General features: G+C 43.1%; 3 protein-coding genes and 1 long non-coding RNA gene across 10 annotated transcripts; 2 read left to right on the top strand and 2 right to left on the bottom strand.

Annotated features, from left to right (window-relative positions):
• The first annotated feature begins 34415 nt into the window (after positions 1 to 34415).
• On the top strand, positions 34416 to 91019 carry ZNRF2 (zinc and ring finger 2). Of its 2 annotated transcripts, XM_084511710.1 has the most exons (5): positions 34416 to 35306; positions 64146 to 64241; positions 82863 to 82968; positions 84449 to 84526; positions 85727 to 91019. In XM_084511710.1, the coding sequence occupies exons 1-4, from the start codon at positions 34805 to 34807 to the stop codon at positions 84504 to 84506; spliced, it is 762 nt and encodes a 253-aa protein (XP_084367836.1). In that variant the 5' UTR covers positions 34416 to 34804; the 3' UTR covers positions 84507 to 84526; positions 85727 to 91019. The 2 variants fall into 2 exon arrangements, 1 of the variants encoding a protein (XP_084367836.1); XR_014690503.1 differs by lacking the exon at positions 85727 to 91019 and having other exon boundaries at positions 64146 to 64252; positions 84449 to 84511.
• Positions 85725 to 115734, bottom strand: NOD1 (nucleotide binding oligomerization domain containing 1). 6 transcript variants are annotated; one of them, XM_084511701.1, is made up of 14 exons: positions 114559 to 115361; positions 114306 to 114422; positions 113111 to 113206; positions 110208 to 110546; positions 108273 to 108447; positions 105825 to 107628; positions 103997 to 104080; positions 103234 to 103317; positions 101711 to 101794; positions 100334 to 100417; positions 99092 to 99175; positions 98231 to 98314; positions 96676 to 96759; positions 85725 to 95343 (listed from the first exon to the last, which is right to left on the bottom strand). In XM_084511701.1, the coding sequence occupies exons 4-14, from the start codon at positions 110421 to 110423 to the stop codon at positions 95271 to 95273; spliced, it is 2856 nt and encodes a 951-aa protein (XP_084367827.1). In that variant the 5' UTR covers positions 110424 to 110546; positions 113111 to 113206; positions 114306 to 114422; positions 114559 to 115361; the 3' UTR covers positions 85725 to 95270. The 6 variants fall into 6 exon arrangements, 5 of the variants coding, with proteins under 5 accessions (XP_084367827.1, XP_084367826.1, XP_084367829.1 ...); XM_084511700.1 differs by having other exon boundaries at positions 114306 to 115361; XM_084511703.1 differs by lacking the exons at positions 113111 to 113206; positions 114306 to 114422; positions 114559 to 115361 and adding an exon at positions 115662 to 115734.
• Positions 115735 to 115767: 33 nt separating this feature from the next.
• On the top strand, positions 115768 to 117274 carry LOC311433016. The gene is made up of 2 exons (XR_014690504.1): positions 115768 to 116195; positions 116264 to 117274. It is a non-coding gene; the product is annotated as an uncharacterized lncRNA (long non-coding RNA).
• Positions 116188 to 121574, bottom strand: GGCT (gamma-glutamylcyclotransferase). The gene is made up of 4 exons (XM_084511711.1): positions 121436 to 121574; positions 120167 to 120312; positions 119315 to 119450; positions 116188 to 117589 (listed from the first exon to the last, which is right to left on the bottom strand). Exons 1-4 carry the CDS (start codon positions 121529 to 121531, stop codon positions 117440 to 117442), a joined length of 528 nt encoding a protein of 175 aa, XP_084367837.1. The 5' UTR covers positions 121532 to 121574; the 3' UTR covers positions 116188 to 117439.
• Positions 121575 to 143128: the final 21554 nt, after the last annotated feature.

Genomic DNA, 143128 nt, shown 5'->3' with positions numbered 1-143128 from the left:
AATTTTTGACAGAATCAGGAAGGAGGAGGAGATGGGCAGGCCTTCTCCTGAGGGACAGCCCCATAGCAGGCTCAAGCACAGTGCACAGTCTACGCTCCTCATCCCAGCCATGGGCCTTGCTCCCAGAGTCTCTTCAGAGGGCTGCAAGAGAAATAAGTACGTGTGGGGTGCTGCAAAGCCAGACATCTGCTTGAGGGGCCAGCCTGCTCCCCCAGAGTGTGTGGACCCCACCGAAATGGGAGGAAGAGAAGCAAACACAACTGTAGTGGGAATTACTTCCCATGCTTCTGAAGGAAGCCTGTCTCCAAAGCCATGGGATAAGAAGATGCTAAGCTCTGCTCTAAGTCTCCTTTTGTGTGGAGCACCCTGGCAGGATCCGGATCAGGCGTTCTGTGGGAACCCAATTTAAATATGAAAACGCACGGAATCAGCATGAAAATTATTACACAATTCAGAGCCCTCAGTCCTGGTCTAAGGCTCACTTCTGACAAGCTTACACTAAGAAGCAATTAACTTTGAAAACGACCCTATTGGATCAAGAAAGCAAGGCAAAATGTTTTGTCTGACAGCCATTTCAATTCTGTTACGCTTTCAATGTATTCCCATATTTCATCTGCTATTATTGTGTTTTTCCCCCAAACTGAGCACAACCTTGAAGTCCCCAGGCTGTGGGGATCTTTGTGGCTTGGGATGATGCAGGTTAAGATGAGTTCACTGATGCTGTTACGGATTCGCCAGCCACTGATAGCAACTGGAGTGGACAGGGCTTTGAAGAGCCTCTTGGACGATCTATTCTGCTACCTCTATCTCAGTAATAAACTACAGTTCCTGAACAGGTGTATAGAGTATTTCAAGTGGACAGAACAATGCACGATACCTGTACCTATGATTAAAAACTTATTTGATACATGTACATTAGAGTCATAGAGTCAGAAAATGGTTTGGTTTGGAAGGGACCTTAAAGATGACCTTGTTCCAACCCCTGCCATGGGCAGGGACACCTCCCACCAGCCCAGGTTGCCCTTGAACACCTCCAGGGATGGGGCACCCACAGCTTCTCTGGGCAGCCTGTGCCAGTGCCTCACCACCCTCCGAGTGAAGAGTTTCTTCCTTACATCTAATATAAATCTACCCTCTTTTAGTTTAAAACCATTACTCCTTGTCCTATTGATCATTATGTGCATTACATGCACTTTAATTATACTGTTAAATATATAGTATATTACAGTATATTATACTCAGGGTTAGAATTAGATGATCTCTAGGGTCCCTTCCGACCTGAACCATCCTATGAACCAATCTATGGATCAGATACACCTCGATTAAATGGCAGTCTCACAGTACCCGTGACACGGGGGCATACCCCTGGGCAGGCACAGTGCTGCACCATCACTGGCTGGCCATGGATTACGCAGCCTGCACCTGCAGACATGTGAGGGCACGAAGTGTGCGGGCTGCTCCTTGTGCAACAACTGTACCCCTCCTGAAGTGACTTCTGGATCCTCTACTACACACAGAAATAGCTAAGCAAGCAGTCATTTCTCTCTATGAGATGAAAAGACGTTAAGGAAAAATAAAAATACAGTGGTGGCACTTGTAAAACTTCACACGCTCAAGGACGCGGGTGTCAGGCAGGGCTGGCAGCTCTGCTGAACCGAAGGGCTTTCTTGGCACTTAATGTGTACGTGTGAGCTGCACCCCCACAGACTGCTCACTTGTGCTTTACGAGTGCGTTAGACGAGTAAGATCATAAAATGAGAGCTGGTGCCCCTTTGAAGCACTGCCTTGCTTTTGTGCTCTTCTGTCTGTACGTTATCACAGTGTCTTTTGTGAAGCTTTATTATCACTGATAATGAAGAACTAAGAGGAAAAAAAAATATATTCAAGTATTGAGTAGTCAAAAAAAAAAAGAATACTTCCCAGGATACTGGAAAATCAAATAGAAGACTCCAGGGCAGAAGGGCTAATTAAAAAAAAAAAAAAAAAAAAAAAAAAAAGGAAAAAAACAACCACAAAAGCCTGCCTTACTATGAAAACCCTTGAGGGGAGATAAAAGCTGAAGGGAGGTGCATGCTTGAATAATAAGGCCTTAATGGGTCTAGGTCCGTGTCTAATACAAAGCATTGATTTTGGCTGCTTGATGAGGTTAGTTATTTGATTAGAAAAATCTAATTTAAAGGGACGCTGCCCACTAAAGATCACTCTGTTAGAGAAATATGTATTGAAGTCATAATTAACTATTAATTTTTATGAAAAACAACAAAAAAGGAAGATTTAAAAAAAAAAAGTCTTTGGGTACTCAGTTTATTTATTTCATACAGCTGGCAGAATTTGTGTTGCATCTTAGCTTCTCTCTTTGGTGTGTCCAGTCCTTTGGTCTCCCATTGGCTCTTTGAGAGTACAAGAAGGAAGGAGAAATATATCTATTTTTTAAAATAGCGAGATGTGAGTCTAGAAATGCAATGAAAGAAGATAAAAGCCAGGGTCAGAAGGCATTTCCGTAAGATATTTTAAACAATTTATTTGAAACTCAGCTGTTTCCAGTTTGAAAGTGCTCAGTTAAGTAGGGATCAGCAGGAGATAATGACCGAGGTGTTTGGAAGGAGCCCAGGTTATGCAGGGAGGAGAGGAGAGAAAAAAATGAGGGAAAGGGCAGTTTGGCCACCAAAATACTGTGCTCTGACTCTGCTTCTTAAATGCAAGCTCAAGCCCTGTCCCTACAGCTGCTGCTTTCTAGGAGCCCAGCAGCAGCAGTGAGGGATTTGCCCACACGCAATAAAAACCAACACTGGAGTCCCAGTCTTCTTACCCAGTCTCAAGTCTGGACTGGTGAGGCAGTGTCCTCTCTTTAATGCCACATCCCCATGCTGACCCCAGAGAACTCATTCCAGATCTCTGTATTCACAGGGGCGGAAGCAGGTGGGGATTAGACGTGTCATTCTCAGGGCACATGTATTGTTTTATTTAGAAATGACAGATCAGGGGTGAGACAGGGCCAGTGACACACCTCAAATTATTAAGAAAAGTACTCATCTAACCTTAGACATGACAGTATTAAATGTCTTTACAGAAGCTTGCCAGTTGGACTCCCTTTGTAGTCATTGTGAGGCATATGAGTCATCTCACCCCGATGCAGACATCCAAAAGAGGGCAGATGACTCACATCTTACAAGTACCTACTTCTCTTCTCTGATTATAAAGGCCAGCTCAGACGGAGACATCTGATGCCAGGTGAGATGACTCCCATCTTGACGGGCTAGACCGCTGCAAGATGCAAAATATGAACGTAGACAAAGAACAACACATGCAGGCTGCTCAGCACCCATCTGATATCCTACCCTAGTGGGTGACTTGATGAGAAATATTGTGTCTGATTCCTTTCTCACATCGATGTAGATCAGCTGGAGAAGAAAGCCACCAGGAGAGGAAAGTAGCCAGCTGGAGAAATAAGTCACAAATGGTGACATGGCTCATCCATAACTGGTGTGATCAAACTGCAAGGGTCACTGAAGAGCTCACCCAGAAACTCCCATTTGTTGGTGACTTGTAGCACTGTTGCATGCTCAGGAGGCAATCTTTGTAGCATCACCTGGAGCCCAGCCTAACCGCTAATATTGAAAAAGCATGTTATCCCCCCTGGCAGTGTTACAATCTCCCTGAGAGGACATCTAACTAGCAGTTAGCAAGTTTATTGATCCTGGTACCCTTCCTTCAAATCAGCAGTAATTTCCACATTTCAGAACAAACGTGTTATTTAGTCATCTACAGAGTTGTCTTTGGAATGAATGAAGGATTCAGGGCTCAAACAAGATGACTGCATGTCTGACTCTTGCAATCTCTGCTCTCCTCCCAGGATGTTAATCCTGGACTCTGTGTAGCCGCCTAACTCAGCTCCTGCAAATGCTGCCAGGACTGGATTCTGGGTATGTGCCGCATGGACTTGTCATTAACACTGAGACAGTCTTGCAACAGTTTCTTCAGTGTCACAACCTGATTATTAAGATCTCAGCAGCACTGGGACATGCATTCAGTGACAATGGACAGCCCTGGGATTCCTGAGCAGTACTTTTACAGCTACTTAATTAGGGGCAAAAAACAGCTAGAGTCCGATATCATGCTTTCAGGTTATTCTGAAGTCACGCTGTAGAGCTAGCCAGTCAAAATTAACAACTGGAAGTGGAAAACTTTGGACACAGACATTTAGAGACAAATCTGTGACCATAGCTTTTGAGGCAGAGGATACAGCCAGCCTGGAGGACAGAAGAGAGAAGATGATGCTTAAAGAGAAGTAGTTAGCCACTTTTACAGACATTTAAAAGTCTCTTCTACAAGCTCAGCACATTCTTTATAGGCATGTGTATTTTCATGTGAATGCACGAAGAGTTGGTGCATTGGTTAAAATTAGCTACAATACATTTAGGAAATGGGCATTATGACAGCACCCATTAATAATAATAATACTTGTCATACTTCTTTGGAACAGAAAACACTTACCCATTGAAATGTTGCAGGAAAAAAAATCAGCTGTTACCTCTCTCCATCACTACAAGGCAGAACCTAGTGCTGCAGCTCATTACAAGTGTCGTCCCAGGTAATCACATTGCTCTATGAGCAGCAAAACAAATGAGTATTGAGTTCCTACGGATTTGTGTCCTATTTCCCCTCATCTGCCTCCAGCTATGCCCTCTGCTGTACTCCCAGCTTCCATGTAGGTCATCTGATAAAATACCAATGTCTTCGATGCTGTTCCTTCTGTCTCCTGCACTGAAGGAAACTAGGATTACAGAGGTCTGATCTCTAGATCACTCTTTATCCATACAGGTTGAAATTTCACCAGCTGTGGAAGGGCAGGACAAAGTGAAGGGAAATGACATGGGATTTTGCTCTACAGCAAAATCTGATATGGTGGTCTAGGACTGCAGATACAAAGGCTTTGCCTCAGAGACCAGAGGGGCAGTAGTTGGTCAAGCTGTCAGTCCTGATGTCACTAGCAAGTGTTTTGAACTCCTCTCTATGGCAAATTTGAACCAATTTGCCATATTTGTTTTTTTTATCTTTTTTGGGGGGATGTCCAGTTTTGAAGCCAATTCTCAGCTTCCTCTGTCCCTGGCAACTACCGAGTCCCACCTGTGTTCCAGCTTCTGCACCTGCTATGGGCAAAGGGCTCAGAAACTGACCTCGCCAAGTCCTGCATTGCTTCAGTTCAGGGGCTATAAATTTTTACAAGCTCTCACAGCCAAATTGTTTGGATCAGTTTTCTTGACTACGCAAGCTCCCAAACAGCAATATTATTATTTATATCTGTCAAGTCTCTCATTAATCCTAATCATAAATCCTGCCCTCTAACAAAAAACATTTTATGCCTCCTAAGGGAGGAGGTTCCTTCTGTGTCACTGGCAGAACAGCGTGTTCTCTGGTCTCATGGGCTCTCCAGCATGTCTGGCTTTCATTTCTCCCTCTTTCTAGTTTTACGAGTCCTCTCTTGGATTGCAACCATCCATCAGAGCCCTGCAAGGTGGCAAGAAATGAACAGGAATGTCTGGGCGTTTCTTCTACGGCTGCCAATCAGTATCAGTGTTGACTAAACGAGTTGGCACTCGTTCACACAGCCAAGTAGCATTGAACATGAGTTTTGGGTATGTTTTGGCAAAGAACATTAAAGATGTGTGATCTGTCCTTATTTTGGTAATTGGCTATTGGTCAGAACTGATTAGGCATTGAAGTTTGCATGTTATCACATGGCATGACAACTTGGCTAGCAATTCAAAGGCCTAGTTAATGAGGAAAGATGATCTCAGTCTGCTTACAGGAAACAAAGTCCTTCCAGCAGTGTCCAAACGGCAAAAACAAGCGAGTGTGTGGTAGCATTTCACTTCCGCGTGTCCAGACCTGTGTGGGAACCAACAATGTTGGGCCTGGGTCCTGGAAATGGTCCCAAAAGTGCTACAATATCAGCAAAAGGGCAGTGCTGTTGGGGCCAAGAACGTAGTTCTGGCTACTCCTTCAAATGTTGTAGCCAAGCTCATGACTGCCTACAACGGCAGGTTGTATTCAAGTTGTGCTTGCTGTTGGAAGAGAAGGACCATTGTGGGTCATTGCTGTTGTGGTGTGAAGGCTTGCCATTCTCTTGTGACTGTGATGAATGTTGGTAATGAACATTAGAGCTGCTCCCTCCCCTTCAGATGAAGGCAAAGTGCACGCCTGACCAGAAACATTAGCATCACTGCTCGCTTTCTGGCGAGCAGGCCATTAACTCATTGTGACAATAAGAAAATAAGGCCGGGCTTGTGTTTTTTCCTTGTTTATTTTATTGTTTAAGTTGAGAGAACTGTAACAAGATAAAGCGCCCTCTGGTAAAAAAGTTTATTGGATTTGAATAGCTTAATTGATGGAGATAGGCACCTACGTGAAACCATTTTTTCTTTCCTTTTTTCCTTCAGTCTACGGATTTTCTGCTTCTGTTTCTCAAAATCTGTGCAAAATGTGAGCATGAAGTTACACTTTTTTTGCTGAAGTAAGGTTTTGTACTAATTTGGAAAGGTATAAATTATAATCTGCAAGACTAGAAAGAGTCAAACAGCACGTGTTCTGCGATACAGTGCTCAGATACTGGTTAACTCTACAGTTATTAATGGTTGATCAGGAACTGGGCATAGTTCCTCTGTTAAGGCTGTTATTGTTCAGTCAGACTGTCAGTACATTTAAGTGTCATGAGCCATATAGCAAAACATTTACCACTAAGGCCAAGAGAACTAATTTTCTAGTGTTTTCTTTCTTTTTTTTTTTTCCTCCTTCAAAAATTATAATTTGGTTATAACAGAATGACCAAAAAATATAAAAAAATATGACAAAACGAACAATCAAATGGTATTAATATTTACGGTTTACTGTCATCAGAGGAAAAAACATTTCTTAATGAACCTATGGAAATTATTCTTGCAATTACTGTTAACATAGGTTGAGCTGATGAATTTACAGTTGTAGTGTTCTTGGCTGCAGTTTAGAAACACAACACAACAGCGAAAGAACATTTGTGTCACATTCCTGCTGCCTGTTAGAGCAGGAAAAAGATCTAGTCTCATGGGAGGAGAGGCATGGCTGCCCTCTAAACTCCCACCTCCCATAGCCTCCAGGAATTACCCGAACTGCGTAATGCTTAGCCAGGAGTAAATTTGATAAAAGTCTTTCTCAGAATATCTCAGGAGTTCACAAAGCAGTAGCAGAATTAGCCCTTCCTGGGACTCCAGAGGAAAAGGGTACTGGAGGAGAAAGATTACTGCTTTGGAGGGTTGGGTCAGACTGGTTGGGGCGGACTTGAGAGATGCAGAGAGAAATGCCACAAGATATGTCTTAATGGAAGCTGTAGGCCTTCCAGGATTTCCTTTCAGGCAGTTTCTTATCTTTAAGTGTGCACTGCCAGACTGACACTGGGACAGACTAAGGGGCAGAGTTAAGGTTACAACGCTGACATTTCTAGTGCTTGGTCATGATGCTCTGTAACATTCTCTTAATGTTAGCTGGGACCTTCCTGTGAAACACAGCTGTTCCTTTAAGTTTCAGCAGGGTCTTCCTTAAAAAGGAAGCCCATGCTCCTAATTTTAACATCTCATTGGACCTACTCCTTCAGCACCTTCTGAACTCCCTGCTGGAATCAAGGGAGCTTCAGGCTGCTGAGCCAGCTGTAAAGCTCCTGAGAAGTTTCTGACTATGTCTGAAACCTCCTAAGAAGTTTCTGGACATGTCTGTGGTGAGGGGTTGCTCAGCAGAATGGAAACAGACTCTTGTTTTGGCACTTACACATCAATAGCAGTGGTGCTGACAGACTAGCTCTATCATAATGTTGTGAAATTAGACGTCACCTTAATTGTCTTGCAGGGTTTAGATTTTTTAAGTGCTCAGGGCTTATCTCCTCTGCATTGGTCTCTTTGGGGATCAGGTTTATCTGGAAGATCAAGATCTCCTCTTTCAAGTGAGAAGTACAAAAACAAGCTACCGTGCAACAATAACAGGGCATCTCCTCCCATTCTTTCCACTTGGACCAGGAGACAAAGGAATCGATGTCTGAATTTCTGCCACTTGCTAATAGTCTTTTTAGCTATCCTGGTAAGCAGGACACTGTACTTAGATTTTCTTCTTCTTTTTCCAGTTATCATGGGCTAGTAGCTCTTGAATCTGTTTGTTCAGGGTATCTCCAGACAACATAAAAAATGCTTTGTGAAAAGTGACATTGAACTGACGAGGTGTGACCAAGGTGTTTTAATGTCATTCTAATGTTTCAGACCTCTGCAAGTCTGTTGAAATTTTATCCTCTTTCAGACAAGCTCAGAATCTCTTTAACCAACTTTACAGCTGTTTGAGACAACAGACACAGTTTCTTACATATGTGTAATCTAACCTTGACTCTTAATTGTTTTAATTTTTTTTTCAAATATCCTTATTCGTTTTACCAGAACCACCTGAACATTTAATGCATTGATCCTGAATATCCTTATCAGAGAAAATATGTTTAATGTGTTGTGCTCTTGAAGAACATATCGCAAAGAGATTTTTCTTGAAATATAAATGGCACCTTCAAATTTGTCTTCTTTCCATAAATAAACCTATTCTAATGAGGTCGTTCGTGCCAAGAGCATTTTCTGTTCTCCAGTGTTAATCCCCTGGCAAGTCTCTTCAGGCCTTCGGAGTAATCAGTCACATCATTCTCAGTAATCAGTCACAGCTCTCCTGAACAAACACAGGCTGTGGTGGCACACGGTCCCACACACCAGTGCCAGGCTAATGAGACGGCATGAGCAGGGCTCGTCTGATTGAACTCCAGGAATGTGAATTCCCTTCACGCCATCCTTGAGCAATTTGGGTTTTGACGGAGATGGCAGAGAACCTCTGTCCCAGAGGTACAGCTCACTATGAAATAGTACCCGTACTTAAATCATTGTATCATGAACATTTGCCTGCCAGAACATCCAGTTTTTCTATTGTATTATGAAAGTATAAAAATGGATAATCCACAATGGGGCAAGAAACCCAGTTGTACAGAAAGGCACTCAAGCACCCTGTTAAGTATAGATGAATTGCCAAGAGGTAAGTGTATCGTAACTCATGATCTTGATAGGAATAGATGTAAATTATCTGGGGCTGAATATGCTTTTCCTTTAAAAAACATATTTTATAAAAGATTTTGTTTCCTGTGCCCTTTGGGAAAAGAGCAAAAGTTGCCACAAATGCTAAATATTTCTGCCTACCTCATTCTGACCTAACCTATTATAAAGTATATAAAAAAAAAAGGTACTGAGCTGCCATAAGTTGTGGTTAATAGATTACTTAAGCCTACTGTTGCTGTTGCTAGATGTGAAAACAAAGAGAAATAATAAACTGCACCCATATGAATGATGCAACTAGCCTGAATAATTAGAATTGCATTGTGCAGAAGATTTTTGTTAATGGTTCATCAGAGAAGACAATTTCACAGAGCTTCTTAAACCTTGCACATGTCTAACGAACTACAGCTCCATGGCACCAAAATGCAGAATCGTTTCTCTTTCTTTCCTTTATTTCATTAACACAAGGTTCTCCTGCAATGAGTGGCTGAAAACATCATTATCACACCTGGCAATCACACTGGCAATGGGGATAAAGGGATTTAAGAGATAAGTAGAGCCTGAAGGGGACAGACAGCTAACCGGGAATTGTAGAGAGCATTCCCAGCAGATGTCTGCTTCCCAGACAAAACAGAAAACCTTGGAAAGCAGAAGATAGCACAGACTTGAAGCTCCTCTGTCTTGCCCTAGAGGGCTGGAAAGTGCAAAATTAGAGCTTTTCCCTCAGCCTCAGGCCTGGGAGCAGATTCAGTAAGAACGGAGCCCAGGTTTTACTTATGTTAAGCCTGATCAATGAATGCATATAATTATTTTGCAAAATTTATAGTCACAGAAATTAACACGACCTAAAGGGTGACAAAAGTATGCAAATCAAACTCTTCCTCAGCAAACATAAAAGCTACTGCTTTTCAAATGAAAAATGTAGGAGTACATACTTGACTATGTTTAAGTATATACAAAAATAGGTGCCGTGTCTGCAAAATGTGCATTTGCAAAAAAGCCAGCTCCTCTTCCGAGGACTGTTATAACAGGAAACTACTAAAATAAAACACAAAGTAAATGAATAATTTAAAGATCTCGTTTGTATAAATCCTCTTCAAAAATACATGTATGTGCGAAGGGGGAGCCAAGTGACCATTAGATAAAATACAGATCAGTGAGCTCACCGTGGAAGGAAAGCTATTTTTAGTCAATTTTTTTAAAATGTTTTCTGAATATGGCTTCATATCATACTGTATTAAATTATAAGAGTGAAAACTGGTTCTGATTTAAGAAGAGATGGCATAGCAAGATGTAATGTGTCAGAAATGTAATTGTATGTTGCATGCTGATGCTCTGCTTGTCTTCTATTTGTTGGAGGCTGACCAAATTGGGAAGCTCATCTTTGCCAGGAGAATCTTAACCCTCAAGAGCCCAACCTGCAGCTCTCATACGCAGCAGTAATATTTTTCCCTTGTGTCAGTAATAAGACAATTAATGTTAAGATTTACAGGGACTAAATCCCCAAAGTATAGTTACAGCCACTGGGGCTGTGAGAGAGAGCCCCCTCTGAAAATTAGGCCATAAAGATAAAACCTGCAAATAATATGGGCTGTTGTAATTTTTAGGATGTGCAAAAATCATCTGTTGAGGGTCCTCCCCACTGTAAAGGGTCTCTCTCAATGGCAAATGGGGCCTGAGTGTCTTGCAGTTAAGCATTCATTGCAAATCTGGCTCTGATGCTGGTAACATCCATTTCCACTTCACCATACCAATGTTCCAGCATAATTACTGGCCCTGGTTCATTAAAACACTTTCCTGCCTCCAAAGAACTTGATTTGTCCCTAAGATGCTCCTGACTTCTTGTGTGAGACATCAGGCTCTTCCACTCCCAGCCCCACCAGCTTCTTTTGTGTCTTGGTGGCCAAAACCTGCCCTCAAGGCTACTGAGGCAAAGAAATGTATGTATAAATAAGAAATGAAAGCTGTGCAGCAAATCAATTTAAACGCTATCCCAGACATAAAGTTTGACAGTTCTTGTGTTTGAAAGGAGGAAAGAGAGGCAGGTTTTGACTGCTGTGATCCAAAACTTCCAGCTTCTGGCAGTCCATGTCCATGCAAAAATGCAGTGCCTGAGAAGCAGAGGCTGTGACACCAAAGGGGAGGTTACAGCGGCCAAGCTGGATGTAGCCTCTGGTGATTACGTGTAAACTTCTAAGAAAATTGAGTCATGTAGGAGGGCATTCATTTTACCAGGACTTGAACGTGTTTGTATGCATAAGCTGTACTGCTTTAACCATTCCAACACAAACACAAACCGATATCACCAGGATGGAGAGGACACCCAGGATAGGCACCTATGCTGAACTAAAGAACACAGAAAAAAAAAAAAAACAAAAAACAAAAACAAAAAAAAAAAAAGAAACACAAAACTCCACGGCTCTATAGGTTGTCCCTGTGTCTCTTTTCATTGTCAAATCAGAAAAACAACTCATTATTGCCCTTCCTACAGCAACAAGTGACTTATGATTGAAGAACAGATGCCTGGTGAGCTCATATCTTAAAGGTCTGAGAGGGTCAAAGAAAAATGTTGAGAAACCAGCAGCAAGTCCTCCATATTCATGACCCAATATCCAGAGAGAGGAAGACCTGAGAGAGATTCTCACCATGCCAAAAAAAAAAAAAAAAAAAAAAAAAAAGTATCTATCTACATTGTTCAGAAATTAGGATATCTTCTATCTAGAGAGGAGTTGCATAATGGACTCAAAACTTTAAGTCTCAATGCCTTGCATTTTAATCTGAATTTTAATGGTCAAGGAACTGTTCAGGAAGTCACCAAGAAAAGCCAGTACTTGTCTCCAAAGTAGTCCTATTTACTGAAAGAGGAATGAATGGCTATTCTGAATGGGTGACAAACAGGGACAAAAATGGGTGACAAAAGGCAACATGTCACTCAGCAAACATCTCAGGAGGCATACCTGAGACCAGCTGATGAATACATGAGCTGTTTGGTGCTGTACTTACTTCAACCCCTACCTTTTCCTCCAGGCTCTTCCTCTTAACCCATAATTTGACTGTCAGATTTATGTGATGTTGTCTACCGGGCTAAAGGGCATTTGATGGTGGATAAAAAATTGAGAGAAATATTTGAGAGATGCCAGATGTAATCTGAGAGGAGAAATAACAGAGTGACTGCCATTGAGACCAGTGAACTTTCCAAGCTACTACAAGATGCCCTCTGTCCATTTACCTGGAGGTCTGATGTAGCTGGTCATGGCTACTAAACCTCGATTGTGAAGGTTTTCTGACTTGCAGAGATCCAGGACAATGATTCGGAGGCAAAAGCAAATTAGCTGGTATATTCTTCTCTTGAATTCATGCTGCCAATGGAAAACGTGAAAGAAACATGCAAAACCTCATAGGAGTCCGCTGGTTCCCTACAAATGGCTTTGTGCTTTGCAGTGTTGTTCTGCAAGTCATCTGCTGTATGTGTATATTGGTTCATACATTATGTATGCTACAGAATACAATTTTTAGATCCCTTGAATTTCTCTCTTGTCAAAGGCTTCATCATTCCTCTGAAATTGCTCACAGGCTTTGAATGCACACAGTGCCCTGCACTGCTGCATTGGACATAGGGCAGTCCTAGGGATATAATAGGACTGTAATGGGACGGCAGATTAGCCAGAATGCACACAGATTTACAATTGCTCATTTCTGCCTCCTCTGGAAACAGCGGAGGAACAGAAGCAGCTGGTATGCAGAGGAGATGAGGTGCAATATCTGCCTAGGAGTGCTGGTTGCCCAAGCACCTCTGGTGCATGCTGGGGAGCACAGGCAAGCCCCGATGGCTCTTTTCAAGGCTGCAGCCTATTGATGACTGTTTGCCCTTTGTTAGCATCTCCCAGCACAGGCAGTTTGTCTCAGTCTATCGTGTGCTGTTGGCTGCTCACTGCAGTGCTTCTCCACATGTCAGCTCAGAGCATGATGGCAAGGATGCTGAAATGGGCGGCATTAGAAACGTGTTGGCAACACGAGGAGCCACATGTGGCCTTTAAACAGTGTGTTATGGGCGGAAAACAGCGTGGAAAGCACCAAAGTGCTGCTTACACAGGCAGGCTTCATAAAGAAGCATCTTCCTCCAAGTCCTCAGCTGGACTTGCTGGCCTCATTGACTTTATGGTGGAGTTATCCCAGCCTACACCAGCTGAGAATACAGCCCACTAGGCTGCACATTGCCGTGTGAAGTTCCTGTGAGTGGCACAGTTTATTTTCTCATTTGTTGGCGCTGCCATCTGGCACAGCCCTCGTATATCGTTCTCCATTCGCTGTCCTCTGAAAACATCTTTTGTGTTGTCTATAGACATTTCACTTTTCCCTTGCCAAATATTAGCTTTATGACTGAATACATCCTTTGACTCCTTTTGAAATATCTTCAACACATTACTTTTTTCCTCATACATCGCCCTCAGGTTTCTATTATGCAGTGTTGTATTGTGCGTGCAGGTGTAGCATGGGTTAAAAGAATACAAGCCTAGCTTTGCAAACACTTGTGCAGCTTCACAGCTTTAATGGGTTCCAGTGGTTATAAATAATAAAGGAAAACTAAATAATACACTCCTTCCTGTGAGTCACACGTAGGCTGGCTACATTTTGGAATTCACCTCCTGAAAAAAGGACTTTGCCTTTGTTACAGGACAAACTTGTATCATCCTATGATGGCATGTCAGGATTAGACTGTAGCCTGCAGAAAATCATGGATGTACCAGAAAGATATGTTCAAACTCAAACCCTGGTGACTGATACAGAAAGCAGCCTCCCAGCGATGCTTGTAGACAGGTCCATCCCACCAAGGTCTGCTCTAATGAGGGATGAAATTAGCTCGTTTGACTGGGTAGCTACAGGAGGTTGTTCCTGAAGACTGAGATGCAGAACTCAAGGAAACCTCCTGGGCTGCCCTGTCCACCCTCACTTCTCCCTGACTTCAGAGACACTTAGGGCTGCTCACCCTGCTCACCTTCAAGACTTGGTGGGTTTGGACTGTGGACTTTCAGGCTTTGGACTTTGGGGCTGATAAAATGCTAGGTTATAGCCTTCCACCCTCAGAATGAATGGCAACCTGCTCCACAGGTGGTCCCACTGATGTCCATGGGAGTACCTAAAAACTAATATTTGCCATGATAGAGGGCATTGATTCTGATGGGAAATTACACCAGATTTCCTTCCTTCCCTTCTGATAGGCAACAACTAGCTCCTCCTTCTCACTTGTGCTCTGTGGTCTAAGGAACATGACAAAACTTTTCTAACATATAAAAACCATCTACCTCAACCAATTAAGCATAGGGTACCCTTCCCACTGAAAATACATCCAAACTTTTAACAAGCCTGCACTAGTTGGCCTTCATGGCATTGTTCTCATGGCCGTTGGGACACTGCACATGACTCTGGAAAGGACAGAAGGAAAGATGCAACAAGGACCTGGTTTTGGCTAGACAGAGCTTGGCTTTCATCAGAGGTAAGATATCTGCTGAGGAAAAACTTGCCAACTAATGATTTCCAGCGTGAGAGGAAGGTGATCTAAGACAGGGCCTTGAAAGCTGGTCTCTTCTGCTAGTGACCTTTTTTTGTTCCTGCAACACACAACCATCGGGAAGGAAGACAATTTTACCAGTGTGGCTATGCCATGTTCCACCTCAAGTACAGCAGCTTTTTGGAAAGAGATCACTGAGGGTTTCAATCAGCTCTGTTTGCAGCTCCCTGCCTGACTTTGCCCTCCTATTTTGGCTAACTTTTGACCCCTGGGAAGAGGATGGAAACAATCACAGCTCCTTCTCCAGGCTCAGAGTGCCACCATACAGAGCAGTGAATGGCAGACAATTTTTAAAAGGCTCCCACATCACGTAGCACTGCAGGAGCAGGTTTGCTTTTTCCTATAGTTACTGCCGAGTGAACAGAGAATATATTAAAAAGTGCTACGTATCAAAACCTGCTGCTGAACATTTCTCTCTTTGAGACATCTGAAGAAATGTATTGCTCTGGTGTGTGTCTATAAACTGATGGTCAGCAAACAGAAACGGTGAGAAGCAGATGCACCAGGGCAAAGCTTCTCAGTGCTGCTCTGACCAGGGAAGTTAAAGCACAGCACAGGGAGTTATTTTGAAATAAATCAAAAATACTCAAAAATGAATGGTGAATGTGATGTGCAGGGCAGGTGACCTCTAACAGCAAACAAAGCAGAACTTTTGATCTTAAGACAAGTTGTTTCTCCCCTGGAGGGTGTCATTTGACTCAGTCTGCTCTTGTACAGTTATTAAAGATAGTGTGATGTATTGCAAAAGATCAGGAGCTACAAGAGCCAACCACAAAAGAAAACATTTAAACACAAAAGCAAGGGTGGCAGTGGGAGAGAGCTCTCATACAGAGAGAGCTCTTCTCCATTTTGCTCCTGCTTCTCTCTTGCTTGTAAACACACTGCTTGTAGATTAACCGAATGAGGAGAAAAAAAGGGTGTAATGCAGAAAGAGCTGTGATTGATTTTGGTGACTCCCTAGTCACTGACTGGCAAGCTGGCATAGCTGGTCACTAGATGCCATGAACCATCTGCAGACCAAGATCAGAGAGTAAAGAGGACATAGTTCACCCAGTTCAGCATACGTGCAGGGCTTTGAATGCCTGAAGCCTTCAGAAAACCATTATTTTTTCCTCTTTTCACCTGTTTCCTTCCAGACTCTGCCACTTACTTCCTACACTATCATCTTGTGTAGTTCTCACTTACTTCATAATGTTAGTCAAGGGGAAGAATTTCAGCAAGTTCCTTTTTTCTCTCTCTCTCTCTTTTTTTTTTTTTCCTTTTTTTTTTTTCCCCTAGAGAAAATAAATTCTAAGGATTTCTGATACTCTTTGTTCCCTTCCTTCCAAGTGCTGAACCTTGTACTGGGTGAAATAGGAAAAATGTGCCTTTGGGAAAAATAAGTATTGGCTGGTCCTGTGCCTTGATCCTATTTCATATTTTGCCTCCATCTGAATATAGTGTCTTGGAATTGGAAGACCTGTGAAACTGGCAATCAAATTATTCTAGTGTATATGTAGTTCAGATCCAAATAGCCATCTATGGGCATCCAATAAAAATAATTCAAATAAATATGTACAGTGGGAGAAATTCATCTTACTCTGAAGATATCCAGAGCTGACAAAATATGTCTGAGACCTCTACTAAAATTAATGTATGGTGCACAGCAAAGAGCTTGGAGAAACAGCAGCAAGCAATACATTGAAGACAAGAAATCCAAAACAGAGCTGTAAATTTAAGCGTCCCTAATGCCACAATACTTCTGAAGGAAGTTTGACAGACTTATGGTGCTTTTATGGATACATCAAAGTCATGCCTGGCATTCTCAAAATCCCAAAAGCTGCAGTTTGGTAAGAGTTTAAGCTGACCTCAGTTGCTGCTACCTCTGGACTACCTGCCTCACTGCACTGCTGGCTGGACTTTCCTGCTCTGCCTCACATTGGTGTTACTTCTAATCCTGCAGTGAATTGGTTCAGAGAATAAAATTGCAAGGAAATGTCTCTTTATTTTTCCATAAAATTAGTTGCTAAGTTTCTCTCCCTTAACTGGCTCATTGTAAGATCAGGTAAATGTCAATAAGAATGAGGGAGAGTGCATCTAAAGAAAGGAGGACAGCACCCTTACATTAGATCTTAATAAATTTGCTGTGGACTTGCAGCCTTAAGCACACAGCCCCACTCCCAGTCATGCATGTGGATGTTTCAGAAGACCTACACTTTAGCTGCACCACAGTTGCATATGTTTTCTTTGATGCATAATCCTTGAAACACGGGGTTCACTTGTTTTATGAGTTAACTACATGGATCCACCATACTCTTTGGAATTTACATATCCATTTTAAAAAGAAAAAAAAAAAAAAAGAAAAAAAAAAGAAAAAAAAGAAAAAAAGAAAAAAAAGAAAAAAAAAGGCACTTATCCATCATGGTTGTTCAGAAAATCATCCTAGTAGGACCCAGCTGTGTGGTGTTTCCTTACTTGTGTCTGAAAACAGCCTTAAACGATAGTGGTGAGAGAGGTAAACTGTTCAAACTGCTTGTTTCCATTCAGGTTTTGACTCAAAACCTTATTGACACCATTATAAATGTCAACATTTGATACATAATACATGAATACATTTTAGCAGATGGAGTGGAATAGAAATGAAGCCAATATGCAGTTGAGGCTGGGTTTTGAATTGCTGGAAGGAGGAGAATGGAGAGAGGAAAGATGCCAAGGAGGAAGTGGAGCAGAAACAGAGATAGGAAGATGGGGAGGGAAGAGAAATCACTCCCACTGAGTTCTGTTGAATTGAACACTAACAGAGTGAAAGAACAATAAACAATGCATTACCTGCTGCAGCAAAAGATGATATTTTGCCTTTTCACATTGTATAAAGCTCTCTTGGAGACTAGCAAGAGTTGCGGTATGGACAGAAGGCAATATGCTTGCATAGACCCATGCCACAGCCCATCCTCCACATCCAGGCACATGCAGTTTGCTCTCTCCACAGGATGCACAGGATATCCCTAATATCAGAAACAGTTTAACTAAAACAGCCTATTAACCAGCTGCTTCAGATTAACAAGAGCAACTCACAACATAAACCCCATAGCTGTATCAGAGCTACAAAATTGCACTAAACTTCTGAAAGGGTTTTGTCGTAACTAAAAGTTATGATTCTTATAGATTAAATAGTTACGGGAAGCGACCGCACATCACTCTGTAAATAAATGAGTACCTTTAGAAAACAAAACAAAACAAAACAAAACAAAACAAAACAAAAAACTCATAATTACACAGAAGAAACACATACAGTAGGAATGAGGTGTTAGCAAAATAACCCTTCCAACCTGCAAATGATAACTATATTTCTAGAGTCTAATAAAATGATGCCAGAAGACAGAGAAGAGCATAAATGTATAAACAAGAGGTAAACTTAAGATTTTGCACTCGAATGACCAGGTTACCAAAAACTATTATAGTTTACCATGTATCAAACAGGCCCAGAAAATGATTTTCACAAACTCCTTTACATTTCCTAAGGAGGAGCTTGTATGAATTTTTTCCTTTCCCTATGTTGTTTATGCACTGAATACTTGCACTTCTTTTCTTAGAGACAGAGGTGATTAGTCACAAAGTCTCTGCATTTAAAAGATCACTGTATTAATCCATGATATTTGCTTTTCTTGTGCTTCTCTTTCTCAAAATATAAAAGAAAAACCAACATTCAATACTCAAATTTCTCTAGGAAAGCATGGGATCTTCTCTGCACCAGAGCTGTGATAGCTCCATTTTTATAGAGCAGATCAGTTTATCTGCTTTTGGTCTCAGATTTGCTTATTTAGCCTTCAGCAAGTGCTATGCACAAGCATAAGTCTGACAAACTTAATTTATGTTAAGAAATAATTTTTCTGTTGTCATAGAAACTGCTGCAAGACGATCCAGGCATGAGTAAAAAGTAACAAAGGTAAGCCGGCTGATGTTTCTGCTAGTGAAATTCCCCTCATTGTTTATGTCCCACCAGTAATTTCCCTGTACCCTAAGGCATAAAGGGCCAAAAGATCGCATCTGGCAGGATTGCTGAGAGGAAAAATTTGCCTAGGGGGTGACTGCAGTGTCATAAGGCATCCACATTTCTCTGTCCTAAGTCCTAAAGAGGGTGTGCAGCCGGCACAACTGCTCCTGCAAGGTTGCACCATGGGGATCAAAGAAAAGGTTTTCTTTCAACTGTGGAGAAAAAATGGACTAGAAATACCCAAAGCCAGTTACAGAGATCTCCCTGACACCATAGGGAGAGAGGGAATAACTTGCTTCCGTTATGCCAGGGGTTTGCTTCCATGCACAGGAATTAATCGTGCCCACATTTTAATGTTTGTGCAGCTCTCGTCATACATTGACAATTTCTGCTTCAGACAGAGGGAACTTCCACTTGGGCAGAACATTAATAGGAGGTGAATCAATGAACATTGGTCATCGTGGCATGCCTGTTTCCAGTTGCCTTCACCCACCCCCAGCACGCCCTGTCCAAGAGCTCGGTGCCACGGCGTAGGCAGTGACACCCTACCCAATGTAGATGATCACTCAGCGACATTTTGATGCGATGAGAGCATGGGAACACAGCCTGTGCTACAACACTCACACTACTCAACCTCAGCCATCAGTCGGTGACATCTTAGGGACATTTATACCCAATACTGGCAATGGCAATGAACGTCACTCATCCTTGCCACTGCTGCTGTTGGGCTGTCTTCATGTTCTCTCCTGAAGGAAATTGCTCTGTGCATCTGCTACCATTGGTTCAGCTAGCAACAGGCTTTCAGCTAAAGGGTCATTGCTGTGGATCCATGGCCTTGCAAAAAGGCAGAAGGACAAAATATTACTACAAAAAGGCAGAAAACCTGTAATGCTTTGTGCACGCTTCAAGTTCCTCTAAGCAATAACTGGAAAAGGAGGAGAATTCCCGCCCGGAACCCTCCTCTGGTGCAATTAGTACTGGAAACGCTCCAAAAAGATAAGGACGTTACAGCTTCTTCTTGCCTCTCATGCTGATTAGTTGCAATATGTCAATAAGTAGAAGAGAGTTTAGTAAACAAATGTTGCCTCTTTTTCTGCTGGTGCACTGTCCAGAGAGTTTTATTTTTCCCCTATTTTTTATCATTTGTAAATATTTGCCAAACGATGTCTCCAAATCCTTTCTGATCTGAAGCTTGCTCGCATTTATTTTGCAAGTGTTGGAAATAGAGGCAGGTCTGGCATTGCTTCTGATTCCTGATAAGGTAAATGCAGTTTTCAGTACTGGGTGTGCCAGTGAATTCCAAATTGATAATTTCCAAAATTCTCTGTAAAATGCACCCTTGTAGGCTTTCCATGCAGCTTTGTCTTTGCTAATAAGGAAAAAAAAAAAGCAGAACACAAGGGCAGGAAGTCAGTTAAAGTATAATTGTCTCGTGATTTATATGGATCTTAGTAGACATTTTTAACAGAGCTTACTGGAGTCTAGTTACAAGAATCTAAACAGAAAGTTTACCTTTTGCTTACACATTTCTGGCATTGTGTATTTCTCAACAGACACAGAGGTGAGCAGGGGATGGAAAATGAAAACAAAACTTAATTATTATCGTGATTGTTGTTGCTAGATTATAAGAAAATGTCTATCTGCCACTTCCTCCCTGTGAGCACATGTACACTTCTCTTTTTATGTTCACTGCCTGTCCACAGCTTGTCTCATACATGCATCTCGTTATGTCTCATTATCACATCTCATTCCCATGATCTTTATAGTGCAAAATAAGGTGTGTATTTGGTTATGAAAATGCTGGAGGGGGTGAGTGCATTTTGCATGGGAGATGCTGTATTACCATGTCAATCATTGCTCCTTCTTTTTTCTTAGTCTTTGCAGATTAATCCTGGATGAGCCCCAGCTGGAATGCTTCTGGCACCAGGGAAGCTCAGATTCAGACACCAAATTCTCAGCCCAGGTCCACTGGCATGCGAATCACATCCTGTTATCAAACTTGCACCAAGGGGCCCAAAGCTTTCCTCCCACGGTGCTGAAAATCTGTTTTAGAGCGAAGCATATCTTATGGGCTGCTGGGGGAAGATTGTCTTTGCCAGTTGAACTTCTACTCTGAGATCTGTTTTTATTATTATTTATTTTTCCCATAAGAAAGGCTGCTGTCTATCAGTCTAGCTACTGAAAGAGGAGCAGAGGAGGAAGACTACAGGGGCCTGGTCCATAGCACCCACTGACACAGGCTGTTTCTACACGTTGTCCAGGCTCCTGCAGCAGTTTGTCCTCTGTGAGTGTGAATGCTGATGAACTTTTCTGCTGTTGTAGCCTGCTGCTGAGATGCTTCTCTGTTTCTTTTATGAGGTGAGCTGAGAGTTTTGACATACCTTCAGCTAAACACGGGGACCTGAAGGCTACCAGGGTCTCCTGGAGGAAGCAGAGCTTTTCAACAGTGCAACCTACACTGCCACAAAGGCAGTGATCCCTGAAAACAAGTGCTTAGGTCACCTACATCCTCAGAAAACACTGCCTGGACTGCTGCTTCCCAGGGTGATTGCAGATCCAGCCTGTTTATCTGCTGGTGGAGGCTCTGTGGTGGGTTAAAGAGGGAGAGGTAGGACAGGGGCACGGCTGTGGGATTAGGAGGAAGGAGGAGAAAAGTCACAGAGGCAGCAGGTCCGTGGGAGAGAAGGGATGTTGTACTGCCTTGGATATGAATATAAACCTTGTCTTGCTGCCAAATGAAGCGGTTCCATGTGTTTGTTTCCTTTCTTTCCTATTTTTTTTTTAACAGATAACACTGACTTAAAGACGGAAAAATATAACAGTGTGCCCTCGTTTATATTCTATAGCTTGGCCCTTCTCCCTGCTGCTTGGCGCCTTGCCCATCTCCAGCAGGCACTTTCAGATGCAGATTTCTCCCTGAATAGGTAGGGAGGGTCTCTTTGTCCTCAGCCTCCCTCTGCTCCCCAGGGGCTGTGGGCCTTACTGGGCTACCCCAGGGAGCAGGACTGGGTAGGGAGCTGGCAGAAAGGGCCCCCCCGGTTGGGGTGCATTACCATAAGATGAAGGAACACCCCAGCCATGCAGCTCCAGGCAGGGGCGGTATCTTTAAAAAACACCCGTAAATACCACGCAGAACAATGAATGTAGGTTGCCTACACACCAGTTAAAATTCATACTGGACAGGCTGGATAACGCATATCCCCATACACTAAAATGGATTTATTCAGTATCTGCAAATGGTTTATAGATTTTGCCCGAGATCGGGGCATTGCCTGGGGCATGGCAGACGTATTTGAAGGGTAGGATATCAGCAAGCACCTCCGTTGTGACAAGAAGACAGATTACAACAGGGGACTGAAGATGACCCCCCATTTGTCTGCCATGTGTGTGACTCAAAGGCCAGCCTTCCCTGAGGATTCGCTCATGCTCTTAGCTAGGTGCTACGCCCATATCTCTGCTTTGTCCACAGATTTGGACCACCTCATCTGAGTATTTCCTTCATGCTGGCGTGGGCTGGGTTATAACCTGAAATCCTTGTGCTATTTGCAGTCCCAGTGGTAAGCTATAGAGAACTATTCTGCAGGATAATCACTTAGAGTGGTGGGCCCTCCTAGGTATGGGCCTGTGGTTTAGTGGAAAGGGATCACAGAGCAGATTGGATTAGTATAATGGTGAAATTTGTGGGATATAAATAAACATATAAATAAAAATATATATGTATATGTATATATGTATGTATATATATATACACATAGGGTTAACAGCTCTACAAAAAAAAAAAATAAAAAAATTCTTCTACCTCCATTCGTCACTGCTCTCTCTTGGGAAGGGGCTGGGATGGAGATGGATGGTGACACCAGGATACAGCTCCACAGTGACTGCACCTTTTTGGGCAGGGAAGACACATCCTGAAGGGCAAACACGAAGAGTGGCTGTCTTTGGCCTTGTAAAACTCAGTTAGTAAGTTCCCACCTGTTTCTTGCCACCATGGGGAAGTTTTCTGGAAGTATTATGCAATGTCTGCCTACACAAATGGCCACATAACATGGGTTTACTGCTGTATAATTACACCCTCCAAAATATGTATTGTAACCCTCTAAACACCTGAAGAGGTAGCTAACAGGTACTTTGATGACAAGTACTCTAGAAGGACTTCGGAAATGCTGCCTGCTGTGGAGAAGAAGAGGAGCTAACCACCTCTTCTCAATCCTCTTTGGTTTGTGGCAACAAAAACCTTCACTTTTCTTCAAAAATCAGTATAAGGCAATATTGTTTACCAAAGTCTGTTGTCTATCTTTACAGGTTCTCACTTCTGAAATACATCCATTTGCTGGTATGTAAAACATATCCAAGCCTTGCATCATCAGCTGTGCTTTCAGACCTTTATTAACCAGTAGAACTGGGAGGTTAGTATATCCCAGATCTGGAAGAGGAGGATGGCGAAAAGATTTTATATGCTCTGTAATAACCAAAATTTGAGATATAATTCAGAAAATGTCGACCAATTGACCTGCCCATTAGACATGTGCTAGGCTGCAGTCTCATTAAGAGATTCTGGATTAATCATATGCCTCTTAGAAAGGTGTCTCACTGAGCTTTTTCTGCAAAGACTATTGGTGTGCTTCCAGGTATGCTGGACTCTGGTAAATATACGGGCAGGATTTTTAGCATGTATGTTACAAAAGAGGTGAAGAGGTATTTCAGGCTTTTTTAAACACAATTTCAGCACCAGTCTGACTAAATCTGTTTCTCCATCAATCTATTTCTGCTGCTTCCATGATCAAATCACGCGTAGAAAGGCCTTAAGAACAGAAATAATAAAACCCCAAGGAAGAGCAGTTTATAATGAAAACAACAGGGCTGATAATTAAACTTCCACCAACAGTGTGAGCTGGCAATCAACTCAGTTAACAGAGAGAGAGAGAGAAAATTCTTTGCTGTCTGCCTTTGGGACTGATCAACCTTAAAAATATCTCACCCTACCTCTTAAAAATGGGGTGAAAGGCTCTATTCTGGCAGCAGGCAAAGATGTTTCCATTTGGCATACTTCTCCTTTCTTGTGAGTATCCCTCAATTGATTTTTAAGAAGCTGTTCTACATAAAAGCCCCCCGTTTGCCTCTGGGCTCCCAGTTTATTCCTGTCTCATTACCTCAGTTTTGATGCCTGCAAGACATTTTAATAAGAATTCATTCCCTACCTGAGAAAGCCCTAATATGCACCGCACAGTGATGTTAATGAAAAACAGTAGGTGCTGTAGTATCTGATTCCTGAGATCTCGTGATTAATTGAGACAGCAGCATTAGCAGTCAAACATATTTACTTTATGTCAGCTGCTGATTGACAAAATATTTATCTATTGTACTCAAGTATAGGTCATAACTATAAATCCCCAGGTGAACTCAAAAGAGGCTTCTTTAGCCACTACAATCCCTACATAATAAAGTATTTCTGGGACTCATTTTTTAAGATGTATCCTGCTGTATCTGAACTTATGGGGTATTTTTGCAGAAATGCTTATTGCATGCTGTGGGCTTCATGGTTCTGCTTATCAGCCTAGCATCAATAACGTGTGTATGTGTGTGTGTGTGTGTGTGTAAATGGCATTTGCTTGGATAACTTCTGTAAGAGTTCTGTATTTCCAAAGCTCTTCTTATCATCAGGATCCTGTATAAAACGTATTGACCTTCCATGCTTATTAAGGTCCTTTTAACTTGCCCTTTGAGCTTCTTACAATTCATAATGTGTTTTAACCTGACAAGATGATAAAGAGGTAGGAGGTAGAAAGGGAGGAACTGAATCAACAAGAAACAAAGTGACTTATAAGTTGCCCAAACAATCAAACCAGATAGCTGAAAAGCAAGGACATGCTTCTTCATGATCTATGTTGTTTCTCTCCAAGCACTGTACCCTCTTTCCAGTTTCTTCCACTGGGAAAGAATTCTTGATGTGAATATTTTTGGATTCAACAACACTTTTTTTTTTTATTTTTTATTTTTTAGCATCCTTATTCAGTTTTACTTTTTCAACTGCCTTTGCATAAAGCCTTTTATAAAACCAGAAGTGCATTAAGATCTTTCCTTCGATCTCCATTGCAAATAGGAACCTGAGTCAAAGACACAGAGTGAGTGTTAGCAGCAGAGGCACTTCAGTTCAGGTGAGTTACCGTTTATGACAACTGCACTGGGATTTTGTTGGACAGAGCAAACTATCAGACAATAAAGTGCGATTTTAATTGAAATATGAAGCCCAAAAGGATTCTGGAAACAGTCGTTTTCAGATAAAAGAAAGGACAATTATTCAAAATATAAGGATGAAGTTGCCAAAGGAAGGAAGGAAGGAAGGAAGGAAGGAAGGAAGGAAGGAAGGAAGGAAGGAAGGAAGGACAAAAAAAAAAAAAATGTTCTTCCGTTCAAGTTTTTTTGTTTTGTTTTGTGAATTTTCTAAAGCATTATTTTCCTTCACTATCACAGACTAAAGCACTGCTCTCCATAACTGCCCTCCTGCATTTACATTTTCCTTTGTCTCTGAGGACGGCCAGCTGGAGCTGGGAGCTGTTGGTAGCCAAATCTGAAGAACAGGATGCGAGCACGCAGGCGGCACTGGATGAAAGCAGGGCTGCTCACATTTTTTGAGCTTTCCATATCCTTCTGGCAGCTCCAGGCAAGGGTGCCAGCCCCTAGGACAAGGGCAGCATGACCCGGCAGGGCTGGTGGCTGTGTCAGCCTCCTCGGCTTAAGCTGCTACCGCAGGAGGCCGTACGCTGCCAAAATCCTGTCAGTCCCCACTCACGGGTAGCAACTGTTTGTAAAACAGCCTGCAAGAGCACCGACTCTACAAGGGCTGTTCCTGCACCCCAGGCAGGGGATTTGTAAGAGCGCTGAGCCACTGAGTAAATAAGAGGCCATGGACGGGCACTGTGCCTCGGTGGTGGTCCCACAGGCCTCCCTGAGCAGCAGCCGGTGCTCACGCTGGCGAACCAGGCCTGTAATGAATTTAATATTAATTACTCTACGCTGAATTATTGCCATTCAGCCTAACTCACTGCTCCCCTAAATTTAACTCAGATTTCATACACGTAGCCCAAAGCAAGTCCATGCTCCTAGTTGGGATTACATCCATCATTGCTCGGTCTCGTACCGAAAAAGGCATTGCTTTTGTTACACACTGCAACGTTCCCAAAAGCTCAGGGACTGATGGCAGCCGAATATATTTATTCTGGATGTTCCGCCACTGCACCAAATATAATCTGCAACCTGGTCACCTTTAACCTGTTAATTTCCTATTGGCCATCCTGAAAGTTGGAAGGGGAAGGATGGACAAGACATGATATGATGACATCAATGTTGAAGTGTTTTAATTCAGTGTTATTACTGTAGATATTTTTTTTGTGTGCATGTTTTTAAATTTCATCGATTTTCTTAAATACCTATGTTTTTTCTTTTCCTTTCCCTTTCATTTTCCCTTACCCTTTCCCTTTCCTTTTCCCTCTTTCCTTCTCCTTCTCGCTCTTTTCCTCTTTCTCCTTCCCCTACCCCTTCTTCTCCAGCTCCTTCTTCCTCTCCCTCTGGTATTACTTCTTGCTACAAGAAGATACTCAACATGTGATGCAGTTTCACATGCTTTTGCTCCTAGTAGTAAATACGGGCCAAGTTTTGCACCCTATAAATTTGGGTGTATGAATTTGGCCTGATTCCACTGATATTAATGGAATTTAAACTGACATCAGACTCTAACCTTACTTTTTTAATGCTTGATTTGCATGGTCTCAGCTGTGAGACAATTCATCTATAGACTACTCTAAGCCCCCATTAAATCAGAAAAAGAACGTTTCTGACTGAGCATGCCAATCATTACAGCTTATCTAGTGAGAGATGCCACATGCTTTCTCCTGCTCTATCCTTATTTTTGACAGCTACTTATGCTACTCATTGTCTAATTGGGCCTGCCAATCCTCCCTGCTCATCCCAATCTGTCCATCCCAGACACGAGAATCTGAATCGTTTTTTTAAAATCTGCATATGGTTGTTGATTACAAGAGATGGGAAAAAATGCAGCCTAGATGTTGCAATATGCTTATTTCTTTGTGATTATCGTTAAAGAATAAATAAAGAACTGCAAAATTAAAAGAGGAAATTGCACTTTAATACTTGGGATTACTGACTCTAAGGATGGGAAGGGTACTAATGACAAGATACATGCCATATTTCTTCTCGAGGCTTGCACACTCACAAAGCAGTCAGGGCTAAATCCTGACATTTGCTGCTTGCTGTGCTGTGAGGAGGAGGTAAAAGCTATTCTCAGGTGGCACCAAACGGCAGGAGATAGTTTGCCAATTCACCACAGAGACCAGCACAGGGCTTCTGGAGGATGAGGATGTCATCACGAGCAGCAGGGCCTGGTAGGTCAGGACCCACTTTGCCTCCACGCAGAGAAACAAGAAGCACACTGTGCTGGGTCCCGCTGGGAAATTCAGTTTATGAACAAGAGGATTCCCTCTGTGGAGCATGCATCTGCCAGCCGCTGCTGAACCTTGCTGCCGGGGCTTGCCAAGCAGCACGCCGGCATTTGGACAGCAGCATCTCAGTGGGGCTGGCAGAGCTCTGACATTCCCCTGGGACCTGATCCAAAGCTCATGGGATTCAATGGGGGACGAAAAAAAAAAAAGTCCATTGATCTCAGCGGTTTTGGATCCGTCCTTTCTGCTCTTCTCCTTTGATGATTTATCCAATGCTGACATGCATATATCACTTCTGAAGCACACAGAGCACTTGGTTTTAATCTCACAATTTCCCTGGTGACAGGAGAACAAGTATGCTGGCAGCTGACATTGAAAAATACTCATTATTCTGTACATTATTATTGCTTTTTACCTCCCCACGGTAGATAGAAATCACAATGAAAAATCACAAATATTTTGTTTTTCAGCCTCTGCCTGCCCTTAAAGGCACAGCAAAATATTACAAAGGGCAATTTTGTATGCGTGTGGGAAAGCAACGAGAATGTTTTGTGTTGAAATAGGAGGTAAGAGAACATTAACGACTAAAAGCCACTGTTAAGCAAATGATGCCTTTCTCTAGAAAAAGCTTAGAGAGGGAGATAGGCTTTCTGATTTACCAGAGAATTGAATTCTCTTCTTGGATTGGGAAGTAAGAACATTTTATACCTGTGAAAGCTTCATTTGAAAAAATCGAGATTACTGGGCCATTGGCAGCACTGCTCTGCTGAGTCCCATAGTGCCAGTGGCTGCAAAACAGACTCACGATTCCTCGTGTCCTGAAGAGAGGTTTGCAGGGACACCAAGGGGTTGCCACAAGGAGCATCTGGCTGTGGGCTTCTCCAAGGGATGCTTCTCCAAGGGATGCTTCTCCAAGGGGTGCCTCCAAAGCACCCAGGTTCATAGAGCCATGACACCTCCTTCCCACTGGGAGGGCCACTCACTGGCAGTCACTTTCCTAAAGCAGGAGGAATGCTTTGCTATATTTTTTAATTTCTCATTCCAATCCAACACCTTTTTGCCTTTGTTTCCCCACTGGCTAGTGCAGTTTTTTCAGCACTAGATGTCAGTGTGGACATATGATACCAGACTGCTCTGCATTTTTTCCATTCACAAGCGAGGAAGAATTGCTATTCAGAGTGAAACCGAGTCTCTCCCCAGCCTCGTGATGTGCTTCCAACCAAACAGGTCTTTCCTTTCCTGTTTGACCTTCACAAGAAATGTGTAGAGCTGTCTGTCCTTGGTATGGGTTCGTATAGCTGTAAAGGGGCCCTCTTCATTTTGTGATCACATCGCGTGTGAGTTTAAGAGGAGCTACCATGACTCTGGAGGAAAAGCTTTGCTTAGGAAGTAATGGGGACAAAGAAAAGGTTCTGAATTATCTTGATGAATTGTGACCCTGCTAAAGGGGTACAGGTACTCTACAGAAGTGGCTAATCCTTTAACTAGCAGTACTCATCCCAATGAGAACCTCCTGATGAGGCTGAGTTCAGGCAGTCCCATTGTCTAGGACATTTCATCATCTAGAAATGTTTTGCTACAACAAACTCTTAAAAGCACTGTTCTAACTTGAACCTGATTTGTTATTTGCCTGGCATTTTCTCAATGCAGAAACGAAACCAGCTAAGAGCAGAGCAACCAACCAGGAAGTGTATGCTGGGTTCCCAAAATGGTAAAATGACTCTTGTTTTTCTTTCACTCTTTAGAAAACATTTTGCTTCTTTAAGAAATATAAACCTCTGAATCCAGACCATGAATGGTGCCTGGGCTCTTACCGAAGGGCAGAGCAAGAGGCATGAAGCACCCCAACTCCCCTATTTTATTTTTTTTTAAGGAAACAAGAGCAAGGACACTGCTCCTCCTGCTCCTAGTCAATATACCAGGAACAGATAGAGCGGGAAGAGGAGGAAGTGGGTTCACAATTCCCTTTCCTCATCTCTTATTTTCATGGGTTCTGTCTTATGCCAAGTGGATCGGAGCCAGCACAACAGATGGAGCCTTTTACACCGCCCTCGTGCCTGGTTTACACCAGGCATGATGCACAGAAGCCTAGGCAAAAAACGCTTCTGGCAGATAATGGGAAGTGGAGCTCTCTGACATTCCTCCCGAGTCAGTACGGCCTTCAGAAAAATCCAGTTACAAGCTTTTATATTCTTCATTGTCCACTCATTAATGAAGTATTACCTTGATACATTTACTAGTGCACCTTGCTTTTATTGTACTTAGAAGTCCTTACTGTCTCTTTGACTTGTTGCAAGTCCCGGCAGCGCAAGCATGACTGCCCAAGCAGCTGTGCTTAAAGGCCCTTTGAATAGCTACCTGGTATGTTTTTGTTTCTTGTTATTAGGCTTATCAGTAGCAGACTGTAAGTAGGAGGATATAATATATTAAAAGAACAATACTTACAACTATCAATTGAAAATATTACCACATACCATGCAAAAATTAAGACAAAGGTATTTTTTTTCTCTTGGATTCTGAGAATTTAAGGTAATATTTGGCAGAAAACACAGAACCTGAGAGAATACAAATTGCACTTGGCAAATCTAATGTCACATGGCTCTACCACCTGCTGTCATTCCTACATTTTGTTATTGTTTCTGTAACTCTGTTTTCCTTTTACTCATCTCTTTCAGTAGATGTCTAGCATTCAAGCAATTAGTACTGCTAATGAAAGATGTATCCTGTGAAAGAACTTGTCTGCAATCAGCTCCTGAAGACTGCTTTACCTGTGTAATATTCAGTGTGTCAGGACTCAGAGTGCTTTCTCTATTAACCCTGATGAATTGTTCAGACCAAGGTTTTTGTAAAGACTATGCCTCTCTAGGTGCAGAAGGGATTCATGGTCTAGCACTCTGAACTGCAAGACAAAACAATGTCATTCAGGAATAAACTTTGAAAGATTCCTATTATTTCCCTCTGCAGAAATAAAGAGGGCTGAAGCCATCAACACTCCTCCCCCCCAACTCCACATTCAGCTGGCATCGCTGGGCGCTGATATACGAGATCTGAAAACAAGAGAGAGTAAACACACTTCCCATCTGTTAGTTTGTCCTCCACCCCCTCTTCTTAGAAATCACAGAAACAGAAAAATCAGCTGGATGGGACCTTTATAGGTCAACTAATCCACCCCCACACTCCCATACCCACAGATCTGTGTATTAATGCCTTGCCCAAATAAACATAGATTGATGTCACTTCATTTATGAATTGGTGCAAACGCCTTTAGTGTAGGGATGAGCATGGTCTAAGCCACTACTTGTCTTCAGTTATTCCTTGAGAACATAACAAAAGAGGTCTGTGCTGTAGCTTTTGAAGAAATACAGCACTGAGGGGGGCCTCTAGATGCATGAAAGGTTAGGAAGTATATACAATGGGATACTACATGCAAAGATGATAACAAGAAACAAACAAACAAAACAAAACAAAAAACAAAACCTAACAAGTAGAACTAATGCAGTTTATTGGAGAACCAGTTACTGTCTGATTATGCACTCAAATGGCAAATTCAAGTGAATGGCATTTGGCCTTGGTGAGTACTGTGGTACTCACTGGCTCCAATAATCCAACTCTGAATGTAGAACAGTTTAGAAATTATTATGGTGAATACATTTGCCCATTAGAATTGTTAGACTAAAGTGTATTTCTTATCATGCTACTTCATAGCAGATGTAGTGACATGCACAGCACAAATTGCCATTTCTTCAAGTCGATTATTTCCACGTATTTCTTCCTGTACAAAATGGTCGATCTGTAAGACAAGGAACAATGTTCATTTATTTTTAAGGCTAGGTTATCTTTTTTTTGGTGAACATTATCTTTCCACATGGGTGACTCCAGTGTACAAAATACAGCATATTGTTTATGGTGTGACAGAAACTTCAGAAAAGCATAAACTTCAAACAAAAGGCAGAAGGTTCTAAACACAATCTCTATAAAAACAAAGATAAGCTTCCTCTCATTAAAAACATAAGTAACCGCATATATCCAGGATAATTTTAGGACCCAAACCTGGAAAGACTTTCAGAGTTGCTTAGTTTTTTTATTATTATTTGGTGAAGACTGATGACAGCATAGTGCAGGACTGTTTTTACTGCACCAGTGTAAGCATATGCATAAATCTTCGCAGGATTAAAACCAACATGTGTAAAGGGTTACTCAGTGCAAATAAAAACCTAAGATATTGAATAATAAGGTCTGCTACGTATTTCAGGAGATCAGCTACCAGCTGTAGATACACTAATAGCAATACAGGGCCTTTATCTTTTAGCATAGAGATGTGAACATACCTGAAGACAGTTTGGTCAGCCAGGTGGCTTAAACGACCTGCAGATGCAAGGCATGTGTATTTTACAGAACTCGTATTTTACAGGGATGAAACAGTTCTGTTTTGCTTTCTGTTTGAGCAACTGAACACAGCTTTCACTATCTGTGGAGAGTTGTTGTGCAGTGTGATTTGTTTTAAACACCTGCAATGTACAGTAATGTAAAAACCTCGCTGATCTTTTCCAACCACAGCATGCACCCCTAGTTTGGTATCTGAACAGAAAATCTTGTTTCCCCATGTCCTACTAGGAGCCCATCTTAGTTACTTGAAAATTAAAATCTGTGTTATGTTTTCTATTGTTTTTTTAACCACTGTCCATCAAAAAGGACTACCTGATTCACTCTAAACAGAATTTGAACTTCCAGCTGGCTTTTTCAGACCAGGGTCAGATGCTTTTGCCAGAGATGAAACCTTCCTTCAAACATTGTTGTAGTCACCCTATAAAAGACACCAAAGTGAGTAGGAGGGGAGAGGGAGGATGATCCATCAGCACAGCTCACCGTTAACCAAAATTCAGACCCTGTTCCATTTATACAGCACACGGTTTCCAAGATGTGCAATGTTATGAACTTATAGCCAATTTTGTGTTCTTAGGGCACACCTGCCACTTGGTATTTTTAAGGAAACTGGTGAAGAAACAAGCTTATTATTTTCAGTTGCTGATAGACAAGGTAGTGCAACCAGAACTAAAATGGAGGTATACAGCTTACAACAAAGAACAGCAAGTGTATCTGCCTGTCTAAACCAGTAATTTTTCCAGTATCCTGGACAAGGAACAAGAAGGCTAGTGCCTACTTTGTGCTTATTTAATTACGAATAAGATTCCCTAGATATGTTTCTACAGGAATAATAAGAGCATTCATCCACGTAGGCCCGTGGAAGTTAATTTTCATACAGCTATGTACTTTCTGCCGAGTCCCAGAGATCTATGGAAATTTGGTCAGCGGCAATATGTTCTGCTTTCTCTTTGCACTGTTTCCTCTTGCCAGTGATTATTTTCTGTGCTGGGTAGGAAATTGAAAATTTTATGCAAACTACTTCTGGAGCATAGTAATGAACAAATGGGTGGAAGCTACAGTGCCAGGTACTTGCCTCTACAGGACTTGGTGCTTGTGGAGTCATTTGTTAGAAGAAACATTAGTTTGAAAACCTAACTGTACTATTGGCTATAGAGAGCAAATTTCCATACACAGAAGAAATTCTATTCAATCATTTACAAGAGGGACCAGGAAGGATGGAGGGGAGAAAGCTGGCTCAGAAGCATGCCACATCGCTTTTCTGAAGATGTAGGCATTCTCTGAGGTATGGGTCCTGTTTAGATTCACACTTGATAGTGAGAGATCTGCAAATATTAAATTTAAATGCCCGAAATGCATGGAAACCAAAGAAAGAAAAGAAATAAAATCACATCTGAGTGCTCTCTGAATGCTCTCTGAGAAGGAGACAGGGCTGTCCTGTTGTGGTGACTTGCTTTCTGCAGCTGACTTCTCTTCTGTGAAATATTCTGTGCTGTTAAAGGTAATTTGCTGACTGTAACACTGAATAACTCTTTGGATGTCTTGAGGGCTTTTTTCCCCCCATAGGCTTTACTATTTAATTCTAAACTGAATAAAAGGTTAGTCGTAGCCAAATAAAATCTGTATTTAATACCTGCTCAACCCTTAGAACCACTGTAGGGAAATTACAGACGGTACCGTGTAGCAATGCAGCATTTTCAAAATGCTGCTTATCCTACCAGCCAGCCAGCTCCACTACTACTCACTAGTGGGAATTTTAAGAACTCCATAACCCTATTAACACATTGTCCTCTAAACCTTCTCTGATAGGGCTGAACATGCAATGAGTGTTAAGTGAGGGGCAGAAATTATCAGTCATGTCTGCAACATCCTTTGCCCATCTGGATTCTTGGGATCAAGCAACTACTCCGATTGTAGCTTTTCCTTCTGTGGGAACATTAATAGGATCTCTATCACGTAGAAGGTATCTTCTGCATGACTGCTTGTTTTCTACACTGTTGGCATCTCTGAGAGATTTGGCTCAAGCTGTCCAAGGGTTTCAAAAGGAACTGGCGGTATAGCAGATAGCATGATCACACTTTCTTTAGGAAACTGAGCTAGAAAATGACCATGCTTGGTCTACCTTGGGGTATCTCCCCCTCCTAGCAGAGATTGCAGGTCATCATTCACAAGTGGGGATGGCATGGCATGGGACAGCACATTATCGACCCCAGCTGTCTGCTCTGCCCCACGAACAAGCTGTCCATGAGACAGCTGCGGAATCGCTGCCTCGTACTGAAACCAGCAACAGTTTACAGCAGGATCCTCTGAACGGGGTTTGGATTACTTGCAAAGCTGCTCAGCCACTCAGAAAAACGGTGTGGGAATGAGTAGTTAGTGTTGGTAACCTCCTCTGCCATCCCAAGCAGTGGTACCTGTTCTGGCAAGCTGCACTGTGAGCCGCACTGACGCCAAAAAATAGATAAATCATGGAAGCACAGAATTATGAGGGTTGGAAAAGCCCTCCAAGACCATCTGGTCCAACCACCAGTGTCACCCAGTAAACCACATCCCCAAGTTTCAGCTCCAGCTGCACGCAGGTGTAACGGAGATGGGGAAAGGAGGGGGAAAAGGGAGGCCTGTGTGCTTGTTCACGTCTGAGCGAGCATCCTCAGGTGCACCAGAGCGGTGCTTTGTGTCTGGATTAAGGTGCTGGTTTATTTTACTGTGGAAACTGTAGAATAGATGGGTGCTACCCAGACTGCAGGGCCGAGTCCTGGGGTGGCGTGTGGCACCTGGCGGCGGGCAGCAGCCCACAACCCCCAGCAGCTCGCTGGCGGCGTGAGGAGGGCCGGCAGCGGTGCCGCCCCCAGCATGGCGACAGGGAGCGGAGGAGCGGCTGCGCCGCCCTGCCCGCCCCGTCCCGTCCCGTCCCGCCTCCCTCGCCACAGGCACGGGGCGCTGGGCGGGCGGCCTCGGGGCCGGCGCTGCTGCCGCCGCCGGTGCCCTGTTCAGAGCTGGGCGGCGGAGGATGGCGGTGGCAGCGGCAGCGGCAGCAGCAGCAGAGGCAGCAGCGGGTCGGTGCCGCCGCTCTGGGGCAGCCAGCGCCGTGCCGAGCAGCTCATGGTGGCGCCGCCGAGTCCGCGCCGGGGCCGCCCGCTGAGCCGGATCGCGGCGGGCGGCTCTCGCCTCCCCGCAGCCAGCAGCAGCAGCAGCCGCCGCCGAGCTCGCCTGCTCCCCTCCCCGCTCCTCGCAGCGCCCCCGCCGGGGCCGGACTCCCAGCGCCGCCGGGAAGGAGGAGGAGGAGGAGGAGGAGGAGGCGGAGGAGAAGGGCAGCCGAGGGACCATGGGGGCGAAGCAGAGCAGCCCGACCGCCGCCAACGGCCGCACCCGGGCGTACTCGGGCGGGGACCTGCCCTCCTCCTCCTCCTCCTCCAGCACTAACGGGAGGGCGGCGGGCGGCGGGCGGGCGGCTCACTCGGCAGCGGCTCCGGCTCCTCACGCCGCTCCCGGCGGCTCGGCAGCGGCAGCCGCAGCCCCGGGGGGAGCCGCGGGGTCGGCGCCCCGCAGCAGGTCCCTGGGAGCCGCCGCCGCTGCTGCTGCTGCTTCCAGCAGCGCCGGGAGCCGCGCAGCGCAGCCCGCCTTCAGCATCCCCCACAGCAGCGGCCCCTACGGCTCGCAGGACTCGGTCAGCAGCACCCCGGAGGAAGGCGGCCGGGAGAGAGCCCCCGGGGGAGGTGGAGGCTCCGGTGCTGGCTCCGGGGGTGGTGGAGGTGGAGGTGGCTCCGGGGGACCCCGGCTCGTCATCGGCTCGCTGCCCGCGCACCTCTCGCCGCACCTGTTCGGAGGTAAGGGAAAAGGGTTTTTTTTTTGGGGGGGGGGGTTTGGAGGGAGCGCAGAGCCGGTGGCTGTGTAAATGCTCTCGCCGGCTGCTTACATAATTAGGGTTTAATTGGATCATGTGCCTGCCCCCGACCCGCTGCAGTTGCCCGTTAGGAGCTGCCCGTTCCGCTTGCGGGGCACGCTGAGGCCCTGGGGAAGGCGAGGGAAAGCAGAAGCTCAAAAAGTTTCTCTATTTATTTTACCCCCCTAACAGAGCAGAGCAGCAGCTCTGTGCCTCGCTCTGTGCCTCTCAGGGCACAGCGCTGTCCATGGCTCCAGGGAGCAGCCTTGCAGAGACAGGAGCGAGGTGTCGAGGCAGGAGGCGAAGCCACCCCAAATTCACCAAGAAGCAGAGGCCCTCTAAACACTCACACTAAACCCAGAGCAGTCTTTTTGTCTTTCCTGCAATGTTTAAATGAATTAGGTTTGCGTTTCACCACCTGGGTTCTTTACCTTGAAGTCAGAAACACTCAGCACGGAAGTTGCAGAGTGCTTCAGGTGCTGCTTATTTAAAGGTCATTGTTCCTACAAGTCAAACATTAAGGTCCAAGGTGACCTTTTCTTTTTTTTTTTTTTTTAATGGATTCACTCTTTCCATAAATCTAATGCATATCAGAGAAGATACGTGTTGTAACTACCAACCAGCCTCCAAAAAAAAAAAGCTTTATTTTTGGAGGGTGGAGGGTTAATGTGAAATTTCCCCGTTGCTGTATTTCAATTAATGGGTTTGTGAATGCCGTCTGCAGCCGGCTGGGTTTTTTTCTTCTCTGTAAGGCGACCTGTTGGTAGCCAAGGCAGGAGTGCCTTCAGTCCGAGCCTTGCGGGGAGCGCAGGGCTGCTGTCACGTGCCAGCCTCCATCCATCGCTGCTGTGCTGACCTGGAGGCATCAGAGCTGTTCCTGCCTGGGTCTGAAACCGTCTCCTCCCAGCACACTGGTTGGACACAACAGAGAGCTGTCAAGCCCTATCATAATGAAGGAGTATTTGCCCTTAAGAGAGAAAACAACTGTTCTCATAGTACCAAGCTGCCGAATAGTAGTGCTTTGTTGCAGGGGTGCTCGCTATAGCATCGCAGTAGCTTGCGGGAAGAAGGTACCTGCGTTCCTTTCAGTGATGAAAGGATGCCCTATCACTGGCTTGTGCAGTTCGTACTAAGCACGAGGGAATCATTAAAACATGTAGGCAATTCTTGCTCAGAGGAAGAACTTATTTCTTCTCCCTGCTTTACTGTTGTCTCACAACCCGACTTGCTGCAAGGAGGGACTGGATTAAATGTGAGTGCACTGACAAGGAGCAGCAATCTAGGAAACTGTTCAGATGCAGGAGGGTCTCTTCAGGGTAACTCTGATTATGCTTTTCTATGACAGGTCATAATGTGTTAGTTGCTGTACTACAGCATATTTTGTCTTTCACAAATCTCTGAAATTGGAATATTAAAGAGGATAGGGGCTGAGATGATGCAGAGCTTGTTGCTTCTGCTGGTGCAGGAGGAAAAGCACCAGGAGAGGCGCATGCTCTTCATCTACTCACTAATGAATAAGGAATGCCATACGTTGAGGTTTTGGGTGGCAAGTGTTAAAATGCACTGTCCTTTGGTGGTCATGAGATGATCATAAATGCTCTTTTTTTTTGTGTTCTAAAAATCTTAGTATTTCCTATCAGGATGAGTAGCTGTTTAATCATAATACTGCAATACTTGTGGAAAAAAGCCTTACTTGAAACACTTTTTTTTTCCCCCTCAATTTAAATATTCTGTGATATCAGTGATACAACTCCACGTCACATTGAATGTAGGCATCCTGATCTAGTTGCATGCTTTGTGTCTGTCTTCCTGATTCCTCATAACAAGTAGTGCTTGGAATGAGTAGCCCCTCTGAAGATCACAAATTGGTAGCATCAGCATGGTGAAAAATAACTTGAAGGATTGTTTTTGTCCTGATGGTAACTAGCTCAAGCTTGTCTAGGTGTGGTATCTGGCATTTAACTTGTGTATTAAATGCATGCTTGAAGTTCCCTCCCATGTGTTGTAACTTGCAAATTGACTGAATTGTTCCTTTTTGTCTTGAAAACTGCCTCAATTAATTTCAAGAATTAGCACAGCAATTCTATTCAAATTAAAGAAGAGCAGGAGTAACTTCAACAAGTTGCACTGAATCTTTGGCTCTTTGTGTTTTCAGGCATACTGCTTGGCTTCATCAATCAGCGGTGCGTGGGCGTTACATTAGTTAGATTACTGTAATTAATTTGCCATTAGTGAATTACAATCCATTGTCACTTTTACTGAGCAGCTTTGCATACAGAAGTAATGTATAAATATTAATTCTGTAGCGTAGCACACTGAAGCCTATACAGTGCTTATTAATATGCCATTAATGTGCTAGAAAATAGAAGGTATTATGATGTGGGACGTTAACGTATGGGAAAGTACGACAAGTTAGCTGCTCTGTTCCTTTGGTAGGAGTCTACCTACTCATAGTAGTCTGTCTAGTCATAGTTAGGTCATAGTTAGGGCAGCCTCTCCTGGCTCTGAGGGCCTCGTGGTCCTGGCAGGCCTTAGGATCAGAGTGTAATGGAGGAAATACGGCCATGCACCGTACGTGTTAGCTCAGAGCTGGGTTTGCTGACAACTTGAGGCCTTGGTCCCACAGAATAAAACCAAAAGAAACCCATGCAACATAGTTGAATGTGTGACAAGCACTCCTGGGGGAAGCTGAGGGCAGAAAGCAGAGCGAGGGCCAAATTTCCTAAGACCTTATGGTGCTCCCAGACGCAGGGGCCAGGCCTGCGCGTGATGTCCAAGGGGACACGGCGCCTGTAGGGTGATAACTGTGGAGCTGTGACCAGTAGCTTCCTGCTCTGGTCCTCCACAGATAGGACTTCCCCTCTCTCCCTGCCCCAAAGTAAACATGCTTACTTCTCTAAGAGCAGCCTGTAAAAGAGCTGGCCTTGGGATCCACGGTTAATTTCGTTTTTCCACTCTGTTTCGAGGCAGTATTTCTTCATCGACTGTCACCACTGCAGCGAAGCTACTGCTGTAGTTGTAATGTAGCCTCTTTTTGTCAATGACACGTGCCACAATTGGCTCAAACTGGACCATCTCTCAGAATTTTCTTTGTTTTGGGTAACTGCTGGTGTGTTACTTCTGTCACTTGAAATGCTGACAGCTCCTTAGAGCTCCCTTTATGTTCGTGATCCTATTCCTGGGTGGTCACAACAGGGAGAATTCCTGGTGAAATCACCTGCTAGAAATACACTTGCAGTGTTCAGATTTAAATTGCTTCTTGAGGGCATTGAGAGAAGGCAAGAATAAAGACATACTTCTATGTGATTTCTCTTAGAAACAAATTTGTAAGAATCCAGCTGTAGAAAACAAATGTTTTTTAAAATTTGCCACATCAGTTCTTCATTAAGGTTGATTGAGCAGTGCAGTGTTATACAAAACCTCATGTTGTCTTACATACAATCATACACAATTTTGTATGATGTGTATATATTAACAGGTTTTAAATATATAATGTCAGATACAACTGTTGACATCTTTCAGGCCTGCTTCAAGACTTGGAGTAATAATTCAGACGTTAGGTTGCTTCTCTCCAACTTTATTAGGGGAAGGAAGTTTGTTGCATTCTACTCAAGCCAAATAATTATCAGGCTATTTCATGAAGTATCTTACAGTGCAGGATTTATTGCCAGCCACTGAATGTATGTAATGCTGTATGGGTAGTATCTTGTATGCGTGTTATAGTAGTGTTTGACTGCAACAATAGCTGGTGGAGGCGATGAATGACTTCTCCTTGCTATGGAAGAAGGTTCCTTTCATCTTTCTCACACCTTTTTTTTGGGCATCAAATATCTTCTGGTCACTTCCTTGCCCTTCTCTCCCAGTGTCACGCAAGTTCAGTTGCTTTGCGAAACCACGAGTGTGAAACTTAAACACTTCAGATTTCAGTGCTGTTCCTGTTTCGCCAGCCAAAGCTGTAGCTCTGATGTCTTTGCCCCCCCCTAACTTGGGAAAAGTGTTGGGAAGCATGCTTTGCTATGAGACTATTGGGGATATCCTCCTTCATCTGTGTGTGTGTGTAGCATTTTAGAAGCAGTGAGACTTGCTGTTGAAGCTTCACCCTGTTTTTTAATGTTTGAGGAAGGCCAGCAGATATTCAGTACAAGATACACTTCTCTAAATTACTTCCCAACCATTCAGAATGAGGGAGGATTGTAAGGTTTTTGTCTAATAAGTTATTGCTTTTCCATACAAACTCTGCCTTTCTTTAGAGATATGGTAACACTGCTGTTTGCAGTTGTAAACACACAAAAAAATCCCATGTGTGTTTTCAGATAGTCTTGCTCTTGCTGTTCATAGGTCTTCCAAGATGCAGTACAGTGAAAACTAAGGGGCTGTTTTGATTTCTTCCTCTTCACTTGGCTGCAGCAGTGAAACACAATCACATCCATGTTTGTCCTCTTTGGGAAATGAGAGCAATAACTATGAAAGGCTGACTGATTTCTGCTGATTGTAGAAGAAGGTTAAAATTGAGACAGGTTTGCAAGTTGGGAGAAATACAGACATGTCTGTACAGATGCACGCACCTTCACAACAACCACAGATTGTGAGGGAGATAGATGTGTGCCTCATTTTCTCTTCAGTTATACCTACGAGTTGACTCCAAAGTGAAAGAGAAGAGTCTTGTTAGCAGTTATTGAAGATGTTTCAATCAGATGAAGGGTTTTGGAAACGTATTAGCATCCCATTAACTACAGTGCAGGTTAAAAAAAAATACAATAATAAAAATTCATTGTGCTAGGAAAGCAGTCCAAGGACAAATCGAATGATAAGGAGTTCCTGAATATTTTTTATGACAGATGGGTTTGGGGAATCTGATCCCTTTTTAGGGTCTTTCTCTTCTGTATTTAGTGGGCTCTGCTGTTGTTCCTGCTGCTTACATATAGTGAGCAGCAGGGGCACAAACGCTCCTAAGGAGCAGATGGGGGACAAGAAAAAAGAAGTAGAAGGTCTGCCACCACTTGCCCCAGCTCAAAGAGTGGTTTTAGTCTCAAATGTTACATGTCCAGACAAATGAGCTAAAAGAACTAAAGGAGCACTGTCTGGATCTGCCAGTAGCTCTGGTGAAGCCCTTGGGACCTGTTTTTGGTTTCCTTCAGATGAAGAGGGAGCCAGGGCTCTGCGATGATGAGAGATCTCCTGCCTGGTAAACAAAAGGTGTTAGGAGAAGCCAAATAATAAGAATGGCAGTACTGCGTTTAGGGAAGAAACTTAAATAGTTAATGATCTGAAGAAAGGGAAGCTGGCTTAATTGTAATGCCATATATAAATATTTCTTTTGGCTATCAAGACGGCGCTAACACCTGACCGAGCCTTTGGAGTGCCAGTTCAAACAAGGCCTTCCTCTTTAATTTCTTCTAATCCAGCCGTGATATCCTGACAGCGTGTCTCTCCTTGCGCTCTCTCACGTAATTGCAGACTCCACTCCAACAACCTTCCAAGGCATTTCTTTGTCTTGTGAAGAAAGCCTTTTGTCACTGCTAAAAATTCGAACCTATTTTTAAAACACGTTGCCTACCCATCTGCTTGAGTACATTCTCTCCTCTTCTTGCCAGCTGTTCACGGAGAAGTTCATCATGTAAATGTTCTTGATTTGCTGTTTTAGTCTTGCTCAAAACTTTCAGTTTTGGAACAATGTCACCGAGGTTTTTGGGGAAGTTCTCCCTGCTATTTGCAGATGCATGAACCAAATTTATATTATTTTCAAGATTTTTCTGCAGTGTGTCTACTGCTCGTTAATGTTTTAATTAGTTTCAGGAGAGACCTGTGTTCATTTCTACAGATTGTGTCCGTTTACTGTGGTAAAGGAACCTGTTGTCCTTGAACCTGTGCAAAGGAGGAGCGAGAAACCTCTGATTGCTAAGGGTTTTTATTTTTGGAATATCTTTAAAGGCATGCACCTCAGAAATCAAAAACAAATGATTTGTGCTTTAAAAAAAAATAACCTGAGTAAAACCAGAGCAGCATTTCATATGCATACAAGAAAATATTTTTGCTTTCTACTCTCTTCTTAATTATCTCCAAAGCAAATGCCTGAGTTCCCAAGGCCACCTTTCTTTGTAAATGATCGTCATCGTGACTCTCTCAAGGATGTCTCAGCGTGCATCCAGAGCTCTCTGGTGCCTGTTATTTGATAGGCTTCAGATTCCTGACACCTGCAAAAATGGGAAGCTAAGCCACAGTAGGAATGAGGCTTGTTCAGCCTGGGTGCACGCTTCTGTGCCCTGCATGTAAATTGCATCGTATTGACCTGGAGAGATCAGGAAGCACACAGGGAAGTCTTGTAGGGCTTGGGATGTTTGAGTGCCTGCCAAACAGAATTAATAGTGTTGTATGTGAATCGCCTCCGTTACTCGTATACTCCTCCAGGAATTGACCTACCTGGGTGTTTTCTTCGTCCTTGTGTGCTCTGTCTAAAAATCAGACCACCGCAGACTGAGCAGTCCCCAAAGAGCGGGCGTGCTGCATACCATTGTGGATATTTTTAGGAGATTCTGTTTGCTGACTGACTTAGCGTGCTATAAATACAGAGTTCTCATCTGGCGTGCACTTTGCATGTCTTCTAGTAACTTATAATAAATTCACCTAAGAATAATGGCAAGAAAAAAATGAGCTGTTACAATTTATTTGGCTTTCCATACCGAGTGTCACTTATATAAAGCAATTATTTAGCAACACCGGCTCTAAATGTTTTTTGAAACTAGTGGTGTTCCAAAACGCTTCCTAGCTGGGCTGCCATAATTAGTCCCTGTGTCAGGTTGATTTATACTGTGATTTCATTACTGTTTCAAGAATTGAAGGTGGAGTTGTTGGATGTGAGAGGTTAGCTGAGCATCTGGAGCATTATCAATGCTAGGTGATTACATCCTTTGCTATGTCAGTGCTAGCACGTTGCCTGAACATGCATAATGGCTATTCTCTGGAGACAAATGAAGCTTTAGTTATGATTCTCCTGGATTTATTTTTTTTTTCCTGAAGTATAGGTGTATATACATTTGCTTGAGTTGAAATATAGCTAAGGCATTTCCAACATCTTTTTGAAATTATTAAGACTCAGTGCAGGACGAGGGGAGAGCTGTGATTCATTAAAATATAGATGCATCTGTCTTAGGATATTGAATTTGACACCAAAATGAAGGATGGATTTGTGCTGAATTTTGCCAAGCGTAACCTAAATGCAGTTCTTCTGTACTCCTAAAATAAAAACTGTGTCATAGTGCACACTAATAGCTGTGGCCCTCATGAAAGGAATTTAAAACTGGTAAAGTTTTCCATGTGCAGCCAAAGAGGTCAGCCCTGACGTGCTTTGTGCACGCTCCTAGAACACACAGACAGTATTTTGAGAATCTGAAAATACTTTATTTTTTAATGAAAACTGGACCAATCTGGTGATAGTCTTTCAGAAAACTTACAAAATCAACTGTCTCCCTGCCAAGAATCTCTGCAGGGCACTGTACAGTGCCCTGAAAATCACGCCACCGTTGCATCCTGATTTCTGTGGCTATCCTGAGTTTTACTTCTTGTGGACTGAAACAGCATCACTCCTACCTGAGTCCTGAGCGTGGGCATGGAAGGGAATCCTGCCTGGCTTCAGAAGATCCTGTGGCCCTACCAGATAGGGCAGTGCACTGTCAGTTAAGTAAATTTCAGAGGTAATGGTGGAGGATCTCCGGAGTATAAAGACTGGCGGCAGTAACAAAACGCAGCGCTCTGGTCATTTAACTGCTTTCACCAGGAGGCCGTCTTCTTTCTTCTCAGTCTTAATTGCTCCGTCAAGGGTGACTGAAGGAGCATAAGATGCCATACTCGAGGATTTGTTGGCCCTTTTCTTGGGAGTTTTGCTATTCTTTGCCAAGAATGAGTGTAAAAATCACACATCTGCATTCTGGATGTTGGATGTGCAGCAAGTGACTCAGGGCTCCTGCAGCCTCTTACTCCGGATAACCATGATTCATCTTCAGAGGTGATTTTGAAGAAGGGTGCTGAAAGACGGTATTACTGGGCTTAGGTGTGAACTGTCCAAAGATAGGGTTGTGCATTACACCTTTCCTTTCGTTTCTCAGCATTGTGATTTTGCAACCTCAGTGGCTGATTAGGGTTAGCTTTCCTATCCCTGTTATTTGCATATGGGTATAGTTGTTAGAGGCAGTCAGATCAGTGTGGATAGATGCTAGTTTGCTTTCGATATTCAGGTCAGTATTAAATGTATGCCAAGTAGATTGCTTGTCTGACTTTAAAAACAAACCAAAAACCAACAAAAGCCCTAACCCTTTCGTTAAAGCTGTGTGGATTTATTAACGTACTGCAGTTCCAAAATAATAAAATGCAATTGTAAAACTACTTCTATATTTTTAATGCGTCATGTATGTACTCCACCATCACAATAAAGCCATAAAGCTGTTGTTGGTTGATGAGAAAATGATTCCTGGATCCACATGCCAATGAAAACAGCCTGAAATTCACGTATGTAAAGGGCTGCATGCTATGAAAGAAATTCCCTTTGAATGTTTAATTCAGCTGTCCTAACATTTAGATACTAGATGACAAGTGTACAGCAATTGCTTGGCTTTTTAAGTACCAAACTGTATTGCTCTTCAGTGAGGTTTAATTGTGTTTCTCTGTCAGTTCAGCCTTGGATTAGTTTATATCCAAATGTCTCATATCCATGAATTTGTCTGTTTTGTGACTGATAACATTTCAAAGGCCGATGAAACTGGGCTCCTTTGTAATCATGGATGTGAAAAGCCAAAGCGTTTAAAATGTTTTTGAAGGAAACTATAATGCTGAAATGGCTTTCAGTTTAGAGGAAATACAGATTATATTGCTAGCATAATAAAGCACGTGCTAAAATAAACTGGCTTTTGTGTGCTCGGTAAGTCCAAGATCCAGCGACTCATGCGGTGAGGGAGTGGAGGAAGTGTTCATCGCAAACGTGGGGCTGGTTCTGCTGCAAACAAAGAAATAAGATGGCTAAAGCAAATACTGGGGCTTGTGTTGCGCAAGTGCGGGAGATGACGTGTTCGGCTCTCCTTTGTCTCCCCGCTGTGCCTCTCCACTTGTGAGGCACGCAGTTGCATTCAGCTGATGGAGTCAAAAGGAAATGATCAACACGTTTGGAGCCGCAGGGCAAGCCTTCTCATTTTGGCTTTCTAGTGGGCTTGGTGGTTATATTGTGACTTTTCGTCTACAGGTGTCTGTCGTGCTAGCAATCAACCTTCTAAATGTCTTTAATGATTGAACATTTTGCTTTCAGAAAAGTTCAAAAGAGTTTTAAGCTTGCGTTATGCCATTTCTTGACATTAAACAGTTTAATGTGTTCATGACAGCTGTTGATCTGTGAAAAGTGGACTAGGAACTAGGCTTTATGAAGACCACTTGGGCTGACAGCACTGTTGAGATTGCCTTATCCATGTGGATAGGATCAAGCTTATGCTGTCATGAAACCTAAGGTCTTGGAGTGGTTGTCTGTCAAAAGCTTTCTAGTTTTTAAATTCTGCCCCCTATTGACTCTCTTTAAGGATCTGGCCATCTTTAATCTTTGGGCAAGGTAACTTTGACTACTGGCTGAATTGTTTATAAAACTCATCAAGTATTTGCCTGTTTTTTCTATTAAGTGAGAGAACAAAACATTTCCAGTGGCTCTGCTGCAGTCCTTGCTTTTAGTAGCACTAGAAAAGTCAGTGGGAATGAATTTCTCTAAGTTCTTTCCTAAGGATTCTTCTCATCACTTGGAAAAAATTATACTCTGAACACTCTTTATAAGTGTCCAGTATGACTTGCCTTATGTTCGTTGTCATAGATGTGGCAGTCTTTCTCTGCAAAATAATTGCTTACGTGTAGTTGTTGCTTGATTTTTAATAGTGTTTTAATGATATTGACCTCCATTTTAGCTGAATTTTAACATACTGATGAAAATATTGGCATACAAATTTTATATTTTATCATGATATTTTGCTGGTGCAAAACATGCACTCCACAGCAAAGCTAGGAGTAGCCAAAAGTATCCAAAAAGTGTGCTGGAGTGGTGGCATTTGCATTTTACTATCCACAGATAATTTTATTTTTCCCATCTCCTCAATTGTGACAATAGTTCATTAGTTAACTAATGAAAGTGGCAGGTGTAAGCATGGTTTTGAATGACAGCATAGCATGTGGCATTGAATGCTATTGGCTTTTCAAGTCTGAAAAGCTCCATGGCCACATTGTCGGTTTGGTGGTACTTCTGGCTTCCTAGCTATGCTGAGAAACAGCGTGCTGGGCTAATGTAGCTGCCTTTTAATACTGGAAATCTCTCTAGCTGCAGCTCTGATATAAAGAGCTGGGAATGGGAAACCTGAAGGTATTCTGGTCCATGTGAGATGCTATAAATTTAGGGATATTCAGGTTCTTCTCTTTGCTTGCATGTTAGACAAGCAAAAGTGATGCATAATTTGTCAACATGAGGAAGACTCTTAATTGCCTGCAAGTAGTAAAATGTCTCTACTTGATTTAACTGTGATGTTTGTAAAATATTCTGAGAACAAGTGCTACAAAACTATACTAATTTTATAAGATTCATCGCTAAGGTCTCTTATTTTTCGTCCTTGTCCTGTCATGGATTTGGACTTGGTCAGCTGTTTAACAGCTGTGTCCTGCAGTAGCCTGTTCTTAATTCTGAAACTTGGTTAGCCATAGCATGCAAACAATCTTTGAAATATGTTAACATCAAATGTTTGTATCAAATGCGGCTGGCCTGACTCTATCCACAAAGATTCAGAATGAAATTGAGTGAAAAACGTAAGCACCCCAGAAAATGTTAGCTTCAAAGGGGAGTCCTGTAAAAATACACCAAATTGGTAAGCAAGAAAGAGGAGGAGGAAAATACCTGTATGGAATGGTGGTGTTCGTTATATTACTGTTTTTTGAGGGGAATCAGGGTGCACAGCTGTGAGTGTGCTAATACAAATGTTTTCCAATTTCTTAAACTGTGGTCCTTAACACACAAAAGCCATGTCTGTATAGCTTATTGAGAGCCTCCCATTTTAAATTTCCCTTTTTATTGAGAGCCTCCCCTTTTTTATTTCCCTTTTTCTGCCCTATTGAAGTTTTCTGTGCGGATGAGTCATTTAGCTTAAACACGAATACGGAAGTGCTGTTGGGAACAAAAAAAATAAATCTGCAGAAATACTAATTTAGCCAGATTTTAAATTGTTCCTATGTTTAAAATCAAATAAATAAATAAATAAATAAATAAATAAAGTGTATTAGTTCAGAACTTCTTTTTTTTTTTTTCTCCTGTGGAAAGAAATAATTTTGGGTATTTTATTTATATATATATGTGCGTGTGTGAGTTTTCTTTTAATCCGTACCCCTAGTTTTAATGGGGGAGGAATGCTGGAGAGAAATACACTGAAATCCTTAATTTGTAGATCAAGAAGAAGAGAGGTCATTTTGATGAAATTCTTTATTTTAGGGTATCAATTTTTTGGTATTTTCTTATCTTCAGTTTTTCTAACTTGCATTTCCCCTAGCTTAAAAATTGCCGTGTAACATTTCCTTTTTGTTAGCAATATTTTTGAAATGCACACAATTAAAAATTATTTTGATTAAACTTGCTTCCTCAGAGATCCAACTGGGTACGTGTGTGTACATACAGCACGAGTCATGAAGGCCTGGAATTCAAGTGTCAACACATGAAATCCTAATCCTATCAGTTTTCTGTTTATGCCTTCCAAACGTACAAATTTACCAAATGACACAGTTGTAAGTCAATTTCTGTCATGTTAAATTTGATGCACAGTTACGAAGGGAAGGAAAGCATCAAGTCAATACCTTGTTTTTCTTGCATTTTCCCTATTGTATTTTATCTCTAAAATATTTACCTTTGTTTTCTTTCAGTCAGTGATAAACATACTAGGTATAATGTTTTTAAGATACTTGAACAGCTAAAACACTGTGAGGACAGCTGTAACTAAGTCTGTGAGTCTTGCACGTGCAAAATTTTGGGTGTACACGCAAATCTGCCTTGAAGAGCGTAATCCCATTTGTCAGGAATTGTCATATGTCACTGACAAGAATTCTTTCTTCTGCTTACATGAAAGGAACTATTTTGTAATCTCGGCATTCACCCTTGAAATTAAGACATTTCTAGTCCCTTTCCAGGAAGTTCTAAATTGTAAGCTAATTTTAATGGTGCCTTTCTAACTCTGAAAGCCAACAAACTGTATAAAAAATGGACCCTCCAAGTGAGGTTTAGGAATATCCCCATAAGTACTTGTCCATGGAGGGATAAGAAGAGAGGAAAGATACTTTGTCAGCTCTATGGTCTGCTCATGTTGTATACAGTACTTAAACACCGCGTTTTCCTTTCTCTTGGTGTAGTGGAAAGCAACAGGCCTTTCTCTCAATGTTGTAGATGAATTTTCATGATTGTTTTTAGGTTAGTAGGCATATAATGTCTTTTTCCCTAAAACAGGTACACGAAAGGGGTTACAGGAATAGATTTAAGTAATGATAATGTGTGGATGAAGGTCTCTTTGGTGGTTATAGGACTTGAAGATACCTTGAGGTTAACAGCTGCTTCCCAGTACTGCAGTGATCAGCTAGGTTTAGTCCGTTCTGAGCAGATGATGATCATCTATTCTTTGCTCATGTCTTAATGGAAAGCCACCTCATTACTTCTGAGTTTCAGTTTGACAATTAATGTTACCACTGGAAAACTTTCCCTAATAAGCAAGTTCCTCCTACTGTTTCACTGCCGGTTCCCAATTTTGAATGCATCACTTGCAAATTGGTGCATTTTTATTAACATAGTTCTCTTCATTACAAATGTCAAGGGCTCTTTTTCCTCTGTAATTATACTTGACTCTTTCTAGTTATTAGATATAATTTAAACAGTGTGTAGAGTCTTGAAATGTAGCTGAAAGCTGGTAGGGCTTAGTATCTCATTTTTATTTTTAAATTAAATTTCTTTGTAACAGGCTTGTAGAAAGCTCTCATTTGCTAGATGTCTGACAAAGAAGGACCAGGATGGTAATGAGGCAGACAACATTTAACAACCAAGTAACTGTGTTGAAACACTGAAGCTGCAGTTTCTGTCACCCACTGACTGCCTAGAAAGATTCAGGAGGATTGATGGATAACAGAATTTGTTAAAAATAAACGTGCTTAGGGAGTTGTGTGGCATTACTGTTTGTGCTAGCTGGTAAACTCGAAGCTGTTTCTTCCTGTACGAACATGGGAGCTGGCTGTGGTTGGGTTGTAAAACTGAAAGCGTCTGATGGGGCTGCGAAGACTTCCCGTGACACAGACCGAAGTACGGCTGTGACATCCTATGCAAGTTGGCCCTGGAAGTGGAGGCGGTTTGCAGTGGCTTTATGCCCCTATATGTCTCGTCGTCCTTTGCACAAACAGAAAGTAACGCCTTTGCTTCTTTAAGTGGTGAACATTGCCTAAAGACCAAGCGTAAAGCCCACTGAAAGGGCTTGGTTCTGGAAGGACCTGCAGAAGACGTTCTTCAGTGTCCCTACAGCCATCGGTTTCCTCACTGTGGGGCTGTACTTAGTGTCTGGGGGCTGTCATGGAGAGCTCGCCCAGGACCTTGGGCCCTTGAGGACCTCGGGACAGGGCCGGTGCTGGTGTCTGGTGTCCATTCAGCACCCACACCCGAACAACACATTGGGACCCCACCAGCAGGAGGCTGCTGGAGGGCCCTCACCTCAGCGGCGGCCATTTGCTGAGCACAGGAGCAGCCGGAGGGGTTTCGAGGACTGCCAACCGCATACATTGGGAGTTAGGGTTAGGGAGAAGGCCTGAGCAGCAGGAGGCTCGCCGGAGGCTAGCCTTTGGAAATAACGTTAGTTTTTCTTGATGAGAGGTGAAAACCTACAAGCTGGGGTTCTGAAATATTTACTTGTGAAAAAAAAAAAAATAGTTTTGCGTCCGGCGGTGCTGAGGTAACAAGATAAGATCCATCTTTTGTGTAGGGGGGAAAAGAACAAAACATGTAAATATTTAATTTCACTTAATAGCTTTCAAGGCCGCGATGGAAAACATAGTAATACTCTGATTCATGTGTGAAAACGGGGTTTGTAAATACTTCAGTGACCTTTTTCCTTTCTCTTTATGCCCCTGCCTGCAGAGAGCTATGTGGATTGAATGTTTTTTGCCCTATTGTTAAGTGCAGTTTATTTAAGATAATACGTGCTTTTTTTCCCCCTGCTTACTGTTATCTTTATACAAACGTCTTGCTGGATTTTCCTTAGGGGTGGGAATCCTAAAGTAAATATTATTTCCTTTTTATGCTGCAGAGCTTTCGGTATATTACCGAAACCATTCCACTAGCTTCTGTAAGAACTTTGGCACCTTCACTCAGTTTACTGGCAAACAAATAAATGAGGAAACCACGTGCATTTCTTACTCACTCTTTTCCCATGAGAAAAAATAGTGTATTTCAGGGGGAGAAGAAAACCCTCTTTTTGCTCTTTCGATCATTGGAATAGACATTTATACATTATATACAATATACATGCATTTCAACTTGTAAATGAAATGTGGAAATACCATCGTTAAACAAAATAAGTATTAGAGTTTCCTCATTGTCCTGGAAAAGCTGTGTTTCCAAATCAGTTGTCTCTAACTTATGGCTAACTCCGCTTTATTTAGGTTGGGTCTCTGCCATATGTCTGGGAATTGAGGCAAACTATTGTACAGTTGCTGGAGGTGCCTTCCACTTGTGGGATTATTATTTTTTTCCCTTAAACTAACTTCATTGGAGGGATCATATATAACATGATTTTATTTATAAGTTCATGGTTTTTAATGAAGTCACATTCTAAAATTTATATCCCTGGTATTGTGATTCCTTAGGTTTGGTAAAAGAAACTGAGTTTTTTCCTGAGTAGCTAAAGAAATGTATGAAGATTGAATAGGGAATGAAACACTGCTAATACTTGCTTGGATGGGGAGGGAGAACGACACATATGGAACCCACCATCTACATTTACATTTTAATAAATTTAAAACTTGCTTTAACAGACTAGTCAGTGCAAGACAAAGACTAGTAGTTTTATAGGAGGCTTTTTTCCTGGCTTTGTTTTTCAAGTTCTTTCTGTAAAACTGTCCCCGAGGGAACAGAGATTGATAATAAATGTTATCATAATTGGTACTTTTATAAATTGCTTGTGTACAAACAGTTTGTCTATTAAAAAAAAAAAAAAAAAGAAAAAAAGAAAAAGCTTTGTAGCTTCATATTAATGCATTTTAGATCAGAATTTTTGTGTAAATTGATCTAAAAGAGTCAGGCTTGTGTGTACATGCTCTTGCCAGAATATTAATAGATTAGAGGACTGTATTGTTCTTTTAGTACTTTGAATTTATTCCAAAAGGCTTGCTATTTTATTTTGCTGGATTGTACTACCCTCAACTTTATGAGATACCTAGCTGGGTCAAGAGCAACAACAACATACTTCAGGATTTATGATCCCACCTATGTTGAAGGTAATGTGCTGAATTGACATAAACACATCTGAAACTTTTTTTTTTTTTTCTGAAGGGCTTAAATGAACTTTCTTTTACCCTTGAAATGTTGCCATTGCATGTTTCTAGAGTAACTAAATGATAGTCTACCAGGATTAGTCTGTTTCAAGATATATATATAGTGCAACTTGTACGAGTTTTGTTGCACGTAGAAACTGGATGGATGAGTTGAAGTTTTTATTTTACTTTCTGAAGGTCACTATATAGATGTTAAGTGCTGTGAACTCCCTTCCTTAACTTGACTTCTACCCAAAAACATATGCTTGTGTGTAAATATTTATATTCCCACGTGTGTGATACAGCCCTTCCAACTGCATCTGTTTTTTTCCTGGGCAGCTTTCATACACTTTTAGCTAAGGACTGGTTTTACACCAAGAGCAGAATTTCAATCTGTCCTACCACGTTCTGCAGAAAGTACCAGACAGACAGCGTGTCGGACTAAGGCCTTTTGTTAGCAGAACAAGTCTAGCATTCACTTACTCTTCAGCCTTGAGCTGGAGGATCTCCCTGAAAGATTAGGCAGCTGTTAGTCTTCTGTAGCCTGCATACTGCCCTGGGGAGATGTCTTCCAAAACAGAAACTGCTGTTGTAGATTATGGGATTAATAGAATGAATGGTACAATGTCTGCACAGTTCTAGAAAGCAAAGAAACAAGTTTAAAGGGTATTCTTACCACACAGTGCCAGGAATTGTACTCAATATTGCTTCTTCTCAAGGATAAATAAATAAAGAAAAAAAAAAAAAAGAAAGAAAAAAGAATAGAAGTAGGTTTCTTTTATTGGCAGATCTCCTGGCTTACTGATTTTTGATTTGGTACAACTGCTGTAAAAGACAGGTACAGCAAAACCTTTGCTGAAGACAGTGTGTGCTGTTGTAATGATTGACAGGACTGTTAGGCTTCTTGCAGGAGCCTTTAGGAGGTGTTCCTGAAAATGCTAGTTAAAAGCAAAATAAATTAAAAACAACAAACAAGATTCTTTATAAAACAACAGCAACAACAATAAAAACCAACCTGGAGGCACCAACTGTGTTTTACACGCCTGTGCCTAAACACAGATAGAGTTTACTGTGGAAGAACTGGAACAAGTCTGTTTTGTTACCAGAGTTAAATAGCTGATGGTTGGCTAAATTTATTGGTGGCCACGCTGCGAAACTTCTCAACGTTGCTGTTGTTGTACTCACCGATGTACAGTGGGTTTGCCTTATGAGGGCTTCTGCCAGGTAAGGAGTGGATTCAGGCAGATGTCCATGTGGGAAAACAGTTACTTTGACCTCTTCTCCTAAAGCCCAGGATAAGAACACCTCCTGGAAAACTGGCAACAGGGTTTAAGAGTGAGGTAGCTATCCATCAAGGGCATCGTGGAGGTTTTTGTTTTATAAGCTGCTGAAATTGTCTTCTGTCTGCTGAACGAGAAGTCTCTCTAAGAGACTAATGGGCCCCTTAGTTGAAGGAGGCAATCTAATCTGAAATGGAAAAATGCCTACAAATAATGTTAATTCTTCGCAGTTCTCAAAACCTGTTCTGTAGCCAAATATTTAAGGGTACAAATTATTTTGGGCTTGGAGGACTTTTTTTTTTTTTTTTTTTTTAACTGAAAGCATTTTTGAGAACTGTTGTTTGTTTCGCAGATGATTTTGGGAAGTTGATTTTTTTTTTTTTTTCAACCTAGAGCAAAAGGCTACAGTGAAAAACTGGAAGTAAATCTGTCTCTCTAATTGTTTTGGAATCAGGTTATTGGTAGTGTTTCTTACCTCCAGACTTTAGATGTCTAAGTAGCGATGGAAGATTCATAAATTATTTTTAATGAGTGCCTTACCCTTTATAAAAGCAGGAATTGGAAGAAAATGAAATCCTAGTTGTTTGAGCAGGAGTATATACTGGGTTAGGTAGTGTGCATTATGGATTTTTTTTTTCTTTAAAATCATTTGCTGCTGAAGTATGTATATAGCACACCTTTAGGGTGCTTTCTTCATTCTCTTGCCTTTTGTGCCAGAAGCCGCCAGTCTTTTTATTTTGATTTTGTTCTTGTTGTCATTTTGGTTTTGTTCTGTGTTAAGAAGGTAATCTGATGTGGGGAGGCAGCGCTAATTTATGCCGTGAGTTACTCTTTCTGCTACCCTTGCCTCAATGTCATCGTGGGCAGCTAGGCATTTTTACATAAGGTAATGCCTAGTGATTTAGGAGAATTGCCTGGCCTGCTGTATAAGCTGGGGCAAGTTTTACTGCCTTTCTGGAGTGTATAATGAAGGCATTGCCCCCTTTGTACCATTACTTTTCCTCCTCTTTTTAGAGGAGTCTCTCCGAAGAGGAGAGACTAACACACATACACAAACAAACGTACTTGCAGCACTTGGCACGCTATGACCCTGCTCTTGTAAGGGCTTTCCAGGAATATGAATACTAATGGTGATTGGTCTTTATTCCGTTGTTTTAAAACAGGAAAAAAAAAAAAAAAAGGCTTTTTTTTACATAAAAATATAACTTCTTGACATGTTGTAGTTTCATGTCACCTCAGTATTCAAACAAACTCAAGACAGTGTCTTTTTTAATATACAGTGCTTAGATGTATCAGCTGATAGATCGTGATGTTGTATGAATGGTGAAGACCAAGCCATACTAGTTAGTTACGACTGCTCTTAGTTTCAGTAGTGTCACGGATAAATAAAGCACTGAAAGCATGTACTGTAATAAATAGAAGCCATAACTGGATAAGTAAAAGCATTTTAGTTAACATGTCATTATTTAAACTGCTGAAAAGTCAAAACATCTGTCATCTGAATTAATTTGTTCCAATTACAGTCTAGTGTGTGTGTGTGTGCATGAATATGTGCATCTCCTTAGCATGATCTGGTTAATGTAAATGAGATGTTTCTGCTCTAAGGGTTTGACTGATAGACCAATACAGCAGTTATAACTCAAGAAAACCAGAAAATAATCAGTAGCAGTCTCTACAATGATCATTTGAAGTTCAAGTAATGCACAAAATATTTCCTAAGAGCTTGTTCGAACAGCGGTATCTTCCACGTGAAAAGAGCAAGAATTACATTGCTGACTTGGTTGCTGAGGTAGGAGTGATGTGGCATGGGATTTTAAGGTTGGCTTGCGATTCGTGGATGTTTTGTGAGTAAGATTTTGCAGAAATGTGCTCTCTTGAAGGTAAAAGGCTGGAAATGGAGGCAGATCTGTCATGACTGGCATGTTTACAGCACGCAAGTCACCAGCTTGATTTTCCTTAGCTTTTACAGGCAACAGCTGAGAAATCTTGGTTAGGGGAGTTTTTTGTTTATGGGTTCAGTTCTATGTTTTTCTGAAGCAGTTATGTATCCTCTCTCCTGTTGCTCCTATCAGTCATTTCGCATGCTTTCCTCACTTTGCTATTTCCCCAGATATTATCAATCGGTCCTGTCTTAGAAATAAGAGCTTTTATAGAACTAGTAATTATAAAATTTAAATATCATTCCAACTTAAGAACCTGCTCTCATTTTATTAAAATCTGTACAGAATTCATGTTTAACAGTTAAATGATGTTAATCCTGACAGATTTAACGATCTAATTCCAATATACACCTTTCTGAAGTTACAGCATTTTCTAACCCTTGGTCTTCTCCCTATTTTGAAAGGTTCTCTTTAATGATTCTGTTAAAAATCTAGCTTCTTATAAACCTATATCCTAGTTTCTGTAACTGTCTGTATACTAAGGTATGCGTTTTCTAAGTTGGAAGACTAGAGCAGTCACTGAAGAGTGAACTTAGTTAAATTTTCCAATTACAACCAAGAAGGCAGCTTTATGAGAAGTGAAGATATCAATAATATTTATGAGCTGTTCCTAAAGCAAAATTCCTTTGTGCTGAAGGTGAATGACTTTTTTTAGCCCAGGCCTTGCTACTGAATTCAGGCCTCATTAGTAAATCATTTATTTTGTTTTGGGGAAAAAAAAAAAAAACATGCTTGACTTTCACTGGTTCCAAGTGAATGAATATCCATAGGTTATTTTCCCCGCAGATTTAAGAAAATGGTGCCTTTTGTGGAGGACTGCTATTTTGAGAGCTCAGGAGGGAAAATACTGCATATAATGATGTAGGAAAGTCTGCTGTTGTGCTAGTCATTAAAAATTTTTGTATGTATAATTAAAAAATGGGATGAAAAAAATGAGAAAACATGTATGCTGTGAAACGATTATCCTTGACTCTCTTGAAACTGAACTTTTATTACGTGTAATTCTGTTACATTGAATGATAAATGTAACCGTAACTACTTTCGATATATAATTTAATGATGCTGTTAAAATAAGACATCTTTATCAAAGTTAATATTGAAACTCCTGAGAACATCCCATATAATAATCAAACTTTTTATTTACATGTATTCTTCCCAGTTGTACTCTTTAATATTTTGCACTGACTTTTTTTGTCATTGATTGGTTTTCCCCTTTTTTCTTTGTCACTGCTACCTCTATTTCTGCAGGAACAAGTAGGTTACTGGTAAGTATTTCAACTAAACAAGACCTTACAAAGTTTTGCCTTAGTGAGGACGTTTTTTTTTCTTTTCCTTTTACCCTCACTTACTTTGGTAAAAACTTTGTAGACAGCAGACCAGTTGTCTGTAAATGCTGTGCTTCCTCAGGTCTCCATTACCGCCTTGTTTGTGTAGTAGAATACTAGTTTTGAGATTCTCCGAGAGACTTTGTCTTCTGCATGCTGTCGAGCAGCATCCATATCTGTGCTGTCTTCGAAGATGCTGCCTTCTCCTGGGGCTTGCTCCCGTGTTCCCGTCTGCTGCGTTTCAAGTGCAGTGTTTACTTTGTCTCTCCCATTTTTATTTTTATTTTTTTCCATAAGACCTTCTATGCATTTTGGCTAGTTTGCTCAGAAGACTTCTCTGCGTCTGACGAGGTGCTCTGTCTTCACGTGTTGGGTTTAGTCATCCTCGTCAACCATTACTCAGCCATTTTCCCATCACACCTCTTTCCTTTTAGCTCTCATTAAATACACTCTCAGCATGATACAGCCACCCTCCCCTCTCTTACTATCATGCTTCGTGTAATTTTAATCCGATTTGTTGCGTTGTGCAGTGCGAGTTTTCGAGATATTGATGTCCGTGCATTTTCAAAAAGTAGGACTTCATTCTTTTCTTCTCATCTTGGAGCAGCTCTTCCTATACTTACGGGATTTCTGTTGAAAGTATTTTCTTTAATCCTACTGGATTTGTGAAAGTCCTGACATTATGGGCACTGTGGAGAAGGGTGGTGGTGGTGTAAAAAAAAAAAAAAAAAAAAAAAAACACTGGTTCCCTCTACATAAGAATAAGGAGCTGTCTTGCCAAATTACTCAGTCACTCCAGAAGAGCCTACTTCAGCAGAACAGTGGGACACTGTTATCCTGCCTGTCTTCTCCACCTCCCATTGTGAAGCGATGAATGGGAAGAGACCTTCTTTTTCGGGTGTTGGAGGAAAATGTGGCTCCGGGGAATGCGAGAAAAGTGAGGGCGTAGGAAAATTAACGAAGAAAAACAAAAAACCCAAACACCTAGGTTTAGGGGAGAATAAGAGTGAGAAAAAAAGAATACTCTGCACTTAAACTGTGGTAGGTGAGGTAGGAAAAAATGATAGGAATATGTAATGTCTACCGAGTAAGAGTTTGAAGTCATTTCATTTGCATGAAGTTTTCAGACCTCCAAGCTGACTTGCACTGAGATATTTGGCATCATTTGGTAACGGAAAATCTAAGCTTGTTTGCCAAGTTAATCCTGCCTACAACGTGCAAATGAAATACACTTGTGCCCAGAATCACTGACCATGCCTTCTGGCATGATTTCTATGATTTCCAGCATTCATCATACACAGGAGGCTAATTTTTTTTTTTTAATAATTTGGATCTAGAGTCCACGTGGACCCTTTTTTTTTTTTGTACAAGACAGCTGAGGCTTGTTCTTACCTTTAAACCTACTGAAAGCAACTTCCAACACAAGTTTATGCTCCTTTAAAAATTTGTCTTGTTACCGTGCTTGTGAATTTGAAAATACATAGACTCAGGAGGAGTTCAGACGAAGGAGGTTTGAGCAGTCTGTCGTCTGCGTTGACTACAGATCCCTACAGATGGTGGGCTGGGGGGATAACACCCGACCACACACCCCCTACACACGAGTGGGTCTTTTCTACTTGTGCTCAGTGCTAGCTTTGATCTAAAATAGCGCTCCCGAAAAGCTGTCACTCTAGTAACAGCTGTTCTTATTCTTGTATTAAGAGACAAAATCACCCTTTCCACACGTCTTTCCCACCTACAGTCGTATCTTCTGGTTTTCAAGGTATTTTAGCGCGGGGCTTTCCCCCCACCTCTACTTTCGTGGCTGTATTTATTGCTCTTCAGTTTCTAAAAACGCACAGCTGTCGATTATAGTCATTATCATGTGTTTTACATTGGTGTTAGACACCTGGAGCTGTGCAGTTGATAAAGGCTTTACTCGTGAATAAGAAAATGTCTTGTTCAATTCCTGCTCTTCGTTCTGTACTGCGTTATTTTTCAGTGATCGCTATTGAAGATAACAATTAGCAAGACCCAATTAACAAGATGAAGGGAGTTAAAGAAGTTACATAGTGAGGTGTTCCTTCTTCAGCTTTTGCTTAGGAGGTGAAGGAAGTATTATCCAAACACATCTTCTCAAACTATTCCACGTCTCCTGTGAGTTTATCCTTAACTGAAATAAATTTCAGTCTTGTTGTTGTTGTTTTTTTTTTTTTTTCCTCCCCATTTCGTTTGTTCTTCTCTCTCCTGTGAGTGCTGTGCGAGCTTTAAATAAATAAAAAAAAAATACAGGAGAAGGTCCCTTATTCTCATCAAGAAATTCACAAGTGTATTTATTTCAGTTTTATGGCACAAGACGGGTGAAGAAACCACTATAGTTTAGGAGCGCAAAATCACAAGTGCTGAGAAGAAGAAAATACTTGTGCATAATCTGGTTGAGTTTTGTAAAATGACAGAGTTTGGTATTTTTGTGTTGTTGTCTTTGCTAGTATATGATTTCCTACTCTCTCTCAAACTGAGGGAGGTACATCCTTATTTCTTTTCATCTCCAGAGGTCTTTCCAGATGGGTTCTCTCAGCTTAGGCCACTGGCAGTGTAAGGAAGGATGAAAGACAAACAAATAGATGTACATGTATCTTTTCTCCCGTAATAAAAAAAAAAAAAACCTCTCTACATAAAATGACAAATTTTCTCCAAGTAGCCACTTGTATTGGGAGCTACAGCATTTAGAAATTTTCATTCAGAGGGTTCCTTGGGAACTGGTAATACTTTTTCTTTCTTCTTCTTCTCTTTATTTTATAAACCTTCAGACTTCTTAAAGACAGTTAAAAAATGCCAGTTCTCTGTTCTTAAATTAGTGTGAATTAATCTTATTCCCTTTGATGGTAGGGGTAAAGTTGCCAGGTAAGATGTTAGCTTTGGTAAAGCAATGTGCTTTCATGTACAAAGCTTCATGGTTTTTGTTTAAGGAATTACTCATTCTGTCTTTCCATTTCAGCTGGCTGAGGAGAAGAGAAGAGGGAATTCTGTGGCCAAATAACTCTGACATGTGGTCTTGACTGGAGCTCTTTTTTTTTCTTTTCTTTAAGAGTTACAAATTAGATTACAAAAGAAGAGTGTGACAAAAATTTGACTTGACCAGGAGTGTTACTTCAGCAAGAATTTGAATTCTTCCCACCTATTTTTCTGCTGTTCTTACGATCTCGCTTCATAGTCCTTCACGGAGTCGAATATAAAAGGAAGGAGTGGAAGAAGTAGATGCATTGTACAGAAACATAAAATGTTGATGCTATTTGTTTGATATTCGCGTCGGTAGACTTAGAGAATATAGTCTAGATTAAAAAATAAGTAGGTGGATGCAGAAATAGTTTAGAAAAATCTTGTCTCTGTTCTAAGAAAGCAATTCAAGTGGAGTATTGCAGTGGTCCATGCTGGGTTCATTTTTAATCCTCTTGGGAGATACTTTAAAAATGGAATCTAGAGCCAGACTTGTAAGATCTGGAAGCAAAACTGAAATTCATCATTAGTTTTGACATATTAGAAAAATGTTCAGAATTGATTAAAAAGGAGAAATTAAAAGTACTAAACATGTAGGGGTGGTTGTGAGTGGAATGGGACAGCAGTCCAGTGGTTTGTGTACAGGGTGAGTATGTGTACACCTATAAAGGATAAATCCTTCTCTCAACACCTGGTAAAACAGAAAAAGGTGATAAGTAACCATGCATTTCTGCTTAGGACTTCTGGAGGTTTGGCCTGCAAGCTCTGCCCAATTTTTGGCAATCCAATATTAAAATGTCGGACAGAGCCCAGAAGAGAGCTACAGGAATAAAAGTTTTAGATACCAGAGCCTGTAAGGAAAGATTAGAGTAACTGGTTTTGTGCAGGCTAGTGGAAAAAGATGAAGGGTGCATTTCCTAGTTTGAGCATGCTTTTTTTTTTTTTTTTTTTTTTTTTTTTTACGCAAAAGACAGTTACCAGATGTTTGCCATGTCCACTGAACCCATAAGAAGTAATAAGCCTTGTTTTGTAAGTGAAAGCTGCCAAATGAGAGAGAAGGGAAGATTTTTCTCTCTAGGAGTGGCTGTTCAGCATTGCGGGTTGGCTAGGATGGTTGTAAAGTCTTTCACTAGTTGATTTTTCAGGGCAGATTAAATCCTCTAAGTGCATTTACCCAGTTGCCCTGTGTGGGATGAACTCAGTTACCTCTTGACATCCTTTCTAACCACGTTTCTCTGTAAGGTCTTTCCTGTTTATTGGCGAAGGGCATTTTGTTTGATAGGTTTTAGCATCATTATGCAGGCATGATTTGTGACAATACTCTTGCTTACCACCCTGCATACCGTCATATTTACTGGATGCTGTGCTTCCAGACTGTCTGTACTTATTTCTCTGAATGCTGAAGAACAAGTGCAAGCATGTAAGTAACTTTTGTCAGCCTTCTTAATTGCCAAATACATTTTGCAAAAGTGTGTGTATGTAAAGCTTCACTTACAACTTGCTTAAATGTAAACCGAGATGGATTTATCTGTCTTCACTGAAAACACAAGCATACAAAAACTTGACTGCATTCGATATTTATTTGTGAAGGACAGTTAGTTTCATTATACTTTTAGTGTGTTTTTGGTGATGTTCTTGTCATCAATGACATTAACATTGACCAAAAGGACCACCCCCAAAGGTATTCCAGAATAATACCAAAATAGTTTTGCAAAAAAATTGCCCAGGAGTTTGTGTTATTTGTTGGATTTGAGATTTTGTTTTGTGGGATGTGGGAAACAATAGGATTTCTTGGATAACTGTAGGCCCTTTAGCAAAAGATGGCAGTCTGAATAAAGTGATGCATTCAAGAGAAAATGAGAAAGAGAATTCACTTCTGAATATTGAATCCCTTACACAGGTTTAGTTATTTCAAACTTTCTGTGCCATCTTGGAATTTTCTAGTTGCTCTGCTGTAACTTTCTGTTTCTTTCTGTCCTGCCTCTTTTCTTGTAACTGCACTTCTTTCCAGGATTGTGGGTTTGGTTTAAGTAACCTCTTACTTTCGGTATTGTACTCAGGATTGTGAAACTAGGTGATGGAGTCTGAAAGAATTTGCCTCTGGTGTCTCTTAAGCCTGCACTTGCAGAAGTCAGCGAGGTGTCTGTGCGTGCTCAGTTCTTTCCTGCTCTGCAGCTTGGGATTGAGAGGTGACTGAGGTTGGGATGAGAGGTGGCTCATGCTTTTTTATCACGGGCAACGTCCTCTCTGTAATGTGAGAAGGAAGGAGAGCCTTGCAACTATGCGGTGACCCTAATGCAAAGGTGATGGTTGCTTATCTTGGATGAGGATAAGGGATGCCGAGAAACCAGCAACTTCATAAGAGTTGCATTTTTGTCTAGAACTATAGGTCATCTGTTACGCTATCTTTTTGTAGATAGCATTTGATAATTTTTACAGGACACTTAACCTGATGCCACCTCATCCAAGGACTACTTCTACTTTGTCACCCACATATCTGCAAAAGCAGTGTTTATCTGCGAAACCCAGGGAAACAAGTCAAGTAGAGAACAAGTTATTTTTGACCTGTTGCTGATGGTTGAAGTCATGTGGAACTTAAAGTTTATCAGAATTGTTCCTTGAAACTGGTGGTAAAAACAAACATGGGCTATCGATGTTGTTAGCCTGCTGGACAGTGGTACAATAGGGTCTTTGTTCCTGCAGAGCGCTTAATTGTGAACTGGGTCATGAAACTATTGCCTTCTGATTTGAGGTAAGGAAAACACCAAGTTGGTGACAGTGTTGGAAGCTCACTTATCTTTGAAAATACACTTAAAAATAGTGTCTACATTCAAGATAATTTGTTCTTCAGGGCTGCTAAAGGAGTTGGAAATGTTAACATCCTTCACGCAAAACACGCACTGTGCATCTGTTGAGGGAGATGGCTAAGTCCAGGAGCTGGTTATTGCAGCACAACTCTGGGAAGGAATGAGAAGTGGGATTTCACTTGCCTTTGCAAAATGTTTCAGTAGGTGTAGAGAGTTCAAGGCACTTTGTCTGCTGTAATGCTGGTCTCTGGCACTCAGCTGATGCTGGTTGGTGGAAAAACATCTTTTTCCACAAAGAAACCTTTACCACTGGCTGCTAAATTGGTCCGTAAGTCTTAGTTAAGCGTAAGTGGGGTGTTTTTCTGCGTGTTGAATACAGCTACAGCCGTCATCTTCCAAGCCTGCAGTGTCAGGAGGATATTTGTATGTGCTTACCTGTTACCTCAGCTCCTCCTTGACACTGGATACGTCACGAGGTACTCTATTGTCAAAATCTGGGCTGTTTACAAGACTTAAGGACAGGCATATGGTCGAATGAGCACATTCAGCTGAGTACTCCAGTGGGATAACCAATAAAGATTTTTCACAGCTGTCTACCCTTGGGCATGGTTTTAAGGAAAACCCATTTCTTGCTTGCACTGATGAGGGCTGCTGCTATTATTATTATTACATATACACAATCTCTTCCTACTGTTTTATTTGGATTCAAGTCTTCTCTCCCCACGTCCCTGGGATAGGTACCTTTTTAATACCACTGTTAACTTCAGAAGTGGTTGTAGAGACCTAGTGGTGGTTTTCCCTGCCCCTGCCACTCCCAACTAGACGTGTTGGTGACCCTGGGGAATAGCTTGAAGAGTTCTGTCCAGAAAGCAGAGGTGACTTGTAAATGACTGCCCCAGCACTCAACTAGCCATGAACATAATTGCTAACGTGCTGTAACGCAAACGCTCCCTTCTGGCATGGTCTGCAGCGTGTAAGGAAGTTATGTGCCTTTTTACATCAAAATATGTTGTCAGTTGTGCCCACTAGGAGCGTATAAATAAGAATAAGGCACGGGTATTGGTAGGTTTTTGGACTGTGACTAGACTTGAGAATAATCAGCTGCATTTGGCTGATAATGGCTGAGAGAGAACTTCCCCCTAGCCCAGTTTTTGGAGAAAACCATAACGAAACGGCTTCAGGTGGTTTGGGGTGTTTGGAGGACCGAGATACTAATTTAGATTTTAGTCATGTGGAGATGCAGCCTGCGGGAAAGAGGTTACGTGGTGGCTGAAGGGTCACTGACAGAGCCTCCTCCAAGTAAATGAATCCTCCCAACCTGTTCTTCAAAATACACGTTTGGTTGTTTTGTGCTTATTAATCCGTGGGTGTAACCGTGACTAGTAACCATGTGGGTTTGGGAGGGATGTCAAAAAAGGAGAGAGGAGCAATATTTAAAATAAAGTGCAAGACTGGAACAAGAGCAAGCAGATATGAAGCACTCGTAGCTAAAATGGGAAGAATCAGAGCTGTACTTTATCTCAGGAAGTGGTTTCCAGTGTACACGTTCAGTTGCTGCTCCGAGTTCCCCATGTGTGCTACCAGCTGTCTGGTTTCACTTGCTTCCTATTAGCTGTAGAAAAAAAAACAACAACTGTTGCCTCCACAAATTCAGTGCGTTTCTTCAAGTGCTAATGCTTCAGGGCTGGTTGCTTGATCTACCTCTGGATAATAATTACCAGAAAAGATCAAAATTCTCAGGCATCAGTAACTTGAAAGTGCAACATCGAGTCACTCGATACCCTTGGCTGACTCAATTCATCATGAGCTCCTGAGGTTGGAGGTACAAAAGCAAGGGACAGCAAAGTAAAGACAATGGGAGCAGGCTGGGATGTGGATACTGGAGGTGCAATGTCCACTTGCACACGCCTGTGTCATTCCTTTCCTACGGTGCCAATGAAAGAGTTGGCATTGAGCACGGATTTTGAATATTTTTAAGTAGATATTTATGCTCCGTGTTGTCCTGTAGGCGTGTGTCTTAACAGCTCTTCTGCATCAAGATCCCTGTTGGGTGGCTTTTTGTCTCTCACTTGCACGTTAATTACTCAGCAGATCCAAATCAGCCTACCACTCAGACTTTTCTGTGGATCCTAAAACTTGTCCAACCAATCTTGTCCTCTTAACTGGAAGACATGGTAATGACATAAATTAAAGCATTAAGTAGTTTTGTCATGGACTATTATGCAGTTGCATCACAATCCAGACTGTCTTAATTATTCTTTATCCCGCGTTGCCTCAGGCTGTGACCTCACAAGCTAAACAAGGTCAAGCTTGGCTAGGATGAGAGAAGTCAAACAAATTCGGTGCTACAGGAAATATCAGTGATTCAGTAGGTGAGGCGACACCCCTGAGTTAATGTTGTGCCCCAGACTGGCGTAGGATGCTGCAGCTTGCCTGATGAGATGTAAAACTGAGATCCTTTGTTAACTTTTCAACGCTGTTCCTGGGAAAAGCGATGCTGTTAATTCAGAGCTCCTGCCCAGGTTCAGATTTTAATGATTACGTGCTCCCTACTTTTCTAATTTCTGTTTTGGTAGAGCCGTGTTATCCTCTCTCTCCTGTCTTAAACTGCTCTTGAGGTTGTTGTGAAACTTTACATTCCAGAGGTGGTGACATGTTCACACTTGGCAACAGATCCATCTGCAGAAACAATGGTCCATTCTGAGGTCTTTTGAAATCAAGAGAATTATATTCATGGAAGAAAAGTCAGGTCAACACTGAAAAGCTGCCAGATTTATTTATTTATTTGTTTTTATTATTATTATTTTTGCTTTGAATGTGTGGAGAATGTTGTTTTGGCTTAAATGTGGATATTGGCTACGTGGTCAAGTGTACTCACGCTTACATGTTTTTGTTTTTCATAGGATTCAAGTGCCCTGTATGTTCAAAATTTGTATCTTCTGATGAAATGGATTTACACCTTGTGATGTGTTTGACAAAACCAAGGATAACCTACAATGGTAAGAAAGAAGTAAGCTGATAATTTCTTCATTTTAAACGTTAGAGTGATGATAATTATTTATTTAGTAAGATATTCAGGTAACTAATCCAATGGACTTAGAAGTGGTGTGTTTTTTTTTTTTTTGGCTTGTAGTAAACTTTTTCAAAATAATTTCTAAGAACCTTGTCTTTTTTTTAACGTTGTATGCCAGTATAATTTATGCTGTTGACTCATACTACAAATGTAAAATTATCCTAATCTGAGTATGTTTTATTCTGTTTTTGATCACAAGGTCATACGCTAGTCATTGTCCAGTTAGTGTCCAACTGAGATATGTGTAGCTTAAACAACCTCTCATCTAATGGCATTGAGTGATCAGAAAGATCAAGCCAGTCTCTTACTGGGGCCATTGCTAAAAACTGTTATTGATGCATCATATACTTAGTCAAAAAAGTGGCCTTTTCTTGAAGGAGCTGAGGAACTGCCTATTGTTTACGTGATAGGCATAAGGACTGCTAGATAAGGTCTTCAAACCTTCAGTCTTTGTGGGTTTAGCAAGACTTTTCCCAGTGTCAAATGAATCAACCGTGGTAGCTCTGTTCTCATACCACTAAGCTCTCCTTGTAAGCAGCCTGTGATGCAAGACAAACAGAACTTTTGCCACTTTGGGGATCAAACCCTTCTGTCGCTGTGGTTTAGGCTAACACTCAGCTCTATGTGAGAGGTTAGAAGGAAACTGAGAGGGAGTCAGACTCATTTTGGAAGTGCACAGCAAAAAGTTGAGAGGCAATGGTCACAATTTGCAGCAAGAATAATTCAGATTCGATGTAAGGTAGAAAGTCCTCGTAATGAGGATGGTCCAACACAGTAGCAAGTGTCCAGAGAGGCTGTGCAACCTCATCAGAAAGAGACTGGGTAAGGCCCTGAGCAACTTAGACTAAGTCGGTCCAGTTTTGAATGAGGGACCAGAAGACCTCCAGAGGTCCCTTCCAACTTAAGTTAATGTCTAAATAACTGGTAGTGTTATGGACTCTTTGTGGTCTCTCTTCTATTATGGTATTCTATGCTGAATTTTGTCTTGGAAGAAGTCTTAAAAGATAGTAGGACCCATCTTACTCTTTGTCTGGATAGCAATAAGGCATCAGGGTTACAGGAACAGTGTTAATTGCAAAAATAATGTGAAATCATATACCAGCAGTTGTGAAATCCATTTCAAAGCACACTACTCAGGTAAAATATATATATTTTTTTTCTCCTGGTGTTGCACCATATATTTGAGAAGGTTGACTTTACCTAGCAGAGGATTTTTTTTTTTCTTTTTGTTCTGGTATTTTTGTTTTGTTTTTGTCTTTTAAATTAGGACGAAGCAGTTTCCAAGGTGGGTCTTTAGGGTTCTGTGTACTGTGAGCTGCTGAGCATAAGAGAGAAGTGGGCTAGTCAGCCCAGTAAGGGAGAAGTAAAGCACTTGGGATCAGTTTGGGTGGAGCAGAAGGTGGCAAGCTGGCAGAGAGCAAGCTCTGGCTGTAATCCAGCTGGTGGGATGTGCACAAATTACAAGCTGACAGACTGAGATCCTATGCTCCTGCTGCTTCCTATATGTATGTACGAGCACATTCAGCTGACTTACTTTTTTTCAAGGAAATAGCAATCACATAACACAACCTCTCAGTGGTGTTTGTGACGTTCATTTGTATTGCAGTGGTGCCATATTCAAACTTTTTTTTTTTCCTCTGCATTGTCTCTCCCAGCTGGTATGTTGTTAATTGGAGCTCTTTTGGGCCATCTCATTACTTTTGTACAGTCCCTTCAGCAAAAAAACAAACAAACAAAAAAAAACTTCCCTGTAAATGAGCACAAATAAAAACCCCTGTGTGGCCCATGAAGCCACTCTCTTGATAATTTGCAACACAACAAAAGCAGTTGTGGACAATGCAATGTAAGGTATTACCTGAATCATGTAATTTGTCAAATTAGGAGCGTGTCTACAGCGTACAGAGCCTCGGATGCTCGTTCTAGGAAGTGGTTATAGAAGCTTGAAAGGAGAAAACTACTAAATTGCAGAAATTGGTTTGAGAGAGACACTTACCTGGAATTACGGTCTCATTCTCATAAAACCTTAATAGAAGTGTGCATTAATCCTTTTGACGGCAGCTGGTTAGCTCCTAGAGTTGTGGACTGAATCTTAAATTAGAGAATATAGTTGGTTACTTAAAGTACTGCAGCACAGAGAAATTGAGGATATGGCTTCAGCGTTGTGCACCACTTCGTAGTTACTTTGTAGTATGATTGTGATACATTTAATGAGGCTAATGAAAGAGGATTAACTAGCAGATCAATAACTTGACTGAATGCTGCTGTAATTACAGGCCCAGAATTGCACACGGGTGTCTAGATGCATACATTTCTCCTGTATTTTTGCTGTTTGCTAGGATGAGATCAGTAAGCTATAAGAAGGGCATCTCAAGTTTTGCTTTAGAGAAAAAAAAAAAAAAAGATGCTGCTATCAACTCTTGATACCTCTTGAACTTTTGATCTTCTTTTACCTACTTTTTCTCTCTACATTTACGTTGCAAGTAGTTGAAAGGAACCTTAGACTTGCAAGCGGTGGGATGTTTAAAAGTTAGGTGGTTGGGCTGAACTGTGCATATATCGAATTCTGTTTTGGATATGTTTCCTCGTGATACTGTGACTGTTTGAAGATTAGCTCTTTCTAGGAAATGTCGGGAGCAAATTGTACCTATTGTGGGATTCTGAGAAGACGAGCATTCTTTCTTCTCAATGGGAGTCTAAGGCTTTCTGAAAAATGGTGTAAGACTGTTGTGATTAGAAAGTTTTGTTTGTTTGTTTATGAAAGTCCTCCCAGGCAATGTCTAACTGCTTTCTGAACTACCTTTGTGCATTGCCTTTGGGCAGAAGGAAGGGCCAGTGCACTGCAGTCTGTGGCAGCTGCCTGATTTACACGTGTTTCCTGAAAGGCACTGGTCACAAACTTGTCCCAGTTGTGTGCTACAAGTTGTGCTGATTTTCATAGAAGTAAATCAGTACGTTTTATTAGCCTTATTCTTTTTAAAATCATGTGATTTGCCTCCAACAGAGATCTCATTGCTTACACAGTTGGGCCTGTCAAAAGGGCTCTTTCTTTTTTCTATGGAACTTTGTTCCAAGTATCTTCAACTACTTGTGGTGTGCAGCCATGAACCAGTATATAGTCATTTTGATACAAAAGCTGTTTAAATGAACTGAATTGTGCAAATTCTGTGGTGTTTGCTGTTACTGTCTTACATAGTCTTGCTTTTTTTAGCCATTAAGGACACCCTTCATACCGTTACTTGCTGAGTCGCCAAGGAGCCTGAATAGGTCCTGTGCACTTGCTAGCCACGGGCTGCTGAAAGCCAGTTTTGTGGAGAAAGTGTGTTTCTTGGTAGTCAGCCTGTTTTTTGGATGTTTTTTGAAAACCATTGCTAAACTAAATACTCTACAGCAACACCAATTTCGTTCATCATCTTCAGTGTGTTCGGTGAGGCCCCTGTCACCAGGTCTTTCCAATTTGCAATGGTGAGTGGCACACAGGGCCCACTGGAGGCCGACTCTCCCAAAGATGCTGCTCACGGAGCCGTGGTATGTTTTGGCCAGGCAGAGCCCTTCTCTCAAGCAGGGCTTGGTGCTTTGGAAGCAACTTGCTTGGCCTCCTTGCTGTTGGGTCAGTCTACATAAATACCAACTGCTGAACAGCAGAAGATCAGGCTTACGTGGCGAACTTCGAATGCAATTATTGTTCAGTTTGTGTTTTTACAGTACTGATGCATTTTTTCATTGGAAGATGTTTAAAAAGACCCGAGAAGACACAATTGAGAGAGCTGCTTGGGACTCGAGGCAAACTACTTTTAGAGGGCCTGCAACTAAGGCACCAGTTCCTTCTGAAGAAACCTCGCAGCTGGTTGTGTCTGAAGTAATTCTGTTTGTCTTCTCGCCATGCCTTTGTTTGCCTCTCGGAACACTTTGTAAGACTTTATTATTATTATTGAAGGGCCTCTCTGACAGCAGGGCCCAGCAGCCTGGCGGCCGGCCAGCTGGGGAAGCCAGTGACCCCGTGGAGCCGGGGAGAGCCAGTCGGCTCGCTGCACTGCTTGGCTGGCTCGGTGAGCCGGCCTCTCCTCTCTCCAAAGTTTTTGATTGAAGTAGCACATTCCTGCGGAATATTTTGGGTTTCAGCAAGTCAGCACTTCGCGTCGGAGCGTCGTCCTGCTGGAAGCTTTCTGAACGGGCCTCCGGGAAGCTTTGACATCGGGGCTGCTCCCGCTCAGGCCGCCTTGCCTTCAATTCAAATACGGCAGTGGGTCTGGTTAGGGGCCAACATACTGAGCGAGGCAAGTTTCCTGGAGAAAAAACTTTTGCTTGTCTAATTTCAGAAAGTTAATATTACATCTTGCAGCGAGTGTGTGAGCTGTTAGAGGAGTTTTCCTTCCTCAAGGTAACCACTTCGCAATTTTTTTTTAATTACAATAAGTGAAATTTTGAGCCCTCACAACAAAAAAGAGCAGGGGATCAAACATCATATACAGCACTGATTACATATATGGTTTATTTTTAAAGTTTATTCAGCTCTGTTTTGAGTGGAAGATTAGAACGTGGCAAAACTGTTGCAGACAGAACATTGAAAATGAAGGTAGGTGTACTGGAAGGAAGACAAGAGTGAAACTCGACGTGCTTTTCTTGTTCAGCAACATACTTTGTCTTTAAGGGTGTTTGAATCCAGTACCAGGCACAGCCAGCCAAATATTTCGGTGCCGACTAACTGAACTCAAGGTGACTTGAACCGCAGCAGTGCTCAAGCTCCAGCAGTGCTCTGATGTAGATTAGTAAGGAAGCAAAGCAGGGTTTTGTCACGAGGGTGTAAATACTCTGTTAATTCTAAATCAGTTCAAAAAGAGAAGTGGTCGCACTGTATGTTTGGTGACACCGAGGCCTGCGTGCGAGTTTCAGAGTCAGGAAATGGCATCTGTCTGAGCAATGATCCTGCTGTAGAAGTTCTCAAAATCTAAATGACAACTACAGCATGTGCATTTCGATGCATAAAGGACCCAAAGGACTGCACAAAAATATTTTTGAGACATGCTTTGTGAATGGGACTGACCTGTTTTTTTTTCCAGCACAAGTTGTAAGCTTATTTGATTTGTGGCTGTTTTGAAATCTTTGGGCCAAGCTACTTTTGTCAGAACTTAGTTTATATTGCTCAGTGGAAGGGAAGTGCACCACAGCCTGGCATCTGGACCACTGAGATCTGTGATGCTGGTAGTTATCCCCACTGCAGTGACTTAATTTCCTTGATCACTTCTGTTCACTAAAAAGGGGAGAGTGGTGTTTTACTCAGCAGGGCTGATGCCATTACCTGTCTTGACTGACGCACTCAAAACTTCGTTTTCTTCATGCTGAAGAGAATTACTAATCTCAAGTTCACTTCTCTTCTAGGATTCCTGAGACCATACCCTAAAAGACCTTGCAAAAGGGCATCTTGCCAGTCTGCCAGGAAAAGCTTAAGCCTTCCTCCTTGTCCTCATCCTTTAATAGGACTAGACTTTCAGCAAAGCAGTACAAAATAATACCAAGGCAAAGCAGTTCTTTCGTTCCGCTTCACATGAGATACAGGATTCTCCTTAGAAATTTTCAGTTCTCCTGTTTTGGAGTTTAACAAGGTTATTGACCAAGAGTTTCTAGCTTCTTGCTCTGCCCTAGGTGGTTCTGCATTCTGTCCTCAGGGGTGCTGTGTGACAGGGGAAGAGCATACCCTGCAGGATAATTTAACACGTAAACAGACACTTAGCCTGGGCCTGCAGTTATATAGTGACATTTCCTTCTGTTTTGATCTTGTGTACCCATGAAAACCCTCCAGATTATGTAGGAGGTTCATTCAGTTTCCCTAATGCTTTAAAACTGTTTTCCAATGTATTTCTTAAAAATAACTTGCACTGCTGAACATCTGTTGGACTTGGAGATTTTGTTTAATGTGCCAGCAGAGGAGCATTACTATTGTAAATAAAAGTTTAATCTCAGACATTTGCACAGCTGTTACTCTGTGAATTGGTATAACATCAACTCGGCATTTCATAGCTTGTCGTGCAAATCATTGTCACAATTTCAGGGAGGGAAACTGTGTTTGAAGAGCTTGATTGAAGTATATTGACTAGTTTGCCCTTCATCCCTTTAGGAACTGTTTAACGTTTCAGCAAGGAGAAAAATTCCACTGATTTTCACCAGTGTAGGCTGTGGGTAGCTACTCATTCAAACCAGACTGCCAAGAAGAAGAGGCAACTCTAGCTCTTCTTCCCTTTTATTCAGTAAAGCTGTATTTCCTTCCAACCATACCAAATCACTTTCAACAGGTTTTGGTGCCCCATGCAAAACCAGCCTGTTACAGTTAGGGTTTGCTGGGGAGAAGGTTTTTTATTTTAAAGAGTAGTGGTGAGAAATGTCTCTAAATAAAGCCACGTTCAAGCAGCAGTGTGGACCTGGCTCCTAAAGGAGGTGGGACATGCTTCTGTGACCCCATTTGAGCCTCAGTCAGTGATGAAGTGGGTCAGTCTGTGATAGTGTGGAGTTGGAGCCTTTTCAGAGGCCGCAGTCTCTAATCTTTCCTCCGCACCCACAAACTGTCAACCCTTTGCTACCAGGAAAAAAAGTTGTGTATCTCTCATGGCGTGGCTGTGAAGGAGGCTCCTGAAATGGGAACACAGTGTAACTGAGAGAAAAGGGCCTCAAATGTCTGGAGCAGTTCTCAGAGCTGCAAACTGGCCCTATTTATCTTGGTAAGATACAATCTTTGGAGGCTTAGTGGTGGTGGCGGTGGCTTAGATACCAGCATTGCTCATTACCTTGTGCTTCCCTTTCTCTTACACAAAGAACAGGTTTGTAAAGCAGCTATGACACCTCATTTTCCTGGTGCAGTTTGGGGACGCTCAACAGATTATGCTAAATTTTCTTGCTATGATGAATTCGAGTCAACGTGTTTGCATCCTACCGAGGAGCATGCAACTTTGGGACATCGGACATCACGTCCATTCATCTTTTAAACTTTTCTCTGGTTTGTTGTGAACGGGACTGGCTCTTTTTAATGAACCTTTGGAGAGCAGGGTATTTTGGTGGGTGATTCTCTGCATACTTGCCCTTGAGCCAGGCCTAAATCTGCCAGACAGTTCTTCCTGCGACGGAGCCATCACAAATCACTCTTGGCCAACCTAGCTGTAATGTCACCTCATACTTCAGCTCCTGAGGGTGAGACAACAATTTTTTTTTCTCAGTACATTGGAATCGCCATTACATAAATGCACACATGTGCCATGGGAATATTTTCTATGCAGCCCTGGATAAATACAGTAAAGCTTTTGACAACTGTAGAACAAGCCTGATTGTTTTCTGAAAGAAGGAGGGAAAACAGGATCATTCATGTGCTGAATAGCTCAAGTTGTTTCTTTTCCTTACTTCTAATCTGAGATGCTGCTCTTGTCTTGCTTCGGTACCGACAGCGCTGCTGAAGTCAAATGACAATGGTTCTTGTCCTAGAAAATCATAGATACACCTGTGAACTGGTGCTGCAGAGGAGAGCTGCAGGTGAGGAAAGGAGCGATTCAGCTCAGGTTAGGACTCGCTCTGTTCTTCTGCATGTCATTGTGCTGCTGTTATATAAAGGCAGTGCGGTGCTGCGTGCCGCAGAGAGCCGAGCAGCAGTTTGGTTTGCTCCGTAGCAAACGCTCACGGTGCTGTGACTCTGCACCATGTGATCCGGGCAGATAGGAGCTACCTTCCCTGTCTTACGCTTAATCAGTCTTTAGCTTTGAGAGGTCATTCGGAGGATGTCATAAATCGTGTCTGCAACTGCTGCAGTCTTGTGACTGCTGGGAATTTAGCTTCGGGGAAAATAATGTTCCTAGTTTTGAATAGTAATTCTGCAGCCTTTAAGTCTGATGCCTCTAAAACCTTGAGATTTTACTTGTTTGTTAGTAGCAAACGGACTTATGTTCTGTAGCTGCTCTGCAGAAACCATACCCTTGAAAACACACATCTTTCCCTAACCTTAGAGAGTATGTTTCATTGGCTGGATTTTGAAATAAAATGTACTTTAAGTCTTAGGTTTTTAAAAAATAAATGCCAAACGGCATTGCACTGAGTGGTCTTTGTAGGAATTTCACAGTGTTTCCTTCCCAAATTTCCATTCACTTTTGCAGGAACTAGGACAGATGACTTGCAGATCAGGATTTTTTTTTTTTTTTTTTTCTAAGGAAATGCAAAGCAATAAGCAGCATTCCCTCCTTGCTCAAAAACTGCCCCAAGGGCAGATCAATTGCAAATATAGCCTGAAATACCATTTGTAAGGTTTCTTTGGTTTTGTTTTGTTTTTGTTTGTTTTGTTTCGTCATTGTTGTTATTTTTGTTTTTCCTTCAGATTAAAATCTTGCTTTAAAACTTGCTACCCTTTAGTTATTTAAATAGTCTTGCGCTTCTGACTTGCAGACTCAAAATGCTAAAGGAATTTCGTACAATTTTTGCAGGGGGGTTCAGTGGTAGAGCAAGCCTAGCTCTTCCAAAACAAGCTGAACGAAAACACAGTGTGCTAGAGTACTCTCACGTCTAAGATGGGGATGATTGTCACTGCTTACTTAACAGAGAAAAATTTACCAGAGTCAGGTGTTTGTAGCAAAATCCAGTGATTCTAGACCAGCTTGTAAGTTGTCTATTGACAGTGACTGATCGTATACTGACAGAGCTACCGAGCTGCAAAGGCCGGAGGAACCTTCTCACTCTCTGAAGTTTGTGTCACCGTCTCTTCTGTGGCCGCAGATTTTTGCAGCTGCAAAGTAACCCTAAATTCTACCGCACAGGAAAAACTTCACTTAGGTTTGGTGGTGAGCTACGTTAACAGTTATGAAACCTTGTTAAAATTTCTTCATAAACACCTTAGGGTGGCTTCCATTTTAACCCCGCGCCAATGCCTGTCTGAAACTGAAAGCCACGTCAAACTTTAATCAGTTTTACTGCTTTCCTCATCCCCTATTTTCTTGTGCAAAGTCTAGGTAGCCTTTGTGTATAGTGCTAGGTAATGGATAACCTTCATGTGACTAAGCAATAATGTAGGATTCAGTGATAAGTTCTTAGCCCATAAACAATGCTCATTTGCTTGGGGGCGGGGAGATGGGGGGAAGGAATCGTTTGATTAATGTTTTTATCTTTTTCCCTCCTGTTCTAAGCAATCTGTTTTGATCTATGGCTTTATTAGCTGAAACACCGTGTTGTCGTATCAGTGCCCAATAGCTTTGATAGGCTGGAGATTTAAAAATGAGGAGAGAAATAAAACTTCAATACGGCCGTAGAAGTGCACTGCCAGATTGTCTGTGGAAAGCTGAACAAATGTTGGGGACTTGTCTTCGGGGACTTCTTTTTTTTAAATCCATCTCCTGGGTTAATCATCTTGTGTTATTATTAGGAATGATCGTGACTGATGAACGCTGAAATTATGTTTCTTTTATTTGACTTAATTACCAGGATCTAGAAGTTGATGCTGCTTGCTTTAGAAAGTAAAGGAAGGTTGTTGGAGGTAAACACCCCCACACTCCGTACCTTACTGGGACAGTAAAATCCTATAGGTACTTGCTAGCACCAGAAACACCATATTCTCTGTGCTTGCTGGAATAAATTGTTTTACTGGTTTATGGGTTACTGTAGAGCAGAAAAATTGAGATAACTTTGAAAACTGACTCAATATTTGATGTTATCGGAAGTTTTTGCATTCAGATGTGTTCTGGGATCCATCTCTGTAGCAAAGCTAATTGCATTTAAAATAGGAATAGCTCGTAAAAAGCAGTCTGTCTGCTGTGATCAGGAAAGGAAAACAAGAGAAAATTATGCAGTGATTACATCCCTGTCCTGTGTGTGCACATTGATACCAGACATGCAATTTTTGCTTGGAGGAGACTGATCTAGACCCTGCTGGGCATGGCACCCTGTCGACCTAGCACCTGGCACTAGGGTTAATAAACCAGAATTTATGCACGCTGAGTTTTGGCACCAGCATTTTCATCGTGTGGAGCTCAGTAGCGCATCGTATCCTCCCTAAGAATAGCATCTTAGTCAGACGTGCCTGGTTTTTCTCCCCTCTTCTTGTTTTGATCTTTGGCTCACGGCTTCATCCTTCGTGCCATCTTCCTGAGTGCTCCCTGTGCATTCATTTTGCATCAGATCAAACCAACCCCCATCCCAAGCTTGCAAAGAAATGAGCCAGTTGTTTGGCCACCGTGAAAGGACGGGAGAAAAGAGCTGGGAAAATTCAGTGTGATCAGGGCATCTGTAGGAAGACTGGAATAAGAACCAGAGAAAGAACAAAGCGAACAAGACACTGAATCAAATCCTACAGCTGACTTCAAAACAAGTCACCATTAAGGTAACCCATGCTGCCCAGAGTAAAAGGACAGCTCACTACAGCTGGGCTTCATTCTCTCTGCTCTCCAGAGAAACTGTTCTCATATCCTTTCCTTCTATAAAAGTTTCTAATCTGCCTGCTTTACCTGTGTTGTGGTAAATGAGAATTCTCATAGGTACCTTTCATTAAGCTAGCAGGTCCCCATCAACGCTCTCATTTTCTTACAGATCATTACTAGAATGAAACTTCCAAGTTGCTTTGTAATGATTTTCTTTTTTTTTTTTTTTTCTTTCTTTCTTTCTTTTTTGTCTGGCTTCTGACCATAGTTTGTTTCATTGACAATGAATGGCTGGAACCTCACTGTTTGGAAAAAAATCACTTCTGTAGTCATTTTAGTCTCCTTTCATGCTGGGGAAAAATAAGCTTAAAGTCACTTTTAAAAGCTGCCAAGGCAAGAGGGATTTCCCAGCCTTAGTGGGGATCCTTTTGTACAGTCACAGCAACGTCTTGCATTTGCCAGATCTTTGCCAGTTCAGACCTTTCCTTCAGTTTGATCAGAGACAGTCAACTTCTGTAGTACCTATCTTGCCATATCCACACTCTGTTTCCCTCTCCTAGTCTTTGTGAGCCTTCTTGGCAATAGCATCCGTTCTTGATATGGTAAAGTTGCTTGCTTTAACAGACTCCAGCATCATAGTTAAGTCTTCCTTCTGACCATTAAGCTGTTTGCAGAGAACTGTCTCTGCATGACAGGAATTATTTCCCCCTCCTCCTGCCCACAGCGGTATCTTTTCCTTGTTGTATCTAATTTCCACATGACTTCCTACAAGAAGATGCTTCTGTAGATGCTTCTCTACTGCTCTGGGTTTTATGCCTGGTTGGTTGTGGTGGTTTTTGGTTTGTTTATTTTTATTAACTTTGCTAAAGAAGTTATCTTTGCAGAAAGCAAACTACACTACAGAATTCTCTCATTTCTTGCCTCTTGCTCTAGCAGGAGCCATACAGTTCAGCCACTTTTGGACTGGATCTCTGGATTGCAATCCCTACTTCTCAACAGACCTGAATTCATTTTGCACCTGTCAGCAGTTTCTTAGCGCTGGTACAAATAGTCAAGGATGTATAAGTAGGCCTTAAATATTTTTCTTTGATTTATTCCTCAAAGATAAGCAGCATTGTGCACCAAAGAATAAAAATGATAAAAGATCTGCATGCGTGGATTTCGCAGTGATGCTCTTTCTTGCCCACATCTGTAAGTTTAATTCATCCCAAGTAACTCCCAGCTATATAAGAATCCTTTCTAACTGCTGCAGACTCGTTGTCTGTCAGCAGTACGTGCTGGTTGCCTCTGGCCACTTACTCAACCACTCCTTTTTGTAGCATATTTGTGGTATATGATCCTCTTTGATAGTAAACTCAGCCTTGAGAAGTGTAAATCATTCTTATGCAGTGGAGCCAGGGAGAGGGGAATACTCCAGTGATAGCTCTTCACGCTGTTTCCTAAGGAGTCTCATTTTTGCTGCTTTCTCATTTCTTGTGGGTTTGCCCCTTTACATGCTACTTTTGATTTAACTCCTGACAAGACCGATACAAGATTAATAACTTCTAGCTTGAGAGATCATGTGGTTTAAAAAAAAAAAAAAAAACACCAAAAAAAAACACAGCCTAAAGGCAGCTTCCCTGTTCCATGAGCTGCCATAAAGAAGTTTTTGTTTCAAAATGGTGAGTGCCTGGACACAGCATTGATGATGAAGTTGTACCTTGGGGCACTAGTTTAGTACTGCTATGTTCAAGGCTTTTTCACTCAATCCCCTACTGGTGAGAAATATTTAGAATTATTTTTTATCTCTCAAGAATAGCGTTTCTGAAGGGAGGGGGAAGTTCTGGGACAAACACGGCATCCCAAGGAAGGCTGTTCAAGAAGTTACCCCTTGATTCAGTCGAAACATAAGGATGCATCAGTTCAGTTGCAATGGAGATGGTGTAGGATGGGTAAGTTTGGCACAAAGTCTTCTTACATCACTCTGGAAGACAAGGCTGTTTGTGGTTCTGTTGTGAACAGGTACCTGTATCTAGACAAAAATTTGGAAGTGTAAAGACACAGTACTTAAAAATGTGGTGAACAGAACTTGTCATTAGAAGTTAGCACAAGAGGAGAAGGCTGTTTAGCTATCCTGAGATGATTTAATGTTCAAGGACATCAAACTGCGAGCAGACTGATTACGTACAAGTTGGAAAGACTATAGATTAAGCAGATCTTTCAGAGTCAATCAGATAATTGTCTCCACTGTCTCCAGAGCAAATCTTGAATCACTGTGGAAAAGCAGAGTCACTCTGGCAATAAATCTCAAGACAGGAGCACAAGGCATTTCATGTCCAATCAGGCTAATAAAATTTAACCTGTGTGAGTATCTATTTCACCATAATATTCTCTGCCAAAAGCATAAATATGGTTTGAGAAAGCTGGTACACTGATCATCATAGCTTAGGAGTAAGTGGTTACGATGTAGTTGTTTGGTGTTGAGGAGCTTTATTTCCCAGACGACTTGGCCTTTGTTCAAAGCCTAGCTCTGCATCATGAGTCCTGGGGTGCAAACATGTTAATTTGATGTTGTCTGAAAGCTGTATCACTTGTGACTTGAAGGGTTGTTTTTTTTGTAGTACGGTAGCTTGTATTGAGACCACATCTCTTGAAGTTGTAGATAGATTTCCACTGTGGCCACTGAGGTAAGCTACTTCACCAAAGAACTGCTTCTCTCAGTGCACAAATACCTCTCCTGTTTTTTCTTTAGTTCACCTGCTTAGAATTGTATCGAGGTAGCCAGAAGTATATAAACTTTTTTGTGGGGGAATAGGACAAATAGAAATGATGTCTATCACTGCTATTCCTGTTTTCATCTTTATTCGATACAACGTGAAGATTTTTTCACTACCAGACACACCCGATCCTTATCTGACCCAACAGGAAACATCTAGTTATTTCTGAGAAGTGGCTTCTGAAGGCTGAGACTGTTGCACAAAAAAAATCTAAATGCAGTTCTTAAAATTTGGGCTGCAGCTGAGAAGCAATGAAACTTCTACAGCTGCTTCCCTCTAGGTGTTTGTGACGCAGGTGTCGCAAACTAGGTCGTATCCCACTGCAAATATTTTTCTTATGACTTCCTTCGTTGTGTGTGGTGCCTCGGTGCTACGCTCGTGTTTAAGGAGAGGGGAAAGCCAAAGACTGTAGGCAGTATTGGTGCAGGAAGCCTTTCATGATGGGTATTTATTCCTGTACAGATATCTCGGTCTTGGACCAGCGTTGAGAACATGAGAGGGAAAGGGAGAACAAGGATAACATTTGGACTTACTAACTACCACATGCTCAGCTTTCTGCTTCTGTAGATGTTGAAAACCACTTATGTGAGGCTCCAGTAAAAGCACTAGACTAACTAGACCAGACTAACAGTGTGTTAACCATATACACCTACTTGCTGGCTACCAAATGGTTCCCTGTGGAAAGTATAGGTTCAGCTGGGCTGCTTGTTTTTGTAAGTGGATGAGGAAATACTTTGGATCTTCCCAGAAGGCAATATTAGTAAAAGTGTAGAATAAATTCTGCAGTGTTAATGAATTAATGCCATTTGTGCAAAGGAATGTTGGATTCTAGATGCTTAGGGCTTGATGTAGTGCTTACCTTCATTTAAAAAAAAGCACACAAAAAAAAAAACGAGAAACCACTGAAAGAATTTTAGTGATCAGTAACAAAAATGAATGAATGTGTAACATATGGTAATATGCTGTTTATTGAAGTTTCATCAAGGTTTTTAAACCTCTTAAGGCTCTTATTTTGCCAGTTTTAGTGCTGCTAAGATACTGTTCAGAAGGTGTATTCCAAACAGTTTCAGTCACGTTCATGGTAGGGTGTGCTTTAGTGTTCTCCTCACTGTTAAGCTATCTGTGGTGGCAACTCCCACACAAATTTAAGATTATAAGTATTTGGAAAAAAAAAAGATATTTAAAAAATAATTTAAAAAAAAATTACTTAGATCAAAGGTCTTTCTAATTTGTGTTCCACTGAATGTTTAGAGAGAAACAACATACTGCAGCTGCAAGGTGCTATCTCCCCAAGTGCAGCCTTCATGATTTGACTGAGGGTTTCCTGAGTCTAGGGCTACCTCTATCTGCATTTCCAAAAGAGAAACAGAAAGCAGTAGCACACATTTAAATGATTTCATGCATGGGGCATGTATTGCATGTGCTTTTGCAGTCCTCAGTTTAAAGACAGGCTGTTTCATCACGGGCATTTCCAATAATTCTAACCACGGCTAAGCTGGTGGCTTTGGTAATTTTTAGATGTATTTTTCAAAAGTTCTAGCAAATATTTTTAATCAAATTTATATGCAAAGTTGCCAGGATCGTTGTATTTTAGATTACTGCCTATCTAGCTACAAGTGCTCAAGCGGAATAGAAATTATTTTTCAGTAAAGACAAAAGTATGATTCTGGAAGGAAAAATTACTGACAACCAAAAGTTAAAATACTTGTACTTTTAAGCAGGGATAGAGGAGAAAGAAGTATTTGAGCAGACACGGGAGGGAAATACTCTGCTCTTTTGCCAGATTTCATCTTTGACACCAGTCTCGGGCTTGTGAGTGCTTGTTGCAATAGCTGGGAAGGTGGAGGAGTGTTTACCTCCTGTTTGGTGCGAGGCAGATGGATGTGGGGGTGCGGTGAGTGTTTGTGTGTGTATGCATGTGTGGGCGAAATGGAAAAATGTGGCTTCTGCTCATTTCCTCTTCCCACTTCCATTTAGGTAATACACTGATATGAATGTTTTAACCATAACATCGGTGAGATCTCAAACTGTTCTTTTTTTTTTTTCTCCTTTCTCTTTTTTCTCTTTTCTCTTTTTTTCTCCTAAAAAAAAAAAAAAAAAAGGTAAAATGAATAGTATGCATCTGCTGAATCACTGCACTACAGGAAATTATGAAAACAACAAAATTGTTCAGACTGCAGTGGTTCTGTGTGAAATCGTGTACACATTTTTCCATAACAGAGGGCAGTGTGAAGCAAGTACAGAAGAAAGCCTGACTGGGTCCAGGTCAGACAGCTTATTTTTCCCCTCCTGTTGATCTGAGACTGGTGATCTGAATCGCATCAAATTGTGGAAATGGAGTCGGTCTAAAAGTGTGGCATGTCCTTCAACAACTTGGTTTTGGTTTTGTAGAGCGGTTGCATCAGTTTGGGCTCAGTTGGCGGGCAGTGCCAAGTTGCACTCGGGCATTCATAACAGTTGGGTATTTTGTGCCAGTTTCTTCAGTACTTACCTTTCCTCTGTCGTGACAGCCTGACAGGATTCACAAGGTGACACAAGAGGAGCAGAGTGCTTACTCGGTGGTGTTTAAGAGGAAGAAGACCATTGAAACCTATTAACAAAACCTTTCCCACCTACTCCAGCTGTGACAAAACCCTGCTGGGTTTCCGAAGCCACATTCAGTGTTCACACCAGCTCCTCCTGGCATGACTGGGACAAGCGTGGTGTGCACCCAACAGCAGCATCCCAGTGAGAAAGTCAGGGCTGAAGCCAGGGAGGGAGGCAAGGTGTTTGCCTGGGGCTTGCCCTGTAGGGCCAGGACTGGCAAGACGGAGACTAATGGCAACTGGGGAGAGTATGGGAAGACTGGAGGAAAGAAAAGGAGTCTCAGACACTTAGGCTGGTGGGAGATAAAAATGTTTGAATTGGCATCTCGCCCCGGTGCTAGCCAAAAGGTGCAGAGTCTTGTCAAAATGCTCAGCAGGAGGTCTGACCCACACGTTGTGAAGTCTGGGGAGCGCGTGATAAGCCAGACACGTACAATGGAGAGCGATGTTAAAAGCAGCTCACAGGAATGTTTTCCTTTATAAGTTGTATTATTACTGGACAGCGTTTTAATTTTTGTCATCAAAGCTTGTCTAAATGCTTCCCTCTTGAGAGCGCTGAGGAGAGGAGCCTGAGGATTAATTCACTGGAGGTGTCTTAGTGCCGTTTTGTTTTGGGCACCAATTGCTGATAAAGTAACTCTGGAAAAAATGATTTTTATTAAGTGAGCTCTGTGTATATGGTAAGTGTTTGAATTATTTATGGCACTTCTTCCTGTAACCCGGCTGTAGGAAGAGTAGATGTGCTTATATGACTTTTGGCAAAGTATTTGAACAAACAGGCAGTCTAAGAGGGTAGTGTCTGAGAGCCTCGGGCAAAGATTAATATCTCTGTATCAGGACAATACTGTCTGTACAGTCTTTGTCTCCTGCTGTCAGATGTTTTCACATCTTTTCATACAAAAAAAATAGTCAAGAAAGTATTTATCTGTAGCACCTTCTTCAGGGCAGGTTCTTAGTGCCAGGATTTTCTAACAACAGATGAGTTTTTAAGAGCTTTTGCATTGTTTTAAATTGCTTTTCTTCTTTGGTTCATGGATGCTTACAACTTCTGATAGAAAAAAAAGAAGCAATTTCTTAATGCCTACAGATAATGTTAACGTGTAAAATACATTTTTTTAAATTTTCTTCACTGTGGTATGTATGTATTATTTTTTGAGGGGGTATTTTTTCTTTATAACAGTTCACCTCATGTTAGATATTCTTCACATATCCCCATGAAGATGCCACACACGTGGCATTACACAGTATTTTTAGCATAACCAACAAATATAGCAGAGACCAAAACGAGTACCCTTTTAGAAACCTGAGCACCTGCAAGACAGCGTGCTGCGGTTCCTGGAGAAACAAGGCAGACCTGATTTCATGTGTCTTCATTTCACTTATTCTGGCGGTGATGGCTCTTTAGCTGTGTGCTTGTCATCTTCTGTCTGCTTGGAAAGTCACAGTGACAAATATTGGAGACACCGGAGAGCATACCTTAGAGCTGATGGTTTCTTGGTCGTGCCAGGGAATCAGAATCTCCACAAACCATCCCGTTAAGCTCTTTTTGGTTAAAAACAGGAAACTTTTCCCCAGAAGCTGCAGCAATTCAAACACAGGGCCCTTACTTTGCCAAGTGTGCGCTGTTCTGATCTGCCGGGGATTGCCTGGATGCTGCGTGGTCCCCTTTTGGTAACGGTGCACCACGTGAGGTTGCTTCTAACCAAGACTTTTAACCTGCCTCTGGCAAACCAGCCCTTACGTGACCTCCTGCCTTGTGTTGTGCTAAGGCTGCATTGTGCATCCCGCCTTCTGGCTGAGAGCAGCGTCCAAGAGAGAAGGTTTTTATTAAAAATATTTTCCCAGAAACTTCTGTTTGAACGCCAGCTCTCATGCATTCCTAGTAACTTACTTTTTCCTCATTTCTTTTGGGACTTGGTAATGCTGCAAGAAATGAGTATCGCCTGGAATTCAGGGTCTTCAGCACCGAGCTTTCCCTGATGGAAAGCTTTCATTCCTGTTGCCAGCAGTCAGCTAATTACACTGAGGAAAAGGTAGATGGGATGTAGTAGAACATGCTGATGTGATGTGAGAAGGAGGGGGTTGAAGGTGTGAAATAGGAGTACTGGAGAAGCTGGTAAAAGTTAGAGAAAGAAAGATATATAGAAGAGAGAAGAATGGGGTAGTAGAAGAAAGCAAATGACAGGCTGTGTTTAGAGGGAGGAAATTAATAAAATCTGTACCCAGTAAATTAGCTTTAGTGTCTAGCCTAGAGAAACATTATCTTTGAGCTTGGATTTAACTTCTGTGATGACAACTGAACATGGAGAGGAGGGGACAGCTGAGCAAAACCCACCCAGAATGAACCCTCAGAGCCCTGGAGGCACCAGGTGCCATCTGGGCGATGGTACCAACTTCTTCCAGTGCTGGCTCTTGGGGTCAGCAGCACAGCTTGTGTATGCAGCAGCTGTGGGGTTCAGAGCTCAGGTTTCCCAGCTCAGATCAGAGCAATCTGTGTGGATGTCCATCTGCTAAGAGAGTATAAATGCCAAAGGATTACTGGCTGTCAATGATAGCTACCCCTCTTCTCCATGTGGTTGTCTTCCTCCAGGACTTCTTTTTGAGCTACAGCTGTGTTTAGGCAAGAAACTGAATCATAACCATATTTTAAGCTGTTAAGATGTCTCCCACTAGGAATCTTCTGTTGCCTGGCATGTGTGAATGAACCTCACCTTGACAGGGCTTTCTGCAGGATAAGGATATCGTCTATAGTTGTCCTTGATAATATGAATAGAGAACACTTTGCTTGTTGTAGCCTGCTTTTTAACTGTTCAATCTTGTGCTCTTTCTTCAGAGGATGTGCTGAGTAAAGATACTGGGGAGTGTGCAATATGCCTGGAAGAGCTGCAGCAAGGAGATACTATAGCACGGCTGCCTTGCCTCTGCATATATCATAAAGGGCAAGTATTCAAGTATTCCTCACGGTGTAGATAGAATCCCAGAAGGTCACGTTTATGGGGTAACTTCACTATAACCTAATTGCCTTTTACGCTTCAAACAAGCAAAAAATGAACAACGACAACCCTAAAGATGAAGGTGGGAGAGGGAGTGCATTTTGAACCTGTTTCCTACTTACTGTCACAAATGCCTGTAACTATGGGAAGTAAGATGTCAATGAATGATGTAAGTAAGGCAGTAACCTTCAAATCATGAAGGTTGGAAAAGCCCTCCAAGATCACCTGGTCCAACCATCCCCCTACCACCAATGTCACCACTAAACCATGTCCCCGAGCACCACATCCAGCCTTGCCTTGAACACCCCCAGGGATGGTGACTCCACCACCTCCCTGGGCAACCCGTGCCTGACTGGTGGAAGCCCACAAGCCATCATCAGAGCCGTGTATGCGTTTCAGTAAAAAGCAAGAGGTTGAGGATGGGTATCCATTTCCAGATAGTCCCATGGGACACGTCAGTGACTCGCTGTGATCCCAGACACTCTTCTGCTCCCTGTGGTTTTCTGTGGGTTTCAGGCAAGGAAGGGCCTCATCTCTACAGGCACCACCTGACACAAAGCTGGCAGCAGCCCCAGGGAAGGTGCAGCAGGAGGTGTGACACCTCCTGCCCAGCTGAAGCTGACCTTCACCCACTTGTCATGGGAACGTACAAACTCCCCGCTACACACAGGGTGGGTTGGCTGCTGGGCCAACACAAACAGCCCAGCAGCATTGCCCTGTCTGTGCCAGGGAGAAGAGAACCAGCTGCCCGTGGCACTGTGATCCCGGGCTGAGTGTGAATAGTGGGACCCGTTCTGGGGACAGAGGAGTCCTGCCATGAGGTGGGCACCTCACCAAGACCTCCTAGCCATAGGCATCCTCCGCAGAATTAAGTCACAAATGCTTGCTCAAATGTTTTGTCAATGCAGTTCTGGACACCAAATTCGTAATTTCAAAAGGAAACGTCCATTTCCCACAAAATAAATAACTAGATAGATAGATAAAAGAAAGTTGGGTTTCTGGTTAAGTCTGAGCAATCCCAAAGTGATTAAAGAGTTTCTCGTTTTAGTTGACAAATTGAAAATGTTCAGGAAATTTGGAGAACTGAAACAAAAAAAAAAAAGTTTTGGATGGTTGACTAAATAATTGGTGAAATATTTCCGTAGCAGATTTTAACACTTAAGATATTTAACTATTCAACAGTGTTTAATATCCAAGCACACCTGTGGTTAAGGTTATTAAGTTTTCAAGGAACGTTTAAATATATTCCTTGTTTGTGAATGCATAGAGTGTGTACATGGATGTGTGTATATACATGTAATTGTGTTAATATAAAATTCTACTATTTGTGTAAATCATGAAATACCTATTAATACGCATTTATTACTGCTAAATATTACTGTGATATTCATGTCAATTGTTTTCATTTTTGTCTTGCATCCAACAGCTGCATAGATGAATGGTTTGAAGTAAATAGATCTTGCCCTGAGCATCCATCAGATTAAGAGAAGATTCATGTTTTTAGGTAATATTTCTTTTCAGACGTATACATTTCAACAACAAATATTTTGATTATCTGAAATAACTCTCGATGCTATTTTCTTAATTTGTCAATTTGCTACCGTGTCTCAGAACAGCAACATTAATCAGTAAGTAATGACGTATATTACGATATGTAAAAGGTTTCTGCATCCTTATATGGTGTAGTCTGAAATGGTGTATTTCATTTTTAGTACTGGAAAGTGGCAAGTCAGTGCCAATGAAGTTTTAACATTAACTTCTAAAGAGTATTTTTTCCATGGAAATGAAACAAGATCAAAATAATACAATCGTTTAATTTTGGATTGTTCCACAAGTACTGGCATTTATTTCTGATGGAAAGCTTTTGGAATCATAAAAGAAAAAAAAAAAAGTTGAAATTAGGTATTTTCAAAACCACTTTCATTTTAATGCATTCCAGAATGTTTTCTTTTTTTTTTTTTTAACAACAAAAAAAAAGTTAACATGTTCCCATCCGTCCCATCCCAGAGAGGTTCACATTTTTCCAGCTTATGTTTGGTGTTAATCATTTCAGATCTGCAATCAGTGTCAAAGGTTTAAAGGATAGGTTTATTCTTTCAGTTGACTAGTTCTAAATCTTTATCTTGCATTAAACTATTGCCCTCAAGCATTGCAAAACACCAACACTCATCATAATTCTTAAAGGAATGGATATCTGGAATTCTGGTTAGCAAGTTAAGGTTTGTTTTTGTTACTCTGCTAGAGATGTAGGGGGGGAAAAAGTTTGAAGACCTCATTGTTGGCATTTATCTGTTCACTTGTTTCACCTTGCTTCACAAGTCTGTGTTGCAGGTCACATTGCAGCACTACGATCATTGAAGGGGTAGCAGAGAAAACATGAGGGAAGATATCCTGCTACAGGGATGATTACTTTAACCTCAGGGCCTATGTTAGCCGAAATAAATAAACCCATTTCCTGTGTTGTCCCCAACAAATGAATGGTGAAAGAAGCCCACATACTGCTTATGAGCATGTTTGTCTCTTCACATGTTCATGGATGTGTAGTCTCACGTTAAACCCTTTCTTTTCACAGCAGAGATGGTGATAATTGGGGGTTTTAGGAAAAAGGGGAAGGAAAACACAGTGTTTGTGTTCATGCTGTTTCTGTGTGTTATATATTGAAGCAGCTGAAATGCTGATACTTTGTCTTCTGCTTTTTCAACAGCTGCTTCCACTGATCAGAAAACATCGGAGATCTGCGGTTCCCTTGCTGAACACAGCGTGCCTGGCTTGAGACTTAACTGTTCTTTGTGGCTGAAAGAGGCAAAGATGGACAGCGACATGGAAGAAGCATTGCAGACACCAGTAGTGCTCAGTATACCAAACACTCATGCAAAGGACACACAGGGATTTTGAAAATGCTGCACATTCTGTAACAATCTACTCCCCACAGACGTTATTGACACTCTTTTGTATTGAAGGCCAAAGTTCCTAATTTCAGCCCAACCTCTGGTTCTGTGAAGAAGCGGGTTATTGGACACGTTTCCTGCTGCCTCAAGTGGAAGCCGAGACGTTCGATACGTGCTCTCTGAGACCCTTGCAGGAGGGTGGCCCCATTCTCAAATGGGAACGTTTTCACCTTCTCGTTGGCTGAAGAAGAGTAAATGGCAAATTAAATGTAATCTAACAGTGTGACCTTATTTACTGAATTCACACCCTGTTTTATGTTCTTCACTTTTACAAGAACAGAAAACAAACTTCTCTGCATAGGAATACTATATTTCAAAATTTTGTAACTAAACCTTTGTCACAATGCAGTCCAAAGAGTAAAACTGGGACAGGTAACTAATTTATATTGATCAAGCTATAGGGATTGTTGAAATCTGCACATCGTATTGCTATTTAAGTAACTAAAACTTCTCTTTTACTGCTTGTGAGTAAAAACAAAACAAAAAAAAAAATGCAGCAAAGCAAAATCTTACAGCTATGCAACTTTTTTTTAAATAGGAAAAAAGAAGAATTACCAATTTTAAGTGCTGCCAGTTAAGGTAATTTGTTTAACGGGTATTTTTTTAAAAATGTTTCAGGTAATTATTTTATTGTACTACTCTCATCTCCAGGCTGCCTCCTGAGGTGGAAATGAATAACTACAAATGTGGGCACAGCAAGAATGTTGTTTTTTTAATAGGCATGGGTGAGATAACATCGAGGTGGGAATTGTGTTTAATTTTTAAAACACGTACGTGCAAGTTTTTCTTTGTTTCCTTGTTTGAATGTTTTATCTGATGGCAGGATTTGTAGTACTTTGCATCTAAACCATTGGTCTCTTCATGTGGAGGCTAGCATTTGACAGTGTGTTTTTTTGTTCTTTTTTTTTTTTTTTAAAGGCACCTGCATTTGTTTAATTTATTATTATTTTACTGTATTATATTAGAATAACCAGGGCTCCATGAAACACCGGTTGTCTCTGGGGGGTACACCAAGTAAAGTAAAACTGTGGTTAAGTATTAGTTCCCGTAAGGTATTACAGTTCAAAAAAAAAAAAAAAAAAAAGACAAAAAAAAAAAGACAAAAAACTGGAACAGATATCAGGGCTTAGAAGAGTACTTTTTATATCAAGAATTAATCCTAGTAGTATCTGAACTTCACAGTACAGGGAAGAGTTTATGAATATTTATTCCTGACAGCAGTTTTAGTGGGTTTCAGTAGCGAAAATAAATTGCACACTTCAAACGTTTTTCTTGTACATACATAATTCTGCTGTTCTTCTTCTGTTTAAATACATATTTCTCTCTGTTGCTACTGTGATTCATATCAAAAAGGGCAAAGAGCAGGAGCAACTGCTGCTATCCAGGAGAACGAGTGCAGTGCGTGTTACTCGGCTCTCCTGTCTCGCTTGCAGAGCAATTCTTTCCTGGATAACAGTTTTCCCTGGATGTTGCACTGTAAAATGCCATTGTTATGCTGCAAATCTAAAGGAGTCCAAACTAGATCATTTCCCTAATTGACGGTGCAGTTTCTACGTTTTTGGGCTTGCATCACTGGTTTCAGCTGAACCTGTAGCTGCGGGGCCCTGCTGTATTCTCTTTTCCAGTGGGAGCAGAGCCGTTTTGTCACAACTCCCAATCCTGTAGTCACACCACGTGTACAGTAGTTCCCTGTACAGATTCCCTTGTAGCCGAGAGTCATTGTGTCGCCTCGTCTTGTCACAGGGGCTGGGGGGTAGGAGGGGTTACAGCACCCGTAGTGCTCGAGCAGCGGCATTGCCTGCAGGCCCACTTTTCCAATGTTTTATATTCCCGCTGTTTTCCGTGAGGAGAGCTTCCTCATTCACGTTGATCTGATGTTTGCTGTTGGCTTCACGCCTACAGAAACTCACCTGTAATATGTAGAGCGGGTAGGTTAGCGTGTTGGTGTCCTGTGCTCCAAGGTCATAGATAGTCTTCGGCCGGGGGATTAGGTAGATAAATATTATAAACCTGTTTACAACTTCAGCTTGGTTTGGGTAGTTCATGTTTCTAGTTCATTCACTGCTGTTTTGGGCAGCTGGATTTCCTGCGTTTGGATGCAAGGAGGTGGTGCAAAGACCCCGCAGCTCTCGCTGCTGTCCCCTCGCGGTCGCGTCGACGCGGGGTGTTGCAGGCAGGAGCCGCAGTACTTTGCTTTGTTTGAGGAACTGATACGTGGCCAGCCTTAGATGCTGGTTTTGCATTGTTGATATTTCTAAATTCCTTCTGAAAGGCTACGGTAGGTTTTCTTCTCTTGAAACCTGTCATATAGACCGAGCCAAGAATGACCCTGGAAGCATGGGACCGATGCTTGGGTTTGAAAACACCTGTGGATATTCACCTTCATAAGCTTTCTGTCACCAGCTGCGTTGGCCAGTTGGAGGCAACCATGCTGTAGACGTAGCTGAAATAACAGGCAACACCTTCGTTTTAAAAACATCCTCACAGTGGTCCCGAGTCCTTGCCCTTCAGAAGGGGAAAACAAACACCGAACAAGTCCTGTGTCTCAGTCAAGGAACCCCACACCTGTCCACGAGAAGCAATAACTTTAAATCACGGTGCGATATGCTTCTTTGCCTGTAAATACATTGAGATTGCCAATCCTGTGCTGTTCCGGAGTATTTTCTGTCATCTGGCCTACATCTTCCCCAAGCACGTGAGGGTGTGAAATGATTCCCATACTCAGGGCTGCCACAAACATGCTGCTTGCCGCAAGGGGAAGAGTAGACTCGACGCTGTCTTGAAACGTGAGGTTTTTCTGAGCTCGTCCCATACCCGTGTTATCTTGAGCAGCAACTCGTGTTTGGAAGCTCCTAGCGGAGGTGGCTGTGATTTGGTTTGTAGGTACCTGCCCTCCGTACAATGCCAAGAGAGACGTGCTACTGGCGGCGCAGGGCTCTCTCTAATAACATTTTCCTTCGGAAGTAGTCAGTTGTTTTTCTTTCGACATGTTTTGTTAGGTGGTGAGTTCAGTGGGAAAAGGAAAAAAATAATAATAATAATATGAAGCACACTGCAAATTCATGGTATTTTATTTTTGGGAAGAAGAAAGCGTAAGACAGATGGTCTTATTTGTAATCAATTTAATTTTCATATTCCAGGGTAAGTGTACTGCAGTAAATTGAAACAGAAAATGTGTAAGTAATGTACAGAGATGTGGGTGGGTACTTGTGACCTTTCTTTTCTCTCCATGCTCCTCCCCCTTCGTGATGTAAAGGGGTTTTTATGACTTAAACAATCTCCAAAAGTGGGAAAGATCATTTTTAGTCAGCAATGTGGGTCTTTGTGCTGGTGTTTTTGGACCCACTGAGAGGCTCCCATACACCGGGGAATGCAGAAATGCCACCATGGGATCTTGCAGCTCACTCTGCCAGGGGAGGACTGTCTCAGTTCTCGATGAGTGTTATATTTGCTACTCCACTTTCCACCCCGCCAAGCCTAAAGGCCATTTTAGTGTAAATTTCTTCCCTTCTTCATAGCTGAAGGCGTGCTACGTTTTAGGGCCATATCCCCATTGGAAATCCTTTCTTTGGCACCAGCAAAATTAGTGTAAGCTCCTGTGGTTGAAAGAGGAGGGCTTGTTATGGGTTTTGCTACAAACCAGCCAAACATGTCTTTTTTTTCCCAGCATCATCAGCTTGTACCACTTAACCTTTTGTCACTCAATCTGTGAGAGAAACAGAGCTGTGTCCAGTGTTTGTTTCCTAAATGTAAAAGTAATGCGATGCTTCTCCAGTATAAATTGTTTCTAAAATCAAGTTGAGCATCGTTTAGCCAACTGGGGGGCAACAAAACAAAGTCTCGACTCTCTCCAGTTGCATTTGATTATCTTCCGAGCGCTGCCCAACCCACTGTAAAATGTTCTGGAAAGTAATTCCTTACTTAAATGCGTCAGAGCTGATGATGGGGCAAACCGTAAAACAACCTCGTTGTACATACAGCGTGTCCAGTTGCTGAAGGCTTGCTCAGATAAAGCGTTGTGGGAATAGCCTGCACCTGAAAAGGGTTGGACATGGCTCTGGCTTTGATCTAATAGGTTGCCAGTGTACAATAACTGGAAGGCAGCAAGCCAGCTAGCTGCCGATCCTTCTGGCAGCTTTTAATCTATTTATGTTTGTTTGAGAGACTTTTGCCCTTGAGTGTGCTTTGGCAAAGATTTTGCAACGATAAGTAGGATTTGCTCGATACTGGCAGAGTTTCAAATGTAAGTAACCCCATGTTGCAAGTACATAATCTGTTGCTGAATCCTGTTCCTCTTGTTTTTCCCTCAAATCTGCCCTGTTCATTGCTAATTTGTTACACGTAGCAGTAAAAACACTTCTCCACCTAACTGGTCACGAGCTCCCAGGGTGTGAAATGCTAGCAGGAAGAGACATCGGAGCACAATTCTGTGATCTTCCTGTACGCATTACGATGAAGCTGAAGTATTTGTTACTGCACAGTCAGAACGGATATTGCCAAAGTACTCCAACTTTCAAGGAAGAAAGGAGGCAGCTCAGCTGCCGGGGGGGCTGCTTTAAGGAATTGCTTCATTTTAAAAGCTGTGGTGATCCAGCATTCACCTTCTTACTTGACTTGAGAGTCCCCTTCTGGCTCTCCCTTACCCTTTGGCAGGCGTACTGCTGCTAGAGAGTGCAGGCTGTGTGCCCCCGTCCCTACGCCTCTCCCCACAGAGCGCGGTGCTGGCTCCTGGGACGCCACACGTACGTGCAGTGGTAATGGACAAGACGTCTTCCTTCATTACCCTGAGCAGAAATCGGAATGTAATTTGCGATGTCTCATGTAAAACGTGTTTGTATTTCTTTTCTTTTCTTTTTTTTTTTTTTTTTTTTTAATTGAGCAGTATGATTGCAAGTTGACTTAAGTTGTTCCGAGGTACTCTTTTTTCAATGGTCTGCCAGTACGTAATCATGAATGAAAATATTTTTTTATTGATTTTTTAGGTTGTCTGTTAACATTCCATTCGTGTAAAATATGTACAAATCTATGTAATAAATCTTTTGAAGCACAGTTTTCTTCACAACTTCCAGGTGATTTGGGTCGTGAGGTAGTGGATGAGGCACCACCACGGTGGGGCAGAGCTGCCGTACGTATGTCTGTGCTACAGACCAGACTGGAAATGGATGAGGAGAAATATGTAGACCCATCTAGAAGGCTCTCCTGCCTGTCTGAGACCCTGCAGGTGGGGATCTTGACCCTTGGGGCCAGAATTAAGGCTGTCAGAGCCCCTCTGCCCTTGTGAGGCTGCCCTCGTCCTGCTGGCTGCTGGCCTGCTGTTTGATGTCTCCTCCGGCGGTCGTTCACAGACATGGAGGCCTTCAAGGCCAGCCAGGTCTGGAGGTGGAAAATTCACCTGGGCAGCTTGAAAAACAACACAACTCAAAACCGACACAAACTCAAAAACAACACAACTCAAAACCGAAGGACTGGCTGTCCTTCATCGCTTTGCCGTGCCTGTCAGAGCAGCCGGGGTTGGATGTGGTTACCAGGGAACATGCTCCTATCTCTCGCTAGTGTAACTTCCTTTTTTTTTTCTTTTTTTTTTTCTCCTGATTGCTTTCTGGGAAGCCTGAATTCCTTCACTGCCCGTAATTTGTACGTTTTCCTCCTCCGTCTTGGGCACGTGAAATGGCAGCTGCGTTACGGGAGCAGTCGCTAATTAGGCAGCGCCGGGTTTGGCCTCGCCTCAGGAAAATCCGCTGGAAAGGAGTCCGTTTCGGTAGGTGCAGGATTTCGGGTGTGAGACGTGGATCTGCAGAGCCTGTTGGTATCGTGTTCCCCTCACGGCTCTGCTGTGAGCCGCTGTGCGTGTGTGGGGCCTGACGCGGGCAGGGACAGCGCTCACTTCTGGACCTGGTGTCCCTTGGAGCAGCAAGGGGAGCAAAACGCGTGGCCAAGGAGCAAAACGTGGCCAAGGAGCAAGGAGGGAGCAGGGAGGGTCTCCTTCAGCAGCTGGAGCTAAATGGGGACGTTGTTTTCTCTCCCCTGGGGTCCTCAGGGCCTCGTGCTCCTTCCAGGACTACCCCTGAGGAGCCATGTCCGTGCCTGAGGGGTGCGGGCCGGAGCCCTGCGCTCCTTCAGCAGCTCTGGTCATGGATCTGGCCCCGTGTCCAGAAAGGCGAGAGCACGGCATGACCCCGCTCACACCCAGACAACGGGCAGCCCTGGCAGCAGCCGAGCAGGACAGGGTTTTCCAGGCCTGGCTTAATAAAGCGCCTGTTTTCTGAGGGGGGATGAGGTCAGGGAGGCGTGGGGGCTGGGAGGAGGGGTTTGAGATAAATAAATAATTGTATGAAGCCCATCCTTGGTTGTCTCAAGATGACTCAGTCCTCAAGGCGAGAGAAGGGAGGGAGGAGGCAGATGTTAAAAGGAAGGGCCCTCAGCGGTGGGAGCTGCAGGTGCTTGGTGCCCCTCCAGGCTCAGCCCCCTGCGTTTTGAGCCACGCTGTGTGCCAGGCTCCTGCCCTGCTTTTCCTTTTCACCCTGGTTACAGATTTCTTTGTTTGAACAGGCGTTTAAATTTTAACCCAGGCGTCTATCTCCTCCCCTCCCTTCCTGGCTGATCCTTTAAGCAGGCTTCAAATGCTAGGAAAAGGAACAAAGTCTCTGTCTGCCCTGGACCAGCTCCATCCCCAACCAGAAAGTCCCACCACGGGTTTCCTCCCGTGCCCAGGGGAGACCCAGTGGCTTGTTAGGAGGAAAGCTCTTCAAAATTCACCCATGCCAGGATCCACATCTGCTAAATTCAGCATTAAAGAGCCTGACAAGTAGCAGGGGCATGAACACTTGATTTGCGCCAGTCCCCGAGCTCCAGGTCTGCGGCTCACGAGGCTTTCACCGCTGCTTACGTTGTGCCTCCTGTGTGCAGGCTGAAGCCCAGGCCAAGTGTCTGCTTGACACGGCTTCAGCACGGCCAAAGAACTTGCAGCAGCCTGGTGGGGTTCTTTAAAAAGCTGTTTATTATCACAGCAGATGAGTAGAAAAAAATGTAACGCTGCATACAGAGAACGTCTTCGCAAATTACAAGCAAGTCTTAAAAAGGTTACAGCGGTGTCTGTCTCCCAGTAAACATGGCTTTTGCTGCAGACCACTAAGGTGCTGATCAAAAGCTCTCTGCAAGTAGCCTGGTGAGACTACAAAGAAAGAAATGGAGCCCACGGTGCTGTGCCAACAAAGTAGGACACTCGGGCCACCCCATGAGCAGTTTCACCAGCCCCAGCATCCCGAAGCTGTGACGTGACTTGGGAGCGGGGTGCAGGGAAACCCCTCAGAGCCAGACCCAGCTGGACCCAGACCTGCGGGCCAGCCCAGAAGAGCTCTTGCAACCTGAAATCTTCCCTGACACCAGGGGGTATGACTGGCACGGGAAACGAGCAAATAATTCAATGATTGGAGCAACCTGGAAGCAACACGGGCAAGTGAGGGCTCTGGGGAAGGCCCTTCTCACCCCAGTGTCTCCTCCCTTCACAAGGTAAACCACGAGCAAGATTTTGACGAGGCACACGGGTGTCTGATTTGTTGAAGTGGCTGAGAAAGCTTTAAAGGCCTTGTTTTGGCAGATGTTTTTGCAACTGAAATCCAGCTCGTATGTAACTGTGCCCTTTTGCTTCAGTAAACAAATGGCTCAGGTGCGGAAATCATTCACTGGCTTTCCTCTGGCACAGTCTGAAAGCTTCGTCTGCCTGTCTCCCTGTAAAAAATCAGTGCTGATAGCACGGGCAGGGAGGAAAAGTCACTGAAAAATAATTACTGGGTTGTTATTAATCTTTTTTTTTTTTTTTTAAATGCTGAATTGTTGAAAAGCTTTATGAGTGTCGTAAAATGTGTTAGAGAGCTGGAAAGAGCAGACAGAACTGAGGACTGGTAAAGGTGTGCTACCAAGCAGGAAAAGGAGAAAACCTACAGAGAAAGCCTTCTTTTGGTTAGTCAAGAAGTTTTGTGGCTTATTCAGCAACTGGAGGAACATTTCTCAAAATTTTAGGGGGGGCAACAGCATGGCAGAAAGAAGGAAGCTGGATCATGCTTCTCCATTTTCCGCTCTTTGTATGCAGCGTAAGGTAGAACTTGAGATTCCCCTTATGAAGAATGCCTAATTTGCACCAAAAATAAATATCAAGCACCCTGCTTCTCTGTAAACTGGTTTTGTTTAAGGCTTTCTAAAGTAACATTCTCTAAATGGTAATTATTTTGGAAGGGGGTAGTGTTTTCTTGCTGGTCCTTATCATCGCTACGAGCACCTCGCCTCGTGCTTTGCACTAGTTGAAGCATAGGATAGAAGGTTTCCCAGCAACTCTCAGTGCTTTTTTGTGCTTACACGTTGCTGGGAGAAGGGATTTCCACTTGACGCACTTGGTTTTCAATTGTCCCTTCACCCCCCCGAAGCGAGGCAACGTCATATTGGTGTATTGCCACCAGCACAGTGTCTAGGCCAAGAGCCAAGGCAATGAACAGGCTGCTAATTAATTTTTCACATTTATCTCCAGCCCCTCTCCCCAGAACAAACACTGTGAAAGCAGGAGGTGGCAGTATCTGTGCAGCCCTCAGGAGATCTTATGCAGAAGTGTTTTACTGCCAGTGTTATGATGCTACAGTGATGGTAGGAAGGTTTTCTGCTTCTGTAAAAGAACACGTATTGGTTTCAATATGGAAAAAAAAAAGATTATTGAAGGTAATCTGAATCTCACGTTTATCAAAACACGGTGTCTACGACCACTGTTTTCCAGTGGGAAAATGAAAGCCTCGTTTCTAGGCAGGAGAAAAGGATTCATGTGGATAACTTCAGTACCACACAACTCTTACAGCCAGCTTATGTTTCCAGTAAGACCATTGTTTGCAGCTATGAAGCAGATAATACTGTCAGCTTGTGGAGCCTGGGCATCCTGCACCCCTTCTCGTGTACGCGTGCATATAAATAAGTTAGAGATTATTTACATCAGTGTACAGAATAGATCTGAACCCAGTTACCCAAATCCATCTAGCTGCTCCCGGATTTGGCCTGTTAGCACTTTGTGTTTCATCTTCAAAGCACCACACGGACATGAATTATTTACCAAGGCAACTTCCCACTCACCGAAAGGATTAAGAATAGCGAGCAGGGTACGGGATGGAGCCGAGGGAGGGCAGCTTGTTCATAAAAACGCAGCTACTCGTGTCTCTCTCTCCTGCCACGAGTACTGCTGGTTTATGCCTTTATAAACTCTGCAGTCCAAGTGTAGGAGCAGTCTTTGTAACACGAAGCTCGTCGAAATGGCAAAGTCCTCACTCAGAAGCAAATGATCCGCTCTTCGTTTTCAAAAGCTTTGGCTTCTTCTTGGCTTATCAGGTTCCCGTTCAAGCTGTTGAAGAGGGAAAATAAAAGGGATGTGAAAGAGAGGCAGTGATTGTGCCCCTCTTCTGTTTTTCCAAGGTTTTGGAGCAGAGATCAGAACTCGGCAGTGCCGTGTGCTTCCCAAGGGTGTGCGTGTGGGAGCAGCCTCCAAAGGCTGACTGCATCTTGCTGCTCCCACTGCGCATACAAGGAGCGAGGAAACTTCTTCAGAAAGAAAAACAGACCACCTGAATTCATCTTCACAGCCTTTTGTGTCTTCCACGACAGCGAAGGAAGAAAACCCGTAAGTACTCAGACATTATTAATCTGAAATGACTTAGGGGAAAATTTTCCAATCTGGCTACGCTGATATTTACGCCCCTGAAAAAAAGCAGCCTGCTAAGTGCAGCTTTCAGAAACGATGGATACCATTAAGCCACTGAGATTCATGGAAATATCAGGGCTAACAAACACCTCTCAAAATCCAGGCAAGAATCAAAAGACAGACTCTGGTTTGAAAATGCAGAATGACTCAAGCGGGAATTGAGGCCTCCTTTGTAGATGACAGCTGATGCTGGCCTTTGAAAAAATAAAAATAAAAAGCATCTTTTCCACATCTCCGGGGAAGCCACTAGTCAGATAGTGAGTCATTGTCTTTCCAAGCAAGAATCCAGTGTCCTTTCACTAAAACAAATATGTATTTTTAAAAATACATTTCAGGTTCGATAATATGGGAGCAGCAGTGCTAAAACCAGCACCACTCTATTGACTCCCGAGCTCCCTGAGGTGAGGGAAGGAATGTGGTATTTGGCTTTGTGCCTTATAATGCACACGCGTGACTGGGTGATGCCTACCTAATCTAAAACAAGCAAATCTTACACAAAAAGTTAATCTCCTTGTAGCTTAGCACTTTTCAGGTGTCTGGAGCACTGCCCGAAGAAAAATCCTAGCACAAGTTGTATGAAGCAAATTAGTAATGCTAATTAAATGTAACCATCTCCTGCGCGTTGGGATTTAACTCCTGAGGAGCATGAACACGTTAAGAAGTTTGAAAAAAAAAAGTCATGAAAAGCAAACTTGTCTAGAAATTTAGACCCTAAGTCTGCAAACACATGCATTCGGTGAGTCGGTGATACAGACAGATAGGAACTCCCAAAACTTCTTGACATTCCTAACACGCAGGGAAGTGTTTCAGTGACAGAGGCTTTTTACCTCTGTGAAACCTGCAGCTGGATCTGCAGCCCCTGCCTCACATAAACTTGATTTTTAAAAATTTTTTAAGGCTGGAAAGTGAATGCCAGATGTGTTTTTGAAGGGAAAGAAAGTTTACAAAGTGAGCCTTTGAGGAGAGGATCTTTACCAGACTTCTTTAATCGCCGTGTTCTCCTTGAGAGCTTCACTGAGGTACTTCACCCCTCTGGCTGTAATTTGATTCTGGATAAGCCTAAAAAGAAAGCGCTTCATGTCAAACTCACATGCAAACCATTTCACAGCACACGCAGAGCCTAAGCTCAGCTTGACATCACGGAGCAGGGTTGTCAGTCTTGCCACAGGCAGACGGCTGCAATTTCCATCCAGGATGGTGCCCAGTGCTGCTCAAATGCCCCACAGGTGCACTTTCAGAACCAGAGCCCGAAGCATCAATCCCTTCCTTTTAAGCCTGCACGTGGCTGCGCTCTGTGTGGACCAGCAAGATCTTAACAAGTTGCATTTTGCTCACTTATGAGTATAAAACTACTCATCATCCTGTCCTAATTCCCTACTCACCTTTCGGTCTATCGTGGTGTGCCCCATGGCTGTACCACTTCACGTGGCTACCTGAATGAATCCCACAAGATTCATGAGGCTGAAAATCAGAAGGAAATGAAGGATCTTGTAGGGATGGAGGGAAGGAAGGAAGCAGGAGATATCCATTGACATAACCAATCAGGCAGGAGATAAATTTGCCTACAAGCAGAAACCCTCTGACAACACTGAGCTTTGGGAAGTTTTCTCATGACTCAAACCGAACCATCCAGTGAAGCATATCTGCAGCTGTGCGCCAAGAAATCCAGCCCTTCCCACCCCTCTTTCATTTTCGGGGTGCTGGGCAGCAGGACTTGCACTGCTTTCACAACAGGCTGCAAGCACTCAGCCCCTCCGACAATCAGCACGCTTCCTAAGGGGCACAAACCAAGATTAATACAGGGAATGCTGAAGGGTGCTTAGCGAAGATTTTATGTAAGTCTGCAAAGGGACTCTGTTTATTACATTTTCTTGGCCACTTGGGATGAACAGATGGCTGTTTGTTTCACAGCCCACATCTGCCCAACCCCATTCATGGAGAAATTCCTGTGAACCTCTGGATTAGGACAGCCAGTGCTGTGTTTTCTTAGAAGCTTAACAAGTCCCTTTGCGATTGCTAGAAACCATAACCTCTGCTTTCCTGGAGGTTTGTGTCTCGTGGTTGAGTGTCTTGCCTCAGTGACAGAGCCTACAAGAAAACATCAGGCAAACGGGAGGTGTAAATGGCTGTCAGGTAGCTTCTTGGTGGAGGAGTCAGAGTTGAGCTTGCTACTTTGACAGTGCTGACAAAATAGCAAGAATTATAACAATGTTATTTGATTCTAGCTGTCTGCTTGTAGATTTCTGAAACTTATGTTGGAGGCCAGTGATGCTCTGCTAAAGAGAAACGAAATCAGCTGGTGGTTCGAAAGTTACCAGGACACACAAATAGCTTCAATTTTTCCCTGTAGGAAAGTAGTTTCTAGATGCTAGACACAGCTTTATTAGCTTTCTATTAAAACTGTCTACAAGCAGTCAGCTGCATCCAGACCATGCACAGAAAGCTTTACTGTGACCTACATAGACTTGGAAGGTGAAGCTTTAATGCGGTGACTGCCAAAGAGCCTGTGCCTCTGTGGAATGTAACTCACCATAAGTGCACCAGTTTCTTGTTGACCTTCAGCATCTCTGCAAAACTCATTGCTGCCTCATCATCCAGCTCATTTTTTGTCAGCCTAAGTGGGAGAGAAAACGTTCACTTCAGATGTTATTGTTATTTTTCATCCCCCTGCTTTTCCAGCTCGTCTGAGGCTTAGCTTTGGACAGCCAAAGGGGCGTGTGCTGTTCCTGCCCTGAGCAATTTCTAAAGTCTGGACCACAGACATGCTGAAGAGAAGCCCTGGGGTAAAAGGGACAAGAATATTAGGGATCTTCACTTCTCGGAGCAATGATCTATCTAATGCTATTCTCTCATGATGTTAAGGTGAATACAAAGTACGTGAGCTCTGGTGGAAAAAGGTGGAGAGGTAGAGACAGCACTGATGAGGTGCAAAACCTGTGAGGATGAAGAAGTGAGAGAAAATGGGGAAGGAAAGGTGGAGGGAGTAGAAATAAGCACAGACCAGAACTGCAGGTAGCCACAAGGGGAACTGAGAAGTCCAAACTCAATACTGGGCATGACAAAACCAGAGGCAGATGGGTTAAATCACTGCTTTCAGGCAGCAGTCTGCAGAGACACTAATAGGAGACTTCTTATCCCATAAGGCAAAACCCAACCAACCTTTCTAAAGTTAACAGGTGACATAAAGAACTCAGCATGCACATGGGAAGTGTGGCAGTGCTCCTCCAAGCAGGAAAGCTGCTCCTCATGTCCACGCTCTTCCAAAGGGTAGCAAGATACAGGGGATGGGAGAAGGGAGAGCAGGAGGCGCAGATGGGATCGGAAGAAGTAAAACTAGGCTGTGGCTTTCTCTGGAGAAGGAAGAGGAGAAGCAGAGCACGCTGTTGCTCACCAGAAGATTTTCACGGAGTCGTTGTGCTGCATGGCTTCAGCAATACTTTTGCCTCCCTCTGACGTGATGCCGTTGAACGCGAGACTGTGAAGCAAACAGACACAAAGGCTTCAGAACCAGCCAGCATTACCCAACCCTGCCGCTGCCAAACACTAATGAGTATCCTGGCGTGGTGTGTTTTGACTCCTAAACCCAATACCTGCTGTTGTGCAGGGAGAGAGGAGCTTGTAAATGCATGCTTTCCATTACAAACCACAAACATTTCTGAGTCTGCCCTTCCTTCTTTGAATAGACGTCGGCAACATCATCCGGTTAAAACTTACGCTTCAGGCTTTGAGGGTTCAAAAAGCATTTCCAGCCTCAGAAGCTAGGCCAGAGCTTGAAAATAGCGCAAGGCCTCGGAAAAAAAAAAAAAGAAAAAAAAGGCAGAAAGGGGATGAAACGGGGCAATGGCACAAATATGTGCTAGCATGAGCCCCTGCTAACTTCTGCTGAGACTGTGTACTCTCAGTCCCTCATGACTGGGCCTAAAAATGGCAAATGTGCTGACGTGAGCTGATGTAGCAGGCACCATCTTCTCTTAACCTTTGCATCAAGCTACCACAGTGAGCTGGTGCTAGCTGTGCATTCAAATCATGAACCACGATGAAGCAGTGGGAGATAAGAAGGGAGCCCCAGTGCAAGGACGCTGCAGAGCAGCAGATTCACCCTGCACAGGTGCCAGCAAAGCCTGGCTGTGGCTTGCAGTTACCCCTCCTTATTTTTGCAGGCACATTCAGCAGCATATTTGTTCCTGTCCGAGCATCCCAGGTGTAGCCCAGCTCTGATTCAGGCTCAAACTGTTTGCTTTCAAGTCTGATGCACCTGGCTGGATTCTGCAATGAGGGGGAGATGGCTATTTCAGACAGCTTTTAAGTTTAAATGTATCTAGGTCACTGCACCTGCTCGGCTTTGAATTTTTTAAGGCCAGCTATAAGCTGGCAGAAAGGAGGACAGGCCACCAGCTCCGAGATCCCTGGATCTGAAGTGGCAGCAGCAAGCTCTCAGGAGATCCCCAAACTCCCCGAGCGCTGCATTTGGGAAGAAACCGGTGCCGTGTGCCACCTTGTGGGGAAACCAAGAAGCCTCATGTGTTTCCTCGCAGAGAGGCCAGTGGAAATGGGAGACAAATAGCAAGGATCACCAACGCTTCCAAGCGTGGTGGGAGAGCCAGCGCTGCGTCGAGCTGGGCTGGGGATTTACCTCACGTTTGTTAAGGTGGGGTGGTTCCTCAGGGCCTCTGCAAACGCCTTGGCGCCTTCGTCTCCGACGTGATTACCCCACATGCTGGTGAAGACAGGAAACCAGGAGAAATCAGGCGTGTTGCCCTGCTGCCCCTCAGCATCACGTTCTCTCCATTTCTCTCCCTCTCCCTCCCCCTACCACCACCTCCCAGGCTTTGAGGCTTGCAAGAAAGCTGGCACGAGCCATCCCCACCGAGCCGGGCATGTTCCACTCCCTGCACACCACGCCATCAGCCTCTCTGACTCACCAGTTCCCTCAGGCCACAGCGCAGGAGACAGCCTGCTGCAGTGCCAATGCTTTTGGGATCAGCTTGCTGTGCTGGGCAAACCCTCCGCAGCCCTGTACCCTTGTGGGGTCAAGGAGTTTTGTGATCTGTGCAGCGAGCTGCTGTGACACGTAGACAAAGCCCTAAATCCTCAGCATTTGCTGTAGGTCCCCCTGCTGCAGTTTTCCTTTACCTGTGGGGCACGGACTGGGTGTAACACAGCTCAAAGTAACGTGGCAAAAGCTGCACAGCTCTGATCGACGTTCAGCAGCAATATCTGGTCAAATCCTTGCCACACAGACCGAGGGCTTTGACAATTCACCGGGTATTCTCAGGCTTGAAAGAGCCTCTGCTGAGTTACAATGTTTTTTTCACAGATCTCATGTCTTGATGACTCAGAGCTACACTCAGCTTGATGGGTAATTAGCTGGCAGCTCTTAAAATCAATCGAATTTTGTGGTATCTACACACAGCCACTTCCAGTAAGTTCCCTAGAATTTCCTTCTCAAAAATAAAGCCCGAAATCTGATTGTTCAAACCTGACTTTCACATTTGTTACGGTGGCCAAACAAAAGTTTTAATTCCATGTATTTGAGTATTAGATCCTAAGAAGAACATTTTCCTGCAGAGTGAAAAGAAAAACTGAGATTTTCCAGAGGGAAAAAATCAACCCCTCAAGTCTAGCATCTCTCCTAAGAGGACAGGGATCAAAGGTTTAGAGGACATTAAGACCTCTCTCCAGTAACAGGAGGCTCTCCAGTCCAGGACAGAAGGATGAGGAGGAGTTCCTTTTTATTCTCAGAGCTCACAAATTTATCAGGACTTGGCACAGAGTGTTTGACAACCTTAACCTTGACACTCAATAACTAGGTACATCGCCAATAGTCATAAAACCATTTTTTTTAAAGAGAAAATGTGGCTGTGCTTCTGCACCAGTTTGGTCTGCAGCTGGAGGGAGACAGGAAATGGGAGAAGGAGGGAAGGTAAGAATGAAAGAAGAAATCCTAAGGGATTTATGAACACCTTGCCAAGACCAAGCCCTGAGCATTCCTCCTAAGCACTGAACTTACCCAATTTCAAACATTGTCTTGCTCTTCTGGATGGCCTGGGCGAGGCACTTCCCTCCTTCGCTAGTTATTTTGTTTGCTCCTATTCTGCACAAAACACGTGAATTGATGAGGTACCTCGCTGACAACACTACAGCTGTCAGAACACCAGCTCATGAAGCAATACAAGCATTTAAGGCTAATTAACTCTGGAGGCTAGTTACAGTTATCAAAGATTAACCCGGAGTAAAAAATCCTGCAGGCATTTGACCTTCGATTAAAGGAAGACATATTTTGTGTGTTGGCCCTCCTAATATGACATATTTCTGGGTAGAGCCTTAATTTTGGTGCTCCGTGTGTCAGAAACGAGGCTTAGGAACTGGTCCCCAAGACAAGGCTCCCTGCCTGGTTTTTAATCTAACTCATAGCATCAATTGTTGCTGCAGAGTACATGAATTACATGCAGCACGATGCCAGCGGGAGCAGAGCAGTTCTTGGTAGTGTAGCTCGAGAGAAGACTAATAATTTTAGGTTTTTCTGTTCCGAGCACAGGCTACAGGTGGTGGCACAGGCCAGTCCAGCACTGGTCAGTGGCTGGTGCTGCTGGAACACCTTTTCTTTTCTTGGCTTGTGTGGGAGCATCACATGGCTGCAGTTCAAGAAAGAGGCAAGTCTCGATTGTATGCACATTGCTGTAAAGAGCAAACCAACCCCCCAAACCCCTTGAGCCACTGAATTTACATAAATGAAAACTGGTTTGGCTGACTGACTTCAGGCACACGAATATGCATTCTATCCCAAAACAAACTCTGGGATTACTAGGTAGCCTGACAGAAACTGTCTTCCAACAGGTTTTTTTGGTGGAAGTGAGAAGACGAAATAAACAAATCACTCTGTTAGAGCAGTGAAAAAAACTGGAGAGCTCTTGGCCTTCAAAAATCTGCAAGTGTTTCAAGTGGGAAGTATGTGGCTTGTGTGGGGTTTCATAGCCAGTTAGTGGCAGAACAAAGCCTAGAACCCAACAACCGCTGGCTGTGGGTTGCTGCCTTCATACCAGCAGCTGGCATTGCTGTAAGTACCTCTATTTTCTGCTGCGGTCATAATTAAACCATTGGTTAATGGTTTACCTTTATGTCAAATCAGTGCTGTGCATGGCCAGACAGTTATGTGGAGAAGTTCCAGGAATTAAAGGGAACAACTTCCCAAGTGAATTTGGGTAATTCCAGCATTGAGGTATGACTCCAAAGGCCCATAAGAGGCTGGGTATAAAGAAGCCTGGTGCTAAATGCAGGTGAATTCACCCATTGCAAGGGCCAGCAAGGTTTGTGCACCTCACTCAAGTGTTCAAACTGGATTTAAGTAAAAAGTTTCACCTGCTGCCACTCACTGCTAGACTACTGTAAAAAAAAAATATATAAATGCAACCAAAATTATATTTTACTTGCAACAGGATTTTTGCCTTTTTTCACTCTACCTCCCTTTTCAAGTTGCTTTACCTTAATTATGATGCTGTACAAGTATAAAGGGAAAAAAAAAGCCCCACTTACTTAACATATTCAAGGCTTGAGCACTCCTCAATGAGTTTCGCAACATATTTGGCTCCAACATCAGTGATTTGATTGTTGTATAAGCTTAAAGAAAAATCACATTGGCAAAAATGGGTTATTCCTGCTGTTACTTCAATATTTACAACCTGCATGTTTTATAAAGCACGCAGAGCATCAATCTTTTTTGTACGGCCCTGTACACATGCACAATTGCTTGTATTTCTATTTTGATACACAGTTAATATTGTGAAGGGCTAGATATAAAATACAAGAGACCAGGCTGTAAATCATGGAAAAATATGTATATAATTTTTTAAATGCACGGTCTCCTCAAGCAAATAAATCTTCCCTTTATTCCCGTGTCAGTACGGAAATAACACCACATAAGTCTGAAGAAAAAGAAAACACCAGCAGAATGTATTTTCATTTTTTAAAATGTCATAAAATCCCCTTGCAAATATTACTGAAGATCAGATACCTGAGCAGATGTACTTACAGTAAGGCAATGGAACAAGGAGGTAATTCTTGGTATCCACGCTCACTTCTCAAAAAATCATTTTCATTTAGCCTCTTATCCAAGAGTGGGAAGCCAGAGCTAACAGGCCTACCAGCTTTAACTTGATTAAGAATTAAAGTTTTAAAAAAAATGCTACTTTATATGTTAAAAAAGGAGGTGTCTTTGGTTCCCACCCCACCAATGCTGTGTCAGCACTGCAGTTTTATTTTCCAGTATCAATACCTCGTGCTCCCGGTTGGTACGTACCCCAAGAAAGTCACAATTTTGTACTTGGAGAGTTCTTCATATAATATCCTTACTCCATGATCTGTGATTTGATTTACACTGAGCCTGGGATGAGAGGAAAGAAAAGAGAGTTTGAATCAACAGGGATTACATGTCTTCATCCCCCATGAGTTAAGGGATGACTGGAGGTCTGTGCAGTCCCCTCTGACATTTCAATAGGTTCTTAAATCAATAATCAAATAAGTTCTATTAAAATCAATTAAGGCAGATGTGAACTCAGTTTTACATGGTTCACTTCAGAAAAAAAAAGAAAACAAAAAGCCCCCGAACACCAAGGCAGCGTTCTGGAAGCTGCCCATAGGCCTGAAAACCATAAAAAGCGGTAAGTCAGAAACCAGAGACAAACACCTCATCTTCTTCCCGTGCTTAGTGATTGCAGAAATTCCCCTTGACACGAGCAACAACAAGCTTTCCAGCCCACTCTTGCAACCTTCTCTCTGGGTACCTAGTTAAAGCCAGGCGTCTTGAAAGGCACAGCACTTTCAGGCTCCACTGACTAAAGGTTGTGAAAAGCTCTGGCCAGGAAATGGAACCGCAGTCCCAGAGGCATGCTAGATGCTTCCAATTTATTGGCCCAATTACATGCAAAACAAATCAATGTCAGTCACTCACAGAATGAAAATATATGTATTTTTTAAAAACTCCTGAAGCTTTTTCACTGTTGCTAAAGGGACGTGTTCCTGTGAGACATTCCAATTCTGATGAATCGTTAAGCTCTTGGAAACCTTTCATTTCTAATGACCGAGTTCTGTAGGACAGGAGAAGTCCCACCATCAGAAAAGCCACCAAGACAACAAGGTGGGTGCCTAACAGTCCAGTGTGGTGCTGCAGACAGCGCTGAGCTCCCCCTGAGCATCACTTGCTTTGATCTAGTTCTAGAAGATTTATAGAGGGAAAAAAAATAAAGGCAGAGCAAAGCCAAGCAAGAGTCATCAATCCTTTTGTTAAAAATAAAATAAAATAAAATCTCGTGAGGCTGAAGGAGCTTCAAAAAATAAATGCTTGAAGTTCCTGTTTTTCTGCACCTGACTATTTGGACAAATAAGGTCCAGCTACATTACACAACCTCAGCAGGTGGAACAACGTGGCCTGTGATGTTAGAGGTGGAATGAGTTTGCCCCAATCACAGCAGCTCTTGTCCCCCCTCCACCTCACCTCAGGGAAATCCCACAACTAGCACTTCAGCCACCTCCTTTCATGAAGTACTGCATGTTAGCTTTTATTCTGTGAAAGCCAGACACCTTGGCAGGATGTAAAAGCAAGACATTCGCAGCATTTGGTCGTGGGTTACTGTGAATGGCAGATTCGCTCTCACCCTGTATGTCCAAGGGCAGAGACGGGCTCAGGCAAACTTCAGACAAAGGAGGAAGAATTTCTGTTTCCTTTCATCTCCCTTAAGCACTTTCTCCTATAAAAATCCTCTTCTGAGAACAAAAAAGTTTGTGATAGAGCTACCTAAACCTAGAGATGTAAACAGTCCTGGCTTCTACGGACTTCTTACCACCTTTTCTGTTCGAGTTTCCAAATTCACTCACCCCTGCTCCTGCCACTGACTGAACAAATATTTCATGAGACCTGAAAGTGGCAGAGCGGGGGGTAATCAAACCTCTAATCCAAATCATGCTGCGTGGGGCTATTTCCAGGGTTTGGTCTCTGCTTTGAAGGCCAACTGCACTTTAATTTCCAGCAGCAGTGAGAATTCTGTTTCTCCACTTTGAAGATCACCTCCTGCAGCCCCGCTGCCAGTGGAATGAAGGCTGAGGAGGAACCAGCTCGTACAAACTCCTACCTGATCACGGCAAGCTTGCTGAAACAGGGCAGCAGCTGCTTTATTCCGTAGTCGTTGATGTTGTTGTTGTCCAGATCCAGAGCCAGGCGCTTCTGGAGGTGGTGCACGACAAAGGAAATGGCGCTGCAGTCAGCGGAGTAGGCATTGCAGTACGTCAGCTTGATGTAGTTGGCGTGCATGCGTTTGGCAGCCAGCTTCCCCACCTTCTCGCTCTGAGTCTCATAAAGGCACCTCAGCATCCAGACAAAGTTTGGCTGGACCTGAATCTGATTGTAGTTTAGGAGCCTGGACCGAGTGAGGCCCTTCAGGTGGGATTTCATGCTCTCCCCGAGGTAGGTGATGAGGGTCTTTCTCTTCCTCTTAATGACCGCAGGCAAAACTAAATGCCTGAAGAGCTTCTGCTTGGATCTGGAAAGCAGGCCACAGAGAAAAAGGTTGGTGAAATGGAAGTGCTCGTTGTTTCGGAAAGGATCCTCCCCTGCCAGCTGTTTCTTCAGCCAAGGGATGTGAAGGCAAGTAGGCTGGGCAGTCTCCGTGGAAGAGCATTCGTTGAAAAACTGCAGTATCTCCTTGGTGCCCACTCTCTCTTCGATAACCAGGAACAAAGCTGTGAAAAAAGACTGAAGGGTTAAGTGCAAGAACTCATAAGTGGACTGACTGTCACAGCCGGTATAACCTTTGACTGTCCTGAGAAAACCCAGCTGCAAATCTTCTTCAGAGATGTTTGCTGCCGTGACCTCCTCCTGCTCGAAGATGAAGAAGGAGTTCCCCATCCCTCTGTAGGCAATTTTACCCAAGGCTAGCAGGGTTTCCTTTCTTGCCTTGAACATCTCTGCTTGATTCCTGGTGTTGCTCTTCAGCAAACTTGTTTTCAGAGACCGGTTCAGGTGGACCTCAATCATGAGCAGAAACACGTCTGTCAACGTAACAGAACAGTCTGGCAGTTCGTGGCTGTCATACATGGAGCGGAAGTGTTCATAGCATTTAAAGATAATCCAGCAAAATAAAGGCACCGAGCACAAACTGCAGAGATTGGGGTTGGCTTCCAGCTGGTTCAACACCAGTGCTCGCTGCCCCTCGTCTTTGAAAAACATGGCAGTGTATTCCTTCAGGTTACTGCTGGAGAAGCCACGGAGCAAGACTTTCTTCCTTATGATGTTCCTTTGGATCTCAGTTCCCGTCCGTGCCGTAAGAACTTTCTTGGATCCCTTCAGAAGCTTTCCTCGGAGCAGGCTTACCAGCAGCACCAGGGGGTGGCTGGGCTCGTCGGGTGAACACATCTCGGGAACGCTGCTGAGATCAAAGTTGGAATAGATCTCATCAAAGCCATCGAAGGTGAAAAGAACCGTATGAGGGAACTGCAAGATGTGACGGAACACCTCCGCGGGGTCCTGGTCTGGGTAGCAATTATATTTGAAGAGCAAGTCTTTCAAACACACGGCTTCGTCTTCCTTAAAGCAACTAAACATCCTACATCGGAAACGGAAGAAAAATTTGGCCCCTATGTCCAACTGTTTCCTGGCCCACAGGCTTTGTATCTTCTGCAGCAAGATCGATTTTCCAATTCCTGCATCGCCGAAGACATAAATCGTCTCTCCGTCTTCATTAATTAGCCCGACTGCATCGTCAAAAAGGGCTTCTAATTGACACACTTCACCTAGGCTCTCGTTGGTAAAACTGACCAGCTCCATAACGCTGTTAGAGTAAGTTTCTTCAAGCAGCATCTCTTCCCTCTGAGCATACGACATAACGAACTTGGAGTCTCGTCCCAGCTCATATCTGAGCTTCTGGCAATACCTGCTAACTGAAAAGACAGGGAAGTGTTATTAAAAAGCCCGTTGCGTATGATGACCCGCCTCTGTGGGAGCTGTGAGGGGCAATAAGTTAAAATAATTCTTCTGTAAAATCAGTTCTTTGGCAGACTGATGCTATGGATTTGGGCCACCATCATTAGTCTCTTGGAAAAATCAGAGATTTGCTAATGACCTTGCTAATGAAAGAGGTAACGAGTAAGTCACCATCTCCTGAAAACCAGTACTGACTCCAAGACGCTGCACTACATTACGAGGCTTCCGTCTTTCAGCTGAGACTCGAAGTCAAGCCCTTGAACCTTTGTTAAAGATTTGTCTCTGCAAAGGCAGAGGGTTTTGGTCACAGATTGGTTTTGGCATCTGCCTTTTCCCCCTGTTTATATACTACCTGTTACTTCTATCGGGTAGGTGGTCACTCTTCCCTAACTTGTTTGGTAATTTTTATTATTGCAAACAGCAAGCACGTCCTTTAGAAAGCAGGCATCTCAAAAGATCTTTGTTAGGCTGACACAGAAAATGAAAATCCTAGCTATTGTGCAATGTTGCACTGGGTTTTTATTGCAACAGAAGCTTTACTGGCAAAGTAATTCTTGTATGGGGCAGACCTAACGAAAGGGATATGGATGCACGGCCTTACCTGGATCTGTATTTACCACAGGTCTGCTACAAATATTCTCCGAAGGCTCATAAGCTATTTCATCCAGCCAAGGCTGAAGTTCATAGTAAGCATCAGTGACTTTCTGTAGGACACGGATGAAATATTCCGAAACTTCTTCTCCCTTGCTTTGGACCAAGTCTAGGATTTTGCGAACCTGAAGAAACAACACGTGGAAGATCGTTGATGCATACTGATGACTGTTGTACTGCTGGGCTGCTTTAGGATCCCTTTTGGACTGGGACAAGATCCTGAAATCAAAACTGGTGCTTGAAGAACTTGAATTCAAAATCTAGCTCTGAATTTCAACCATCAAAACCCTCACTTTCTGTCTGTATTGGGATGTTGCAAGAAAGTCAGCTCTGCAGATTAAGGTCCCAACTTTTAGCTAAATCATATGCTAAAAAAAAAAAAAAAACAACAAACAACGTGGATAAATACTTCTCCTCAACATGGAAACTAAAAGATTAGCTCAGCCTGGCTGAGTATATTTTAAATCCTAGGCTGGTTAAAACAAAAAAGATGGAGGGGTTTTCTCAGTGCCCTAAGTTAATTTCTCTTATTTGTAGATATTCCGGTCACTTTTAGATTTACCTCTGGATCCTGCTAGATCCAGAGTGGGGCAGGCAGAATCTCTCTCTGGATCTTAATGCAGATCCAAAAAACCTGCAATTCCTTCTTTTAGCACAGCAACTCACTACAGCAAGCTGTCTCTGTACAATTTACTTGTTGCCTGCAAGTGTTACTGAAGCTAATGGCTACCAAACAGTGTCTGGAGCAGCTCAAGGTGAATCCTTCCAAAGGCAAACCAGAGCCTGATCTCTGTGCAACCAGCACAAGGCAACCCCAGTACCGAATCCTCCTCAGGACAGAGCAATCCTTTTGGGGTTCAATTTAAATGTTTGGATCCTCTTCTTGCTGAGAATGAATCAAGAATTCAGTTCAAGCAAGGGGTTTCTAGAGACTATGGCCTTGTGTGAGTAAAGCAGGGCGAGTTACACGGGACACAGCAAAATCATGGTATTTTTTTTGACATTTTGTGTGCTCTGAAAAACAACTTTAACCCTTCCAGACAAGCTCCCACAGAGTCCAGTTCACTTACTGTTGTGGCCTGCTCCCTGTCTCTGCTTAGAGTCCTGGTGCACAGCCTCCCCCTCAGCTTTGTTACAACAAGCATGTATATTATGCTGAACAAAAAGAAAAGGGGATGATGGTGCAGTGTGCATTTATTCAGCTTTGACCTTGCACACAGTGAGCACTGTGTTAGCGTCTCAGCTCGCCAGCAAGAACGATTATTTTATGAAAATCTGCACTGTTAGGCAAGTCCAAGCTCTCTGAATTCTTTACGGTTTGCCTGCCCCTAATTGTGACACTATTCTGAAGCTGCACAACTGGTCGGGGAATGAGGAGTTTGTTTTGGGTCACGACTCACAGAGCAACTGTGCACACCTGATGATTTTCTCCTATCAAAAGAACAGGAATTAATTTTTCCTCCTGATGCCCACAGATGAATTCCAAACCCCAACGTGCCAGGATATATCAGTTTCACAAACATTTACCACGTCCAAACATTTCCTAAAGTAAATTTTCCTTAAAATACTCTATATTATAATGAAGGCTCGTGTGCAGCAAGCTGCACTGACAGCCACGGTGGCCACCTCTTTATCCGAGGACAAAGCTGCAGCTGGGGACACAGAGCAGCAATTACCAACCTGCTCATTTTGGCAGCTGCCAGCAGGCTTACGAGCAGTGCCAGCAGGGCTGGAAAGAGATGTGGTGGAGATGCTTGTCCAGAAGGAACGGGGTGGGGAGTCTCCAAAATAACAAAGATTGGGAAAGACATCAAGCCCGTAAAACCCAACAGTAAAGTAGAAAGTAACAGAAAGTTCAGGTTGGCTAGTGAAATGAAAACAATACCTTGTCTGCTTGAGTTGGAAACTGAACAACAATCTCGGCGTCCTCGGTGGAGAAGTACTCATTGTAAAGCAAGTTGTCGATCAAACACTGCGTGTTTCGGATCTTACTGACCAGAAGCTCTCGGTAGATCTTCAGCAAAGCAATGCAGGACGGCGGGCTTGCTGCTGGAGGTTTTTCCACGGAAATCTCCCAGTTAGCACAAAGTTGGCCTTCCATAGTCGAGACAGCAAGAAGCTGCTCCGTCTAGCCTCATCTTCGGCAAGCTGGCGGTCTGCAGTGAGGAGTCAGCTCGGGGTTAGCTTCAGGGAAACGGGCGATCTGTCCTTCACGTTACCGAGCCTGAAAAAGTAAATTGCACAGAGCCTCAATGTAAACATTATCCTGAGCAGATACATCCTGCAGGTAGCCATCACAGAGTAATTCCAGCCTCTGCAAAACACCACTGACAACTTTATCCCAAAAAAAACCCACACCCTGTTATCTTCCTCATGTACTTCCAGACATTTATTCAGCTTTTGGAAAAGAAACAAACCAAAAACTGCTGCAGGCAGTCTCCCCTGTAATATAAACACTACGGTGCAGCTTGCCTCAAACAACAACGCTTGCATCTGCTTTAACTGCCCATTCCTCGTGCATAATTGAATATTTTTATTAGCTTTTCGTGTTTCAACAGACAAAGCAGGGCATCTGTCCAAAAGCAGCTCGACAAGGAAATAAAGGGGAATCAAATTCTATTTCGTAGCAATTAATTCTGTAGGAGGAATTAATTTCTACTAGCAATTCCCTTTGTCTTCGGTCGCAACGAAAGCCTCTGTGTAAAATTTTGCCAGGAGGGCGACTGTCCTCAGAAGTGAAGCTTTGTGAACTCTCCGACAGCCCTGGCTGAAGGAAAGCAAAGCACATCCCCGGCACAACTGTCTGGGGTCGCAGCCAACCCCAAAACGGCAGAGCTCTTTCAGCCAAACGCGACGTGACCCAGTGAGCTGGCTTTCCGACCACGAGTGAGTGACTGCATCTGCTCAGACAGATCAGCCCTGCAGTGCACCACGCGCATGACCCAGCGGATCGAGTGGCTGACTCCTGAGTCACCCCGCTGCCTAGGAGCCACGCAGGCACATCCCTTCCTTTAAGAAAACTCATTTCAGAACTGAACTCCATCACCGAGACCAAACAAATGTTGAAAACATCGTTTCCTCCAGAGCTTTTGCAAGTTAAAGAGATCGAGTTGCCTCTAAAACACAGGCAACACAGACACTAGCACTTTTCTTTCAAGCCACTGCACCCACCCAACATCTCCTGCTTGCTTTGGTTGCTCTAGGACCACCTTATCCTAAAGCACATTTTCTTCCTAGTTTGGGAGGGCTAAGGCAAACGTCCAGGAGCCCGTAACACTGGACCAAGTGCTGCCACGGGTACAAAATAAAGAGAAATATTGTCTTTACTCTTTCAGATCCATCCATAAAGAAGGGGTTTTTTTTAAAAAAAAGACAAAAACATGGAAAACATGGAAAGTTCAGATGGTCTGAAACATGCGTGCCCCCCATTTGAGTGAGTCTATGTCAGCAGAGAACATGGTTGCTGTTGGAAGGGGTTGGCATATGGATGCTGCAAGACAGTGGAGAAACGAGAGGATTCAGAAAAGCATTTAAGGTGAAGGCAAGCAGCAGGGGAGAAAGAGAGAAAAAGCACAAAGGCAGAACGGGGAAGATACAGCTGGCAATATTAAATCCGCGCACAATGACGTACTCAGTGATATTTTCTGTAGTAATATTAACTTCAGGATTAAAAAAAAAAGAAAGAAAAAAAAGAAAAAAAAAAAAGATATTCAGTATTGGAGAAAACAGTAACTTTCACCGGTATCTTTTATAAGAAAAATGGAAAATTTCCACCATCCCCAGACAAAGAAAATGTCACGTCAGATGAAGAGCTGAGCGCCTGAAGTTAGAACAGCCCTATCTCCTGGCACAGGCAGCTAATAGCAAGGCAGGTACCTGCATGTTTGTAACAAAGTGGATCGGCTACATGAGGAAACTTCGGGTCCTACCCAGACTAAAGCAAACACATAAATGTTTTACAGTAGCTGGTTTAGGTGCAGCAGCACCTACAGGTCCTTGTCAGTGTGGGAATGTGCTTAGTTTTTCAGAAAAACTCTCCACAGGACTCGGACATGCACAGTTTTGCTTTGCTAGCTTCAGGTTTTTGAAGCAGGAGACCAACGTGCTGACACTATGAGGTATCAGACTTATCTGCAAGTCTATCGTCTCCTTCTGGAAAGAGTCCCAGCTTCCACGGTGCTTTACAATGGCCTCTTTGAGTGATGGATCACAGGGTTACAACATACTGAGTCTCCCCTTACAAGGTTCTGTTAGCTTTATAATGCTGGCTTACACAGCTAGCATGTTTAAAGGTAAACGCTTATGTGGCTTAGAAATCTATGTTGAAAGCAACCACTTGCTAGACCACAGAGCATGTACAATGTTTTCTTTCTTATCTCAGGCACTCCAGCTGCTGGATCCAATTCCCATGCATCAGTCGTGGGGATGCTGGAAGAAAAGGCTGAGGCATACATTCATGTGGGGGCACCTCCGTGCACTAAGGTCTAAAAACATCCTCTGTTGAGAACTGCTGCCTCATTTAACAGCCATTCCATTTCTGAAAGGCCTAATGAATGAAATCGTTTCTAAAAGCCACCCTGAGCTTCTTACAGTCCTTTTTAAGGTATCACTAAGTTACGATAAAGAGAGATCTAACAGAGATGCTAACAGCAACAGCTGAAGATGAGCAGTGAGGTTTGTACAAAGGGCACACACATGGGGAGGAACAGAAAGATTTGCCTGCTCTGTAAAGCACCTGAACCAGCAGACCACCTAAGAAGGAAGGGAGAGAGGCAAGAACAGTGATACCTGGGCAAAGCAGGAGCCTGGTATAGGGGGACAAGGAGACAGACACATATGGGGCAAAGCTTCATATCTGGGAACAGAATGGGCTTCTTGTTCCTGCTGGGAAAAAGAAAAAATAAAGGTTTACTCGAGAGGCTGCCAATGATGCTGTAGAGGAAATTAAGTGAGCCTCTTTGAGAACAGCTTCAGCCGAGTGGAGAGGACAGAAAACAGACTATCAGGAATTAAAAGGAGCCAGAGAGCAGAGTGCTCACCCATCAATTGCAAAAGCAAATGAGACAGAAGACAGTCTTGGCCAAATGAAGCATCAGTGGGGACTGAAGCGATGTGAGAAGCAACAGCAACACTAGCAAGGGCTGCTTATCACAGGCCTGCAAAACTGAGAGTAACAAAGAGGAAGCAAGATGGGGATCAGGCCAGGAATAAAGAGGGAAATGAAAAAGGGAAATGAAATTCGTCATAGTAAGAGATACAGCAGAAGTATCAGTGCTCACAGCAAAGTTTTATGTCAATAACCTGCAGCAGTGCCGATAGCTTCCGAGAAAAGGTATTGGCACTTTTATTTAGTGGCTCTTCTGACTTCCCTCTGTTTAAACTCTCGGCATTGCACAAGCATATATAGTTATATTTCCTGGCCCTGCCCTTCTCATATCCTCTTTTCTCGAAGATTGCCTGCTTTCCTTCTAACAAAACCGCTGTGCCTGTTCAATTTCCAGTGCCGCAAGTCCTCTGGCAGCGAAGAATACTCTGTTTTACTGGTAGGAGCAACATTTATCACAAAAAGGTCTTACTCAATGTAAATGCTGTGTATAGAGGGGCTGAAGGGTCTTAAAGAGTATCTAAAAAGAATTCTGCATTTGGGTAAACTTAATAATTAACTCCTTATTGAGCTCGCTGCTCCCAAGGAGATTGTGTAGGAAGAAGCAGCAAAGACAATACAAGGAACAAATTAATTAGGAGCTGTCCTTCGAAGCAGCTAATTTAAGACCAGACAAGTGTATTTCTAAAGAGCTGAAAACTCAGTCAATAGAAAGTTTCTTCTGTAGTTATCAAAACGACTATTTTGTAGTATTCAAAGTGTGGTTACTCTTAGGAGGTGGCTCTACGAAAACAGTGCCCCCTTTCACAAGAAAATCTGAGCCCTTTGAGTCTTCGAGTCAGCTTTGTCTCCTGAGAAAAGCTGTCCTACAGTGCTCACCATCCCAGTGCAGGGTCGTTACAGCAAAGGGAGAACTGGAGATCCTGGCATGCTTTTTCATTAATTGCTGTAATCTTGACTCAGTCAGGCCAGTCCAAACTCAAGTACTTGCTACCACTGGGAGAAACAGAAAACAGACTGCTTATCCACATCTTATTTCATCCGTGTCATAACTTTTTTGAACATAGCAAATACACAAGAACTTATTTCCACACAGCGTTAATTTCAGAGTTGTTTCTGATTGAAACCTCACCTTTAAAAGAAGCTTAACTATTTTACGGGGTACGAGAACAGTAAAACCGTGCAGATGTTAGAAGCAAATGGGCATGTATACTACATGGAAAGTCTGCATGTTTTGACAAGAAGTGATGTAATTCATTTATTTCCCAGAGGTAAGGAAAAACACCCTTTATTTTTATAGCACAAATGGTGCATTTCTGGAGGTTGCAGAGAGTCCCTGTACTGATCTTAAAATGATAATCTGTATCCATGAGTTAAAACCCATTAATCATACTCCCATTTACAACTATCATAATCAATGCTACAGAATATCAATACATGTCCTGGGAGCCATACATTAACATCACACTAGTGTAAATCCATTACAATTCTTGTGGTTTTGGGGTCACTGAGATCAGCACCTTTCAGTGATTTCCCCCCCCCCCCCCTTTACGCTTTGACTTATTAGTGTAAGCTTTTATTGCCCCTTCTAGTTGTTTGAAGAGCAACAGGTAATAAAGAACACGTAAGAAATAATTTCTAACTCCATCTGGTAACCTGACAAGCTTTTGCTTAAAAGGCAGAGGCTTTTAAAGAAATATTTATATCCTTCACGAGTTTTGCTGCTGCATTTCCCAACAGCACACTTTTAAACAAATGGAGCTTTAGCTACCAGGCTTGGAGTCCCTGGTACCAAGTCCTTCCAAAAAAGATGCTATGGGGCTCCCTGAAAACTCCTTTATGGCATGTTTCAGGAAAAAGATTTAATAAACAAGAAGGAGGCACGATTTGGCAGGACACTGCGGGTGCTCCGACACCAAGGTGCGGGCGTGGCAGACCCCCCCACATCCTCCTGCGAGCAGCTCCCACCTCCCCCGCTCGTTTTTAAGCTTATTTTTGCCTCAACTGGGCAAAACAGCGAGGCCTAAACGACTCCCGTGTGAGTCAGCGGGACTCACAGCCCTTCGGGCAGCTCTGCGGCAAGCAAAAAGCTTTCTAATTATCCCCCCTCCCTCCCCTGCGCCGCCCCCCATCACCCGCCGCGACATGGCGGCCGCCCCCACAGGGGGCGCGGGGAGGGAGCGATGCCGCCGGCGGCGCCGAGCCCCCTTTCCCCTCTCCGTCCCCTGCACTCACCACGGCGAGCCGGGACGGAGGGCAGGCAGGGAGGAGCGGTGCTTCCCCCGCCCCCGGCCCGCCTGAGGCGGCTCCCGCCCCGCACACGGTGCCCCCTCCCCGGCCAGAAGCGGCTCCTCCCCGCACGGCCATGGCCGGAGGCTGCTTCTCCCTCACAGCCATCGCCGTGCCTCCCGCTGGCTTCTCAGGGAGGGAGGAGGCTTTCACCGTCCCCCCAAGTTCCCCCTTTTCCTCAGCAGCAGGCATAAAGTATCCCTCCTAACTCCCTCCAGGTGTTTACTTTCCCTTTGCTTCTTGCAACAGTAAAATACCCCCTCAAAAGTGCCCAAGGAGCCTGGTGAGGACACAGTAGAACAAGTGGTTGTGGCATCGAGGAGCTGAGCTTCATACGCTTTTACCTCTTAATACTGCATTTTCACTTATTAAAAGTGCAAAGAGAATGAAATTGTCAGGTACAGTTCCACATCGTCAGCTCCAGCTTATGTAAGTGACACATTCTTGAAGCACGCATTGAATAGGCATGGGAGAGGTTTGGTAATTGCAATTTTATTTACTCCAATCTCAGATTGTGCTAATATAGAAAGTATCATGTTTTGCTTTAGAGTTGTGGTGCCCAACTCCAGGAACAGACATATGACATGACGACAGTAACTATAGATCCCTGGCAGAAGTTTACAGAAGACAAAATATGCAGAGAAGACATGGTAAGTTTATTACTTTCTCATTTCTCCATCTAAGCAGTCACACAGTGACACTGGATATACCTTACAGTACAGAAAATAAACCAAAGTTCAGTTGTTTCACATGTTCCAGGTTGTCTGTTTTTCCCTGTCCCCCAAGACTAACTATAGGGGTTGCCAAGTACCGTAAAGATTGGTAAGTACTGTAAACCTTACAAGTGCTTCCAGTTTTGTAGGAAATTGTCACAGCTGTGGAAAAAAAGGCTGAGTCTGTTAATCTGTGATTTAACAGACAAAACATGCTAAGATGAGTTCACAGAAGTCTTGCTGATTTCTCTGGACTTTAGACCAAATCCTAGAAAAGTACCAAGACAGTTAAAGTAATTTTTAAAACCTCGAATATCTAAAATGTTTTCTTTAAAATCTGCTGGTTGTACTTCACTAGTACACCTATGCTGATTATCAGCTATAGAAAGAGGGAGGCTGTTCTACTTTGAATAAGTTTCTCTACTGAATGCAATCTTCAGGCCTGCGTTGCCTTTCAGGCTAACACTTAAAAACATGGAGCTAGTTAATAGAAGAGGAATATTTTTACCTATGTAAATGGGGACTCCACAGCTTCAGACAGGTTGGGCTTTAAGACCATTACAAGAAGCAGCGAAGAAAAAAAGTTTAGTATTGCTTTAGCGTTGAGTCTACCTTACACTCTAGTAAGTCTTTGAAATTCTTGGTAATTTAAGAACAAAGGGCCTGATCCCGCAGCCCTTATTCCTTAGAAGGTAACAGATGCCAAAACCTAGGAAGATGACCTTTTTCTTTTAAAAAAGTCTGTAAACATAGTGTAAGTTTGTGTGCAGAGCTCCATGAGAGTTACAGAAAGATAATTTACAAGTCTGCAAAAGCTTCAGCGTGTACTTAAGCTATACATACAAAGCAAAGAAGTTATCAGTTTGTCTTCAGATGGCAAATTATGTCTAACAGCTTCCTGTAGATGCACAGCAAACTCAGATTTTCTTGATAAACAAAGAAACCGCTGATCAGCACAGTGAGAAGAAGGATCCAAATCAAGGTGAATGGCCAAGCAAGTGCAGAGGTATTCTATGCAAAATTTGCTTTACTTGCTTTAAGAGCAGCTTCAATTTCTTCAAAGATTGGTACTGGTCCTGCATAGTTATTAGTTTCAATAGCTTCTAATTTCTTTTGATATTCAGTTGGCAAGCCGTTCTGTTTCGCACCCATGCAGATAACCTATAGTCAAAAGGGGAAAAAAAAAAAAAAAAGAGTCAATAATAATGTTAGGAGGGATAGATCCCTCCAAACATTTAGTCATACAGAAAGGACCAAGAGAAAAACAGGTACCACCAAGGGAGACCCCTAAGATTTTGAAATGCTGCCAAAGTGCCCCAGACACAATTAACTTGCCAATTCAGTCATTCGGATCAAATCCAAAGCACAACAGTGAATACCTAAACAGGTTATAGGAGTAATAGAAACAGATACTTAGCTTAGTGAAAACAGATTCCTTAGAGTTTGTTACTGCAGCTTTCCTTCTACATACCCCAAACCCTCAAGTTTTAGTGCAAGAGAACCTAAGTGACAGGGAGAGGAAAAGAGGAGGCTGTAGGAGCCAAGGCTTGAAAGAAGCACTAGCAAGTTGCCAAATAGAAACGAAGAAAGATAAATACAGAGACTTTAAAAGCTGACACCAGTGTAAATATTCTTTCACACATTCAACAACCAGGAAATGCAAGGATGTGGTGTCTGGAAGGGATAAACTTTGCCACAAAAAGTACCTTGCAGTAGATGAATGTAGCTCATTGTGTACAGATACCTGTACTAAATTTTTAGACCTCTTGTCTGGTTAACTTAGGTTAAACAAATAACCCAGGGCAGGGTGGGGGGAGAAAAAGAGAACTACAAACCAACGCTGGCAACAGCGGGAGAGAATGTTTAACTAGATAAAGTTGCCAATATTGGAAGTCTGCTCTCACGGCATCCTAGTGAGAGCTCACATGCAGCAGCAGTTTCCACGTACTAATTCCTTGAAAAACCCTAAAGATCTGTTTTGACAGGAAGCAGCAAAGCTTGCTTTCTAAGCAAGCTTTCTCTTAAGAAATCCTGCAGCAGCAAGCCTTCACTATGCTCCTGGAAGCTGATTTGTGGGAGCTGAGAGAGGAACATGGGATTTCACAGGCTCAAGCCCCGTTTCTTTGCTTTTGGCCAACCTGTTACAGCGATGTCTGCCTGCAGTTGCTAGTAACTGCATAATTCACAGTTCCAGACACGCAGCCGTGCCACCTGAGGCTAGTCCTGCATCAGATCTCACAGGCTAAGCAGGTCAGGCCTGCTCCGTGACTGGGCCGTGTGTGTCTCTACAGAGTCAGTGAGTTGCAGAACGGTGTTGAAACACTTCTGCCTCCCCAGCTGTCAAGTGAGAACCCTGCAGTGCCTTACAGTGGTGCTAGAGATCCTGTGAATCTACTGATCTGGTAAAAAGAGGCAGGTGGACTCGTGCATTTGAAGATAGTAAGATAATTTATAAGGCAATAGGAATAACCCATGTCCTTAGGACTACAAGCCAGGTGCTGTATGCTCCCCACAGAAGCTTCCCTCTGTCCTTTCAGTGGAGTGCATTAATTTTTCATTCCCAAACAGAGAATTGCTGCATGTATGGAAAGGAGCTGGCATCCTTCAGAAATCCTGGTGTCAGTCATAACTAATTCATGAGTTAAACAGAGGCTTCATGTGTAGCAGAACTAAAGCAGAAAATAAAACTGATTTAGTGGATCTTTACGAGCTGGCAGTCCTCAGTAAGCAAGCATCATTACACTAGTAGATTGCACAAGGATGAAGTTACACCTCTACATTAGAATTACTCATGCCTTTTATCTACCGAAAATAAGGTCCTTATTAAACAGGCCAGAAGTACTGCATTACGTGTTTCTGTTCATTCTCTCCAGACGCAACACCTACCTTTTTATACTGGGGAGAAGGGGGACCACGGACGTAGTCCCTCATCTGGTAGCTTCGGCAGGTCAGAACCTTTCCTGCTGGAGTGTGGACGTTAACTTCTATTGGGACATAAATTCCATCTGCAACTCCCTCTTGCCTGCAAAGGACATATATTCCTTTCACGGTCAATAATTGAGGCACGGGTAAAAGGCATCTTACATCTTTCAAACTGTGCAATTAAACCTGTACATTTAACATAACAGAATTCAGGGCAGAACACTCATCTTCATGGTTAAATGACTTACAGAAAAATAATTAAAGCAAAACATATTCTGGTACTTTTTGTGCTAACTGCTTTCACAGCCAAAAATAAGCTTCTAAAATTGAATTCACCATTTCAGCAATGTAAGAAAGATGACCAGCAGCTAACTTGCAAGACCAGAGAGTACCGCTTGTGAATTAGGTACTGTGCAAGTCTTGTAATCTACACAAGAAATCCAACCAAGGTTATCAGAATTAATAAGTACTCCTGTGTGGAGCCAGGAGTTGGACTCGATGATCCTTGTGGAATCCTTCCAGCTTGGGATAGCCTATGATTCTACTATCATTACAAAAGGAAAAAACAAAAGCAAAATGAAAAAACAAAAAACACTAAATTAGCTTTTGCTTGAAAACAAGGCACTTTTAATCTCAAATATTTTAGAAGCTGATAAATGCATTATAGAGAGAAATTCACATATTAAAATCCTGTGTCTTCTTGATCCCAGCAAAAGCTTCCACCCTGCTTTTTACAAAAAGCAAGCAAACAAACAACACTACTACTTTTGAACTGCTCTCTAAAGTAACAGAAAACAGCAAAGTTAAGTCACCTACTTATCCAGTGAACTTAAATTGCTAGTGTTCATTTTCCACACTACTCCCCATACTTCGTCTCCAGGGCTCTGAACAATGGTAGCTGTACCTCCATGCCAGACGGGACTTGTCCTGCCTTGATGATGGCCAAAATCAAGCTTAAAGTCCTGCAAATGAAACCAATGCAGAAAAATCAATTTCCACTTATGATACGGGTTGGTGGCTATCCTTGACAAGAAGGGGGCACCTACGGCAGAGCCTACAAGAAGTCAGCTGGAGCCATAGAAGGAAGAACTCAGAGTCACGCAGCCAGGATCTGATCCAGCTTCAGCTCATGAGGTTTTGGTGCTGTTCTAAGATGTAAATGCTACCATGACAGGTCCAGGAAAATGGTGATGATAAGCCTCCAAAATGGTAAGCCTTTTCCTCACATGCTAATAGAAGTGCCCAGGCACACAATACCATCCTGTGTATTTTCCAGTGTTATATGCCATCTCCTCGCTCAACTGGAACACTTTTGGGTATTTTTAAGTCAAGGTATATGCCTCTTTCAGTAAGCTTATTCAAGTGCTGCAAGTCAAAACATTGCTTTCAAAATCAAGTATTTCTTTTTCATATAAGCAATACCAAATATTATCATACAGGCAAAATACAGTAACTTGTTCTTGCATTTTTCCAGTATAATTTCATGTCTGACTTCAGAGAGGCCCAGTTTCCTTTCCAACTTGTACACCTTTCACTAGCTGTAGAGGAGGGGAAGAAAAAAGCCTGAAGGAAGACTACCTGATCGATAACAACAACAAACCAAAAAGCTGGCAAAGGCAGAAGTCATTATAAAACCAAACAAAATAATAATAATAATAATACAACTACAAAACCTCACAGCTTTGCTTACTTCTGTTCATCCCCTTTTTAAGCTGTAAGAAAAACTTTGATTTGAAACACACGCCTCCTGCATACATTAACATATTTGCTTTCTGACATGTTACCTTCTTGTGACCTGCCCTAACACATACGGGAAAAGGCTGCAGAAATTGAGCAACTGGAGGCTTACAAAAAAAAAAACAAACGGAGGCTTTGCAGTCTATTTTCACGTTATTAAGCCTCCAACCACCAAGACTACAGTATCCAACCCCTGACCCAACACCAACCAGCCCTCCACTAACCCACACCACCCAGCTCTACACCTAAACCTCTTTTCAACACCTCCAGCGATGCTGCCTCCACCCTGGGCAGCCCACCCCAACACCCCCAGACCCCTCCCCAGACCCCCCAGCCGTCCCCCCGCACCGGCAGCCTGGCGGTGCCGCAGGGCGCGGCGGCGGAGCCGAGCAGCAGGCGCTCCCGCAGCAGGTTGCTGCCATAGGCGAAGTACAGCGCCTCCATCGCGCCCGCGGGACGCTCCCCCTCCCCCCGCCCCGCCGGCCACGCCCATTTCCCCGCCCTAACCACGCCCGTTTTTCGCCTTGGCCACGCCCGTTTTTTACTTTGGCCACGCCCACCCCCGCGCAGCCCGGCCCTGCTATTGGCTGCCCGCCCGCGCGGGGGTGACGTCGCCGTGGGTTGGGAGGGGAGGGGATGCGGGGGGGGGGCGCCGCCATTTTGGGGCGGTGCTGGGGAGGGAGGGAGGGAAGGGGGGGGGGCTACAGGGGTCATTGTAAAAATTGCAATTCCTCATTAAATGCATTAAACGAAAAGCGTGGTTCTGAGCCTTCCTGTCCAGCAGTTTTCCATTTATTTTATTTATTTATTGTTTTCCCCTAAGCAGTATTAAATAGGGATAAGTCGCCTTAGAGCGCTGCGTTCGGCTCTGGGGTCCCGGCACAAGAAGGACGTGGGCTTAACTATGACAAGTCCGGAGGAGGGCACAGGGGTGCTCAGAGCTGGAGCTGCTCTCCTATATGGACAGGCTGAGGGCGTTGGGGTTGTTCAGCCTGGAGAAGAGAAGGCTTCAGGGAGATCCTATAGTGGTCTTCCAGTGCCTAAAGGGGGCTACAGGACAGCTGGGGAGGGACTCTGTCAGGGGGTGTAGGGATAGGATGAGGGGTAATGGCTTTAAACTAAAAGAGGGTATGTTTAGATTAGATACCAGAAAAAAAAAAAAAAAAAAAAAAATCTTCACTCTGAGGGTGGTGAGGCACTGGCACAGGCTGCCCAGTGAAGCTGTGGGTGCCCCATCCCTGGAGGTGTTCGAGGCCAGGTTGGATGGGGTTTTGGGCAACCTGGTCTGCTGGGAGGTGTCCCTGCTTACTCTGAACTCTGCATAGAGATACCTGCCTCCGTCTTCTGCCAGTAGCATCAGGAATGCTGATTTCAACCAGACATGACAGAAAGCAAAGCGGTTTCGAAGTCACTAACTTTCTGCTGGGTTTCAAGAAAACAGGCAGAGATGGCTGTGATACCTGTCCTTCAGAAAAGGCTGCTGTGTGAGCGCAGCTGTGGGACAGCACACATCCCAGTGGAAGAGCTTGCTGTGAGCCTCCTGGCTTCATCCACCCCATAGTTCTGCCTCGGGGAGCGTCCCTGGAGGACACCAGGTTCCCCACACACTAGTGCTTGCTGAACAACCCCTAAGGTTTTGTGTAGGAATAGTGTAGGAATAGTGTAGGAATTGTAGTGATGCATGTAGCAATTTTCACTTTTTAATCTCAAAATGATGTTCAAAAAACAAAAAAACACCAGCCTTTCATAACACTTTTTAACAAGGAGTCTTTCATAACACTTTTTAGATTATTGGAACCTGAAATTCTGTACAAAAATGCTATTTCCCCAACACCTAGTTTTTCAACAGCAGTTCCAATGATTTTTTATTCAAATAGCACATATATTTTTGAACAAAAAGAAACAGTTTTCTCCTAAATCTTGTGTTCTTTTTAATGCTATTCAAATCTAGGCATGAGAGTTACAAATGAAGTCAGATGACTGACAAAACGAGGAGGCTGTCCCCGAGCTTTTGGCTGGATTTGTGCGCAGTTAGCAAAATTACAGTCAAACATACAGAGGGAAAATCAATTTAAAACACTGCCACATGCAATTCTAAGTATTTAATCACTCAGGAAGGTATTTCCAAAGAGGTCTATTGAGGTTTCCAGTTTTTTACAGTATGTAATGAATATTGAGCCTTCTCTAGAGTGAAGGAGCAGTGGCAGGAGCAGGGTTCTGTTGTGCATGGTAAAAGTTGATCTTGCCTATTTTAGATATAACATACTGCTAATTCTGATGCTATTGAAGTAAACCCTAGATTTATAGTGTTTAATTTTTAATTAATTGAATGAGTCGATCAATTTGCACTTGTGAAGCCCATTTCTTCCCCCGCACACAGCCCACAGCAGCATGGAAACGTCACGTTTAGCCTGTCAGCTATTCATAAGGGTGACGGATGGCAGAGCTGAATTGGAAGGGCCAACACTGAGGGTATGGGACAGTGCTTTTTCCCCATGAGAGTCATGGTAAGCTTTGGTTTTAAACTAGCTGGAAAATACAAACCTCATCTCCCAACAGAGTGTTAAAGACCACCCCCCTCCCCTAATATTTAAAATAATTTAAACTTTTATGAATTTTTAATAAAACTTTTTTTTTTTCTTAAAAGCTTTCTTAAAATTATTATTGGTAGAGCACCCAAATGTGCACTGTCTGCTCTGAGATCACCAACACCTAATGCAGAGCACTGAGCAGCTCGTAGAAATTAGGCCTCCCTAGCAGGCAAAACACACTTTAAAGAGGGGATGTTAATGCTGAAGCCTACCATCACAACAACTAAGTTTTCCTAGCTGATCCAAGCACACAGATACAGTGTTCATGCTCCCTAGGAATTAGTCTCTGCATTTTCTGTATCTTCTCACCACAGCACCAGGAGGTGGTGCCTGGGTGCAACTCAGCAGCAGTGTGGCCGTGCTGATGGCGAGACAGCACAGGAGAAAAGGGAGCCAGGCCTGGAGGGAAAGCTTTGCAAGCCTATCAGAGAATCATGAAGGTTGAAAAAGACCTCCAAGATCATCTGGTCCAACCACCCCCCTACCACCAATGTCACCACCAAACCATGTCCCTGAGCACCACATCCAACCAGGTTAAACACCCCCAGGGACAGTGACTCTGCCACTTCCATGGGCAACCTGTCCCAATGCCTAGCTGCTCTTTCTGAGAAGAAATGTCTCCTAACTTCCAACTTGAACCTCCCCTGGCACAACTTGAGGCCATTCCCTCTAGTCCTATCACTTGTCACCTGTGAGAAGAGGCCGCCCCCCAGCTCCCCACACCTTCCCTTCAGGTAGTTGCAGAGAGCAATAAGGTCTCCCCTGAGCCTCCTCCAGACCGAACAACCCCAGTTCCCTCAGCCACTCCTCACAGGACTTGTGCTCCAGGCCCTTCACCAGCTTTGTAGCCTTTCTCTGGACATGCTCCAGGGCCTCGATGTTGTTCTTGTAGTGAGGGGCCCAAAGCTGAACACAGTACTCGAGGTGCAGCCTCATAACTGCACCCTTCCCACTGAGGTACATCCAAACCATGGCAGTGCATACATTGAATGCTTGGGCACTACGGGCAGACCTTGGCTTGAAACCATGTTCCCAACTGACAAAAAATAACAAAAAACACAAAAAAATGGAGATGGGTGGAAGGCCTTTTCCTGTCAGAATTTGAGAGAAGCCTTCAGGGCTCTGACGGTTGTGCTACATTTTGCAGTTCTAGCTGGTTCAAGACCTCATGGAGAGCAGGGCATTAAAATAAACCCTGCTTTTGGAAGGTAAATCATTGCCAGTGCTGTCAGAGCAGCTGACATGAGCCCTGTGTTAACCTGTCAGAGGCCCCAAACAGTTGGGCGCCATTGTTTCCCTTTGCTGCAGACACAAAACCTGTGCCCAGTAAGCAGTCAGCAGCACGCCTCGTTTTTGGGAGGCTCCCAAGGGCTGGGCACAGGGAAAGCTCTGGATGCACACTGTGGTTTGTGCATTGTCCCAGGGGTACTTCAGCAGGGTCATTTGTGCAATGAAAACCTTTTTTTTTTTTTTTTTCCCATCGTGTTTTATCCCTAGACACAGTTTATTCCTCAGCAGTCTCATATCCCACATAGGATTTCGGGATCTGGAAAAAAGGTTTTGTAGTGGGATGAGTTAAACCTGCTGAAGAACATGGCAGTCATTCAGTGTGCCTCCCTCCCTGTCACTGCATGAGCTTTAATTAATACCCAAGAAAAAGAAAGCACTTGGAGGAATAATAAGGGCAACCGATGCAAATGAGCCACTTGTACAGTCCTCCCCATGGCTTTTCTCTCCTTCTCCCCATGGAGCCCTAGCAGGACGTGCTCTGCAATTAGTATTTTGTGGAAATGGTAGTGAGACGGTTGCAGCTGATGGTAGCTTCTTGATGCAGCGTGCAAGGTCTGGGGGTCCGCAGAGATTTCACATTCATGCAGATGAATGCAAACCACTTCACAACGTGCTGTGGTGTTGCTGCGCTTCTTCTTTCCCTACAAAGCAGGGACCACGAAATCCTGTGCAAAGCCAGCCTCCCACTCTGCCCTCTCCAACAGAACAGCCCCTGGCCCACGGGGCTCTGACCAGGGGGAACATCCATCATTCATTTTGCAGTTCTGTTTTCACATGTTTCTGCAAATAGCACGTGCAGTCATTTAGGAGAGATGAGCTGTTAAAGCGCTTGTGTCTGTGCATGTATCCACCTGCCTTTTTTTTTTTTTTTTTTAGCTCGGGATGATGCCAAAGTGAGTTTGGGGCCCTTTCTGAGGCAGCCTGGAGGTCTCCCTGGCTGCTTCACCTTCAATGTGGTCCTGAGATGTCTCTGCATGGTCTGTGCCTTTTGGGGTTGAGGAAGGTGGACGGGGAAAGGAGAGCTATGCAACTCCCCGCTCCTAATCAGACATTGGGAAGAGGAGGATGTGAATCTCTGCCTTGCTTTAGTGTGGACCTCCTGCGACCCAGGTTTGTGCAGACGGACCGTGACGAGCTCCTCGAGTCCCTTCTAACTCTTGTAGGGGCAAGACATATGGGATCTATGTAAAAAGAAAAATGCTAACAACTTGACGTGCATGAAATCTGGAGACGTGAAAAGGGGGAGGGAGCTTTTGCAAACAGATCCCGGTGGGCACAGTCACAGCGTGCAGCTGGCTGGAGTCGGTTTGGCTCGTGAGTGCCTCTGCTCCACTCACAGGACTGCAGGCGCTTGCAGGTGTGACTTCAGCAACCGGTTTGAAAATCTTGCCAAACATTACCTCAGATTTCAAAGGAAGAATGCTGGGGTTTGCTGTGCAGGCTGTACCTGGAGCCTAATTTTTATCCCTTGTGTACAAGTGTACAGTGGGAACCGCCTGAAGTTGAATTTCTGCTCATCTTTGGGCAAATAAATTCAAAATCTGGCTTTTCTCCTGTTACCAATTGTTTTACTTCTCTCGTTGTAAAGCTGCTTTGAATGAAAACAATTCTCTAGTGAGACAAAGCAAATGGTTACATGAGATTTTGTCAAGATAGTTTCCATTCTTACTGAAGTCCTGTGGTTTTCCTGCATCAAGGAGGATTTTGTTAGCATGACATTTCTGTGGTGCTGGGCATCTCCCACCGCAGACGTGGCTGTCCCTTCAGAGGACCAGTTCACATCGCTGTCCTTCTCCAGCTGAGACTTCATCTCACCAAACACCCAGCAGGTTGTCTCTGCAGCCTGTTGAGTACCTGAGATTTTTTTTTCCCATGAGTGAGATGACTGTTGAATGAAGAGCGGTGAATGAAAGGGCTCTGTTCTGCTGTCTTTAGGCAGCCCTGCTATTTAATGTCCATTTCATTTATGATTTTTATTATATTTACTATTTATTGTTATTTACAGTGTGTGTTTGCTTTCTTCTCATCCTTTTACGTTCTGTAGGCTAGGAGCACAGCAAGACCCTGTCTGTCTCAGTTGCATTTACCCTCTTTACCTCTTTCTTTACCTCTTTACCCTCACTTACCTCTTTCCTCTACTGCATCAGGTATGCAAGCCTTCAAGCAGGGCAGGAGAGCAAGCCTGCTGGAGGGAAGGGTGCTAACACTCTGCTTCCTTCACCAGATGAGCCTTCCAGGATACAGCAGAGATGCATCAAGGAGTATCACATTTCTGATCCCTCAGGGGCTTCTTGGGTAAAAAAGGCAGAGAAGCCACCCACAAGCTGCACCCACAGATCTCACTCGTCATTAAAATCAATTGTGGTGTTCACATTATGTCACCCTTTCTTCACTTTCACAATGTCCATCCTAGTGACTTTTGGGCAATTCCTACCAAACCTGCAGAGAGGTACCAATCACTCTCAGTGACTCCATGTTTCGATGAGTTTTAGGAAAGGGGACAGCAAGGCAAAAAGTAGGTTTCAGACAGGGAAAGGCAGCAGCTTGAGGACAGTCACTCTTATGCAGCAAAGGAGGGAGACCGTGGCCCAGCTGCAGAAAACCTTCCAGGAGGAGTTCATGTTTATCAGAGCTAAGGGGACAACCCCTCAGTCTCTGTTCTCTAATGAGCCGTAAAAAAATCACTCACCTGCAAGATAAGAATCCAAACCCAGGCTGTCTTATGTTCAGTGCTTTGCGTGGGCTTGTTTTCCTATTCATCTTTCAGACACAGCCCTTCTGCACCAAAACTTCTGCTTGCCAGACACGTCAGTGCTGTGAGGAGCACCCTTGGCAGAAATTCAGCCTCCGAGCACACCCAATATTCACAGGGTTTGCAGGGTGCAGGGACTTACAGAAGTCGTGTCCTGCCAGGGCAGCGAATGTCTGATAAACAGGCAGAAGGAGAATAACAAATTTTTATTCCAAGAAACGTGTGGCCCTAAGCATCTCTAGGGATGCACATTCAGTAGCTGATTGGAAACAAGTTTATTTTATCTCTACTCTCATAGCAAGCCCTGATGTTGATGATTATTTTTTCCAAGCAATTGGAAAAAAATGCCTTCAGCAAGATAGAACAGGTCCTCATTCCTCTCTTCCCACTTGCAGAAGCGTAACGATGTAGTTACTATATACATATAGTGTATATATCATATATATGAGTGTATAACTCATCTGTTTGTGATGAGTGCTAGGGGGATCTGACCACCAGATGCCACTCGTGCTCCACAGGGAATACAGAGCAGCTGTGTGGCTAAGTGTAGTTTGTAGGAGAAGCCAGAACAGCCAGGCATCACTCATTTTGTCCGTATCTGGACTGGACTGAACAGTCACCCTTCAGTTCTGGCCATGGTATTCAAGCCTAAGGTTTCTGCTCCGTAACCCATCTGGTCTGGCTCATCTGCACACAGTTTGGTGTGTAAGAAAGCGACTGTACTAGGGAGCGGGGTCCTCAGTTCAATTGTGAGTGAATGCAGCACTTTCTGGAGCCACAGCCACCACAGGCGCTCTGGGACCCTGAGCACGCTTTGGTTTTCATGGAAAAAAGCAGGATTTCCTCCCCGCTTGTCACCACGAGAGCTGCCCTTACCAGTCGCCCCAGGGGAAGATTTGTGCCAAGGTGCCATAATCATAATCAAGGTGCCCCCTCATTTTTCAGGGGGAAAGGCACAATTTGCACCTCAGCCCATGTTTTTCCAGTCTTGGCTGATGTTTGGGTGCAGTGGTGTTTGAGAAGCAAAGATCTTCTGGACCTGGTAGGTTCAGAGGGCTTTGGGGCACCATGTGGGCTTCTGATGTGACCCTACATCACATCAACAAACTCAAATTTTCCTCCAATTCTGCTGGCCCTTGCTGCCCTTCCTTTAACCCCAGATGACTCAGTAGACTTGATTTTTAAGACAGGCTGCAACGTCTTGCTTGAGGTGTCTGATCAGACCTTTTTCCATTCAAGTTCCCCATGGGCTTAACAAGCCTGACATTGCCAGTGTCTTCTTCAGCTGGGGGCCCTTCTGGTTTATCCTCCATGCTCTTTCCTTTTTGTTTTCTCAGATCATGAATAAAGATGTTGAATGTTGAATTGCAAACCCCCAGAGCCACTGACATTTCACAAACAATTCCATTATGTGGTTTTGTTATGGTCCCTTACTGGGTTTTCTCAGGGACACCAATCATGGAACAGCAGGGCTCAGCTTCCTGCAACCCTCTTAAATCAATCCCATGGCATCGCAGAAGCCTTATTTTAATATCTTCTGTTCTAATTGTGTAATTGTTTGCTTGAAGAGGTCTTCCTGATGTCTTTAGCAGCAATCAGGTTTTTCAACAGATCACCATTTTAAAAGACAGGAGCTAAAAATAACACTCCACCTATGGTGTTGTTTTCTCCCAACTGGAGAAAAGCAGATCAGTGGTCTCCAGAACCAAGCTGAATCTTCTCTTACATGCACATCAAGCTGAGCCTGTGCTCCCGTTAGGACAGAGTGGTGTGTATCTTAATCTCAAATTGGTATTTCCTAGGAAAAAAAGAAGTAGTTTCAAGAAGTCCAAGTCCCTGGCATTGGGCTCTGCTTCACAGCTGACGTGAGGGATGCATGCCAGTGCAAGGGAGAAGCAACTAAGTTGTGGCCTTGCAAAAAATGTCCAACTGCAGCTGTATGAGGATGAAAAATTGCTGCCATTGCTACAATAGCTGTCTGTGGAGGGTTTGGAAGCAGCTGTTATTTGTGCCAGTGACAAAGACCATCCCGGCTCCGGCAATTTTGCTTAGCTGGAATGTTTCACCCATCAGTGACCACTTTTGATTTGTACCTAGAGGGTCAAAATCCTTCCACAGGCCAGTCTGCTGGCATGTTGCAGTACCTGCAGATTTGTCTGCTCCTGCAGATGGCCCTGGTTTGCAGAACAAGTTCTTCCTGCAGAAGATGGTACCTGCTTGGCAGGTGCCATCGGTGTGGTGCAAGAAGGGCAGTAGTGGAAATAACTGCTCATGCCCCTGTCTCAGAGCTAGGGAAAATGCAATATGCCATCACTGGAAAGACACAGGCGGGGTGCACTTTATAGCTCTGATTGCATTAAGCAAACCGAGTTTTCAGAAGTACCTTTTCTGTCCGGGCAAAAATCCAGCTTGGATCACGTCATAGGGAAAAAATTGTGACTGTAGCTCCAGAAAGAACCAATAGGTGCTTTCTGAAAAACAACAGCAACAACAAAAACACAAACCAAAAACCAAACCAACAAACACCACACACACTCACACAAAGCAACAACAATAAAAATCAACCCCGATGCATGTAGGTGACTCGCTGCACGTCCAACGTTGCCTTGGTCTGCCTGCTTGAATGTCTTTCCTAAAGCAGAGCATCCCCTCACTCTGTTCTGAATGAACTACAGTCATTATTCTTAGCTCTCTCGAGGGCTGCACGCACTCCTAGAGCTAATTTAAATGAGCCATCCCTACTAATTAAGGCATTCTAATTCATGGAAAAATACTGAGCCTTTATCAGGCACTCCCTGGCTGGAATACAGACTAAGATACTGGAGCCAAGCAGGAGAGCTGTTCTCTCTTATGCTTTAAATAGCTTGCTAATGTGAAAATGTGGTTATAACCAAACTCTCCTGAGGAAGAAATTAAAGCCCAAATCTGGACTTTGTCTCCATTTCCACTCAAACCCCATGCCACGCAAAGTGGTGTTACTGTCACTTTTGCTCCTGTGGTGTTTGCAGGACAGTGCCCCAGAGGACAAGAAATGTTCCCCCTTATGAACACTTTGCTGTGCAAACACTGTTGAAGATTAATAATCTCTTGACCATTAAATCAACGTAACAGATAATTTATTCCATTCTTCTTGAAGGCACCATGAGCTTCTTTGTGCCTTAATCAGATCAGATTCCTCTCTTCTCATTTGCCTTCGTTTTTCTCTCCTGTCCTGGTTTTTGCTAGGACTGGAAAATTATCTGATAGCCAGCTGGTGCCCCCCTATTCCTCAGTGAATTTCTGTGAATTAAACAAACAGAAGCAAACAGAACAAAACAAAAATAAAAACAAAAACCCATCAACTGATGAGGGATGTTAATGTAAAGATCAGAAAGCTCTATGTAGACACAGAGTAGGCTTTAGCAAAATGTTAAAAAAAATGAACCCAGTGAAAAAAGAAATCAAGTTGAGGATATTTTAATCCAAGAGATCTGGGTGTGATATGCTGCTGGCTGGTTTGGGTATTGGCCATTATTCAAGGTGTCTTGGCATATGCTTCTGACTCTTGTCATTTTTCCATTTTTAAGGGAATAAACATAAAAGAGGAAGGAGGCCCTCAGATAACACCACCACAATGCATGGACTCTACAAGTCATTCACTCTTACATCTTATATCACAAGGTCAAGCCCTTGCCTTGGGAGGACTCCCTGGCAGGGGATGACAAGAGATTTTCCTCTGAATCCCAGTAAATATGGGACGACCATTGCTAGCAGCAGGCCAAGGGATTTTGTGGGTAGATATGAAAGTGTTTTGCTGTAATTGCAAGGCATTGCTCAAGAATCAGGAAAGCATCAGGAGGCTTTCGCCTAAACTCTGCTCTGGCTCAATGCTGGTTCTGCAATGGTGGGGCCTGGCCACGTGTGATAAGAGCCTAATGAAACCAAGTGAAAGTCTAACACATGAGTAGTCATTGTAACTAACTTGTGAGCCAGGGAGGAAGGAATGAATGACCACAAAAACCCAAAGTGTTTGAGAGCACAGAAAATAGTTATTAGTGGACACAAAACTGAACAGGAACAGACGACCCGCCCCAGCCCAAAACAAAACAAGTAGACACGTCTCATAGCGATATATCTAGCTATGTGAAGAATATTTATATAAATATATTTATGTGTATGTATGTCTATATGTGTATGAGATGCACCTGAGCTGTTCTCTCACAATTGTTCCAAGATCAGAGGTTGCCTGAAGGTCAAAGGGAATATGGAGAATTAAAGGCAATAAAGCAGTGAACTCCATCAGCTCTTCCACCTCAAACTGTGCAGCACTGGCACAGACACACAGAGGTGTTGAGAGTTGTCTTGTCTGAAGACCAAATCAAAGAGATCCCACCAAAGAGACCCTGTCAATCTGGGCAAAGGAGAGAGGATGGGGCACCTCCTGATCAGATTATGATAACAAAACCAGACTTTTAAACATAAGGCCAATCCATTCTCCTTCAGTCCTTGGAACAAGTAATCTTCTCTGGATTAACTATTAGGAGCTCCTTTGACTATGCTGGATTATTTAAAACCTGTTCAATTTTGCAGAAAATTCCCTGGAATTAATACTTGAAGCACTCCTGTGGTAAGCAAAACAAAATTCAGCAGAGGTCATTTCTGCCCTGTTTGATATTGATTTCTGCCCGATGAAGAAGCATTTTAACTGGGTTACAAAGTGTTCTTCCCCAAGATGCTTAAAATAGGACCGAGGAACCATTACGATATAAACTAATCAGCTGGACATCAAATTCAGAGATGATCCTGAAATTGCTTAAACATTGATTCTTTGTTATCTTTTCCCGTGGAGCCACATAGCTCTCAATTCTCTTATCATTGAGCTGGTGCCAGAAGCAGGAAATTTCAGAGAGCACCAGCAATATAGGGAACTAAGGTGATTTATTTATTTATTTATTTATTTATTTATTTATTTATTTCTACAGAAGATTTTGGTCTTCTCAGGACTTTCACAGTAAGTGTATGTGATCAGAGAAATGGTAGCTTTTGTGCCTTTTTACTGCTTCCCAGTGGAACGATGTTATTACTCATGATTACAAAGCCGGCCAGGTGGGAGGAAATTGGTGTTGCAAGTACAGCATGATAATCTTCTCAATATTGTAAAAAATAAAATACATCGAATTAAAAGACCTCAGACTGTTGACCTACCCTCTGAAAGTCCCATTGAACCTGTCCTTGTGAAAAAGAGGGCAAAGCTGGGACCTTTCTTTCCTGTTTTAAGTTCCTCCCTGTTTGTTTTGTGCATTTAAGAGCCTAGGATGAAAGGAATAATCCACAGCATGTGCAGGGTGGGCTTTAGCCAAAGCCAGTAGAAATCAACTGGAAAATGTCTTTACTGGGAGCTGGGCTAAGCTTGATAACAATCAGAAGCTGCCAAACCTCAAGGAGTTGTTTCTGCACTAATGCAGCATTGTGTCCCATCGCAGCCCCAGATCTGATTTGTATCTCGTTATTCTTCCTGGAAGGGGTAGGTCTCTTTTATATTTGTAAGTGCCATTGGCATGAGGGTAGCAGAGGAGGCTCCCAAGAGCTTGTGGGAAAATGTTTTGGGAAGCTTTTTGTATCTACGTATGGTCGGGTGCTAGGAGGAGGTCGCAGCAGTGATACGAGTGCACAGGCACAGTTCTGCACAGTTGGGATGCTGCAAAAATAAACATACACAAAGAAGGATGAGCCACCACGAATGCTTGCAAGATAAGTATATGTTAAGAGACAAAATCTTGCTCATTAATTTAAAAATAAGTGTTTTTAGCCAGGAACTGTCCTCTGGAAGTCCTCTAGGCAGGACTCCTGGCAGCCACAGATAAGGGAGGGCAAAATACCAAGCAGTGACTCTTGGATCCTGTTTGACCTGGGGACAGAAGGACCTTATGTGGGGTCCCAGAGGAGCACCCTTTTCCTCTCGGGATGTGTGCCTTGTCCTTCTTCCCTTGAAATGGGTGTCAGGGTCTTATTTGGAAACTGGCAGAGGAAAATCACCCTTTAAAGCTCAGCTGATGTCAGGCGTTTTACCCTTTTTTGCCAATAATAAGCTCTGTTAAAAACACTCTTCCCTGATACAAGAGACCTGGATGCATTTCAGTCCTTCTCTGGGGATTCACAAACACACTTTCCATTTCACACACAAATGTTGGGACCAACAGGCTACCAACTACTGTGAGGGGAGGGCCAGGGGGTATTTTCAGTCCGTCCTGTTGAACCATTCCAATTTCTGCAAGCTCCCTGTTGTCTTTGAGGACTGATTTAATGTCATCCAGTGCTGAAATAAGCTGAAATAGAATGCTTTGGAATGAAAATTTTGATCAAAAACATCTGTTCCTGTGCCAAATTTTCATTTTCTAGCAGCAGATTGATTTTTAAAAACTCATTTAGGTGGTGAAGTTTTTAAAAGTCTCTGCAGTGAGCAGATTCCTGGTCAATAACCGAAATTTCACATTATGGAGAGTCCCAGCGTGTTATTTATGTCACGAGTGCTGTGAAGAATACATGAGACTTTTCTTTTATGTCTCATTTTCAGCCTTAGAAGGAGAGAAGGCTTCTTGATGGAATTGTAACTATCACTAAATAAAAATAATAGGAATTCATTGCACGAGCCATTGCATCAGTTGAAATCGTTAGCTTCGACGTACGGAAAAATTCTGCGAAGAATGAGTATTTTAATTTTGTCTGAGAAGTTTAATTTCATAAAATGTATGACTGTGCAATTCAATTAAAGCCAGTGGAGTTGAGCTAATAGAGAATTTGACCTCAGAAGAATAAATCTCTCTCGTGTTCTTTTAGCGGAGTTCCAACAGATCAGTCTGTTAGTGGGGCTGTCAGTTCCTAGAAGTCAATTGCATTTGCTCTGGAAAAGAGTGAAGAAATAATTGTAAACACCTGTACCCGAAGCTCTTTTTAAATATACTTTTCTTTCATGGCTGGATTTTCTATTTCTTTGTGGGGTAAATGTATAGAGTATCTGAATTACCAGCAAAGAGTATCTGAAATATCAGGAAAAGGTTCTGCACCAAGAAGATGGTCGGGCGCTGGGACAGGCTCCCCAGGGCAGTGGTCATGGCACTGAGCCTGCTGGAGCTCAAGAAGCATTTGGACAGCGCTCTCAGACACATGGTCTGGTTTTGGGATGGTCCTTAGGGGACCCAGGAGTTGGACTTGATGATCCTTGGGGGTTCCTTCCAGCTCGGATATTCTGTGACTCTATGACTTTTTGAATTAGGCAAAATTTCCCTTCTGACCTATTGCAGTTTGTAAAGTGTATTGGGATGTCTCCAGGTAAAGGGGATGAGATGGGCATTGCTTGGAGGAAGAGGGAAAATAGGCAAAATAACTGAGTGCAAACAGTTTGCTGTATATTTTTTGTAGTGTTTATGTTAGAAAGAGCAGGTTCCTAATGAAAGCCACTTCTCCTATTACCACGTTTCCTTGCCCTTGGCAGCAGCACAGAGGTCAGACGTTCACACACAGCTATTCTTTGGTGACCTCTCTGATGTGCTGAGCACAAACACACTGTTCTTTGCCCCGGGCATGCTGTACTTCTATTCCCACTTGTTTCTTCAATAAACCTACTTATTCTGTCAGCTATAGAAAACCGCCACTGGCCTCACTTCTGCACGCTGCCTCTCTGGCTCAATATATCTCTCCGAGGAGCCTGGCAGTTCAGGAGAGCAATTGGAGTGTTCCCTTAATTTCCAGTCTATACCTTTGGCAATTAGTGGCAGGAGAGTGGACAGCCCCTGGGGGCAGACATGGAAGCAGTATGTGTAAGGTATGACCCTTTCCAGGTTACAGCAGCAAGCTCCTGTTTGATAGACACCAGAATGGAATCAACCAGGTTTTGTTTCAGTTTTGGACTTTCCTAACTTTTTTTTTTTTTTTCCCTTGTATTTAGGATGAGGCAGCACTAACAGTTACTTCTCCTGCTGGATTTTTCCTGTATGCATGAATGGATGCAATTTCCCCATAGGGTCAGGTTGTTCAAAGAGTCTACACAGTCCTACAAATGTATGTAAATTAACACAAAAGTGAACATTATGTTTCTCTGAGTATATAGGCAGGTCTTTAATTCTCATTACATCTTAAATTCTGGCTCCAAAAGCCCCTAATTCACATGTTTTCTTACGTGTTTGATTCTTGTTGAAAAGACAGGTTCCTTCAGATGTTCCACAGAATGAGGGTTTATAATTACATATAAAGTATGCATATAATATATATATATAATATAAACAATAATTATAAAATAAAAATACAACATACAAATAAAATATAATAAATATAAATAAAAATACATGTATAGTATATATATTATATGTATGTGTATGTATGCCTATATATCTGTGAGATGTACATGAGCTGTTCTTTCATGATAGTTCCAGGATCAGAGGTTGCCTGAAGATCAAAGGGAATATGGAGAATTAAAAGAATCATAGAATCATAGAATCATAGAATATCCTGAGTTGGAAGGGACCCTTAAGGATCATCAAGTCCAACTCTTGACACCGCACAGGTCTACCCAAAAGTTCAGACCATGTGACTAAGTGCACAGTCCAATCTCTTCTTAAATTCAGACAGGCTCGGTGCAGTGACCACTTCCCTGGGGAGCCTGTTCCAGTGTGCAACCACCCTCTCTGTGAAGAACCCCCTCCTGACGTCCAGCCTAAATTTCCCCTGCCTCAGCTTAACCCCATTCCCGCGGGTCCTGTCACTGGTGTTAATGGAGAAAAGGTCTCCTGCCTCTCGACACCCCCTTACGAGGAAGTTGTAGACTGTGATGAGGTCTCCCCTCAGCCTCCTCTTCTCCAGGCTGAACAGGCCCAGTGACCTCAGCCGTTCTTCGTACGTCTTCCCCTCCAGGCCTTTCACCATCTTCGTAGCCCTCCTCTGGACGCTCTCCAACAGTTTCATGTCCTTTTTATACTGTGGTGCCCAGAACTGCACACAGTACTTGAGGTGAGGCCGCACCAGCGCAGAGTAGAGCGGGACAATCACCTCCCTTGACCTACTAGCAGTGCCGTGCTTGATGCACCCCAGGACACGGTTGGCCCTCCTGGCTGCCAGGGCACACTGCTGGCTCATATTCAACTTGCTGTCTACCACGACCCCCAGATCCCTCTCTTCTAGGCTGCTCTCCAGCGTCTCATCGCCCAGTCTGTACGTGCAGCCAGGGTTTCCCTGTCCCAGGTGCAGGACCCGGCACTTGCTCTTATTGAACTAAAGGCAATAAAGCAATGAACTCCATCAGCTCTTCCACCCCAAACTGTGTAGCACTGGCACAGACACACGGAGATGTTGGGAGTTGTCTTGTCCCAAGACCAAGTCAAAGAGACCCCACCAAAGAGACCCTGTCAATCTGGGCAAGGGAGAGAGGATGGAGCACCTCCTGATCAGATTATGATGATAAAACCAGAATTTTAAGTTTAATTTAATTCTCTTCTATGGAAAGTGCCGAGCATGCTGCACATGGGTTAGAGACTTGTTCAATGCTACACCACCTGTGGCTCCCAGCAGCTAGAGGGATGCAAGATTATCTATACCATTCTCTCCTTTGGTGCTAGCTCTAATAAATCTCATTTTAAAGGATACCTCTTAGAGTCTGAGTACCTTTTTTACTGTTATCGTAATGGGCCCACACCTCAGGGTGCAAAACATTCATCCTCTAGGATGAAAGGCTAGATGCCTGCACACTGTAATTGCCATCATTACCATTATGACTGCCTTAGGCTTTTCCACTCCTATTTGGGCTTACATGTGTAGACTTCGGAATTTGAAACACTAACATCAGAGCATTTTGTGATCTCATTTCTCATCATTATTCTAAAACAATCCAATCCTAAGCAGTAGGTGAGCATAAATACACTCTAAGGCAACTACAGTTGTAACACTGGAGAAATACACCTCATTTTATAAAAGAATTAAGCACTGTCTCATGAAATTAAAAAGGACATATTGTTTGGGCAAGGTTTCCCGACTTTACTGAGAGAGCCAAGCCGATTAAACCAGACCACTTCTAGCATCCAGGCTGCTGTGGAACTTTTACGAAACAGGCAGACACCTTGTGGGTTTGCCTGCTGCACGTGCTCAAAAAGCAATCAAATGCATTCGGGGACAGAGAGATCCATGAGGCACTATTAGATCAGATATGACATCTGGCTCATGGAGTCTCTAAGGCCTGAGATGGCAGCAACTGAGAAGGTAGTTTTGAGGAATTAACAGGGTGTGGTAGCTCAGTCCCGATAGACTTCTCATAAACATCTGCTCCTATTGATGCTTAGGGACAAGAGGCATCGACCTTCTGCCTGATCCAGTCCATCTGTTAGTTCCTCTGCATTAGTATTGGGGAAGCAGGGCTGAATTACTGAAGTGAAGAAAGAGGAGCAAACTGGAAAAGACAGCATCAAAGTATGCAGGTTCCTGAAATACAGTTTATTAACGCTGTTCAGCAGATAGAAGTCAAAATGAAACTGCCTGTCTGGAAGTCTCTAAAATTTGAAACTTTGCAGATACAGGTTTATGTAAAAAGCTTTAAATATACAGAACAATATGAAGTTAATTTGTTCTTGGCAAATAAAATAGCTTGCAAACAATAGATCAGTGATGTGTTTTTATGTGGGTGATGGCTGTTTGCACTGAAGTGAAGTGACCAGAGGGAGGTCAACCTTTGTGTTCATAAACAAGTCATTTGGGCCAAGTTCACGTGCAGCTTCATCGAGCCCCGTTTCAGGTTTTTGGTGGTTAATGTCCTTTGTCACAGTTCTGTCCTGTACCCTGGGCAAATGAGGGCCCTGCTGTTGTTGGCACCTTGCCTCTTCCACTTCGGAGATAATCCCTCCCTTGGGAACTCACAGGACAGACCGTGACTGGAGGGAAAGCGGAGGAAATGCCATGTCCATTGCCACAGACTGGCTGACTGGGGTTGAAACCCAGTGCATTGAATTCCTGCCTATTATCCAGTGCTACCAAAGTGTGTAGACAGCTAACCATGGCTCCCATGAACCAGTGGCTCTTAGGACCTTTACCTTTTGGTCACTAGGTACTGAGCAGTCATCCAAAGACTGCCACACCTGCTTTTTAAAGCAGATTTTTTTGTCCTGAACTTATTTAAAGGAATCTGCCACAACTGGAAACATTTTGGATAGAGGACGAAGTTGCACGAAGTTGCACAAGTTGTTAGAGGAGGAATACCATTTCCCGAGAACAGCAGGACCAGCGCTGAAGAAGACTGAACACGGAGCAAATCAGGAGAGTTCAGGAGGAGCAGAATGATTGTCGCACTGGATTTGGCTCTGGAGGAGGAAAAACAGGACAGGATACTGTTAGGCCTGATTTGGGGAGACAGGAAGAAATGAATACCGAGCCAGACTGACACCGATTTTCAAAATATTCATATGAAATCTGCACCCTTCGTATTTTGTGCTCATACTGCTGATGTGGCCAAGCAAGTAACCGCAGTATTTCTGTCTGAGAGAGACGGCCCTCTTGGGCATGGTTGGTGCATATATCAGCTGCCTTTAACATGCCTGGCTCTGCTGTGCATGTACAATGAATCCTGTGGCTGTCACGGGCCTGTTGCTGACTGACATAATAGACCCAAGCTGCAGGCAGTATCTCTGTCACTTAGATTTTATATTGCCTTTGTCACTCATACTTAACACCCAAGGCTGACTGAAGGCACAAGTCTACCCGACATAAACCAGAGGCACTGCCTTGAGTGGGGTCATAAATCCATCAGCCCGTGCTCAAATGGTGTGTGTGATACGGGTTTATGCAGGTCATCGACGTTCAGGGCACCAAAACAGAGGCAGGCCCAAAGTGTGAGCATGTGGATATATGAAAAAATAAACATACGATTCCACAAAATGCCAAACAAACCCATGTTGACTCAGACACTGCTATCACAGCAGCTTCTGTGTTTAAAAAAGCAACCTATCCATGATATAGTCCCTTTAATGGTGTAGGAGATACACCATGAGCTCAGCCCAGCCCTGTCGCTGCTTGTTTTCAAAAGGGCATATACGTATAGCTGGTGTTTGAAAGCTGGTAGCTTGCTGCTGCTTCATTTAGCATCTGTCCATGCCTTGCGTATGATGAAACATGCATGCAACTGGAAGAGCAAGAAAGGGGAAAAAAAAAAAAAAAGCCGAACAAAGAGAAAAATCATAGATCTACCCAAACTGAATGCGTTTTTCACATCAGGTAGATTAATTACCACCACTGTCATGAACTGGTGATATGTCATGAAGAGGTGATAGCATGCTTGTGACTGCAAAGATTAATGAAGGTAATGAGACGTACTGAAGATTGGAGGAACATCCTGATTGACATGAATCTCATGCCCTCTACCCAGGCCAGCTTTGTAAGCCAGCGAGTAAGACGTTCCCTCCCCACTACTGGATAAGAAAAGGCTTCTCAATATCACAGAATCAAAACTGCGGTTTTATAAAGTCTCAGTTATTTATTCAGCTGGTGAACAAACAAGCTACTAGTGCAGGCTGTTTTCAAGCAGGAACTACATCATGGTGAATCTGCAAATTACAAATGGTTGTTCTAATTAATCACTATTGCAGGGATCATTCCACTCTTCCGTATGCTGGTTGTTTTCTCCCACAGGCTTTTTTGCTCTGTACAACTAACTTTAATGGCTGTAATTGCATTTCTGAGCCTATGGGCAATCCCGAACACTTGCAGTTTAATGTTAGTGTATAGAAAGCAGCAAAAAGAACTTGTTCTATTGACTCGGAGTTAGCGAAGCAATGCAACAGTGAATAACAATACTGGCAGGTGGACTTGGAGAGAATTATAATAGAACTTTTTTCATCCACAGACCTTGTACTCAAGGAGATAACCTGACTGTGGAAATGCATTGGAAAAGTTCTTATCTAGGAATTTTAGAGTGACTCATATGATTTGATCCATTCCTGGAAGAACACAAAAAGGTGATAGAAATGCTGCTACAATGACTTCTTCATACTTTTTTTTGAAAACATGGCATGTGTGTGAATCTACTCTCTTGAACAAGCATTTTGTCTGCAATTACTTCTGAACCAAGAAAAATGCAACATTATTGACTTAGAGTTGGCAGAGTTACAGAAATATTCCATGTTGATTTATTTATTTATTTATTTATTTATTTATTTAATGCAACGAATTTTAAAGGATTAAGTCCCACTGCATGGTTTCTGGAATGTATCCCCATTCACTGGAGATGGTGGATCTGAGCACAACAGTGAATTTCTTGTAAAAGCATCTTATTTCTTTATGAGATTTCCATGGCCAGTTGTATGACAATGGCCATGTAATATATATGTCAAGTCATAACACGTGCTTGCAGGCATGGCTAAAAATCATGTACAAGTTTCCTGCAAAGCTCTGTGAGATTGGCTTGCAGTTTGAGACCACAAAGAAGGATGGGAGCACTGTTACTGCTGGAGATCTCTTCTCCTTCCAGCAGTGTGGTGAGACCATCCAACACCCTCTCCTGCAGCAGCAGCAGCTAGTTTGGCTTTCTAAAACTAGGGCATAGGCAAAATAGACAGAAGGCTGTGTATTTCTGCTGTTCCAGCAATCCGCTGCCCTAATTATGTGATTATTTTGCCGCTGCCTACAACTTGTCCTGGCTCATAAGCATGTGATCAAGGCTGTCCCTGAGGGTTTTTAAGTGATTAAAGCAGCTCTTGATTCTTTGGACAAGAAATGCAAGGTATAAAGCTTTAAGTCTCAGGAAGGGAAATAAATAGATTAAAAAGCATTTGGTTTAACCTCTTATCTGTTTTAAGACCTCACAAGAAGATGATGTGGACTAGAAAACTTTTATCACAGTCATGTGTATGAGACAACATTCAGAAACTGCATCTGAGACACTTTGTTAGCTTTAGAGCTGTGGTAAAGGAATAGAAACATAAACCAACAAGTAGATGTGTAAGGAATTTTGAAGAAGCCATCAGGGAAACTCTGATGCAGAAAATGCACTGCACATATCCAGACATTCTTCAAAACAAAGAGGGACAAAATGAACTTTTATGCCCTAGCTGTGAATTTGATTTGTTGTTTTTTGTTTGGTTTGTTTTTGGCCATATTTATAGAAAACTAATGATGCTTTTAAAGCTGATGAAAAATTAGTTTTGTAACTGTGCACTAAAAGCAAAAAACTGCATCCTTGAACTCTGAGGAGAATCACATTCTTCTGACATTCTTCAATATGTAGCTTACAGATGTGGTTGGTGACTTCCTTGCTTGAAACCCTAGGATCCTCACCCCATAAATTAGCCAGCTAACAAGGTATACAGCTCTATGTAGAGCGTTCATCTCAGGCAATCAGAGAAAGTGCTTTTTGGCTTTGAATAAAATGTTAAGCATGTGATTGCCTCAGAAACTTCCTTTAATTTTCTGTAGTTGTGTCATTGACCAGACCCCTGCTGCACACAGTAGTCCCAGATCCATAATTTGGCTCTGCCTGCAGTTCTCACAGTTGATCTTGAGACAGAGAGGTGAACGTGAACAAAGCAGGTCTTTGGCGCAGCAGCCTAGTGAATGAAGTGTCTTTACAACACTGGTGAAAAGTCTCCAGGAAGATTGACAGAAGTGATGAACTTGAGCTAAAGGACATCACACACTTTGGCTGATATCAACACAAAGCGTAAAAAAGGCAGTGAAAACTTAGGAAGAATGGGAGAGCCCCTCTGTTTATTGGACCTTGCAAAGCACGCACAGAAACTGGGGGTGGACCTTGTTCCTATGAACCGATGAGGTACCAGGCAAGAAGACAAACTCATCTTACTGCAACCACCAGTATCTTCGTAACGTCCATTATTATATTGACATTTCTCTCCATTTCACCCTATCTCTCTCTCATCAGAGGATATTTTGAGACCTCTTAATATTGCACCATCAAACGCTGTATGAGCGTTGGAACAGATGCAATTCTGTGGTCTCTTGAGATGTATAATCATCCGTTCCCTCTGCTGCTGTGACTGTACAGGGAAATGAAGCAGTGTCTGCTGCGTATCCTGTGTAGATGTGATATGATAAATGTATTGCAAAAACGTGTCTGTAATGAACACTTTATTCATGTCCACAATATTTTAGTTTCTGGAGATTTGTTATTGATCATAGCAACTAGTATTCATCTGTGAATCTGACAATATCAGTGACTGTATTTTAAATCCACATATTTGTGCTCAATGGTACCAAAAGCAATAAACTTTTCCTCGGGGCTGTCAGCAATCCAGCTCATTTGTCATTTTTAAATGGACACCTGAGATAGATTCTGTCCAAGCAAAGCAAATCAATACAGTCAGTTACACTAAATGTATTAAAACAAGGATACTTGAAGGGGGAAAAAAAAAAGTTGTTGCAGCAAAGGAAACGATGGAGAGGTGT

Source organism: Aythya ferina, assembly GCF_964211825.1.
Source record: "Aythya ferina genome assembly, chromosome: 2".
NCBI lineage: Eukaryota > Metazoa > Chordata > Aves > Anseriformes > Anatidae > Aythya > Aythya ferina.
The sequence above is the reverse complement of the archived record's forward strand: the minus strand, read 5'-3'. Positions and strand labels throughout refer to the sequence as shown.

Bases quoted from the DNA above. Each gene is read 5' to 3' on its own strand.
- ZNRF2 (XM_084511710.1), top strand. From the start codon at position 34,805: ATGGGGGCGAAGCAGAGCAGCCCGACCGCCGCCAACGGCCGCACCCGG. The intron at 35,307-64,145 runs GTAAGGGAAAAG...TGTTTTTCATAG, and splicing joins CTCGCCGCACCTGTTCGGAG to GATTCAAGTGCCCTGTATGT. The intron at 82,969-84,448 runs GCAAGTATTCAA...TGCATCCAACAG, and splicing joins CTCTGCATATATCATAAAGG to CTGCATAGATGAATGGTTTG.
- NOD1 (XM_084511703.1), bottom strand. From the start codon at position 110,423: ATGGAAGGCCAACTTTGTGCTAACTGGGAGATTTCCGTGGAAAAACCT. The intron at 96,760-98,230 runs GTGAGTTACATT...CTTTCTTTTTAG, and splicing joins AAGAAACTGGTGCACTTATG to GCTTATCCAGAATCAAATTA. The intron at 95,344-96,675 runs GTAAAGATCCTC...CCTCTTCAACAG, and splicing joins ACGGCGATTAAAGAAGTCTG to CTTGAACGGGAACCTGATAA.
- GGCT (XM_084511711.1), bottom strand. From the start codon at position 121,531: ATGGAGGCGCTGTACTTCGCCTATGGCAGCAACCTGCTGCGGGAGCGC. The intron at 120,313-121,435 runs GTGCGGGGGGAC...TTTCATTTGCAG, and splicing joins GCGGCACCGCCAGGCTGCCG to GACTTTAAGCTTGATTTTGG. The intron at 117,590-119,314 runs GTAGGTGTTGCG...TTTTGACTATAG, and splicing joins CTTCTCCCCAGTATAAAAAG to GTTATCTGCATGGGTGCGAA.